Source organism: Leucopleurus acutus (assembly GCF_964270905.1).
Source record: "Leucopleurus acutus genome assembly, chromosome: 19".
Lineage (NCBI taxonomy): Eukaryota > Metazoa > Chordata > Mammalia > Artiodactyla > Delphinidae > Leucopleurus > Leucopleurus acutus.
In genome coordinates, this window is record NC_139161.1 from 38362998 (window position 1) to 38504838 (window position 141841).

Sequence of the window (141841 nt, forward strand, 5' to 3'; positions counted from 1 at the left end):
TGCTGGTGAGTCCGAAGTGCCCAGGAAGACTTTGTCATGGCCCTTGTGTGAGCTGCCATGTGATAACACTCTGCTTTGAGTGCTTTGAGACCCTCGTACCCGGAGTCACTCTGCTCGAGGAGAAAGTCAGCATCTTGCCATGCGGTGTCGCTGACGGCACACCCAGCAGAAACACATGCCTGGAAGTAAGGCCCTGATTTTCCGTGCAGAAGCGCAGGCGTGCAGCAGTTTCCATGAGCCGGTGGCCTGTGTTCTGCGTACCTTTAACGGCAGCACAGTTTTCTGGACACCTAGGAGGCTAGCGTGGGCACCCTGTTGCCGGCAGGAACACTGAGTAGCCCCAGGCGCACCTGGGTCTGCTAAGCAACATCCAGTCCCGTAGCCCTTTAGAGCCCCTCTGTGCATGCCGAGCGTAGGGAAACGCACTGCACTCTCTTTTGAAGCGTCTTAATTTCCTCAGCACTCGGGCACGTTCACAAACACCGTTCTGGCACGTCCCACATGGCGTAGAAGTCTTAGGCGTTGCCTTAGTCTGAGCAGCACTCGGAGTAACCCTCGGCTTCGCATTCCATCTAGGACCTCCTGCCTGAAATCACCGTGCCTCCTAGAGGAAGTCGGCTTGCATTCTGACTGCAGGTTAAGTCCTGTTCTTCCTGTGGCACTGCAGGCTTTTGAATAGCCACAGGCCCAGAGGAGCAGCTACGGCGTTCCTTGGTTGAGGCAGTTCGCTTGATGCAGAACACCCTACTTCGAGAAGCTGATTCAGGAAAGACACACAGGGTAACTTGTGTCTCTTTGGACTTGTTAGAAACCACAGTGGGGTATGCTGAGTGTGCCCATGGAAACGGGGGCCTGCTGGAACTAGCCGTGCTTTCCCATTTTGAAGGCTGCATTCATGCTGTGTTGAAGCTGCCTGACATTCCCTGCACTTGATAGGCCTGTAAACCCTGTAACAATGCTTCTGGGGAGAAAATGAATTTGCTGTCTAAACCAGGTGCTTCTGCGCCTGCGGTGTGGTCACCCTGACAAGCTCTAGCGCTAAAAGGAAACTCAACGTGTGAACTTGCCTCCAGCTTAGGTCTTTAGTACCCATATAGATACGGAGGCATGCAGCTCTTTCCATGAGTTCGTAGTGGCTTATATGCTTTATTATAAAGGAAGTACACTTCTGAGGACTCCTGCCCTCTCGGGTATGCATCATTTCCCCTCCAAGTTCACTGAGTACCTCCAGAGCCCTGTGGGCCAGCTGCGCAACTTCGAGGCCCATTTGTTGATCCCTCGGAGGCCGTCTGTGCGTGCCTACAGATGGGCAACACACTGTTCGTTCCTTGAGGAGAGCTACATTTCCAGAGACCTCGACCGGCCTCAGGAAGACATTGCTGGTGAGTCCGAAGTGCCCAGGAAGACTTTGTCATGGCCCTTGTGTGAGCTGCCATGTGATAACACTCTGCTTTGAGTGCTTTGAGACCCTCGTACCCGGAGTCACTCTGCTCGAGGAGAAAGTCAGCATCTTGCCATGCGGTGTCGCTGACGGCACAGCCAGCAGAAACACATGCCTGGAAGTAAGGCCCTGATTTGCCGTGCAGAAGCGGAGGCGTGCAGCAGTTTCCATGAGCCGGTGGCCTGTGTTCTGCGTACCTTTAACGGCAGCACAGTTTTCTGGACACCTAGGAGGCTAGCGTGGGCACCCTGTTGCCGGCAGGAACACTGAGTAGCCCCAGGCGCACCTGGGTCTGCTAAGCAACATCCAGTCCCGTAGCCCTTTAGAGCCCCTCTGTGCATGCCGAGCGTAGGGAAACGCACTGCACTCTCTTTTGGAGCGTCTTAATTTCCTCAGCACTCGCGCACGTTTACGAACACCGTTCTGGCACGTCCCACATGGCGTAGAAGTCTTAGGCGTTGCCTTAGTCTGAGCAGCACTCGGAGTAACCCTCGGCTTCGCATTCCATCTAGGACCTCCTGCCTGAAATCACCGTGCCTCCTAGAGGAAGTCGGCTTGCATTCTGACTGCAGGTTAAGTCCTGTTCTTCCTGTGGCACTGCAGGCTTTTGAATAGCCACAGGCCCAGAGGAGCAGCTACGGCGTTCCTTGGTTGAGGCAGTTCGCTTGATGCAGAACACCCTACTTCGAGAAGCTGATTCAGGGAAAGACACACAGGGGAACTTGTGTCTCTTTGGACTTGTTAGAAACCACAGTGGGGTATGCTGAGTGTGCCCATGGAAACGGGGGCCTGCTGGAACTAGCCTTGCTTTCCCATTTTGAAGGCTGCATTCATGCTGCCTTGAAGCTGCCTGACATTCCCTGCTCTTCACAGGCCTGTAAACCCTGTAACAATGCTTCTGGGGAGAAAATGAATTTGCTGTCTAAACCAGGTGCTTCTGCGCCTGCGGTGTGGTCACCCTGACAAGCTCTAGCGCTAAAAGGAAACTCAACGTGTGAACTTGCCTCCAGCTTAGGTCTTTAGTACCCATATAGATACGGAGGCATGCAGCTCTTTCCATGAGTTCGTAGTGGCTTATATGCTTTATTATAAAGGAAGTACACTTCTGAGGACTCCTGCCCTCTCGGGTATGCATCATTTCCCCTCCAAGTTCACTGAGTACCTCCAGAGCCCTGTGGGCCAGCTGCGCAACTTCGAGGCCCATTTGTTGATCCCTCGGAGGCCGTCTGTGCGTGCCTACAGATGGGCAACACACTGTTCGTTCCTTGAGGAGAGCTACATTTCCAGAGACCTCGACCGGCCTCAGGAAGACATTGCTGGTGAGTCCGAAGTGCCCAGGAAGACTTTGTCATGGCCCTTGTGTGAGCTGCCATGTGATAACACTCTGCTTTGAGTGCTTTGAGACCCTCGTACCCGGAGTCACTCTGCTCGAGGAGAAAGTCAGCATCTTGCCATGCGGTGTCGCTGACGGCACACCCAGCAGAAACACATGCCTGGAAGTAAGGCCCTGATTTGCTGTGCAGAAGCGCAGGCGTGCAGCAGTTTCCATGAGCCGGTGGCCTGTGTTCTGCGTACCTTTAACGGCAGCACAGTTTTCTGGACACCTAGGAGGCTAGCGTGGGCACCCTGTTGCCGGCAGGAACACTGAGTAGCCCCAGGCGCACCTGGGTCTGCTAAGCAACATCCAGTCCCGTAGCCCTTTAGAGCCCCTCTGTGCATGCCGAGCGTAGGGAAACGCACTGCACTCTCTTTTGGAGCGTCTTAATTTCCTCAGCACTCGCGCACGTTTACGAACACCGTTCTGGCACGTCCCACATGGCGTAGAAGTCTTAGGCGTTGCCTTAGTCTGAGCAGCACTCAGAGTAACCCTCGGCTTCGCATTCCATCTAGGACCTCCTGCCTGAAATCACCGAGCCTCCTAGAGGAAGTCGGCTTGCATTCTGACTGCAGGTTAAGTCCTGTTCTTCCTGTGGCACTGCAGGCTTTTGAATAGCCACAGGCCCAGAGGAGCAGCTACGGCGTTCCTTGGTTGAGGCAGTTCGCTTGATGCAGAACACCCTACTTCGAGAAGCTGATTCAGGGAAAGACACACAGGGGAACTTGTGTCTCTTTGGACTTGTTAGAAACCACAGTGGGGTATGCTGAGTGTGCCCATGGAAACGGGGGCCTGCTGGAACTAGCCTTGCTTTCCCATTTTGAAGGCTGCATTCATGCTGCCTTGAAGCTGCCTGACATTCCCTGCTCTTCACAGGCCTGTAAACCCTGTAACAATGCTTCTGGGGAGAAAATGAATTTGCTGTCTAAACCAGGTGCTTCTGCGCCTGCGGTGTGGTCACCCTGACAAGCTCTAGCGCTAAAAGGAAACTCAACGTGTGAACTTGCCTCCAGCTTAGGTCTTTAGTACCCATATAGATACGGAGGCATGCAGCTCTTTCCATGAGTTCGTAGTGGCTTATATGCTTTATTATAAAGGAAGTACACTTCTGAGGACTCCTGCCCTCTCGGGTATGCATCATTTCCCCTCCAAGTTCACTGAGTACCTCCAGAGCCCTGTGGGCCAGCTGCGCAACTTCGAGGCCCATTTGTTGATCCCTCGGAGGCCGTCTGTGCGTGCCTACAGATGGGCAACACACTGTTCGTTCCTTGAGGAGAGCTACATTTCCAGAGACCTCGACCGGCCTCAGGAAGACATTGCTGGTGAGTCCGAAGTGCCCAGGAAGACTTTGTCATGGCCCTTGTGTGAGCTGCCATGTGATAACACTCTGCTTTGAGTGCTTTGAGACCCTCGTACCCGGAGTCACTCTGCTCGAGGAGAAAGTCAGCATCTTGCCATGCGGTGTCGCTGACGGCACACCCAGCAGAAACACATGCCTGGAAGTAAGGCCCTGATTTGCTGTGCAGAAGCGCAGGCGTGCAGCAGTTTCCATGAGCCGGTGGCCTGTGTTCTGCGTACCTTTAACGGCAGCACAGTTTTCTGGACACCTAGGAGGCTAGCGTGGGCACCCTGTTGCCGGCAGGAACACTGAGTAGCCCCAGGCGCACCTGGGTCTGCTAAGCAACATCCAGTCCCGTAGCCCTTTAGAGCCCCTCTGTGCATGCCGAGCGTAGGGAAACGCACTGCACTCTCTTTTGGAGCGTCTTAATTTCCTCAGCACTCGCGCACGTTTACGAACACCGTTCTGGCACGTCCCACATGGCGTAGAAGTCTTAGGCGTTGCCTTAGTCTGAGCAGCACTCAGAGTAACCCTCGGCTTCGCATTCCATCTAGGACCTCCTGCCTGAAATCACCGAGCCTCCTAGAGGAAGTCGGCTTGCATTCTGACTGCAGGTTAAGTCCTGTTCTTCCTGTGGCACTGCAGGCTTTTGAATAGCCACAGGCCCAGAGGAGCAGCTACGGCGTTCCTTGGTTGAGGCAGTTCGCTTGATGCAGAACACCCTACTTCGAGAAGCTGATTCAGGGAAAGACACACAGGGGAACTTGTGTCTCTTTGGACTTGTTAGAAACCACAGTGGGGTATGCTGAGTGTGCCCATGGAAACGGGGGCCTGCTGGAACTAGCCTTGCTTTCCCATTTTGAAGGCTGCATTCATGCTGCCTTGAAGCTGCCTGACATTCCCTGCTCTTCACAGGCCTGTAAACCCTGTAACAATGCTTCTGGGGAGAAAATGAATTTGCTGTCTAAACCAGGTGCTTCTGCGCCTGCGGTGTGGTCACCCTGACAAGCTCTAGCGCTAAAAGGAAACTCAACGTGTGAACTTGCCTCCAGCTTAGGTCTTTAGTACCCATATAGATACGGAGGCATGCAGCTCTTTCCATGAGTTCGTAGTGGCTTATATGCTTTATTATAAAGGAAGTACACTTCTGAGGACTCCTGCCCTCTCGGGTATGCATCATTTCCCCTCCAAGTTCACTGAGTACCTCCAGAGCCCTGTGGGCCAGCTGCGCAACTTCGAGGCCCATTTGTTGATCCCTCGGAGGCCGTCTGTGCGTGCCTACAGATGGGCAACACACTGTTCGTTCCTTGAGGAGAGCTACATTTCCAGAGACCTCGACCGGCCTCAGGAAGACATTGCTGGTGAGTCCGAAGTGCCCAGGAAGACTTTGTCATGGCCCTTGTGTGAGCTGCCATGTGATAACACTCTGCTTTGAGTGCTTTGAGACCCTCGTACCCGGAGTCACTCTGCTCGAGGAGAAAGTCAGCATCTTGCCATGCGGTGTCGCTGACGGCACACCCAGCAGAAACACATGCCTGGAAGTAAGGCCCTGATTTGCTGTGCAGAAGCGCAGGCGTGCAGCAGTTTCCATGAGCCGGTGGCCTGTGTTCTGCGTACCTTTAACGGCAGCACAGTTTTCTGGACACCTAGGAGGCTAGCGTGGGCACCCTGTTGCCGGCAGGAACACTGAGTAGCCCCAGGCGCACCTGGGTCTGCTAAGCAACATCCAGTCCCGTAGCCCTTTAGAGCCCCTCTGTGCATGCCGAGCGTAGGGAAACGCACTGCACTCTCTTTTGGAGCGTCTTAATTTCCTCAGCACTCGCGCACGTTTACGAACACCGTTCTGGCACGTCCCACATGGCGTAGAAGTCTTAGGCGTTGCCTTAGTCTGAGCAGCACTCAGAGTAACCCTCGGCTTCGCATTCCATCTAGGACCTCCTGCCTGAAATCACCGAGCCTCCTAGAGGAAGTCGGCTTGCATTCTGACTGCAGGTTAAGTCCTGTTCTTCCTGTGGCACTGCAGGCTTTTGAATAGCCACAGGCCCAGAGGAGCAGCTACGGCGTTCCTTGGTTGAGGCAGTTCGCTTGATGCAGAACACCCTACTTCGAGAAGCTGATTCAGGGAAAGACACACAGGGGAACTTGTGTCTCTTTGGACTTGTTAGAAACCACAGTGGGGTATGCTGAGTGTGCCCATGGAAACGGGGGCCTGCTGGAACTAGCCTTGCTTTCCCATTTTGAAGGCTGCATTCATGCTGCCTTGAAGCTGCCTGACATTCCCTGCTCTTCACAGGCCTGTAAACCCTGTAACAATGCTTCTGGGGAGAAAATGAATTTGCTGTCTAAACCAGGTGCTTCTGCGCCTGCGGTGTGGTCACCCTGACAAGCTCTAGCGCTAAAAGGAAACTCAACGTGTGAACTTGCCTCCAGCTTAGGTCTTTAGTACCCATATAGATACGGAGGCATGCAGCTCTTTCCATGAGTTCGTAGTGGCTTATATGCTTTATTATAAAGGAAGTACACTTCTGAGGACTCCTGCCCTCTCGGGTATGCATCATTTCCCCTCCAAGTTCACTGAGTACCTCCAGAGCCCTGTGGGCCAGCTGCGCAACTTCGAGGCCCATTTGTTGATCCCTCGGAGGCCGTCTGTGCGTGCCTACAGATGGGCAACACACTGTTCGTTCCTTGAGGAGAGCTACATTTCCAGAGACCTCGACCGGCCTCAGGAAGACATTGCTGGTGAGTCCGAAGTGCCCAGGAAGACTTTGTCATGGCCCTTGTGTGAGCTGCCATGTGATAACACTCTGCTTTGAGTGCTTTGAGACCCTCGTACCCGGAGTCACTCTGCTCGAGGAGAAAGTCAGCATCTTGCCATGCGGTGTCGCTGACGGCACACCCAGCAGAAACACATGCCTGGAAGTAAGGCCCTGATTTGCTGTGCAGAAGCGCAGGCGTGCAGCAGTTTCCATGAGCCGGTGGCCTGTGTTCTGCGTACCTTTAACGGCAGCACAGTTTTCTGGACACCTAGGAGGCTAGCGTGGGCACCCTGTTGCCGGCAGGAACACTGAGTAGCCCCAGGCGCACCTGGGTCTGCTAAGCAACATCCAGTCCCGTAGCCCTTTAGAGCCCCTCTGTGCATGCCGAGCGTAGGGAAACGCACTGCACTCTCTTTTGGAGCGTCTTAATTTCCTCAGCACTCGCGCACGTTTACGAACACCGTTCTGGCACGTCCCACATGGCGTAGAAGTCTTAGGCGTTGCCTTAGTCTGAGCAGCACTCAGAGTAACCCTCGGCTTCGCATTCCATCTAGGACCTCCTGCCTGAAATCACCGAGCCTCCTAGAGGAAGTCGGCTTGCATTCTGACTGCAGGTTAAGTCCTGTTCTTCCTGTGGCACTGCAGGCTTTTGAATAGCCACAGGCCCAGAGGAGCAGCTACGGCGTTCCTTGGTTGAGGCAGTTCGCTTGATGCAGAACACCCTACTTCGAGAAGCTGATTCAGGGAAAGACACACAGGGGAACTTGTGTCTCTTTGGACTTGTTAGAAACCACAGTGGGGTATGCTGAGTGTGCCCATGGAAACGGGGGCCTGCTGGAACTAGCCTTGCTTTCCCATTTTGAAGGCTGCATTCATGCTGCCTTGAAGCTGCCTGACATTCCCTGCTCTTCACAGGCCTGTAAACCCTGTAACAATGCTTCTGGGGAGAAAATGAATTTGCTGTCTAAACCAGGTGCTTCTGCGCCTGCGGTGTGGTCACCCTGACAAGCTCTAGCGCTAAAAGGAAACTCAACGTGTGAACTTGCCTCCAGCTTAGGTCTTTAGTACCCATATAGATACGGAGGCATGCAGCTCTTTCCATGAGTTCGTAGTGGCTTATATGCTTTATTATAAAGGAAGTACACTTCTGAGGACTCCTGCCCTCTCGGGTATGCATCATTTCCCCTCCAAGTTCACTGAGTACCTCCAGAGCCCTGTGGGCCAGCTGCGCAACTTCGAGGCCCATTTGTTGATCCCTCGGAGGCCGTCTGTGCGTGCCTACAGATGGGCAACACACTGTTCGTTCCTTGAGGAGAGCTACATTTCCAGAGACCTCGACCGGCCTCAGGAAGACATTGCTGGTGAGTCCGAAGTGCCCAGGAAGACTTTGTCATGGCCCTTGTGTGAGCTGCCATGTGATAACACTCTGCTTTGAGTGCTTTGAGACCCTCGTACCCGGAGTCACTCTGCTCGAGGAGAAAGTCAGCATCTTGCCATGCGGTGTCGCTGACGGCACACCCAGCAGAAACACATGCCTGGAAGTAAGGCCCTGATTTGCCGTGCAGAAGCGCAGGCGTGCAGCAGTTTCCATGAGCCGGTGGCCTGTGTTCTGCGTACCTTTAACGGCAGCACAGTTTTCTGGACACCTAGGAGGCTAGCGTGGGCACCCTGTTGCCGGCAGGAACACTGAGTAGCCCCAGGCGCACCTGGGTCTGCTAAGCAACATCCAGTCCCGTAGCCCTTTAGAGCCCCTCTGTGCATGCCGAGCGTAGGGAAACGCACTGCACTCTCTTTTGGAGCGTCTTAATTTCCTCAGCACTCGCGCACGTTTACGAACACCGTTCTGGCACGTCCCACATGGCGTAGAAGTCTTAGGCGTTGCCTTAGTCTGAGCAGCACTCAGAGTAACCCTCGGCTTCGCATTCCATCTAGGACATCCTGCCTGAAATCACCGAGCCTCCTAGAGGAAGTCGGCTTGCATTCTGACTGCAGGTTAAGTCCTGTTCTTCCTGTGGCACTGCAGGCTTTTGAATAGCCACAGGCCCAGAGGAGCAGCTACGGCGTTCCTTGGTTGAGGCAGTTCGCTTGATGCAGAACACCCTACTTCGAGAAGCTGATTCAGGGAAAGACACACAGGGGAACTTGTGTCTCTTTGGACTTGTTAGAAACCACAGTGGGGTATGCTGAGTGTGCCCATGGAAACGGGGGCCTGCTGGAACTAGCCTTGCTTTCCCATTTTGAAGGCTGCATTCATGCTGCCTTGAAGCTGCCTGACATTCCCTGCTCTTCACAGGCCTGTAAACCCTGTAACAATGCTTCTGGGGAGAAAATGAATTTGCTGTCTAAACCAGGTGCTTCTGCGCCTGCGGTGTGGTCACCCTGACAAGCTCTAGCGCTAAAAGGAAACTCAACGTGTGAACTTGCCTCCAGCTTAGGTCTTTAGTACCCATATAGATACGGAGGCATGCAGCTCTTTCCATGAGTTCGTAGTGGCTTATATGCTTTATTATAAAGGAAGTACACTTCTGAGGACTCCTGCCCTCTCGGGTATGCATCATTTCCCCTCCAAGTTCACTGAGTACCTCCAGAGCCCTGTGGGCCAGCTGCGCAACTTCGAGGCCCATTTGTTGATCCCTCGGAGGCCGTCTGTGCGTGCCTACAGATGGGCAACACACTGTTCGTTCCTTGAGGAGAGCTACATTTCCAGAGACCTCGACCGGCCTCAGGAAGACATTGCTGGTGAGTCCGAAGTGCCCAGGAAGACTTTGTCATGGCCCTTGTGTGAGCTGCCATGTGATAACACTCTGCTTTGAGTGCTTTGAGACCCTCGTACCCGGAGTCACTCTGCTCGAGGAGAAAGTCAGCATCTTGCCATGCGGTGTCGCTGACGGCACACCCAGCAGAAACACATGCCTGGAAGTAAGGCCCTGATTTGCTGTGCAGAAGCGCAGGCGTGCAGCAGTTTCCATGAGCCGGTGGCCTGTGTTCTGCGTACCTTTAACGGCAGCACAGTTTTCTGGACACCTAGGAGGTTAGCGTGGGCACCCTGTTGCCGGCAGGAACACTGAGTAGCCCCAGGCGCACCTGGGTCTGCTAAGCAACATCCAGTCCCGTAGCCCTTTAGAGCCCCTCTGTGCATGCCGAGCGTAGGGAAACGCACTGCACTCTCTTTTGGAGCGTCTTAATTTCCTCAGCACTCGCGCACGTTTACGAACACCGTTCTGGCACGTCCCACATGGCGTAGAAGTCTTAGGCGTTGCCTTAGTCTGAGCAGCACTCAGAGTAACCCTCGGCTTCGCATTCCATCTAGGACCTCCTGCCTGAAATCACCGAGCCTCCTAGAGGAAGTCGGCTTGCATTCTGACTGCAGGTTAAGTCCTGTTCTTCCTGTGGCACTGCAGGCTTTTGAATAGCCACAGGCCCAGAGGAGCAGCTACGGCGTTCCTTGGTTGAGGCAGTTCGCTTGATGCAGAACACCCTACTTCGAGAAGCTGATTCAGGGAAAGACACACAGGGGAACTTGTGTCTCTTTGGACTTGTTAGAAACCACAGTGGGGTATGCTGAGTGTGCCCATGGAAACGGGGGCCTGCTGGAACTAGCCTTGCTTTCCCATTTTGAAGGCTGCATTCATGCTGCCTTGAAGCTGCCTGACATTCCCTGCTCTTCACAGGCCTGTAAACCCTGTAACAATGCTTCTGGGGAGAAAATGAATTTGCTGTCTAAACCAGGTGCTTCTGCGCCTGCGGTGTGGTCACCCTGACAAGCTCTAGCGCTAAAAGGAAACTCAACGTGTGAACTTGCCTCCAGCTTAGGTCTTTAGTACCCATATAGATACGGAGGCATGCAGCTCTTTCCATGAGTTCGTAGTGGCTTATATGCTTTATTATAAAGGAAGTACACTTCTGAGGACTCCTGCCCTCTCGGGTATGCATCATTTCCCCTCCAAGTTCACTGAGTACCTCCAGAGCCCTGTGGGCCAGCTGCGCAACTTCGAGGCCCATTTGTTGATCCCTCGGAGGCCGTCTGTGCGTGCCTACAGATGGGCAACACACTGTTCGTTCCTTGAGGAGAGCTACAATTCCAGAGACCTCGACCGGCCTCAGGAAGACATTGCTGCTGAGTCCGAAGTGCCCAGGAAGACTTTGTCATGGCCCTTGTGTGAGCTGCCATGTGATAACACTCTGCTTTGAGTGCTTTGAGACCCTCGTACCCGGAGTCACTCTGCTCGAGGAGAAAGTCAGCATCTTGCCATGCGGTGTCGCTGACGGCACACCCAGCAGAAACACATGCCTGGAAGTAAGGCCCTGATTTGCCGTGCAGAAGCGGAGGCGTGCAGCAGTTTCCATGAGCCGGTGGCCTGTGTTCTGCGTACCTTTAACGGCAGCACAGTTTTCTGGACACCTAGGAGGCTAGCGTGGGCACCCTGTTGCCGGCAGGAACACTGAGTAGCCCCAGGCGCACCTGGGTCTGCTAAGCAACATCCAGTCCCGTAGCCCTTTAGAGCCCCTCTGTGCATGCCGAGCGTAGGGAAACGCACTGCACTCTCTTTTGGAGCGTCTTAATTTCCTCAGCACTCGCGCACGTTTACGAACACCGTTCTGGCACGTCCCACATGGCGTAGAAGTCTTAGGCGTTGCCTTAGTCTGAGCAGCACTCAGAGTAACCCTCGGCTTCGCATTCCATCTAGGACCTCCTGCCTGAAATCACCGTGCCTCCTAGAGGAAGTCGGCTTGCATTCTGACTGCAGGTTAAGTCCTGTTCTTCCTGTGGCACTGCAGGCTTTTGAATAGCCACAGGCCCAGAGGAGCAGCTACGGCGTTCCTTGGTTGAGGCAGTTCGCTTGATGCAGAACACCCTACTTCGAGAAGCTGATTCAGGGAAAGACACACAGGGGAACTTGTGTCTCTTTGGACTTGTTAGAAACCACAGTGGGGTATGCTGAGTGTGCCCATGGAAACGGGGGCCTGCTGGAACTAGCCTTGCTTTCCCATTTTGAAGGCTGCATTCATGCTGCCTTGAAGCTGCCTGACATTCCCTGCTCTTCACAGGCCTGTAAACCCTGTAACAATGCTTCTGGGGAGAAAATGAATTTGCTGTCTAAACCAGGTGCTTCTGCGCCTGCGGTGTGGTCACCCTGACAAGCTCTAGCGCTAAAAGGAAACTCAACGTGTGAACTTGCCTCCAGCTTAGGTCTTTAGTACCCATATAGATACGGAGGCATGCAGCTCTTTCCATGAGTTCGTAGTGGCTTATATGCTTTATTATAAAGGAAGTACACTTCTGAGGACTCCTGCCCTCTCGGGTATGCATCATTTCCCCTCCAAGTTCACTGAGTACCTCCAGAGCCCTGTGGGCCAGCTGCGCAACTTCGAGGCCCATTTGTTGATCCCTCGGAGGCCGTCTGTGCGTGCCTACAGATGGGCAACACACTGTTCGTTCCTTGAGGAGAGCTACATTTCCAGAGACCTCGACCGGCCTCAGGAAGACATTGCTGGTGAGTCCGAAGTGCCCAGGAAGACTTTGTCATGGCCCTTGTGTGAGCTGCCATGTGATAACACTCTGCTTTGAGTGCTTTGAGACCCTCGTACCCGGAGTCACTCTGCTCGAGGAGAAAGTCAGCATCTTGCCATGCGGTGTCGCTGACGGCACACCCAGCAGAAACACATGCCTGGAAGTAAGGCCCTGATTTGCTGTGCAGAAGCGCAGGCGTGCAGCAGTTTCCATGAGCCGGTGGCCTGTGTTCTGCGTACCTTTAACGGCAGCACAGTTTTCTGGACACCTAGGAGGCTAGCGTGGGCACCCTGTTGCCGGCAGGAACACTGAGTAGCCCCAGGCGCACCTGGGTCTGCTAAGCAACATCCAGTCCCGTAGCCCTTTAGAGCCCCTCTGTGCATGCCGAGCGTAGGGAAACGCACTGCACTCTCTTTTGAAGCGTCTTAATTTCCTCAGCACTCGGGCACGTTCACAAACACCGTTCTGGCACGTCCCACATGGCGTAGAAGTCTTAGGCGTTGCCTTAGTCTGAGCAGCACTCGGAGTAACCCTCGGCTTCGCATTCCATCTAGGACCTCCTGCCTGAAATCACCGTGCCTCCTAGAGGAAGTCGGCTTGCATTCTGACTGCAGGTTAAGTCCTGTTCTTCCTGTGGCACTGCAGGCTTTTGAATAGCCACAGGCCCAGAGGAGCAGCTACGGCGTTCCTTGGTTGAGGCAGTTCGCTTGATGCAGAACACCCTACTTCGAGAAGCTGATTCAGGAAAGACACACAGGGTAACTTGTGTCTCTTTGGACTTGTTAGAAACCACAGTGGGATATGCTGAGTGTGCCCATGGAAACGGGGGCCTGCTGGAACTAGCCGTGCTTTCCCATTTTGAAGGCTGCATTCATGCTGTGTTGAAGCTGCCTGACATTCCCTGCACTTGATAGGCCTGTAAACACTGTAAGAATGCTTCTGGGGAGAAAATGAATTTGCTGTCTAAACCAGGTGCTTCCGTGACTGCGGTGTGGTCAGCCTGACAAGCTCTAGCACTAAAAGGAAACTCAGCGTGTGAACTTGCCTCCAGTTTAAGCCCTTAGTAGCCATGTAGCTACGGAGGCATACAGCTCTTTCCATGAGTTCTTATGGCTTATATGCTTTATTTTAAAGGAAGTACACTTCTGAGGACTCCTAGTCCTCTCGGGTATGCATCATTTCCCCTCCAAGTTCACTGAGTACCTCCAGAGCCCTGTGTGCCGGCTGCGAAACTTCAAGTCCCATTTGTTGATCCCTTGGAGGCCCTCTGTGCGTGCCTGGAGACGGGCAACACACTGTACGTTCCTTGAGGAGAGCTACATTTCCAGAGACCTCGACCGGCCTCAGGAAGACATTGCTGGTGAGTCCGAAGTGCCCAGGAAGACTGTCATGGCCCTTGTGTGAGCTGCCATGTGATAACACTCTGCTTTGAGTGCTTTGAGACCCTCGTACCCGGAGTCACTCTGCTCGAGGAGAAAGTCAGCATCTTGCCATGCGGTGTCGCTGACGGCACAGCCAGCAGAAACACATGCCTGGAAGTAAGGCCCTGATTTGCCGTGCAGAAGCGGAGGCGTGCAGCAGTTTCCATGAGCCGGTGGCCTGTGTTCTGCGTACCTTTAACGGCAGCACAGTTTTCTGGACACCTAGGAGGCTAGCGTGGGCACCCTGTTGCCGGCAGGAACACTGAGTAGCCCCAGGCGCACCTGGGTCTGCTAAGCAACATCCAGTCCCGTAGCCCTTTAGAGCCCCTCTGTGCATGCCGAGCGTAGGGAAACGCACTGCACTCTCTTTTGGAGCGTCTTAATTTCCTCAGCACTCGCGCACGTTTACGAACACCGTTCTGGCACGTCCCACATGGCGTAGAAGTCTTAGGCGTTGCCTTAGTCTGAGCAGCACTCGGAGTAACCCTCGGCTTCGCATTCCATCTAGGACCTCCTGCCTGAAATCACCGTGCCTCCTAGAGGAAGTCGGCTTGCATTCTGACTGCAGGTTAAGTCCTGTTCTTCCTGTGGCACTGCAGGCTTTTGAATAGCCACAGGCCCAGAGGAGCAGCTACGGCGTTCCTTGGTTGAGGCAGTTCGCTTGATGCAGAACACCCTACTTCGAGAAGCTGATTCAGGGAAAGACACACAGGGGAACTTGTGTCTCTTTGGACTTGTTAGAAACCACAGTGGGGTATGCTGAGTGTGCCCATGGAAACGGGGGCCTGCTGGAACTAGCCTTGCTTTCCCATTTTGAAGGCTGCATTCATGCTGCCTTGAAGCTGCCTGACATTCCCTGCTCTTCACAGGCCTGTAAACCCTGTAACAATGCTTCTGGGGAGAAAATGAATTTGCTGTCTAAACCAGGTGCTTCTGCGCCTGCGGTGTGGTCACCCTGACAAGCTCTAGCGCTAAAAGGAAACTCAACGTGTGAACTTGCCTCCAGCTTAGGTCTTTAGTACCCATATAGATACGGAGGCATGCAGCTCTTTCCATGAGTTCGTAGTGGCTTATATGCTTTATTATAAAGGAAGTACACTTCTGAGGACTCCTGCCCTCTCGGGTATGCATCATTTCCCCTCCAAGTTCACTGAGTACCTCCAGAGCCCTGTGGGCCAGCTGCGCAACTTCGAGGCCCATTTGTTGATCCCTCGGAGGCCGTCTGTGCGTGCCTACAGATGGGCAACACACTGTTCGTTCCTTGAGGAGAGCTACATTTCCAGAGACCTCGACCGGCCTCAGGAAGACATTGCTGGTGAGTCCGAAGTGCCCAGGAAGACTTTGTCATGGCCCTTGTGTGAGCTGCCATGTGATAACACTCTGCTTTGAGTGCTTTGAGACCCTCGTACCCGGAGTCACTCTGCTCGAGGAGAAAGTCAGCATCTTGCCATGCGGTGTCGCTGACGGCACACCCAGCAGAAACACATGCCTGGAAGTAAGGCCCTGATTTGCTGTGCAGAAGCGCAGGCGTGCAGCAGTTTCCATGAGCCGGTGGCCTGTGTTCTGCGTACCTTTAACGGCAGCACAGTTTTCTGGACACCTAGGAGGCTAGCGTGGGCACCCTGTTGCCGGCAGGAACACTGAGTAGCCCCAGGCGCACCTGGGTCTGCTAAGCAACATCCAGTCCCGTAGCCCTTTAGAGCCCCTCTGTGCATGCCGAGCGTAGGGAAACGCACTGCACTCTCTTTTGAAGCGTCTTAATTTCCTCAGCACTCGGGCACGTTCACAAACACCGTTCTGGCACGTCCCACATGGCGTAGAAGTCTTAGGCGTTGCCTTAGTCTGAGCAGCACTCGGAGTAACCCTCGGCTTCGCATTCCATCCAGGACCTCCTGCCTGAAATCACCGTGCCTCCTAGAGGAAGTCGGCTTGCATTCTGACTGCAGGTTAAGTCCTGTTCTTCCTGTGGCACTGCAGGCTTTTGAATAGCCACAGGCCCAGAGGAGCAGCTACGGCGTTCCTTGGTTGAGGCAGTTCGCTTGATGCAGAACACCCTACTTCGAGAAGCTGATTCAGGGAAAGACACACAGGGGAACTTGTGTCTCTTTGGACTTGTTAGAAACCACAGTGGGGTATGCTGAGTGTGCCCATGGAAACGGGGGCCTGCTGGAACTAGCCTTGCTTTCCCATTTTGAAGGCTGCATTCATGCTGCCTTGAAGCTGCCTGACATTCCCTGCTCTTCACAGGCCTGTAAACCCTGTAACAATGCTTCTGGGGAGAAAATGAATTTGCTGTCTAAACCAGGTGCTTCTGCGCCTGCGGTGTGGTCACCCTGACAAGCTCTAGCGCTAAAAGGAAACTCAACGTGTGAACTTGCCTCCAGCTTAGGTCTTTAGTACCCATATAGATACGGAGGCATGCAGCTCTTTCCATGAGTTCGTAGTGGCTTATATGCTTTATTATAAAGGAAGTACACTTCTGAGGACTCCTGCCCTCTCGGGTATGCATCATTTCCCCTCCAAGTTCACTGAGTACCTCCAGAGCCCTGTGGGCCAGCTGCGCAACTTCGAGGCCCATTTGTTGATCCCTCGGAGGCCGTCTGTGCGTGCCTACAGATGGGCAACACACTGTTCGTTCCTTGAGGAGAGCTACATTTCCAGAGACCTCGACCGGCCTCAGGAAGACATTGCTGGTGAGTCCGAAGTGCCCAGGAAGACTTTGTCATGGCCCTTGTGTGAGCTGCCATGTGATAACACTCTGCTTTGAGTGCTTTGAGACCCTCGTACCCGGAGTCACTCTGCTCGAGGAGAAAGTCAGCATCTTGCCATGCGGTGTCGCTGACGGCACACCCAGCAGAAACACATGCCTGGAAGTAAGGCCCTGATTTGCTGTGCAGAAGCGCAGGCGTGCAGCAGTTTCCATGAGCCGGTGGCCTGTGTTCTGCGTACCTTTAACGGCAGCACAGTTTTCTGGACACCTAGGAGGCTAGCGTGGACACCCTGTTGCCGGCAGGAACACTGAGTAGCCCCAGGCGCACCTGGGTCTGCTAAGCAACATCCAGTCCCGTAGCCCTTTAGAGCCCCTCTGTGCATGCCGAGCGTAGGGAAACGCACTGCACTCTCTTTTGAAGCGTCTTAATTTCCTCAGCACTCGGGCACGTTCACAAACACCGTTCTGGCACGTCCCACATGGCGTAGAAGTCTTAGGCGTTGCCTTAGTCTGAGCAGCACTCGGAGTAACCCTCGGCTTCGCATTCCATCTAGGACCTCCTGCCTGAAATCACCGTGCCTCCTAGAGGAAGTCGGCTTGCATTCTGACTGCAGGTTAAGTCCTGTTCTTCCTGTGGCACTGCAGGCTTTTGAATAGCCACAGGCCCAGAGGAGCAGCTACGGCGTTCCTTGGTTGAGGCAGTTCGCTTGATGCAGAACACCCTACTTCGAGAAGCTGATTCAGGGAAAGACACACAGGGGAACTTGTGTCTCTTTGGACTTGTTAGAAACCACAGTGGGGTATGCTGAGTGTGCCCATGGAAACGGGGGCCTGCTGGAACTAGCCTTGCTTTCCCATTTTGAAGGCTGCATTCATGCTGCCTTGAAGCTGCCTGACATTCCCTGCTCTTCACAGGCCTGTAAACCCTGTAACAATGCTTCTGGGGAGAAAATGAATTTGCTGTCTAAACCAGGTGCTTCTGCGCCTGCGGTGTGGTCACCCTGACAAGCTCTAGCGCTAAAAGGAAACTCAACGTGTGAACTTGCCTCCAGCTTAGGTCTTTAGTACCCATATAGATACGGAGGCATGCAGCTCTTTCCATGAGTTCGTAGTGGCTTATATGCTTTATTATAAAGGAAGTACACTTCTGAGGACTCCTGCCCTCTCGGGTATGCATCATTTCCCCTCCAAGTTCACTGAGTACCTCCAGAGCCCTGTGGGCCAGCTGCGCAACTTCGAGGCCCATTTGTTGATCCCTCGGAGGCCGTCTGTGCGTGCCTACAGATGGGCAACACACTGTTCGTTCCTTGAGGAGAGCTACATTTCCAGAGACCTCGACCGGCCTCAGGAAGACATTGCTGGTGAGTCCGAAGTGCCCAGGAAGACTTTGTCATGGCCCTTGTGTGAGCTGCCATGTGATAACACTCTGCTTTGAGTGCTTTGAGACCCTCGTACCCGGAGTCACTCTGCTCGAGGAGAAAGTCAGCATCTTGCCATGCGGTGTCGCTGACGGCACACCCAGCAGAAACACATGCCTGGAAGTAAGGCCCTGATTTGCTGTGCAGAAGCGCAGGCGTGCAGCAGTTTCCATGAGCCGGTGGCCTGTGTTCTGCGTACCTTTAACGGCAGCACAGTTTTCTGGACACCTAGGAGGCTAGCGTGGGCACCCTGTTGCCGGCAGGAACACTGAGTAGCCCCAGGCGCACCTGGGTCTGCTAAGCAACATCCAGTCCCGTAGCCCTTTAGAGCCCCTCTGTGCATGCCGAGCGTAGGGAAACGCACTGCACTCTCTTTTGAAGCGTCTTAATTTCCTCAGCACTCGGGCACGTTCACAAACACCGTTCTGGCACGTCCCACATGGCGTAGAAGTCTTAGGCGTTGCCTTAGTCTGAGCAGCACTCGGAGTAACCCTCGGCTTCGCATTCCATCTAGGACCTCCTGCCTGAAATCACCGTGCCTCCTAGAGGAAGTCGGCTTGCATTCTGACTGCAGGTTAAGTCCTGTTCTTCCTGTGGCACTGCAGGCTTTTGAATAGCCGCAGGCCCAGAGGAGCAGCTACGGCGTTCCTTGGTTGAGGCAGTTCGCTTGATGCAGAACACCCTACTTCGAGAAGCTGATTCAGGAAAGACACACAGGGTAACTTGTGTCTCTTTGGACTTGTTAGAAACCACAGTGGGGTATGCTGAGTGTGCCCATGGAAACGGGGGCCTGCTGGAAATAGCCGTGCTTTCCCATTTTGAAGGCTGCATTCATGCTGCCTTGAAGCTGCCTGACATTCCCTGCACTTTATAGGCCTGTAAACACTGTAAGAATGCTTCTGGGGAGAAAATGAATTTGCTGTCTAAACCAGGTGCTTCCGTGACTGCGGTGTGGTCAGCCTGACAAGCTCTAGCACTAAAAGGAAACTCAGCGTGTGAACTTGCTTCCAGTTTAAGCCCTTAGTAGCCATGTAGCTACGGAGGCATACAGCTCTTTCCATGAGTTCGTAGTGGCTTATATGCTTTATTTTAAAGGAAGTACACTTCTGAGGACTCCTAGTCGTCTCGGGTATGCATCATTTCCCCTCCAAGTTCACTGAGTACCTCCAGAGCCCTGTGTGCCGGCTGCGAAACTTCGAGTCCCATTTGTTGATCCCTCGGAGGCCCTCTGTGCGTGCCTGGAGACGGGCAACACACTGTACGTTCCTTGAGGAGAGCTACATTTCCAGAGACCTCGACCGACCTCAGGACAACATTGCTGCTGAGTCCGAAGTGCCCAGGAAGACTTTGTCATGGCCCTTGTGTGAGCTGCCATGTGATAACACTCTGCTTTGAGTGCTTTGAGACCCTCGTACCCGGAGTCACTCTGCTCGAGGAGAAAGTCAGCATCTTGCTATGCGGTGTCGCTGACGGCACACCCAGCAGAAACACATGCCTGGAAGTAAGGCCCTGATTTGCCGTGCAGAAGCGCAGGTGTGCAGCAGTTTCCATGAGCCGGTGGCCTGTGTTCTGCGTACCTTTAACGGCAGCACAGTTTTCTGGACACCTAGGAGGCTAGCGTGGGCACCCTGTTGCCGGCAGGAACACTGAGTAGCCCCAGGCGCACCTGGGTCTGCTAAGCAACATCCAGTCCCGTAGCCCTTTAGAGCCCCTCTGTGCATGCCGAGCGTAGGGAAACGCACTGCACTCTCTTTTGGAGCGTCTTAATTTCCTCAGCACTCGCGCACGTTTACGAACACCGTTCTGGCACGTCCCACATGGCGTAGAAGTCTTAGGCGTTGCCTTAGTCTGAGCAGCACTCAGAGTAACCCTCGGCTTCGCATTCCATCTAGGACCTCCTGCCTGAAATCACCGAGCCTCCTAGAGGAAGTCGGCTTGCATTCTGACTGCAGGTTAAGTCCTGTTCTTCCTGTGGCACTGCAGGCTTTTGAATAGCCACAGGCCCAGAGGAGCAGCTACGGCGTTCCTTGGTTGAGGCAGTTCGCTTGATGCAGAACACCCTACTTCGAGAAGCTGATTCAGGGAAAGACACACAGGGGAACTTGTGTCTCTTTGGACTTGTTAGAAACCACAGTGGGGTATGCTGAGTGTGCCCATGGAAACGGGGGCCTGCTGGAACTAGCCTTGCTTTCCCATTTTGAAGGCTGCATTCATGCTGCCTTGAAGCTGCCTGACATTCCCTGCTCTTCACAGGCCTGTAAACCCTGTAACAATGCTTCTGGGGAGAAAATGAATTTGCTGTCTAAACCAGGTGCTTCTGCGCCTGCGGTGTGGTCACCCTGACAAGCTCTAGCGCTAAAAGGAAACTCAACGTGTGAACTTGCCTCCAGCTTAGGTCTTTAGTACCCATATAGATACGGAGGCATGCAGCTCTTTCCATGAGTTCGTAGTGGCTTATATGCTTTATTATAAAGGAAGTACACTTCTGAGGACTCCTGCCCTCTCGGGTATGCATCATTTCCCCTCCAAGTTCACTGAGTACCTCCAGAGCCCTGTGGGCCAGCTGCGCAACTTCGAGGCCCATTTGTTGATCCCTCGGAGGCCGTCTGTGCGTGCCTACAGATGGGCAACACACTGTTCGTTCCTTGAGGAGAGCTACATTTCCAGAGACCTCGACCGGCCTCAGGAAGACATTGCTGGTGAGTCCGAAGTGCCCAGGAAGACTTTGTCATGGCCCTTGTGTGAGCTGCCATGTGATAACACTCTGCTTTGAGTGCTTTGAGACCCTCATACCCGGAGTCACTCTGCTCGAGGAGAAAGTCAGCATCTTGCCATGCGGTGTCGCTGACGGCACACCCAGCAGAAACACATGCCTGGAAGTAAGGCCCTGATTTGCCGTGCAGAAGCGGAGGCGTGCAGCAGTTTCCATGAGCCGGTGGTCTGTGTTCTGCGTACCTTTAACGGCAGCACAGTTTTCTGGACACCTAGGAGGCTAGCGTGGGCACCCTGTTGCCGGCAGGAACACTGAGTAGCCCCAGGCGCACCTGGGTCTGCTAAGCAACATCCAGTCCCGTAGCCCTTTAGAGCCCCTCTGTGCATGCCGAGCGTAGGGAAACGCACTGCACTCTCTTTTGGAGCGTCTTAATTTCCTCAGCACTCGCGCACGTTTACGAACACCGTTCTGGCACGTCCCACATGGCGTAGAAGTCTTAGGCGTTGCCTTAGTCTGAGCAGCACTCAGAGTAACCCTCGGCTTCGCATTCCATCTAGGACCTCCTGCCTGAAATCACCGTGCCTCCTAGAGGAAGTCGGCTTGCATTCTGACTGCAGGTTAAGTCCTGTTCTTCCTGTGGCACTGCAGGCTTTTGAATAGCCACAGGCCCAGAGGAGCAGCTACGGCGTTCCTTGGTTGAGGCAGTTCGCTTGATGCAGAACACCCTACTTCGAGAAGCTGATTCAGGGAAAGACACACAGGGGAACTTGTGTCTCTTTGGACTTGTTAGAAACCACAGTGGGGTATGCTGAGTGTGCCCATGGAAACGGGGGCCTGCTGGAACTAGCCTTGCTTTCCCATTTTGAAGGCTGCATTCATGCTGCCTTGAAGCTGCCTGACATTCCCTGCTCTTCACAGGCCTGTAAACCCTGTAACAATGCTTCTGGGGAGAAAATGAATTTGCTGTCTAAACCAGGTGCTTCTGCGCCTGCGGTGTGGTCACCCTGACAAGCTCTAGCGCTAAAAGGAAACTCAACGTGTGAACTTGCCTCCAGCTTAGGTCTTTAGTACCCATATAGATACGGAGGCATGCAGCTCTTTCCATGAGTTCGTAGTGGCTTATATGCTTTATTATAAAGGAAGTACACTTCTGAGGACTCCTGCCCTCTCGGGTATGCATCATTTCCCCTCCAAGTTCACTGAGTACCTCCAGAGCCCTGTGGGCCAGCTGCGCAACTTCGAGGCCCATTTGTTGATCCCTCGGAGGCCGTCTGTGCGTGCCTACAGATGGGCAACACACTGTTCGTTCCTTGAGGAGAGCTACATTTCCAGAGACCTCGACCGGCCTCAGGAAGACATTGCTGGTGAGTCCGAAGTGCCCAGGAAGACTTTGTCATGGCCCTTGTGTGAGCTGCCATGTGATAACACTCTGCTTTGAGTGCTTTGAGACCCTCGTACCCGGAGTCACTCTGCTCGAGGAGAAAGTCAGCATCTTGCCATGCGGTGTCGCTGACGGCACACCCAGCAGAAACACATGCCTGGAAGTAAGGCCCTGATTTGCCGTGCAGAAGCGCAGGCGTGCAGCAGTTTCCATGAGCCGGTGGCCTGTGTTCTGCGTACCTTTAACGGCAGCACAGTTTTCTGGACACCTAGGAGGCTAGCGTGGGCACCCTGTTGCCGGCAGGAACACTGAGTAGCCCCAGGCGCACCTGGGTCTGCTAAGCAACATCCAGTCCCGTAGCCCTTTAGAGCCCCTCTGTGCATGCCGAGCGTAGGGAAACGCACTGCACTCTCTTTTGAAGCGTCTTAATTTCCTCAGCACTCGGGCACGTTCACAAACACCGTTCTGGCACGTCCCACATGGCGTAGAAGTCTTAGGCGTTGCCTTAGTCTGAGCAGCACTCGGAGTAACCCTCGGCTTCGCATTCCATCTAGGACCTCCTGCCTGAAATCACCGTGCCTCCTAGAGGAAGTCGGCTTGCATTCTGACTGCAGGTTAAGTCCTGTTCTTCCTGTGGCACTGCAGGCTTTTGAATAGCCACAGGCCCAGAGGAGCAGCTACGGCGTTCCTTGGTTGAGGCAGTTCGCTTGATGCAGAACACCCTACTTCGAGAAGCTGATTCAGGAAAGACACACAGGGTAACTTGTGTCTCTTTGGACTTGTTAGAAACCACAGTGGGATATGCTGAGTGTGCCCATGGAAACGGGGGCCTGCTGGAACTAGCCGTGCTTTCCCATTTTGAAGGCTGCATTCATGCTGTGTTGAAGCTGCCTGACATTCCCTGCACTTGATAGGCCTGTAAACACTGTAAGAATGCTTCTGGGGAGAAAATGAATTTGCTGTCTAAACCAGGTGCTTCCGTGACTGCGGTGTGGTCAGCCTGACAAGCTCTAGCACTAAAAGGAAACTCAGCGTGTGAACTTGCCTCCAGTTTAAGCCCTTAGTAGCCATGTAGCTACGGAGGCATACAGCTCTTTCCATGAGTTCTTATGGCTTATATGCTTTATTTTAAAGGAAGTACACTTCTGAGGACTCCTAGTCCTCTCGGGTATGCATCATTTCCCCTCCAAGTTCACTGAGTACCTCCAGAGCCCTGTGTGCCGGCTGCGAAACTTCAAGTCCCATTTGTTGATCCCTTGGAGGCCCTCTGTGCGTGCCTGGAGACGGGCAACACACTGTACGTTCCTTGAGGAGAGCTACATTTCCAGAGACCTCGACCGGCCTCAGGAAGACATTGCTGGTGAGTCCGAAGTGCCCAGGAAGACTTTGTCATGGCCCTTGTGTGAGCTGCCATGTGATAACACTCTGCTTTGAGTGCTTTGAGACCCTCGTACCCGGAGTCACTCTGCTCGAGGAGAAAGTCAGCATCTTGCCATGCGGTGTCGCTGACGGCACACACAGCAGAAACACATGCCTGGAAGTAAGGCCCTGATTTGCCGTGCAGAAGCGGAGGCGTGCAGCAGTTTCCATGAGCCGGTGGCCTGTGTTCTGCGTACCTTTAACGGCAGCACAGTTTTCTGGACACCTAGGAGGCTAGCGTGGGCACCCTGTTGCCGGCAGGAACACTGAGTAGCCCCAGGCGCACCTGGGTCTGCTAAGCAACATCCAGTCCCGTAGCCCTTTAGAGCCCCTCTGTGCATGCCGAGCGTAGGGAAACGCACTGCACTCTCTTTTGGAGCGTCTTAATTTCCTCAGCACTCGCGCACGTTTACGAACACCGTTCTGGCACGTCCCACATGGCGTAGAAGTCTTAGGCGTTGCCTTAGTCTGAGCAGCACTCGGAGTAACCCTCGGCTTCGCATTCCATCTAGGACCTCCTGCCTGAAATCACCGTGCCTCCTAGAGGAAGTCGGCTTGCATTCTGACTGCAGGTTAAGTCCTGTTCTTCCTGTGGCACTGCAGGCTTTTGAATAGCCACAGGCCCAGAGGAGCAGCTACGGCGTTCCTTGGTTGAGGCAGTTCGCTTGATGCAGAACACCCTACTTCGAGAAGCTGATTCAGGGAAAGACACACAGGGGAACTTGTGTCTCTTTGGACTTGTTAGAAACCACAGTGGGGTATGCTGAGTGTGCCCATGGAAACGGGGGCCTGCTGGAACTAGCCTTGCTTTCCCATTTTGAAGGCTGCATTCATGCTGCCTTGAAGCTGCCTGACATTCCCTGCTCTTCACAGGCCTGTAAACCCTGTAACAATGCTTCTGGGGAGAAAATGAATTTGCTGTCTAAACCAGGTGCTTCTGCGCCTGCGGTGTGGTCACCCTGACAAGCTCTAGCGCTAAAAGGAAACTCAACGTGTGAACTTGCCTCCAGCTTAGGTCTTTAGTACCCATATAGATACGGAGGCATGCAGCTCTTTCCATGAGTTCGTAGTGGCTTATATGCTTTATTATAAAGGAAGTACACTTCTGAGGACTCCTGCCCTCTCGGGTATGCATCATTTCCCCTCCAAGTTCACTGAGTACCTCCAGAGCCCTGTGGGCCAGCTGCGCAACTTCGAGGCCCATTTGTTGATCCCTCGGAGGCCGTCTGTGCGTGCCTACAGATGGGCAACACACTGTTCGTTCCTTGAGGAGAGCTACATTTCCAGAGACCTCGACCGGCCTCAGGAAGACATTGCTGGTGAGTCCGAAGTGCCCAGGAAGACTTTGTCATGGCCCTTGTGTGAGCTGCCATGTGATAACACTCTGCTTTGAGTGCTTTGAGACCCTCGTACCCGGAGTCACTCTGCTCGAGGAGAAAGTCAGCATCTTGCCATGCGGTGTCGCTGACGGCACACCCAGCAGAAACACATGCCTGGAAGTAAGGCCCTGATTTGCTGTGCAGAAGCGCAGGCGTGCAGCAGTTTCCATGAGCCGGTGGCCTGTGTTCTGCGTACCTTTAACGGCAGCACAGTTTTCTGGACACCTAGGAGGCTAGCGTGGGCACCCTGTTGCCGGCAGGAACACTGAGTAGCCCCAGGCGCACCTGGGTCTGCTAAGCAACATCCAGTCCCGTAGCCCTTTAGAGCCCCTCTGTGCATGCCGAGCGTAGGGAAACGCACTGCACTCTCTTTTGAAGCGTCTTAATTTCCTCAGCACTCGGGCACGTTCACAAACACCGTTCTGGCACGTCCCACATGGCGTAGAAGTCTTAGGCGTTGCCTTAGTCTGAGCAGCACTCGGAGTAACCCTCGGCTTCGCATTCCATCCAGGACCTCCTGCCTGAAATCACCGTGCCTCCTAGAGGAAGTCGGCTTGCATTCTGACTGCAGGTTAAGTCCTGTTCTTCCTGTGGCACTGCAGGCTTTTGAATAGCCACAGGCCCAGAGGAGCAGCTACGGCGTTCCTTGGTTGAGGCAGTTCGCTTGATGCAGAACACCCTACTTCGAGAAGCTGATTCAGGGAAAGACACACAGGGGAACTTGTGTCTCTTTGGACTTGTTAGAAACCACAGTGGGGTATGCTGAGTGTGCCCATGGAAACGGGGGCCTGCTGGAACTAGCCTTGCTTTCCCATTTTGAAGGCTGCATTCATGCTGCCTTGAAGCTGCCTGACATTCCCTGCTCTTCACAGGCCTGTAAACCCTGTAACAATGCTTCTGGGGAGAAAATGAATTTGCTGTCTAAACCAGGTGCTTCTGCGCCTGCGGTGTGGTCACCCTGACAAGCTCTAGCGCTAAAAGGAAACTCAACGTGTGAACTTGCCTCCAGCTTAGGTCTTTAGTACCCATATAGATACGGAGGCATGCAGCTCTTTCCATGAGTTCGTAGTGGCTTATATGCTTTATTATAAAGGAAGTACACTTCTGAGGACTCCTGCCCTCTCGGGTATGCATCATTTCCCCTCCAAGTTCACTGAGTACCTCCAGAGCCCTGTGGGCCAGCTGCGCAACTTCGAGGCCCATTTGTTGATCCCTCGGAGGCCGTCTGTGCGTGCCTACAGATGGGCAACACACTGTTCGTTCCTTGAGGAGAGCTACATTTCCAGAGACCTCGACCGGCCTCAGGAAGACATTGCTGGTGAGTCCGAAGTGCCCAGGAAGACTTTGTCATGGCCCTTGTGTGAGCTGCCATGTGATAACACTCTGCTTTGAGTGCTTTGAGACCCTCGTACCCGGAGTCACTCTGCTCGAGGAGAAAGTCAGCATCTTGCCATGCGGTGTCGCTGACGGCACACCCAGCAGAAACACATGCCTGGAAGTAAGGCCCTGATTTGCTGTGCAGAAGCGCAGGCGTGCAGCAGTTTCCATGAGCCGGTGGCCTGTGTTCTGCGTACCTTTAACGGCAGCACAGTTTTCTGGACACCTAGGAGGCTAGCGTGGGCACCCTGTTGCCGGCAGGAACACTGAGTAGCCCCAGGCGCACCTGGGTCTGCTAAGCAACATCCAGTCCCGTAGCCCTTTAGAGCCCCTCTGTGCATGCCGAGCGTAGGGAAACGCACTGCACTCTCTTTTGAAGCGTCTTAATTTCCTCAGCACTCGGGCACGTTCACAAACACCGTTCTGGCACGTCCCACATGGCGTAGAAGTCTTAGGCGTTGCCTTAGTCTGAGCAGCACTCGGAGTAACCCTCGGCTTCGCATTCCATCCAGGACCTCCTGCCTGAAATCACCGTGCCTCCTAGAGGAAGTCGGCTTGCATTCTGACTGCAGGTTAAGTCCTGTTCTTCCTGTGGCACTGCAGGCTTTTGAATAGCCACAGGCCCAGAGGAGCAGCTACGGCGTTCCTTGGTTGAGGCAGTTCGCTTGATGCAGAACACCCTACTTCGAGAAGCTGATTCAGGGAAAGACACACAGGGGAACTTGTGTCTCTTTGGACTTGTTAGAAACCACAGTGGGGTATGCTGAGTGTGCCCATGGAAACGGGGGCCTGCTGGAACTAGCCTTGCTTTCCCATTTTGAAGGCTGCATTCATGCTGCCTTGAAGCTGCCTGACATTCCCTGCTCTTCACAGGCCTGTAAACCCTGTAACAATGCTTCTGGGGAGAAAATGAATTTGCTGTCTAAACCAGGTGCTTCTGCGCCTGCGGTGTGGTCACCCTGACAAGCTCTAGCGCTAAAAGGAAACTCAACGTGTGAACTTGCCTACAGCTTAGGTCTTTAGTACCCATATAGATACGGAGGCATGCAGCTCTTTCCATGAGTTCGTAGTGGCTTATATGCTTTATTATAAAGGAAGTACACTTCTGAGGACTCCTGCCCTCTCGGGTATGCATCATTTCCCCTCCAAGTTCACTGAGTACCTCCAGAGCCCTGTGGGCCAGCTGCGCAACTTCGAGGCCCATTTGTTGATCCCTCGGAGGCCGTCTGTGCGTGCCTACAGATGGGCAACACACTGTTCGTTCCTTGAGGAGAGCTACATTTCCAGAGACCTCGACCGGCCTCAGGAAGACATTGCTGGTGAGTCCGAAGTGCCCAGGAAGACTTTGTCATGGCCCTTGTGTGAGCTGCCATGTGATAACACTCTGCTTTGAGTGCTTTGAGACCCTCGTACCCGGAGTCACTCTGCTCGAGGAGAAAGTCAGCATCTTGCCATGCGGTGTCGCTGACGGCACACCCAGCAGAAACACATGCCTGGAAGTAAGGCCCTGATTTGCTGTGCAGAAGCGCAGGCGTGCAGCAGTTTCCATGAGCCGGTGGCCTGTGTTCTGCGTACCTTTAACGGCAGCACAGTTTTCTGGACACCTAGGAGGCTAGCGTGGACACCCTGTTGCCGGCAGGAACACTGAGTAGCCCCAGGCGCACCTGGGTCTGCTAAGCAACATCCAGTCCCGTAGCCCTTTAGAGCCCCTCTGTGCATGCCGAGCGTAGGGAAACGCACTGCACTCTCTTTTGAAGCGTCTTAATTTCCTCAGCACTCGGGCACGTTCACAAACACCGTTCTGGCACGTCCCACATGGCGTAGAAGTCTTAGGCGTTGCCTTAGTCTGAGCAGCACTCGGAGTAACCCTCGGCTTCGCATTCCATCTAGGACCTCCTGCCTGAAATCACCGTGCCTCCTAGAGGAAGTCGGCTTGCATTCTGACTGCAGGTTAAGTCCTGTTCTTCCTGTGGCACTGCAGGCTTTTGAATAGCCACAGGCCCAGAGGAGCAGCTACGGCGTTCCTTGGTTGAGGCAGTTCGCTTGATGCAGAACACCCTACTTCGAGAAGCTGATTCAGGGAAAGACACACAGGGGAACTTGTGTCTCTTTGGACTTGTTAGAAACCACAGTGGGGTATGCTGAGTGTGCCCATGGAAACGGGGGCCTGCTGGAACTAGCCTTGCTTTCCCATTTTGAAGGCTGCATTCATGCTGCCTTGAAGCTGCCTGACATTCCCTGCTCTTCACAGGCCTGTAAACCCTGTAACAATGCTTCTGGGGAGAAAATGAATTTGCTGTCTAAACCAGGTGCTTCTGCGCCTGCGGTGTGGTCACCCTGACAAGCTCTAGCGCTAAAAGGAAACTCAACGTGTGAACTTGCCTCCAGCTTAGGTCTTTAGTACCCATATAGATACGGAGGCATGCAGCTCTTTCCATGAGTTCGTAGTGGCTTATATGCTTTATTATAAAGGAAGTACACTTCTGAGGACTCCTGCCCTCTCGGGTATGCATCATTTCCCCTCCAAGTTCACTGAGTACCTCCAGAGCCCTGTGGGCCAGCTGCGCAACTTCGAGGCCCATTTGTTGATCCCTCGGAGGCCGTCTGTGCGTGCCTACAGATGGGCAACACACTGTTCGTTCCTTGAGGAGAGCTACATTTCCAGAGACCTCGACCGGCCTCAGGAAGACATTGCTGGTGAGTCCGAAGTGCCCAGGAAGACTTTGTCATGGCCCTTGTGTGAGCTGCCATGTGATAACACTCTGCTTTGAGTGCTTTGAGACCCTCGTACCCGGAGTCACTCTGCTCGAGGAGAAAGTCAGCATCTTGCCATGCGGTGTCGCTGACGGCACACCCAGCAGAAACACATGCCTGGAAGTAAGGCCCTGATTTGCTGTGCAGAAGCGCAGGCGTGCAGCAGTTTCCATGAGCCGGTGGCCTGTGTTCTGCGTACCTTTAACGGCAGCACAGTTTTCTGGACACCTAGGAGGCTAGCGTGGGCACCCTGTTGCCGGCAGGAACACTGAGTAGCCCCAGGCGCACCTGGGTCTGCTAAGCAACATCCAGTCCCGTAGCCCTTTAGAGCCCCTCTGTGCATGCCGAGCGTAGGGAAACGCACTGCACTCTCTTTTGAAGCGTCTTAATTTCCTCAGCACTCGGGCACGTTCACAAACACCGTTCTGGCACGTCCCACATGGCGTAGAAGTCTTAGGCGTTGCCTTAGTCTGAGCAGCACTCGGAGTAACCCTCGGCTTCGCATTCCATCTAGGACCTCCTGCCTGAAATCACCGTGCCTCCTAGAGGAAGTCGGCTTGCATTCTGACTGCAGGTTAAGTCCTGTTCTTCCTGTGGCACTGCAGGCTTTTGAATAGCCACAGGCCCAGAGGAGCAGCTACGGCGTTCCTTGGTTGAGGCAGTTCGCTTGATGCAGAACACCCTACTTCGAGAAGCTGATTCAGGGAAAGACACACAGGGGAACTTGTGTCTCTTTGGACTTGGTAGAAACCACAGTGGGGTATGCTGAGTGTGCCCATGGAAACGGGGGCCTGCTGGAACTAGCCGTGCTTTCCCATTTTGAAGGCTGCATTCATGCTGTGTTGAAGCTGCCTGACATTCCCTGCACTTTATAGGCCTGTAAACACTGTAAGAATGCTTCTGGGGAGAAAATGAATTTGCTGTCTAAACCAGGTGCTTCCGTGACTGCGGTGTGGTCAGCCTGACAAGCTCTAGCACTAAAAGGAAACTCAGCGTGTGAACTTGCCTCCAGTTTAAGCCCTTAGTAGCCATGTAGCTACGGAGGCATACAGCTCTTTCCATGAGTTCGTAGTGGCTTATATGCTTTATTTTAAAGGAAGTACACTTCTGAGGACTCCTAGTCGTCTCGGGTATGCATCATTTCCCCTCCAAGTTCACTGAGTACCTCCAGAGCCCTGTGTGCCGGCTGCGAAACTTCGAGTCCCATTTGTTGATCCCTCGGAGGCCCTCTGTGCGTGCCTGGAGACGGGCAACACACTGTACGTTCCTTGAGGAGAGCTACATTTCCAGAGACCTCGAATGGCCTCAGGACAACATTGCTGCTGAGTCCGAAGTGCCCAGGAAGACTTTGTCATGGCCCTTGTGTGAGCTGCCATGTGATAACACTCTGCTTTGAGTGCTTTGAGACCCTCGTACCCGGAGTCACTCTGCTCGAGGAGAAAGTCAGCATCTTGCCATGCGGTGTCGCTGACGGCACAGCCAGCAGAAACACATGCCTGGAAGTAAGGCCCTGATTTGCCGTGCAGAAGCGCAGGTGTGCAGCAGTTTCCATGAGCCGGTGGCCTGTGTTCTGCGTACGTTTAACGGCAGCACAGTTTTCTGGACACCTAGGAGGCTAGCGTGGACACCCTGTTGCCGGCAGGAACACTGAGTAGCCCCAGGCGCACCTGGGTCTGCTAAGCAACATCCAGTCCCGTAGCCCTTTAGAGCCCCTCTGTGCATGCCGAGCGTAGGGAAACGCACTGCACTCTCTTTTGAAGCGTCTTAATTTCCTCAGCACTCGGGCACGTTCACAAACACCGTTCTGGCACGTCCCACATGGCGTAGAAGTCTTAGGCGTTGCCTTAGTCTGAGCAGCACTCGGAGTAACCCTCGGCTTCGCATTCCATCTAGGACCTCCTGCCTGAAATCACCGTGCCTCCTAGAGGAAGTCGGCTTGCATTCTGACTGCAGGTTAAGTCCTGTTCTTCCTGTGGCACTGCAGGCTTTTGAATAGCCACAGGCCCAGAGGAGCAGCTACGGCGTTCCTTGGTTGAGGCAGTTCGCTTGATGCAGAACACCCTACTTCGAGAAGCTGATTCAGGGAAAGACACACAGGGGAACTTGTGTCTCTTTGGACTTGTTAGAAACCACAGTGGGGTATGCTGAGTGTGCCCATGGAAACGGGGGCCTGCTGGAACTAGCCGTGCTTTCCCATTTTGAAGGCTGCATTCATGCTGCCTTGAAGCTGCCTGACATTCCCTGCACTTGATAGGCCTGTAAACACTGTAAGAATGCTTCTGGGGAGAAAATGAATTTGCTGTCTAAACCAGGTGCTTCTGCGCCTGCGGTGTGGTCACCCTGACAAGCGCTAGCGCTAAAAGGAAACTCAACGTGTGAACTTGCCTCCAGCTTAGGTCTTTAGTACCCATATAGATACGGAGGCATGCAGCTCTTTCCATGAGTTCATAGTGGCTTATATGCTTTATTATAAAGGAAGTACACTTCTGAGGACTCCTGCCCTCTCGGGTATGCATCATTTCCCCTCCAAGTTCACTGAGTACCTCCAGAGCCCTGTGGGCCAGCTGCGCAACTTCGAGGCCCATTTGTTGATCCCTCGGAGGCCGTCTGTGCGTGCCTACAGATGGGCAACACACTGTTCGTTCCTTGAGGAGAGCTACATTTCCAGAGACCTCGACCGGCCTCAGGAAGACATTGCTGGTGAGTCCGAAGTGCCCAGGAAGACTTTGTCATGGCCCTTGTGTGAGCTGCCATGTGATAACACTCTGCTTTGAGTGCTTTGAGACCCTCGTACCCGGAGTCACTCTGCTCGAGGAGAAAGTCAGCATCTTGCCATGCGGTGTCGCTGACGGCACACCCAGCAGAAACACATGCCTGGAAGTAAGGCCCTGATTTGCCGTGCAGAAGCGGAGGCGTGCAGCAGTTTCCATGAGCCGGTGGCCTGTGTTCTGCGTACCTTTAACGGCAGCACAGTTTTCTGGACACCTAGGAGGCTAGCGTGGGCACCCTGTTGCCGGCAGGAACACTGAGTAGCCCCAGGCGCACCTGGGTCTGCTAAGCAACATCCAGTCCCGTAGCCCTTTAGAGCCCCTCTGTGCATGCCGAGCGTAGGGAAACGCACTGCACTCTCTTTTGGAGCGTCTTAATTTCCTCAGCACTCGCGCACGTTTACGAACACCGTTCTGGCACGTCCCACATGGCGTAGAAGTCTTAGGCGTTGCCTTAGTCTGAGCAGCACTCGGAGTAACCCTCGGCTTCGCATTCCATCTAGGACCTCCTGCCTGAAATCACCGTGCCTCCTAGAGGAAGTCGGCTTGCATTCTGACTGCAGGTTAAGTCCTGTTCTTCCTGTGGCACTGCAGGCTTTTGAATAGCCACAGGCCCAGAGGAGCAGCTATGGCGTTCCTTGGTTGAGGCAGTTCGCTTGATGCAGAACACCCTACTTCGAGAAGCTGATTCAGGGAAAGACACACAGGGGAACTTGTGTCTCTTTGGACTTGTTAGAAACCACAGTGGGGTATGCTGAGTGTGCCCATGGAAACGGGGGCCTGCTGGAACTAGCCTTGCTTTCCCATTTTGAAGGCTGCATTCATGCTGCCTTGAAGCTGCCTGACATTCCCTGCTCTTCACAGGCCTGTAAACCCTGTAACAATGCTTCTGGGGAGAAAATGAATTTGCTGTCTAAACCAGGTGCTTCTGCGCCTGCGGTGTGGTCACCCTGACAAGCTCTAGCGCTAAAAGGAAACTCAACGTGTGAACTTGCCTCCAGCTTAGGTCTTTAGTACCCATATAGATACGGAGGCATGCAGCTCTTTCCATGAGTTCGTAGTGGCTTATATGCTTTATTATAAAGGAAGTACACTTCTGAGGACTCCTGCCCTCTCGGGTATGCATCATTTCCCCTCCAAGTTCACTGAGTACCTCCAGAGCCCTGTGGGCCAGCTGCGCAACTTCGAGGCCCATTTGTTGATCCCTCGGAGGCCGTCTGTGCGTGCCTACAGATGGGCAACACACTGTTCGTTCCTTGAGGAGAGCTACATTTCCAGAGACCTCGACCGGCCTCAGGAAGACATTGCTGGTGAGTCCGAAGTGCCCAGGAAGACTTTGTCATGGCCCTTGTGTGAGCTGCCATGTGATAACACTCTGCTTTGAGTGCTTTGAGACCCTCGTACCCGGAGTCACTCTGCTCGAGGAGAAAGTCAGCATCTTGCCATGCGGTGTCGCTGACGGCACACCCAGCAGAAACACATGCCTGGAAGTAAGGCCCTGATTTGCCGTGCAGAAGCGCAGGTGTGCAGCAGTTTCCATGAGCCGGTGGCCTGTGTTCTGCGTACCTTTAACGGCAGCACAGTTTTCTGGACACCTAGGAGGCTAGCGTGGGCACCCTGTTGCCGGCAGGAACACTGAGTAGCCCCAGGCGCACCTGGGTCTGCTAAGCAACATCCAGTCCCGTAGCCCTTTAGAGCCCCTCTGTGCATGCCGAGCGTAGGGAAACGCACTGCACTCTCTTTTGAAGCGTCTTAATTTCCTCAGCACTCGGGCACGTTCACAAACACCGTTCTGGCACGTCCCACATGGCGTAGAAGTCTTAGGCGTTGCCTTAGTCTGAGCAGCACTCGGAGTAACCCTCGGCTTCGCATTCCATCTAGGACCTCCTGCCTGAAATCACCGTGCCTCCTAGAGGAAGTCGGCTTGCATTCTGACTGCAGGTTAAGTCCTGTTCTTCCTGTGGCACTGCAGGCTTTTGAATAGCCACAGGCCCAGAGGAGCAGCTACGGCGTTCCTTGGTTGAGGCAGTTCGCTTGATGCAGAACACCCTACTTCGAGAAGCTGATTCAGGAAAGACACACAGGGTAACTTGTGTCTCTTTGGACTTGTTAGAAACCACAGTGGGGTATGCTGAGTGTGCCCATGGAAACGGGGGCCTGCTGGAACTAGCCGTGCTTTCCCATTTTGAAGGCTGCATTCATGCTGCCTTGAAGCTACCTGACATTCCCTGCACTTGATAGGCCTGTAAACACTGTAAGAATGCTTCTGGGGAGAAAATGAATTTGCTGTCTAAACCAGGTGCTTCCGTGACTGCGGTGTGGTCAGCCTGACAAGCTCTAGCACTCAAAGGAAACTCAGCGTGTGAACTTGCCTCCAGTTTAAGCCCTTAGTAGCCATGTAGCTACGGAGGCATACAGCTCTTTCCATGAGTTCGTAGTGGCTAATATGCTTTATTTTAAAGGAAGTACACTTCTGAGGACTCCTGCTCTCTCGGGTATGCATCATTTCCCCTCCAAGTTCACTGAGTACCTCCAGAGCCCTGTGGGCCAGCTGCGCAACTTCGAGGTCCATTTGTTGATCCCTCGGAGGCCGTCTGTGCGTGCCTACAGATGGGCAACACACTGTTCGTTCCTTGAGGAGAGCTACATTTCCAGAGACCTCGACCGGCCTCAGGAAGACATTGCTGCTGAGTCCGAAGTGCCCAGGAAGACTTTGTCATGGCCCTTGTGTGAGCTGCCATGTGATAACACTCTGCTTTGAGTGCTTTGAGACCCTCGTACCCGGAGTCACTCTGCTCGAGGAGAAAGTCAGCATCTTGCTATGCGGTGTCGCTGACGGCACAGCCAGCAGAAACACATGCCTGGAAGTAAGGCCCTGATTTGCCGTGCAGAAGCGCAGGTGTGCAGCAGTTTCCATGAGCCGGTGGCCTGTGTTCTGCGTACCTTTAACGGCAGCACAGTTTTCTGGACACCTAGGAGGCTAGCGTGGGCACCCTGTTGCCGGCAGGAACACTGAGTAGCCCCAGGCGCACCTGGGTCTGCTAAGCAACATCCAGTCCCGTAGCCCTTTAGAGCCCCTCTGTGCATGCCGAGCGTAGGGAAACGCACTGCACTCTCTTTTGGAGCGTCTTAATTTCCTCAGCACTCGCGCACGTTTACGAACACCGTTCTGGCACGTCCCACATGGCGTAGAAGTCTTAGGCGTTGCCTTAGTCTGAGCAGCACTCAGAGTAACCCTCGGCTTCGCATTCCATCTAGGACCTCCTGCCTGAAATCACCGAGCCTCCTAGAGGAAGTCGGCTTGCATTCTGACTGCAGGTTAAGTCCTGTTCTTCCTGTGGCACTGCAGGCTTTTGAATAGCCACAGGCCCAGAGGAGCAGCTACGGCGTTCCTTGGTTGAGGCAGTTCGCTTGATGCAGAACACCCTACTTCGAGAAGCTGATTCAGGGAAAGACACACAGGGGAACTTGTGTCTCTTTGGACTTGTTAGAAACCACAGTGGGGTATGCTGAGTGTGCCCATGGAAACGGGGGCCTGCTGGAACTAGCCTTGCTTTCCCATTTTGAAGGCTGCATTCATGCTGCCTTGAAGCTGCCTGACATTCCCTGCTCTTCACAGGCCTGTAAACCCTGTAACAATGCTTCTGGGGAGAAAATGAATTTGCTGTCTAAACCAGGTGCTTCTGCGCCTGCGGTGTGGTCACCCTGACAAGCTCTAGCGCTAAAAGGAAACTCAACGTGTGAACTTGCCTCCAGCTTAGGTCTTTAGTACCCATATAGATACGGAGGCATGCAGCTCTTTCCATGAGTTCGTAGTGGCTTATATGCTTTATTATAAAGGAAGTACACTTCTGAGGACTCCTGCCCTCTCGGGTATGCATCATTTCCCCTCCAAGTTCACTGAGTACCTCCAGAGCCCTGTGGGCCAGCTGCGCAACTTCGAGGCCCATTTGTTGATCCCTCGGAGGCCGTCTGTGCGTGCCTACAGATGGGCAACACACTGTTCGTTCCTTGAGGAGAGCTACATTTCCAGAGACCTCGACCGGCCTCAGGAAGACATTGCTGCTGAGTCCGAAGTGCCCAGGAAGACTTTGTCATGGCCCTTGTGTGAGCTGCCATGTGATAACACTCTGCTTTGAGTGCTTTGAGACCCTCGTACCCGGAGTCACTCTGCTCGAGGAGAAAGTCAGCATCTTGCCATGCGGTGTCGCTGACGGCACACCCAGCAGAAACACATGCCTGGAAGTAAGGCCCTGATTTGCCGTGCAGAAGCGGAGGCGTGCAGCAGTTTCCATGAGCCGGTGGCCTGTGTTCTGCGTACCTTTAACGGCAGCACAGTTTTCTGGACACCTAGGAGGCTAGCGTGGGCACCCTGTTGCCGGCAGGAACACTGAGTAGCCCCAGGCGCACCTGGGTCTGCTAAGCAACATCCAGTCCCGTAGCCCTTTAGAGCCCCTCTGTGCATGCCGAGCGTAGGGAAACGCACTGCACTCTCTTTTGGAGCGTCTTAATTTCCTCAGCACTCGCGCACGTTTACGAACACCGTTCTGGCACGTCCCACATGGCGTAGAAGTCTTAGGCGTTGCCTTAGTCTGAGCAGCACTCAGAGTAACCCTCGGCTTCGCATTCCATCTAGGACCTCCTGCCTGAAATCACCGTGCCTCCTAGAGGAAGTCGGCTTGCATTCTGACTGCAGGTTAAGTCCTGTTCTTCCTGTGGCACTGCAGGCTTTTGAATAGCCACAGGCCCAGAGGAGCAGCTACGGCGTTCCTTGGTTGAGGCAGTTCGCTTGATGCAGAACACCCTACTTCGAGAAGCTGATTCAGGGAAAGACACACAGGGGAACTTGTGTCTCTTTGGACTTGTTAGAAACCACAGTGGGGTATGCTGAGTGTGCCCATGGAAACGGGGGCCTGCTGGAACTAGCCTTGCTTTCCCATTTTGAAGGCTGCATTCATGCTGCCTTGAAGCTGCCTGACATTCCCTGCTCTTCACAGGCCTGTAAACCCTGTAACAATGCTTCTGGGGAGAAAATGAATTTGCTGTCTAAACCAGGTGCTTCTGCGCCTGCGGTGTGGTCACCCTGACAAGCTCTAGCGCTAAAAGGAAACTCAACGTGTGAACTTGCCTCCAGCTTAGGTCTTTAGTACCCATATAGATACGGAGGCATGCAGCTCTTTCCATGAGTTCGTAGTGGCTTATATGCTTTATTATAAAGGAAGTACACTTCTGAGGACTCCTGCCCTCTCGGGTATGCATCATTTCCCCTCCAAGTTCACTGAGTACCTCCAGAGCCCTGTGGGCCAGCTGCGCAACTTCGAGGCCCATTTGTTGATCCCTCGGAGGCCGTCTGTGCGTGCCTACAGATGGGCAACACACTGTTCGTTCCTTGAGGAGAGCTACATTTCCAGAGACCTCGACCGGCCTCAGGAAGACATTGCTGGTGAGTCCGAAGTGCCCAGGAAGACTTTGTCATGGCCCTTGTGTGAGCTGCCATGTGATAACACTCTGCTTTGAGTGCTTTGAGACCCTCGTACCCGGAGTCACTCTGCTCGAGGAGAAAGTCAGCATCTTGCCATGCGGTGTCGCTGACGGCACACCCAGCAGAAACACATGCCTGGAAGTAAGGCCCTGATTTGCTGTGCAGAAGCGCAGGCGTGCAGCAGTTTCCATGAGCCGGTGGCCTGTGTTCTGCGTACCTTTAACGGCAGCACAGTTTTCTGGACACCTAGGAGGCTAGCGTGGGCACCCTGTTGCCGGCAGGAACACTGAGTAGCCCCAGGCGCACCTGGGTCTGCTAAGCAACATCCAGTCCCGTAGCCCTTTAGAGCCCCTCTGTGCATGCCGAGCGTAGGGAAACGCACTGCACTCTCTTTTGGAGCGTCTTAATTTCCTCAGCACTCGCGCACGTTTACGAACACCGTTCTGGCACGTCCCACATGGCGTAGAAGTCTTAGGCGTTGCCTTAGTCTGAGCAGCACTCAGAGTAACCCTCGGCTTCGCATTCCATCTAGGACCTCCTGCCTGAAATCACCGAGCCTCCTAGAGGAAGTCGGCTTGCATTCTGACTGCAGGTTAAGTCCTGTTCTTCCTGTGGCACTGCAGGCTTTTGAATAGCCACAGGCCCAGAGGAGCAGCTACGGCGTTCCTTGGTTGAGGCAGTTCGCTTGATGCAGAACACCCTACTTCGAGAAGCTGATTCAGGGAAAGACACACAGGGGAACTTGTGTCTCTTTGGACTTGTTAGAAACCACAGTGGGGTATGCTGAGTGTGCCCATGGAAACGGGGGCCTGCTGGAACTAGCCTTGCTTTCCCATTTTGAAGGCTGCATTCATGCTGCCTTGAAGCTGCCTGACATTCCCTGCTCTTCACAGGCCTGTAAACCCTGTAACAATGCTTCTGGGGAGAAAATGAATTTGCTGTCTAAACCAGGTGCTTCTGCGCCTGCGGTGTGGTCACCCTGACAAGCTCTAGCGCTAAAAGGAAACTCAACGTGTGAACTTGCCTCCAGCTTAGGTCTTTAGTACCCATATAGATACGGAGGCATGCAGCTCTTTCCATGAGTTCGTAGTGGCTTATATGCTTTATTATAAAGGAAGTACACTTCTGAGGACTCCTGCCCTCTCGGGTATGCATCATTTCCCCTCCAAGTTCACTGAGTACCTCCAGAGCCCTGTGGGCCAGCTGCGCAACTTCGAGGCCCATTTGTTGATCCCTCGGAGGCCGTCTGTGCGTGCCTACAGATGGGCAACACACTGTTCGTTCCTTGAGGAGAGCTACATTTCCAGAGACCTCGACCGGCCTCAGGAAGACATTGCTGCTGAGTCCGAAGTGCCCAGGAAGACTTTGTCATGGCCCTTGTGTGAGCTGCCATGTGATAACACTCTGCTTTGAGTGCTTTGAGACCCTCGTACCCGGAGTCACTCTGCTCGAGGAGAAAGTCAGCATCTTGCCATGCGGTGTCGCTGACGGCACACCCAGCAGAAACACATGCCTGGAAGTAAGGCCCTGATTTGCCGTGCAGAAGCGGAGGCGTGCAGCAGTTTCCATGAGCCGGTGGCCTGTGTTCTGCGTACCTTTAACGGCAGCACAGTTTTCTGGACACCTAGGAGGCTAGCGTGGGCACCCTGTTGCCGGCAGGAACACTGAGTAGCCCCAGGCGCACCTGGGTCTGCTAAGCAACATCCAGTCCCGTAGCCCTTTAGAGCCCCTCTGTGCATGCCGAGCGTAGGGAAACGCACTGCACTCTCTTTTGGAGCGTCTTAATTTCCTCAGCACTCGCGCACGTTTACGAACACCGTTCTGGCACGTCCCACATGGCGTAGAAGTCTTAGGCGTTGCCTTAGTCTGAGCAGCACTCAGAGTAACCCTCGGCTTCGCATTCCATCTAGGACCTCCTGCCTGAAATCACCGTGCCTCCTAGAGGAAGTCGGCTTGCATTCTGACTGCAGGTTAAGTCCTGTTCTTCCTGTGGCACTGCAGGCTTTTGAATAGCCACAGGCCCAGAGGAGCAGCTACGGCGTTCCTTGGTTGAGGCAGTTCGCTTGATGCAGAACACCCTACTTCGAGAAGCTGATTCAGGGAAAGACACACAGGGGAACTTGTGTCTCTTTGGACTTGTTAGAAACCACAGTGGGGTATGCTGAGTGTGCCCATGGAAACGGGGGCCTGCTGGAACTAGCCTTGCTTTCCCATTTTGAAGGCTGCATTCATGCTGCCTTGAAGCTGCCTGACATTCCCTGCTCTTCACAGGCCTGTAAACCCTGTAACAATGCTTCTGGGGAGAAAATGAATTTGCTGTCTAAACCAGGTGCTTCTGCGCCTGCGGTGTGGTCACCCTGACAAGCTCTAGCGCTAAAAGGAAACTCAACGTGTGAACTTGCCTCCAGCTTAGGTCTTTAGTACCCATATAGATACGGAGGCATGCAGCTCTTTCCATGAGTTCGTAGTGGCTTATATGCTTTATTATAAAGGAAGTACACTTCTGAGGACTCCTGCCCTCTCGGGTATGCATCATTTCCCCTCCAAGTTCACTGAGTACCTCCAGAGCCCTGTGGGCCAGCTGCGCAACTTCGAGGCCCATTTGTTGATCCCTCGGAGGCCGTCTGTGCGTGCCTACAGATGGGCAACACACTGTTCGTTCCTTGAGGAGAGCTACATTTCCAGAGACCTCGACCGGCCTCAGGAAGACATTGCTGGTGAGTCCGAAGTGCCCAGGAAGACTTTGTCATGGCCCTTGTGTGAGCTGCCATGTGATAACACTCTGCTTTGAGTGCTTTGAGACCCTCGTACCCGGAGTCACTCTGCTCGAGGAGAAAGTCAGCATCTTGCCATGCGGTGTCGCTGACGGCACACCCAGCAGAAACACATGCCTGGAAGTAAGGCCCTGATTTGCTGTGCAGAAGCGCAGGCGTGCAGCAGTTTCCATGAGCCGGTGGCCTGTGTTCTGCGTACCTTTAACGGCAGCACAGTTTTCTGGACACCTAGGAGGCTAGCGTGGGCACCCTGTTGCCGGCAGGAACACTGAGTAGCCCCAGGCGCACCTGGGTCTGCTAAGCAACATCCAGTCCCGTAGCCCTTTAGAGCCCCTCTGTGCATGCCGAGCGTAGGGAAACGCACTGCACTCTCTTTTGGAGCGTCTTAATTTCCTCAGCACTCGCGCACGTTCACGAACACCGTTCTGGCACGTCCCACATGGCGTAGAAGTCTTAGGCGTTGCCTTAGTCTGAGCAGCACTCAGAGTAACCCTCGGCTTCGCATTCCATCTAGGACCTCCTGCCTGAAATCACCGATCCTCCTAGAGGAAGTCGGCTTGCATTCTGACTGCAGGTTAAGTCCTGTTCTTCCTGTGGCACTGCAGGCTTTTGAATAGCCACAGGCCCAGAGGAGCAGCTACGGCGTTCCTTGGTTGAGGCAGTTCGCTTGATGCAGAACACCCTACTTCGAGAAGCTGATTCAGGGAAAGACACACAGGGGAACTTGTGTCTCTTTGGACTTGTTAGAAACCACAGTGGGGTATGCTGAGTGTGCCCATGGAAACGGGGGCCTGCTGGAACTAGCCTTGCTTTCCCATTTTGAAGGCTGCATTCATGCTGCCTTGAAGCTGCCTGACATTCCCTGCTCTTCACAGGCCTGTAAACCCTGTAACAATGCTTCTGGGGAGAAAATGAATTTGCTGTCTAAACCAGGTGCTTCTGCGCCTGCGGTGTGGTCACCCTGACAAGCTCTAGCGCTAAAAGGAAACTCAACGTGTGAACTTGCCTCCAGCTTAGGTCTTTAGTACCCATATAGATACGGAGGCATGCAGCTCTTTCCATGAGTTCGTAGTGGCTTATATGCTTTATTATAAAGGAAGTACACTTCTGAGGACTCCTGCCCTCTCGGGTATGCATCATTTCCCCTCCAAGTTCACTGAGTACCTCCAGAGCCCTGTGGGCCAGCTGCGCAACTTCGAGGCCCATTTGTTGATCCCTCGGAGGCCGTCTGTGCGTGCCTACAGATGGGCAACACACTGTTCGTTCCTTGAGGAGAGCTACATTTCCAGAGACCTCGACCGGCCTCAGGAAGACATTGCTGCTGAGTCCGAAGTGCCCAGGAAGACTTTGTCATGGCCCTTGTGTGAGCTGCCATGTGATAACACTCTGCTTTGAGTGCTTTGAGACCCTCGTACCCGGAGTCACTCTGCTCGAGGAGAAAGTCAGCATCTTGCCATGCGGTGTCGCTGACGGCACAGCCAGCAGAAACACATGCCTGGAAGTAAGGCCCTGATTTGCCGTGCAGAAGCGCAGGTGTGCAGCAGTTTCCATGAGCCGGTGGCCTGTGTTCTGCGTACCTTTAACGGCAGCACAGTTTTCTGGACACCTAGGAGGCTAGCGTGGGCACCCTGTTGCCGGCAGGAACACTGAGTAGCCCCAGGCGCACCTGGGTCTGCTAAGCAACATCCAGTCCCGTAGCCCTTTAGAGCCCCTCTGTGCATGCCGAGCGTAGGGAAACGCACTGCACTCTCTTTTGGAGCGTCTTAATTTCCTCAGCACTCGCGCACGTTTACGAACACCGTTCTGGCACGTCCCACATGGCGTAGAAGTCTTAGGCGTTGCCTTAGTCTGAGCAGCACTCAGAGTAACCCTCGGCTTCGCATTCCATCTAGGACCTCCTGCCTGAAATCACCGAGCCTCCTAGAGGAAGTCGGCTTGCATTCTGACTGCAGGTTAAGTCCTGTTCTTCCTGTGGCACTGCAGGCTTTTGAATAGCCACAGGCCCAGAGGAGCAGCTACGGCGTTCCTTGGTTGAGGCAGTTCGCTTGATGCAGAACACCCTACTTCGAGAAGCTGATTCAGGGAAAGACACACAGGGGAACTTGTGTCTCTTTGGACTTGTTAGAAACCACAGTGGGGTATGCTGAGTGTGCCCATGGAAACGGGGGCCTGCTGGAACTAGCCTTGCTTTCCCATTTTGAAGGCTGCATTCATGCTGCCTTGAAGCTGCCTGACATTCCCTGCTCTTCACAGGCCTGTAAACCCTGTAACAATGCTTCTGGGGAGAAAATGAATTTGCTGTCTAAACCAGGTGCTTCTGCGCCTGCGGTGTGGTCACCCTGACAAGCTCTAGCGCTAAAAGGAAACTCAACGTGTGAACTTGCCTCCAGCTTAGGTCTTTAGTACCCATATAGATACGGAGGCATGCAGCTCTTTCCATGAGTTCGTAGTGGCTTATATGCTTTATTATAAAGGAAGTACACTTCTGAGGACTCCTGCCCTCTCGGGTATGCATCATTTCCCCTCCAAGTTCACTGAGTACCTCCAGAGCCCTGTGGGCCAGCTGCGCAACTTCGAGGCCCATTTGTTGATCCCTCGGAGGCCGTCTGTGCGTGCCTACAGATGGGCAACACACTGTTCGTTCCTTGAGGAGAGCTACATTTCCAGAGACCTCGACCGGCCTCAGGAAGACATTGCTGCTGAGTCCGAAGTGCCCAGGAAGACTTTGTCATGGCCCTTGTGTGAGCTGCCATGTGATAACACTCTGCTTTGAGTGCTTTGAGACCCTCGTACCCGGAGTCACTCTGCTCGAGGAGAAAGTCAGCATCTTGCCATGCGGTGTCGCTGACGGCACACCCAGCAGAAACACATGCCTGGAAGTAAGGCCCTGATTTGCCGTGCAGAAGCGGAGGCGTGCAGCAGTTTCCATGAGCCGGTGGCCTGTGTTCTGCGTACCTTTAACGGCAGCACAGTTTTCTGGACACCTAGGAGGCTAGCGTGGGCACCCTGTTGCCGGCAGGAACACTGAGTAGCCCCAGGCGCACCTGGGTCTGCTAAGCAACATCCAGTCCCGTAGCCCTTTAGAGCCCCTCTGTGCATGCCGAGCGTAGGGAAACGCACTGCACTCTCTTTTGGAGCGTCTTAATTTCCTCAGCACTCGTGCACGTTTACGAACACCGTTCTGGCACGTCCCACATGGCGTAGAAGTCTTAGGCGTTGCCTTAGTCTGAGCAGCACTCAGAGTAACCCTCGGCTTCGCATTCCATCTAGGACCTCCTGCCTGAAATCACCGTGCCTCCTAGAGGAAGTCGGCTTGCATTCTGACTGCAGGTTAAGTCCTGTTCTTCCTGTGGCACTGCAGGCTTTTGAATAGCCACAGGCCCAGAGGAGCAGCTACGGCGTTCCTTGGTTGAGGCAGTTCGCTTGATGCAGAACACCCTACTTCGAGAAGCTGATTCAGGGAAAGACACACAGGGGAACTTGTGTCTCTTTGGACTTGTTAGAAACCACAGTGGGGTATGCTGAGTGTGCCCATGGAAACGGGGGCCTGCTGGAACTAGCCTTGCTTTCCCATTTTGAAGGCTGCATTCATGCTGCCTTGAAGCTGCCTGACATTCCCTGCTCTTCACAGGCCTGTAAACCCTGTAACAATGCTTCTGGGGAGAAAATGAATTTGCTGTCTAAACCAGGTGCTTCTGCGCCTGCGGTGTGGTCACCCTGACAAGCTCTAGCGCTAAAAGGAAACTCAACGTGTGAACTTGCCTCCAGCTTAGGTCTTTAGTACCCATATAGATACGGAGGCATGCAGCTCTTTCCATGAGTTCGTAGTGGCTTATATGCTTTATTATAAAGGAAGTACACTTCTGAGGACTCCTGCCCTCTCGGGTATGCATCATTTCCCCTCCAAGTTCACTGAGTACCTCCAGAGCCCTGTGGGCCAGCTGCGCAACTTCGAGGCCCATTTGTTGATCCCTCGGAGGCCGTCTGTGCGTGCCTACAGATGGGCAACACACTGTTCGTTCCTTGAGGAGAGCTACATTTCCAGAGACCTCGACCGGCCTCAGGAAGACATTGCTGGTGAGTCCGAAGTGCCCAGGAAGACTTTGTCATGGCCCTTGTGTGAGCTGCCATGTGATAACACTCTGCTTTGAGTGCTTTGAGACCCTCGTACCCGGAGTCACTCTGCTCGAGGAGAAAGTCAGCATCTTGCCATGCGGTGTCGCTGACGGCACACCCAGCAGAAACACATGCCTGGAAGTAAGGCCCTGATTTGCTGTGCAGAAGCGCAGGCGTGCAGCAGTTTCCATGAGCCGGTGGCCTGTGTTCTGCGTACCTTTAACGGCAGCACAGTTTTCTGGACACCTAGGAGGCTAGCGTGGGCACCCTGTTGCCGGCAGGAACACTGAGTAGCCCCAGGCGCACCTGGGTCTGCTAAGCAACATCCAGTCCCGTAGCCCTTTAGAGCCCCTCTGTGCATGCCGAGCGTAGGGAAACGCACTGCACTCTCTTTTGGAGCGTCTTAATTTCCTCAGCACTCGCGCACGTTTACGAACACCGTTCTGGCACGTCCCACATGGCGTAGAAGTCTTAGGCGTTGCCTTAGTCTGAGCAGCACTCAGAGTAACCCTCGGCTTCGCATTCCATCTAGGACCTCCTGCCTGAAATCACCGAGCCTCCTAGAGGAAGTCGGCTTGCATTCTGACTGCAGGTTAAGTCCTGTTCTTCCTGTGGCACTGCAGGCTTTTGAATAGCCACAGGCCCAGAGGAGCAGCTACGGCGTTCCTTGGTTGAGGCAGTTCGCTTGATGCAGAACACCCTACTTCGAGAAGCTGATTCAGGGAAAGACACACAGGGGAACTTGTGTCTCTTTGGACTTGTTAGAAACCACAGTGGGGTATGCTGAGTGTGCCCATGGAAACGGGGGCCTGCTGGAACTAGCCTTGCTTTCCCATTTTGAAGGCTGCATTCATGCTGCCTTGAAGCTGCCTGACATTCCCTGCTCTTCACAGGCCTGTAAACCCTGTAACAATGCTTCTGGGGAGAAAATGAATTTGCTGTCTAAACCAGGTGCTTCTGCGCCTGCGGTGTGGTCACCCTGACAAGCTCTAGCGCTAAAAGGAAACTCAACGTGTGAACTTGCCTCCAGCTTAGGTCTTTAGTACCCATATAGATACGGAGGCATGCAGCTCTTTCCATGAGTTCGTAGTGGCTTATATGCTTTATTATAAAGGAAGTACACTTCTGAGGACTCCTGCCCTCTCGGGTATGCATCATTTCCCCTCCAAGTTCACTGAGTACCTCCAGAGCCCTGTGGGCCAGCTGCGCAACTTCGAGGCCCATTTGTTGATCCCTCGGAGGCCGTCTGTGCGTGCCTACAGATGGGCAACACACTGTTCGTTCCTTGAGGAGAGCTACATTTCCAGAGACCTCGACCGGCCTCAGGAAGACATTGCTGGTGAGTCCGAAGTGCCCAGGAAGACTTTGTCATGGCCCTTGTGTGAGCTGCCATGTGATAACACTCTGCTTTGAGTGCTTTGAGACCCTCGTACCCGGAGTCACTCTGCTCGAGGAGAAAGTCAGCATCTTGCCATGCGGTGTCGCTGACGGCACACCCAGCAGAAACACATGCCTGGAAGTAAGGCCCTGATTTGCTGTGCAGAAGCGCAGGCGTGCAGCAGTTTCCATGAGCCGGTGGCCTGTGTTCTGCGTACCTTTAACGGCAGCACAGTTTTCTGGACACCTAGGAGGCTAGCGTGGGCACCCTGTTGCCGGCAGGAACACTGAGTAGCCCCAGGCGCACCTGGGTCTGCTAAGCAACATCCAGTCCCGTAGCCCTTTAGAGCCCCTCTGTGCATGCCGAGCGTAGGGAAACGCACTGCACTCTCTTTTGGAGCGTCTTAATTTCCTCAGCACTCGCGCACGTTTACGAACACCGTTCTGGCACGTCCCACATGGCGTAGAAGTCTTAGGCGTTGCCTTAGTCTGAGCAGCACTCAGAGTAACCCTCGGCTTCGCATTCCATCTAGGACCTCCTGCCTGAAATCACCGAGCCTCCTAGAGGAAGTCGGCTTGCATTCTGACTGCAGGTTAAGTCCTGTTCTTCCTGTGGCACTGCAGGCTTTTGAATAGCCACAGGCCCAGAGGAGCAGCTACGGCGTTCCTTGGTTGAGGCAGTTCGCTTGATGCAGAACACCCTACTTCGAGAAGCTGATTCAGGGAAAGACACACAGGGGAACTTGTGTCTCTTTGGACTTGTTAGAAACCACAGTGGGGTATGCTGAGTGTGCCCATGGAAACGGGGGCCTGCTGGAACTAGCCTTGCTTTCCCATTTTGAAGGCTGCATTCATGCTGCCTTGAAGCTGCCTGACATTCCCTGCTCTTCACAGGCCTGTAAACCCTGTAACAATGCTTCTGGGGAGAAAATGAATTTGCTGTCTAAACCAGGTGCTTCTGCGCCTGCGGTGTGGTCACCCTGACAAGCTCTAGCGCTAAAAGGAAACTCAACGTGTGAACTTGCCTCCAGCTTAGGTCTTTAGTACCCATATAGATACGGAGGCATGCAGCTCTTTCCATGAGTTCGTAGTGGCTTATATGCTTTATTATAAAGGAAGTACACTTCTGAGGACTCCTGCCCTCTCGGGTATGCATCATTTCCCCTCCAAGTTCACTGAGTACCTCCAGAGCCCTGTGGGCCAGCTGCGCAACTTCGAGGCCCATTTGTTGATCCCTCGGAGGCCGTCTGTGCGTGCCTACAGATGGGCAACACACTGTTCGTTCCTTGAGGAGAGCTACATTTCCAGAGACCTCGACCGGCCTCAGGAAGACATTGCTGCTGAGTCCGAAGTGCCCAGGAAGACTTTGTCATGGCCCTTGTGTGAGCTGCCATGTGATAACACTCTGCTTTGAGTGCTTTGAGACCCTCGTACCCGGAGTCACTCTGCTCGAGGAGAAAGACAGCATCTTGCCATGCGGTGTCGCTGACGGCACACCCAGCAGAAACACATGCCTGGAAGTAAGGCCCTGATTTGCCGTGCAGAAGCGGAGGCGTGCAGCAGTTTCCATGAGCCGGTGGCCTGTGTTCTGCGTACCTTTAACGGCAGCACAGTTTTCTGGACACCTAGGAGGCTAGCGTGGGCACCCTGTTGCCGGCAGGAACACTGAGTAGCCCCAGGCGCACCTGGGTCTGCTAAGCAACATCCAGTCCCGTAGCCCTTTAGAGCCCCTCTGTGCATGCCGAGCGTAGGGAAACGCACTGCACTCTCTTTTGAAGCGTCTTAATTTCCTCAGCACTCGGGCACGTTCACAAACACCGTTCTGGCACGTCCCACATGGCGTAGAAGTCTTAGGCGTTGCCTTAGTCTGAGCAGCACTCGGAGTAACCCTCGGCTTCGCATTCCATCTAGGACCTCCTGCCTGAAATCACCGTGCCTCCTAGAGGAAGTCGGCTTGCATTCTGACTGCAGGTTAAGTCCTGTTCTTCCTGTGGCACTGCAGGCTTTTGAATAGCCACAGGCCCAGAGGAGCAGCTACGGCGTTCCTTGGTTGAGGCAGTTCGCTTGATGCAGAACACCCTACTTCGAGAAGCTGATTCAGGAAAGACACACAGGGTAACTTGTGTCTCTTTGGACTTGTTAGAAACCACAGTGGGGTATGCTGAGTGTGCCCATGGAAACGGGGGCCTGCTGGAACTAGCCGTGCTTTCCCATTTTGAAGGCTGCATTCATGCTGCCTTGAAGCTACCTGACATTCCCTGCACTTGATAGGCCTGTAAACACTGTAAGAATGCTTCTGGGGAGAAAATGAATTTGCTGTCTAAACCAGGTGCTTCCGTGACTGCGGTGTGGTCAGCCTGACAAGCTCTAGCACTAAAAGGAAACTCAGCGTGTGAACTTGCCTCCAGTTTAAGCCCTTAGTAGCCATGTAGCTACGGAGGCATACAGCTCTTTCCATGAGTTCGTAGTGGCTAATATGCTTTATTTTAAAGGAAGTACACTTCTGAGGACTCCTGCCCTCTCGGGTATGCATCATTTCCCCTCCAAGTTCACTGAGTACCTCCAGAGCCCTGTGGGCCAGCTGCGCAACTTCGAGGTCCATTTGTTGATCCCTCGGAGGCCGTCTGTGCGTGCCTACAGATGGGCAACACACTGTTTGTTCCTTGAGGAGAGCTACATTTCCAGAGACCTCGACCGGCCTCAGGAAGACATTGCTGGTGAGTCCGAAGTGCCCAGGAAGACTTTGTCATGGCCCTTGTGTGAGCTGCCATGTGATAACACTCTGCTTTGAGTGCTTTGAGACCCTCGTACCCGGAGTCACTCTGCTCGAGGAGAAAGTCAGCATCTTGCCATGCGGTGTCGCTGACGGCACACCCAGCAGAAACACATGCCTGGAAGTAAGGCCCTGATTTGCCGTGCAGAAGCTCAGGCGTGCAGCAGTTTCCATGAGCCGGTGGCCTGTGTTCTGCGTACCTTTAACGGCAGCACAGTTTTCTGGACACCTAGGAGGCTAGCGTGGGCACCCTGTTGCCGGCAGGAACACTGAGTAGCCCCAGGCGCACCTGGGTCTGCTAAGCAACATCCAGTCCCGTAGCCCTTTAGAGCCCCTCTGTGCATGCCGAGCGTAGGGAAACGCACTGCACTCTCTTTTGGAGCGTCTTAATTTCCTCAGCACTCGCGCACGTTTACGAACACCGTTCTGGCACGTCCCACATGGCGTAGAAGTCTTAGGCGTTGCCTTAGTCTGAGCAGCACTCAGAGTAACCCTCGGCTTCGCATTCCATCTAGGACCTCCTGCCTGAAATCACCGAGCCTCCTAGAGGAAGTCGGCTTGCATTCTGACTGCAGGTTAAGTCCTGTTCTTCCTGTGGCACTGCAGGCTTTTGAATAGCCACAGGCCCAGAGGAGCAGCTACGGCGTTCCTTGGTTGAGGCAGTTCGCTTGATGCAGAACACCCTACTTCGAGAAGCTGATTCAGGGAAAGACACACAGGGGAACTTGTGTCTCTTTGGACTTGTTAGAAACCACAGTGGGGTATGCTGAGTGTGCCCATGGAAACGGGGGCCTGCTGGAACTAGCCTTGCTTTCCCATTTTGAAGGCTGCATTCATGCTGCCTTGAAGCTGCCTGACATTCCCTGCTCTTCACAGGCCTGTAAACCCTGTAACAATGCTTCTGGGGAGAAAATGAATTTGCTGTCTAAACCAGGTGCTTCTGCGCCTGCGGTGTGGTCACCCTGACAAGCTCTAGCGCTAAAAGGAAACTCAACGTGTGAACTTGCCTCCAGCTTAGGTCTTTAGTACCCATATAGATACGGAGGCATGCAGCTCTTTCCATGAGTTCGTAGTGGCTTATATGCTTTATTATAAAGGAAGTACACTTCTGAGGACTCCTGCCCTCTCGGGTATGCATCATTTCCCCTCCAAGTTCACTGAGTACCTCCAGAGCCCTGTGGGCCAGCTGCGCAACTTCGAGGCCCATTTGTTGATCCCTCGGAGGCCGTCTGTGCGTGCCTACAGATGGGCAACACACTGTTCGTTCCTTGAGGAGAGCTACATTTCCAGAGACCTCGACCGGCCTCAGGAAGACATTGCTGCTGAGTCCGAAGTGCCCAGGAAGACTTTGTCATGGCCCTTGTGTGAGCTGCCATGTGATAACACTCTGCTTTGAGTGCTTTGAGACCCTCGTACCCGGAGTCACTCTGCTCGAGGAGAAAGACAGCATCTTGCCATGCGGTGTCGCTGACGGCACACCCAGCAGAAACACATGCCTGGAAGTAAGGCCCTGATTTGCCGTGCAGAAGCGGAGGCGTGCAGCAGTTTCCATGAGCCGGTGGCCTGTGTTCTGCGTACCTTTAACGGCAGCACAGTTTTCTGGACACCTAGGAGGCTAGCGTGGGCACCCTGTTGCCGGCAGGAACACTGAGTAGCCCCAGGCGCACCTGGGTCTGCTAAGCAACATCCAGTCCCGTAGCCCTTTAGAGCCCCTCTGTGCATGCCGAGCGTAGGGAAACGCACTGCACTCTCTTTTGAAGCGTCTTAATTTCCTCAGCACTCGGGCACGTTCACAAACACCGTTCTGGCACGTCCCACATGGCGTAGAAGTCTTAGGCGTTGCCTTAGTCTGAGCAGCACTCGGAGTAACCCTCGGCTTCGCATTCCATCTAGGACCTCCTGCCTGAAATCACCGTGCCTCCTAGAGGAAGTCGGCTTGCATTCTGACTGCAGGTTAAGTCCTGTTCTTCCTGTGGCACTGCAGGCTTTTGAATAGCCACAGGCCCAGAGGAGCAGCTACGGCGTTCCTTGGTTGAGGCAGTTCGCTTGATGCAGAACACCCTACTTCGAGAAGCTGATTCAGGAAAGACACACAGGGTAACTTGTGTCTCTTTGGACTTGTTAGAAACCACAGTGGGGTATGCTGAGTGTGCCCATGGAAACGGGGGCCTGCTGGAACTAGCCGTGCTTTCCCATTTTGAAGGCTGCATTCATGCTGCCTTGAAGCTACCTGACATTCCCTGCACTTGATAGGCCTGTAAACACTGTAAGAATGCTTCTGGGGAGAAAATGAATTTGCTGTCTAAACCAGGTGCTTCCGTGACTGCGGTGTGGTCAGCCTGACAAGCTCTAGCACTAAAAGGAAACTCAGCGTGTGAACTTGCCTCCAGTTTAAGCCCTTAGTAGCCATGTAGCTACGGAGGCATACAGCTCTTTCCATGAGTTCGTAGTGGCTAATATGCTTTATTTTAAAGGAAGTACACTTCTGAGGACTCCTGCCCTCTCGGGTATGCATCATTTCCCCTCCAAGTTCACTGAGTACCTCCAGAGCCCTGTGGGCCAGCTGCGCAACTTCGAGGTCCATTTGTTGATCCCTCGGAGGCCGTCTGTGCGTGCCTACAGATGGGCAACACACTGTTTGTTCCTTGAGGAGAGCTACATTTCCAGAGACCTCGACCGGCCTCAGGAAGACATTGCTGGTGAGTCCGAAGTGCCCAGGAAGACTTTGTCATGGCCCTTGTGTGAGCTGCCATGTGATAACACTCTGCTTTGAGTGCTTTGAGACCCTCGTACCCGGAGTCACTCTGCTCGAGGAGAAAGTCAGCATCTTGCCATGCGGTGTCGCTGACGGCACACCCAGCAGAAACACATGCCTGGAAGTAAGGCCCTGATTTGCCGTGCAGAAGCTCAGGCGTGCAGCAGTTTCCATGAGCCGGTGGCCTGTGTTCTGCGTACCTTTAACGGCAGCACAGTTTTCTGGACACCTAGGAGGCTAGCGTGGGCACCCTGTTGCCGGCAGGAACACTGAGTAGCCCCAGGCGCACCTGGGTCTGCTAAGCAACATCCAGTCCCGTAGCCCTTTAGAGCCCCTCTGTGCATGCCGAGCGTAGGGAAACGCACTGCACTCTCTTTTGGAGCGTCTTAATTTCCTCAGCACTCGCGCACGTTTACGAACACCGTTCTGGCACGTCCCACATGGCGTAGAAGTCTTAGGCGTTGCCTTAGTCTGAGCAGCACTCAGAGTAACCCTCGGCTTCGCATTCCATCTAGGACCTCCTGCCTGAAATCACCGTGCCTCCTAGAGGAAGTCGGCTTGCATTCTGACTGCAGGTTAAGTCCTGTTCTTCCTGTGGCACTGCAGGCTTTTGAATAGCCACAGGCCCAGAGGAGCAGCTACGGCGTTCCTTGGTTGAGGCAGTTCGCTTGATGCAGAACACCCTACTTCGAGAAGCTGATTCAGGGAAAGACACACAGGGGAACTTGTGTCTCTTTGGACTTGTTAGAAACCACAGTGGGGTATGCTGAGTGTGCCCATGGAAACGGGGGCCTGCTGGAACTAGCCTTGCTTTCCCATTTTGAAGGCTGCATTCATGCTGCCTTGAAGCTGCCTGACATTCCCTGCTCTTCACAGGCCTGTAAACCCTGTAACAATGCTTCTGGGGAGAAAATGAATTTGCTGTCTAAACCAGGTGCTTCTGCGCCTGCGGTGTGGTCACCCTGACAAGCTCTAGCGCTAAAAGGAAACTCAACGTGTGAACTTGCCTCCAGCTTAGGTCTTTAGTACCCATATAGATACGGAGGCATGCAGCTCTTTCCATGAGTTCGTAGTGGCTTATATGCTTTATTATAAAGGAAGTACACTTCTGAGGACTCCTGCCCTCTCGGGTATGCATCATTTCCCCTCCAAGTTCACTGAGTACCTCCAGAGCCCTGTGGGCCAGCTGCGCAACTTCGAGGCCCATTTGTTGATCCCTCGGAGGCCGTCTGTGCGTGCCTACAGATGGGCAACACACTGTTCGTTCCTTGAGGAGAGCTACATTTCCAGAGACCTCGACCGGCCTCAGGAAGACATTGCTGGTGAGTCCGAAGTGCCCAGGAAGACTTTGTCATGGCCCTTGTGTGAGCTGCCATGTGATAACACTCTGCTTTGAGTGCTTTGAGACCCTCATACCCGGAGTCACTCTGCTCGAGGAGAAAGTCAGCATCTTGCCATGCGGTGTCGCTGACGGCACAGCCAGCAGAAACACATGCCTGGAAGTAAGGCCCTGATTTGCCGTGCAGAAGCGCAGGTGTGCAGCAGTTTCCATGAGCCGGTGGCCTGTGTTCTGCGTACCTTTAACGGCAGCACAGTTTTCTGGACACCTAGGAGGCTAGCGTGGGCACCCTGTTGCCAGCAGGAACACTGAGTAGCCCCAGGCGCACCTGGGTCTGCTAAGCAACATCCAGTCCCGTAGCCCTTTAGAGCCCCTCTGTGCATGCCGAGCGTAGGGAAACGCACTGCACTCTCTTTTGAAGCGTCTTAATTTCCTCAGCACTCGGGCACGTTCACAAACACCGTTCTGGCACGTCCCACATGGCGTAGAAGTCTTAGGCGTTGCCTTAGTCTGAGCAGCACTCGGAGTAACCCTCGGCTTCGCATTCCATCTAGGACCTCCTGCCTGAAATCACCGTGCCTCCTAGAGGAAGTCGGCTTGCATTCTGACTGCAGGTTAAGTCCTGTTCTTCCTGTGGCACTGCAGGCTTTTGAATAGCCACAGGCCCAGAGGAGCAGCTACGGCGTTCCTTGGTTGAGGCAGTTCGCTTGATGCAGAACACCCTACTTCGAGAAGCTGATTCAGGAAAGACACACAGGGTAACTTGTGTCTCTTTGGACTTGTTAGAAACCACAGTGGGATATGCTGAGTGTGCCCATGGAAACGGGGGCCTGCTGGAACTAGCCGTGCTTTCCCATTTTGAAGGCTGCATTCATGCTGTGTTGAAGCTGCCTGACATTCCCTGCACTTGATAGGCCTGTAAACACTGTAAGAATGCTTCTGGGGAGAAAATGAATTTGCTGTCTAAACCAGGTGCTTCCGTGACTGCGGTGTGGTCAGCCTGACAAGCTCTAGCACTAAAAGGAAACTCAGCGTGTGAACTTGCCTCCAGTTTAAGCCCTTAGTAGCCATGTAGCTACGGAGGCATACAGCTCTTTCCATGAGTTCTTATGGCTTATATGCTTTATTTTAAAGGAAGTACACTTCTGAGGACTCCTGCCCTCTCGGGTATGCATCATTTCCCCTCCAAGTTCACTGAGTACCTCCAGAGCCCTGTGGGCCAGCTGCGCAACTTCGAGGTCCATTTGTTGATCCCTCGGAGGCCGTCTGTGCGTGCCTACAGATGGGCAACACACTGTTTGTTCCTTGAGGAGAGCTACATTTCCAGAGACCTCGACCGGCCTCAGGAAGACATTGCTGGTGAGTCCGAAGTGCCCAGGAAGACTTTGTCATGGCCCTTGTGTGAGCTGCCATGTGATAACACTCTGCTTTGAGTGCTTTGAGACCCTCGTACCCGGAGTCACTCTGCTCGAGGAGAAAGTCAGCATCTTGCCATGCGGTGTCGCTGACGGCACAGCCAGCAGAAACACATGCCTGGAAGTAAGGCCCTGATTTGCCGTGCAGAAGCGCAGGTGTGCAGCAGTTTCCATGAGCCGGTGGCCTGTGTTCTGCGTACCTTTAACGGCAGCACAGTTTTCTGGACACCTAGGAGGCTAGCGTGGGCACCCTGTTGCCGGCAGGAACACTGAGTAGCCCCAGGCGCACCTGGGTCTGCTAAGCAACATCCAGTCCCGTAGCCCTTTAGAGCCCCTCTGTGCATGCCGAGCGTAGGGAAACGCACTGCACTCTCTTTTGGAGCGTCTTAATTTCCTCAGCACTCGCGCACGTTTACGAACACCGTTCTGGCACGTCCCACATGGCGTAGAAGTCTTAGGCGTTGCCTTAGTCTGAGCAGCACTCAGAGTAACCCTCGGCTTCGCATTCCATCTAGGACCTCCTGCCTGAAATCACCGAGCCTCCTAGAGGAAGTCGGCTTGCATTCTGACTGCAGGTTAAGTCCTGTTCTTCCTGTGGCACTGCAGGCTTTTGAATAGCCACAGGCCCAGAGGAGCAGCTACGGCGTTCCTTGGTTGAGGCAGTTCGCTTGATGCAGAACACCCTACTTCGAGAAGCTGATTCAGGGAAAGACACACAGGGGAACTTGTGTCTCTTTGGACTTGTTAGAAACCACAGTGGGGTATGCTGAGTGTGCCCATGGAAACGGGGGCCTGCTGGAACTAGCCTTGCTTTCCCATTTTGAAGGCTGCATTCATGCTGCCTTGAAGCTGCCTGACATTCCCTGCTCTTCACAGGCCTGTAAACCCTGTAACAATGCTTCTGGGGAGAAAATGAATTTGCTGTCTAAACCAGGTGCTTCTGCGCCTGCGGTGTGGTCACCCTGACAAGCTCTAGCGCTAAAAGGAAACTCAACGTGTGAACTTGCCTCCAGCTTAGGTCTTTAGTACCCATATAGATACGGAGGCATGCAGCTCTTTCCATGAGTTCGTAGTGGCTTATATGCTTTATTATAAAGGAAGTACACTTCTGAGGACTCCTGCCCTCTCGGGTATGCATCATTTCCCCTCCAAGTTCACTGAGTACCTCCAGAGCCCTGTGGGCCAGCTGCGCAACTTCGAGGCCCATTTGTTGATCCCTCGGAGGCCGTCTGTGCGTGCCTACAGATGGGCAACACACTGTTCGTTCCTTGAGGAGAGCTACATTTCCAGAGACCTCGACCGGCCTCAGGAAGACATTGCTGCTGAGTCCGAAGTGCCCAGGAAGACTTTGTCATGGCCCTTGTGTGAGCTGCCATGTGATAACACTCTGCTTTGAGTGCTTTGAGACCCTCGTACCCGGAGTCACTCTGCTCGAGGAGAAAGTCAGCATCTTGCCATGCGGTGTCGCTGACGGCACACCCAGCAGAAACACATGCCTGGAAGTAAGGCCCTGATTTGCCGTGCAGAAGCGGAGGCGTGCAGCAGTTTCCATGAGCCGGTGGCCTGTGTTCTGCGTACCTTTAACGGCAGCACAGTTTTCTGGACACCTAGGAGGCTAGCGTGGGCACCCTGTTGCCGGCAGGAACACTGAGTAGCCCCAGGCGCACCTGGGTCTGCTAAGCAACATCCAGTCCCGTAGCCCTTTAGAGCCCCTCTGTGCATGCCGAGCGTAGGGAAACGCACTGCACTCTCTTTTGGAGCGTCTTAATTTCCTCAGCACTCGCGCACGTTTACGAACACCGTTCTGGCACGTCCCACATGGCGTAGAAGTCTTAGGCGTTGCCTTAGTCTGAGCAGCACTCAGAGTAACCCTCGGCTTCGCATTCCATCTAGGACCTCCTGCCTGAAATCACCGTGCCTCCTAGAGGAAGTCGGCTTGCATTCTGACTGCAGGTTAAGTCCTGTTCTTCCTGTGGCACTGCAGGCTTTTGAATAGCCACAGGCCCAGAGGAGCAGCTACGGCGTTCCTTGGTTGAGGCAGTTCGCTTGATGCAGAACACCCTACTTCGAGAAGCTGATTCAGGGAAAGACACACAGGGGAACTTGTGTCTCTTTGGACTTGTTAGAAACCACAGTGGGGTATGCTGAGTGTGCCCATGGAAACGGGGGCCTGCTGGAACTAGCCTTGCTTTCCCATTTTGAAGGCTGCATTCATGCTGCCTTGAAGCTGCCTGACATTCCCTGCTCTTCACAGGCCTGTAAACCCTGTAACAATGCTTCTGGGGAGAAAATGAATTTGCTGTCTAAACCAGGTGCTTCTGCGCCTGCGGTGTGGTCACCCTGACAAGCTCTAGCGCTAAAAGGAAACTCAACGTGTGAACTTGCCTCCAGCTTAGGTCTTTAGTACCCATATAGATACGGAGGCATGCAGCTCTTTCCATGAGTTCGTAGTGGCTTATATGCTTTATTATAAAGGAAGTACACTTCTGAGGACTCCTGCCCTCTCGGGTATGCATCATTTCCCCTCCAAGTTCACTGAGTACCTCCAGAGCCCTGTGGGCCAGCTGCGCAACTTCGAGGCCCATTTGTTGATCCCTCGGAGGCCGTCTGTGCGTGCCTACAGATGGGCAACACACTGTTCGTTCCTTGAGGAGAGCTACATTTCCAGAGACCTCGACCGGCCTCAGGAAGACATTGCTGCTGAGTCCGAAGTGCCCAGGAAGACTTTGTCATGGCCCTTGTGTGAGCTGCCATGTGATAACACTCTGCTTTGAGTGCTTTGAGACCCTCGTACCCGGAGTCACTCTGCTCGAGGAGAAAGTCAGCATCTTGCCATGCGGTGTCGCTGACGGCACAGCCAGCAGAAACACATGCCTGGAAGTAAGGCCCTGATTTGCCGTGCAGAAGCGCAGGCGTGCAGCAGTTTCCATGAGCCGGTGGCCTGTGTTCTGCGTACCTTTAACGGCAGCACAGTTTTCTGGACACCTAGGAGGCTAGCGTGGGCACCCTGTTGCCGGCAGGAACACTGAGTAGCCCCAGGCGCACCTGGGTCTGCTAAGCAACATCCAGTCCCGTAGCCCTTTAGAGCCCCTCTGTGCATGCCGAGCGTAGGGAAACGCACTGCACTCTCTTTTGGAGCGTCTTAATTTCCTCAGCACTCGCGCACGTTTACGAACACCGTTCTGGCACGTCCCACATGGCGTAGAAGTCTTAGGCGTTGCCTTAGTCTGAGCAGCACTCAGAGTAACCCTCGGCTTCGCATTCCATCTAGGACCTCCTGCCTGAAATCACCGAGCCTCCTAGAGGAAGTCGGCTTGCATTCTGACTGCAGGTTAAGTCCTGTTCTTCCTGTGGCACTGCAGGCTTTTGAATAGCCACAGGCCCAGAGGAGCAGCTACGGCGTTCCTTGGTTGAGGCAGTTCGCTTGATGCAGAACACCCTACTTCGAGAAGCTGATTCAGGGAAAGACACACAGGGGAACTTGTGTCTCTTTGGACTTGTTAGAAACCACAGTGGGGTATGCTGAGTGTGCCCATGGAAACGGGGGCCTGCTGGAACTAGCCTTGCTTTCCCATTTTGAAGGCTGCATTCATGCTGCCTTGAAGCTGCCTGACATTCCCTGCTCTTCACAGGCCTGTAAACCCTGTAACAATGCTTCTGGGGAGAAAATGAATTTGCTGTCTAAACCAGGTGCTTCTGCGCCTGCGGTGTGGTCACCCTGACAAGCTCTAGCGCTAAAAGGAAACTCAACGTGTGAACTTGCCTCCAGCTTAGGTCTTTAGTACCCATATAGATACGGAGGCATGCAGCTCTTTCCATGAGTTCGTAGTGGCTTATATGCTTTATTATAAAGGAAGTACACTTCTGAGGACTCCTGCCCTCTCGGGTATGCATCATTTCCCCTCCAAGTTCACTGAGTACCTCCAGAGCCCTGTGGGCCAGCTGCGCAACTTCGAGGCCCATTTGTTGATCCCTCGGAGGCCGTCTGTGCGTGCCTACAGATGGGCAACACACTGTTCGTTCCTTGAGGAGAGCTACATTTCCAGAGACCTCGACCGGCCTCAGGAAGACATTGCTGGTGAGTCCGAAGTGCCCAGGAAGACTTTGTCATGGCCCTTGTGTGAGCTGCCATGTGATAACACTCTGCTTTGAGTGCTTTGAGACCCTCGTACCCGGAGTCACTCTGCTCGAGGAGAAAGTCAGCATCTTGCCATGCGGTGTCGCTGACGGCACACCCAGCAGAAACACATGCCTGGAAGTAAGGCCCTGATTTGCCGTGCAGAAGCGCAGGCGTGCAGCAGTTTCCATGAGCCGGTGGCCTGTGTTCTGCGTACCTTTAACGGCAGCACAGTTTTCTGGACACCTAGGAGGCTAGCGTGGGCACCCTGTTGCCGGCAGGAACACTGAGTAGCCCCAGGCGCACCTGGGTCTGCTAAGCAACATCCAGTCCCGTAGCCCTTTAGAGCCCCTCTGTGCATGCCGAGCGTAGGGAAACGCACTGCACTCTCTTTTGGAGCGTCTTAATTTCCTCAGCACTCGCGCACGTTTACGAACACCGTTCTGGCACGTCCCACATGGCGTAGAAGTCTTAGGCGTTGCCTTAGTCTGAGCAGCACTCAGAGTAACCCTCGGCTTCGCATTCCATCTAGGACCTCCTGCCTGAAATCACCGTGCCTCCTAGAGGAAGTCGGCTTGCATTCTGACTGCAGGTTAAGTCCTGTTCTTCCTGTGGCACTGCAGGCTTTTGAATAGCCACAGGCCCAGAGGAGCAGCTACGGCGTTCCTTGGTTGAGGCAGTTCGCTTGATGCAGAACACCCTACTTCGAGAAGCTGATTCAGGGAAAGACACACAGGGGAACTTGTGTCTCTTTGGACTTGTTAGAAACCACAGTGGGGTATGCTGAGTGTGCCCATGGAAACGGGGGCCTGCTGGAACTAGCCTTGCTTTCCCATTTTGAAGGCTGCATTCATGCTGCCTTGAAGCTGCCTGACATTCCCTGCTCTTCACAGGCCTGTAAACCCTGTAACAATGCTTCTGGGGAGAAAATGAATTTGCTGTCTAAACCAGGTGCTTCTGCGCCTGCGGTGTGGTCACCCTGACAAGCTCTAGCGCTAAAAGGAAACTCAACGTGTGAACTTGCCTCCAGCTTAGGTCTTTAGTACCCATATAGATACGGAGGCATGCAGCTCTTTCCATGAGTTCGTAGTGGCTTATATGCTTTATTATAAAGGAAGTACACTTCTGAGGACTCCTGCCCTCTCGGGTATGCATCATTTCCCCTCCAAGTTCACTGAGTACCTCCAGAGCCCTGTGGGCCAGCTGCGCAACTTCGAGGCCCATTTGTTGATCCCTCGGAGGCCGTCTGTGCGTGCCTACAGATGGGCAACACACTGTTCGTTCCTTGAGGAGAGCTACATTTCCAGAGACCTCGACCGGCCTCAGGAAGACATTGCTGGTGAGTCCGAAGTGCCCAGGAAGACTTTGTCATGGCCCTTGTGTGAGCTGCCATGTGATAACACTCTGCTTTGAGTGCTTTGAGACCCTCGTACCCGGAGTCACTCTGCTCGAGGAGAAAGTCAGCATCTTGCCATGCGGTGTCGCTGACGGCACACCCAGCAGAAACACATGCCTGGAAGTAAGGCCCTGATTTGCTGTGCAGAAGCGCAGGCGTGCAGCAGTTTCCATGAGCCGGTGGCCTGTGTTCTGCGTACCTTTAACGGCAGCACAGTTTTCTGGACACCTAGGAGGCTAGCGTGGGCACCCTGTTGCCGGCAGGAACACTGAGTAGCCCCAGGCGCACCTGGGTCTGCTAAGCAACATCCAGTCCCGTAGCCCTTTAGAGCCCCTCTGTGCATGCCGAGCGTAGGGAAACGCACTGCACTCTCTTTTGGAGCGTCTTAATTTCCTCAGCACTCGCGCACGTTTACGAACACCGTTCTGGCACGTCCCACATGGCGTAGAAGTCTTAGGCGTTGCCTTAGTCTGAGCAGCACTCAGAGTAACCCTCGGCTTCGCATTCCATCTAGGACCTCCTGCCTGAAATCACCGAGCCTCCTAGAGGAAGTCGGCTTGCATTCTGACTGCAGGTTAAGTCCTGTTCTTCCTGTGGCACTGCAGGCTTTTGAATAGCCACAGGCCCAGAGGAGCAGCTACGGCGTTCCTTGGTTGAGGCAGTTCGCTTGATGCAGAACACCCTACTTCGAGAAGCTGATTCAGGGAAAGACACACAGGGGAACTTGTGTCTCTTTGGACTTGTTAGAAACCACAGTGGGGTATGCTGAGTGTGCCCATGGAAACGGGGGCCTGCTGGAACTAGCCTTGCTTTCCCATTTTGAAGGCTGCATTCATGCTGCCTTGAAGCTGCCTGACATTCCCTGCTCTTCACAGGCCTGTAAACCCTGTAACAATGCTTCTGGGGAGAAAATGAATTTGCTGTCTAAACCAGGTGCTTCTGCGCCTGCGGTGTGGTCACCCTGACAAGCTCTAGCGCTAAAAGGAAACTCAACGTGTGAACTTGCCTCCAGCTTAGGTCTTTAGTACCCATATAGATACGGAGGCATGCAGCTCTTTCCATGAGTTCGTAGTGGCTTATATGCTTTATTATAAAGGAAGTACACTTCTGAGGACTCCTGCCCTCTCGGGTATGCATCATTTCCCCTCCAAGTTCACTGAGTACCTCCAGAGCCCTGTGGGCCAGCTGCGCAACTTCGAGGCCCATTTGTTGATCCCTCGGAGGCCGTCTGTGCGTGCCTACAGATGGGCAACACACTGTTCGTTCCTTGAGGAGAGCTACATTTCCAGAGACCTCGACCGGCCTCAGGAAGACATTGCTGGTGAGTCCGAAGTGCCCAGGAAGACTTTGTCATGGCCCTTGTGTGAGCTGCCATGTGATAACACTCTGCTTTGAGTGCTTTGAGACCCTCGTACCCGGAGTCACTCTGCTCGAGGAGAAAGTCAGCATCTTGCCATGCGGTGTCGCTGACGGCACACCCAGCAGAAACACATGCCTGGAAGTAAGGCCCTGATTTGCTGTGCAGAAGCGCAGGCGTGCAGCAGTTTCCATGAGCCGGTGGCCTGTGTTCTGCGTACCTTTAACGGCAGCACAGTTTTCTGGACACCTAGGAGGCTAGCGTGGGCACCCTGTTGCCGGCAGGAACACTGAGTAGCCCCAGGCGCACCTGGGTCTGCTAAGCAACATCCAGTCCCGTAGCCCTTTAGAGCCCCTCTGTGCATGCCGAGCGTAGGGAAACGCACTGCACTCTCTTTTGGAGCGTCTTAATTTCCTCAGCACTCGCGCACGTTTACGAACACCGTTCTGGCACGTCCCACATGGCGTAGAAGTCTTAGGCGTTGCCTTAGTCTGAGCAGCACTCAGAGTAACCCTCGGCTTCGCATTCCATCTAGGACCTCCTGCCTGAAATCACCGTGCCTCCTAGAGGAAGTCGGCTTGCATTCTGACTGCAGGTTAAGTCCTGTTCTTCCTGTGGCACTGCAGGCTTTTGAATAGCCACAGGCCCAGAGGAGCAGCTACGGCGTTCCTTGGTTGAGGCAGTTCGCTTGATGCAGAACACCCTACTTCGAGAAGCTGATTCAGGGAAAGACACACAGGGGAACTTGTGTCTCTTTGGACTTGTTAGAAACCACAGTGGGGTATGCTGAGTGTGCCCATGGAAACGGGGGCCTGCTGGAACTAGCCTTGCTTTCCCATTTTGAAGGCTGCATTCATGCTGCCTTGAAGCTGCCTGACATTCCCTGCTCTTCACAGGCCTGTAAACCCTGTAACAATGCTTCTGGGGAGAAAATGAATTTGCTGTCTAAACCAGGTGCTTCTGCGCCTGCGGTGTGGTCACCCTGACAAGCTCTAGCGCTAAAAGGAAACTCAACGTGTGAACTTGCCTCCAGCTTAGGTCTTTAGTACCCATATAGATACGGAGGCATGCAGCTCTTTCCATGAGTTCGTAGTGGCTTATATGCTTTATTATAAAGGAAGTACACTTCTGAGGACTCCTGCCCTCTCGGGTATGCATCATTTCCCCTCCAAGTTCACTGAGTACCTCCAGAGCCCTGTGGGCCAGCTGCGCAACTTCGAGGCCCATTTGTTGATCCCTCGGAGGCCGTCTGTGCGTGCCTACAGATGGGCAGCACACTGTTCGTTCCTTGAGGAGAGCTACATTTCCAGAGACCTCGACCGGCCTCAGGAAGACATTGCTGCTGAGTCCGAAGTGCCCAGGAAGACTTTGTCATGGCCCTTGTGTGAGCTGCCATGTGATAACACTCTGCTTTGAGTGCTTTGAGACCCTCATACCCGGAGTCACTCTGCTCGAGGAGAAAGTCAGCATCTTGCCATGCGGTGTCGCTGACGGCACAGCCAGCAGAAACACATGCCTGGAAGTAAGGCCCTGATTTGCCGTGCAGAAGCGCAGGTGTGCAGCAGTTTCCATGAGCCGGTGGCCTGTGTTCTGCGTACCTTTAACGGCAGCACAGTTTTCTGGACACCTAGGAGGCTAGCGTGGGCACCCTGTTGCCAGCAGGAACACTGAGTAGCCCCAGGCGCACCTGGGTCTGCTAAGCAACATCCAGTCCCGTAGCCCTTTAGAGCCCCTCTGTGCATGCCGAGCGTAGGGAAACGCACTGCACTCTCTTTTGAAGCGTCTTAATTTCCTCAGCACTCGGGCACGTTCACAAACACCGTTCTGGCACGTCCCACATGGCGTAGAAGTCTTAGGCGTTGCCTTAGTCTGAGCAGCACTCGGAGTAACCCTCGGCTTCGCATTCCATCTAGGACCTCCTGCCTGAAATCACCGTGCCTCCTAGAGGAAGTCGGCTTGCATTCTGACTGCAGGTTAAGTCCTGTTCTTCCTGTGGCACTGCAGGCTTTTGAATAGCCACAGGCCCAGAGGAGCAGCTACGGCGTTCCTTGGTTGAGGCAGTTCGCTTGATGCAGAACACCCTACTTCGAGAAGCTGATTCAGGAAAGACACACAGGGTAACTTGTGTCTCTTTGGACTTGTTAGAAACCACAGTGGGATATGCTGAGTGTGCCCATGGAAACGGGGGCCTGCTGGAACTAGCCGTGCTTTCCCATTTTGAAGGCTGCATTCATGCTGTGTTGAAGCTGCCTGACATTCCCTGCACTTGATAGGCCTGTAAACACTGTAAGAATGCTTCTGGGGAGAAAATGAATTTGCTGTCTAAACCAGGTGCTTCCGTGACTGCGGTGTGGTCAGCCTGACAAGCTCTAGCACTAAAAGGAAACTCAGCGTGTGAACTTGCCTCCAGTTTAAGCCCTTAGTAGCCATGTAGCTACGGAGGCATACAGCTCTTTCCATGAGTTCTTATGGCTTATATGCTTTATTTTAAAGGAAGTACACTTCTGAGGACTCCTGCCCTCTCGGGTATGCATCATTTCCCCTCCAAGTTCACTGAGTACCTCCAGAGCCCTGTGGGCCAGCTGCGCAACTTCGAGGTCCATTTGTTGATCCCTCGGAGGCCGTCTGTGCGTGCCTACAGATGGGCAACACACTGTTTGTTCCTTGAGGAGAGCTACATTTCCAGAGACCTCGACCGGCCTCAGGAAGACATTGCTGGTGAGTCCGAAGTGCCCAGGAAGACTTTGTCATGGCCCTTGTGTGAGCTGCCATGTGATAACACTCTGCTTTGAGTGCTTTGAGACCCTCGTACCCGGAGTCACTCTGCTCGAGGAGAAAGTCAGCATCTTGCCATGCGGTGTCGCTGACGGCACAGCCAGCAGAAACACATGCCTGGAAGTAAGGCCCTGATTTGCCGTGCAGAAGCGCAGGTGTGCAGCAGTTTCCATGAGCCGGTGGCCTGTGTTCTGCGTACCTTTAACGGCAGCACAGTTTTCTGGACACCTAGGAGGCTAGCGTGGGCACCCTGTTGCCGGCAGGAACACTGAGTAGCCCCAGGCGCACCTGGGTCTGCTAAGCAACATCCAGTCCCGTAGCCCTTTAGAGCCCCTCTGTGCATGCCGAGCGTAGGGAAACGCACTGCACTCTCTTTTGGAGCGTCTTAATTTCCTCAGCACTCGCGCACGTTTACGAACACCGTTCTGGCACGTCCCACATGGCGTAGAAGTCTTAGGCGTTGCCTTAGTCTGAGCAGCACTCAGAGTAACCCTCGGCTTCGCATTCCATCTAGGACCTCCTGCCTGAAATCACCGAGCCTCCTAGAGGAAGTCGGCTTGCATTCTGACTGCAGGTTAAGTCCTGTTCTTCCTGTGGCACTGCAGGCTTTTGAATAGCCACAGGCCCAGAGGAGCAGCTACGACGTTCCTTGGTTGAGGCAGTTCGCTTGATGCAGAACACCCTACTTCGAGAAGCTGATTCAGGAAAGACACACAGGGTAACTTGTGTCTCTTTGGACTTGTTAGAAACCACAGTGGGGTATGCTGAGTGTGCCCATGGAAACGGGGGCCTGCTGGAACTAGCCGTGCTTTCCCATTTTGAAGGCTGCATTCATGCTGCCTTGAAGCTACCTGACATTCCCTGCACTTGATAGGCCTGTAAACACTGTAAGAATGCTTCTGGGGAGAAAATGAATTTGCTGTCTAAACCAGGTGCTTCTGCGCCTGCGGTGTGGTCACCCTGACAAGCTCTAGCGCTAAAAGGAAACTCAACGTGTGAACTTGCCTCCAGCTTAGGTCTTTAGTACCCATATAGATACGGAGGCATGCAGCTCTTTCCATGAGTTCGTAGTGGCTTATATGCTTTATTATAAAGGAAGTACACTTCTGAGGACTCCTGCCCTCTCGGGTATGCATCATTTCCCCTCCAAGTTCACTGAGTACCTCCAGAGCCCTGTGGGCCAGCTGCGCAACTTCGAGGCCCATTTGTTGATCCCTCGGAGGCCGTCTGTGCGTGCCTACAGATGGGCAACACACTGTTCGTTCCTTGAGGAGAGCTACATTTCCAGAGACCTCGACCGGCCTCAGGAAGACATTGCTGGTGAGTCCGAAGTGCCCAGGAAGACTTTGTCATGGCCCTTGTGTGAGCTGCCATGTGATAACACTCTGCTTTGAGTGCTTTGAGACCCTCGTACCCGGAGTCACTCTGCTCGAGGAGAAAGTCAGCATCTTGCCATGCGGTGTCGCTGACGGCACACCCAGCAGAAACACATGCCTGGAAGTAAGGCCCTGATTTGCCGTGCAGAAGCGCAGGCGTGCAGCAGTTTCCATGAGCCGGTGGCCTGTGTTCTGCGTACCTTTAACGGCAGCACAGTTTTCTGGACACCTAGGAGGCTAGCGTGGGCACCCTGTTGCCGGCAGGAACACTGAGTAGCCCCAGGCGCACCTGGGTCTGCTAAGCAACATCCAGTCCCGTAGCCCTTTAGAGCCCCTCTGTGCATGCCGAGCGTAGGGAAACGCACTGCACTCTCTTTTGAAGCGTCTTAATTTCCTCAGCACTCGGGCACGTTCACAAACACCGTTCTGGCACGTCCCACATGGCGTAGAAGTCTTAGGCGTTGCCTTAGTCTGAGCAGCACTCGGAGTAACCCTCGGCTTCGCATTCCATCTAGGACCTCCTGCCTGAAATCACCGTGCCTCCTAGAGGAAGTCGGCTTGCATTCTGACTGCAGGTTAAGTCCTGTTCTTCCTGTGGCACTGCAGGCTTTTGAATAGCCACAGGCCCAGAGGAGCAGCTACGGCGTTCCTTGGTTGAGGCAGTTCGCTTGATGCAGAACACCCTACTTCGAGAAGCTGATTCAGGAAAGACACACAGGGTAACTTGTGTCTCTTTGGACTTGTTAGAAACCACAGTGGGATATGCTGAGTGTGCCCATGGAAACGGGGGCCTGCTGGAACTAGCCGTGCTTTCCCATTTTGAAGGCTGCATTCATGCTGTGTTGAAGCTGCCTGACATTCCCTGCACTTGATAGGCCTGTAAACACTGTAAGAATGCTTCTGGGGAGAAAATGAATTTGCTGTCTAAACCAGGTGCTTCCGTGACTGCGGTGTGGTCAGCCTGACAAGCTCTAGCAGTAAAAGGAAACTCAGCGTGTGAACTTGCCTCCAGTTTAAGCCCTTAGTAGCCATGTAGCTACGGAGGCATACAGCTCTTTCCATGAGTTCTTATGGCTTATATGCTTTATTTTAAAGGAAGTACACTTCTGAGGACTCCTAGTCCTCTCGGGTATGCATCATTTCCCCTCCAAGTTCACTGAGTACCTCCAGAGCCCTGTGTGCCGGCTGCGAAACTTCGAGTCCCATTTGTTGATCCCTTGGAGGCCCTCTGTGCGTGCCTGGAGACGGGCAACACACTGTACGTTCCTTGAGGAGAGCTACATTTCCAGAGACCTCGAATGGCCTCAGGACAACATTGCTGCTGAGTCCGAAGTGCCCAGGAAGACTTTGTCATGGCCCTTGTGTGAGCTGCCATGTGATAACACTCTGCTTTGAGTGCTTTGAGACCCTCGTACCCGGAGTCACTCTGCTCGAGGAGAAAGTCAGCATCTTGCCATGCGGTGTCGCTGACGGCACACCCAGCAGAAACACATGCCTGGAAGTAAGGCCCTGATTTGCCGTGCAGAAGCGGAGGCGTGCAGCAGTTTCCATGAGCCGGTGGCCTGTGTTCTGCGTACCTTTAACGGCAGCACAGTTTTCTGGACACCTAGGAGGCTAGCGTGGGCACCCTGTTGCCGGCAGGAACACTGAGTAGCCCCAGGCGCACCTGGGTCTGCTAAGCAACATCCAGTCCCGTAGCCCTTTAGAGCCCCTCTGTGCATGCCGAGCGTAGGGAAACGCACTGCACTCTCTTTTGGAGCGTCTTAATTTCCTCAGCACTCGCGCACGTTTACGAACACCGTTCTGGCACGTCCCACATGGCGTAGAAGTCTTAGGCGTTGCCTTAGTCTGAGCAGCACTCGGAGTAACCCTCGGCTTCGCATTCCATCTAGGACCTCCTGCCTGAAATCACCGTGCCTCCTAGAGAAAGTCGGCTTGCATTCTGACTGCAGGTTAAGTCCTGTTCTTCCTGTGGCACTGCAGGCTTTTGAATAGCCACAGGCCCAGAGGAGCAGCTACGGCGTTCCTTGGTTGAGGCAGTTCGCTTGATGCAGAACACCCTACTTCGAGAAGCTGATTCAGGGAAAGACACACAGGGGAACTTGTGTCTCTTTGGACTTGTTAGAAACCACAGTGGGGTATGCTGAGTGTGCCCATGGAAACGGGGGCCTGCTGGAACTAGCCTTGCTTTCCCATTTTGAAGGCTGCATTCATGCTGCCTTGAAGCTGCCTGACATTCCCTGCTCTTCACAGGCCTGTAAACCCTGTAACAATGCTTCTGGGGAGAAAATGAATTTGCTGTCTAAACCAGGTGCTTCTGCGCCTGCGGTGTGGTCACCCTGACAAGCTCTAGCGCTAAAAGGAAACTCAACGTGTGAACTTGCCTCCAGCTTAGGTCTTTAGTACCCATATAGATACGGAGGCATGCAGCTCTTTCCATGAGTTCGTAGTGGCTTATATGCTTTATTATAAAGGAAGTACACTTCTGAGGACTCCTGCCCTCTCGGGTATGCATCATTTCCCCTCCAAGTTCACTGAGTACCTCCAGAGCCCTGTGGGCCAGCTGCGCAACTTCGAGGCCCATTTGTTGATCCCTCGGAGGCCGTCTGTGCGTGCCTACAGATGGGCAACACACTGTTCGTTCCTTGAGGAGAGCTACATTTCCAGAGACCTCGACCGGCCTCAGGAAGACATTGCTGGTGAGTCCGAAGTGCCCAGGAAGACTTTGTCATGGCCCTTGTGTGAGCTGCCATGTGATAACACTCTGCTTTGAGTGCTTTGAGACCCTCGTACCCGGAGTCACTCTGCTCGAGGAGAAAGTCAGCATCTTGCCATGCGGTGTCGCTGACGGCACACCCAGCAGAAACACATGCCTGGAAGTAAGGCCCTGATTTGCCGTGCAGAAGCGGAGGCGTGCAGCAGTTTCCATGAGCCGGTGGCCTGTGTTCTGCGTACCTTTAACGGCAGCACAGTTTTCTGGACACCTAGGAGGCTAGCGTGGGCACCCTGTTGCCGGCAGGAACACTGAGTAGCCCCAGGCGCACCTGGGTCTGCTAAGCAACATCCAGTCCCGTAGCCCTTTAGAGCCCCTCTGTGCATGCCGAGCGTAGGGAAACGCACTGCACTCTCTTTTGAAGCGTCTTAATTTCCTCAGCACTCGGGCACGTTCACAAACACCGTTCTGGCACGTCCCACATGGCGTAGAAGTCTTAGGCGTTGCCTTAGTCTGAGCAGCACTCGGAGTAACCCTCGGCTTCGCATTCCATCTAGGACCTCCTGCCTGAAATCACCGTGCCTCCTAGAGGAAGTCGGCTTGCATTCTGACTGCAGGTTAAGTCCTGTTCTTCCTGTGGCACTGCAGGCTTTTGAATAGCCACAGGCCCAGAGGAGCAGCTACGGCGTTCCTTGGTTGAGGCAGTTCGCTTGATGCAGAACACCCTACTTCGAGAAGCTGATTCAGGAAAGACACACAGGGTAACTTGTGTCTCTTTGGACTTGTTAGAAACCACAGTGGGATATGCTGAGTGTGCCCATGGAAACGGGGGCCTGCTGGAACTAGCCGTGCTTTCCCATTTTGAAGGCTGCATTCATGCTGTGTTGAAGCTGCCTGACATTCCCTGCACTTGATAGGCCTGTAAACACTGTAAGAATGCTTCTGGGGAGAAAATGAATTTGCTGTCTAAACCAGGTGCTTCCGTGACTGCGGTGTGGTCAGCCTGACAAGCTCTAGCACTAAAAGGAAACTCAGCGTGTGAACTTGCCTCCAGTTTAAGCCCTTAGTAGCCATGTAGCTACGGAGGCATACAGCTCTTTCCATGAGTTCTTATGGCTTATATGCTTTATTTTAAAGGAAGTACACTTCTGAGGACTCCTAGTCCTCTCGGGTATGCATCATTTCCCCTCCAAGTTCACTGAGTACCTCCAGAGCCCTGTGTGCCGGCTGCGAAACTTCGAGTCCCATTTGTTGATCCCTTGGAGGCCCTCTGTGCGTGCCTGGAGACGGGCAACACACTGTACGTTCCTTGAGGAGAGCTACATTTCCAGAGACCTCGAATGGCCTCAGGACAACATTGCTGCTGAGTCCGAAGTGCCCAGGAAGACTTTGTCATGGCCCTTGTGTGAGCTGCCATGTGATAACACTCTGCTTTGAGTGCTTTGAGACCCTCGTACCCGGAGTCACTCTGCTCGAGGAGAAAGTCAGCATCTTGCCATGCGGTGTCGCTGACGGCACACCCAGCAGAAACACATGCCTGGAAGTAAGGCCCTGATTTGCCGTGCAGAAGCGGAGGCGTGCAGCAGTTTCCATGAGCCGGTGGCCTGTGTTCTGCGTACCTTTAACGGCAGCACAGTTTTCTGGACACCTAGGAGGCTAGCGTGGGCACCCTGTTGCCGGCAGGAACACTGAGTAGCCCCAGGCGCACCTGGGTCTGCTAAACAACATCCAGTCCCGTAGCCCTTTAGAGCCCCTCTGTGCATGCCGAGCGTAGGGAAACGCACTGCACTCTCTTTTGGAGCGTCTTAATTTCCTCAGCACTCGCGCACGTTTACGAACACCGTTCTGGCACGTCCCACATGGCGTAGAAGTCTTAGGCGTTGCCTTAGTCTGAGCAGCACTCGGAGTAACCCTCGGCTTCGCATTCCATCTAGGACCTCCTGCCTGAAATCACCGTGCCTCCTAGAGGAAGTCGGCTTGCATTCTGACTGCAGGTTAAGTCCTGTTCTTCCTGTGGCACTGCAGGCTTTTGAATAGCCACAGGCCCAGAGGAGCAGCTACGGCGTTCCTTGGTTGAGGCAGTTCGCTTGATGCAGAACACCCTACTTCGAGAAGCTGATTCAGGGAAAGACACACAGGGGAACTTGTGTCTCTTTGGACTTGTTAGAAACCACAGTGGGGTATGCTGAGTGTGCCCATGGAAACGGGGGCCTGCTGGAACTAGCCTTGCTTTCCCATTTTGAAGGCTGCATTCATGCTGCCTTGAAGCTGCCTGACATTCCCTGCTCTTCACAGGCCTGTAAACCCTGTAACAATGCTTCTGGGGAGAAAATGAATTTGCTGTCTAAACCAGGTGCTTCTGCGCCTGCGGTGTGGTCACCCTGACAAGCTCTAGCGCTAAAAGGAAACTCAACGTGTGAACTTGCCTCCAGCTTAGGTCTTTAGTACCCATATAGATACGGAGGCATGCAGCTCTTTCCATGAGTTCGTAGTGGCTTATATGCTTTATTATAAAGGAAGTACACTTCTGAGGACTCCTGCCCTCTCGGGTATGCATCATTTCCCCTCCAAGTTCACTGAGTACCTCCAGAGCCCTGTGGGCCAGCTGCGCAACTTCGAGGCCCATTTGTTGATCCCTCGGAGGCCGTCTGTGCGTGCCTACAGATGGGCAACACACTGTTCGTTCCTTGAGGAGAGCTACATTTCCAGAGACCTCGACCGGCCTCAGGAAGACATTGCTGGTGAGTCCGAAGTGCCCAGGAAGACTTTGTCATGGCCCTTGTGTGAGCTGCCATGTGATAACACTCTGCTTTGAGTGCTTTGAGACCCTCGTACCCGGAGTCACTCTGCTCGAGGAGAAAGTCAGCATCTTGCCATGCGGTGTCGCTGACGGCACACCCAGCAGAAACACATGCCTGGAAGTAAGGCCCTGATTTGCCGTGCAGAAGCGGAGGCGTGCAGCAGTTTCCATGAGCCGGTGGCCTGTGTTCTGCGTACCTTTAACGGCAGCACAGTTTTCTGGACACCTAGGAGGCTAGCGTGGGCACCCTGTTGCCGGCAGGAACACTGAGTAGCCCCAGGCGCACCTGGGTCTGCTAAGCAACATCCAGTCCCGTAGCCCTTTAGAGCCCCTCTGTGCATGCCGAGCGTAGGGAAACGCACTGCACTCTCTTTTGAAGCGTCTTAATTTCCTCAGCACTCGGGCACGTTCACAAACACCGTTCTGGCACGTCCCACATGGCGTAGAAGTCTTAGGCGTTGCCTTAGTCTGAGCAGCACTCGGAGTAACCCTCGGCTTCGCATTCCATCTAGGACCTCCTGCCTGAAATCACCGTGCCTCCTAGAGGAAGTCGGCTTGCATTCTGACTGCAGGTTAAGTCCTGTTCTTCCTGTGGCACTGCAGGCTTTTGAATAGCCACAGGCCCAGAGGAGCAGCTACGGCGTTCCTTGGTTGAGGCAGTTCGCTTGATGCAGAACACCCTACTTCGAGAAGCTGATTCAGGAAAGACACACAGGGTAACTTGTGTCTCTTTGGACTTGTTAGAAACCACAGTGGGATATGCTGAGTGTGCCCATGGAAACGGGGGCCTGCTGGAACTAGCCGTGCTTTCCCATTTTGAAGGCTGCATTCATGCTGTGTTGAAGCTGCCTGACATTCCCTGCACTTGATAGGCCTGTAAACACTGTAAGAATGCTTCTGGGGAGAAAATGAATTTGCTGTCTAAACCAGGTGCTTCCGTGACTGCGGTGTGGTCAGCCTGACAAGCTCTAGCACTAAAAGGAAACTCAGCGTGTGAACTTGCCTCCAGTTTAAGCCCTTAGTAGCCATGTAGCTACGGAGGCATACAGCTCTTTCCATGAGTTCTTATGGCTTATATGCTTTATTTTAAAGGAAGTACACTTCTGAGGACTCCTAGTCCTCTCGGGTATGCATCATTTCCCCTCCAAGTTCACTGAGTACCTCCAGAGCCCTGTGTGCCGGCTGCGAAACTTCGAGTCCCATTTGTTGATCCCTTGGAGGCCCTCTGTGCGTGCCTGGAGACGGGCAACACACTGTACGTTCCTTGAGGAGAGCTACATTTCCAGAGACCTCGAATGGCCTCAGGACAACATTGCTGGTGAGTCTGAAGTGCCCAGGAAGACTTTGTCATGGCCCTTGTGTGAGCTGCCATGTGATAACACTCTGCTTTGAGTGCTTTGAGACCCTCGTACCCGGAGTCACTCTGCTCGAGGAGAAAGTCAGCATCTTGCCATGCGGTGTCGCTGACGGCACACCCAGCAGAAACACATGCCTGGAAGTAAGGCCCTGATTTGCCGTGCAGAAGCGGAGGCGTGCAGCAGTTTCCATGAGCCGGTGGCCTGTGTTCTGCGTACCTTTAATGGCAGCACAGTTTTCTGGACACCTAGGAGGCTAGCGTGGGCACCCTGTTGCCGGCAGGAACACTGAGTAGCCCCAGGCGCACCTGGGTCTGCTAAGCAACATCCAGTCCCGTAGCCCTTTAGAGCCCCTCTGTGCATGCCGAGCGTAGGGAAACGCACTGCACTCTCTTTTGGAGCGTCTTAATTTCCTCAGCACTCGCGCACGTTTACGAACACCGTTCTGGCACGTCCCACATGGCGTAGAAGTCTTAGGCGTTGCCTTAGTCTGAGCAGCACTCAGAGTAACCCTCGGCTTCGCATTCCATCTAGGACCTCCTGCCTGAAATCACCGAGCCTCCTAGAGGAAGTCGGCTTGCATTCTGACTGCAGGTTAAGTCCTGTTCTTCCTGTGGCACTGCAGGCTTTTGAATAGCCACAGGCCCAGAGGAGCAGCTACGGCGTTCCTTGGTTGAGGCAGTTCGCTTGATGCAGAACACCCTACTTCGAGAAGCTGATTCAGGGAAAGACACACAGGGGAACTTGTGTCTCTTTGGACTTGTTAGAAACCACAGTGGGGTATGCTGAGTGTGCCCATGGAAACGGGGGCCTGCTGGAACTAGCCTTGCTTTCCCATTTTGAAGGCTGCATTCATGCTGCCTTGAAGCTGCCTGACATTCCCTGCTCTTCACAGGCCTGTAAACCCTGTAACAATGCTTCTGGGGAGAAAATGAATTTGCTGTCTAAACCAGGTGCTTCTGCGCCTGCGGTGTGGTCACCCTGACAAGCTCTAGCGCTAAAAGGAAACTCAACGTGTGAACTTGCCTCCAGCTTAGGTCTTTAGTACCCATATAGATACGGAGGCATGCAGCTCTTTCCATGAGTTCGTAGTGGCTTATATGCTTTATTATAAAGGAAGTACACTTCTGAGGACTCCTGCCCTCTCGGGTATGCATCATTTCCCCTCCAAGTTCACTGAGTACCTCCAGAGCCCTGTGGGCCAGCTGCGCAACTTCGAGGCCCATTTGTTGATCCCTCGGAGGCCGTCTGTGCGTGCCTACAGATGGGCAACACACTGTTCGTTCCTTGAGGAGAGCTACATTTCCAGAGACCTCGACCGGCCTCAGGAAGACATTGCTGGTGAGTCCGAAGTGCCCAGGAAGACTTTGTCATGGCCCTTGTGTGAGCTGCCATGTGATAACACTCTGCTTTGAGTGCTTTGAGACCCTCGTACCCGGAGTCACTCTGCTCGAGGAGAAAGTCAGCATCTTGCCATGCGGTGTCGCTGACGGCACACCCAGCAGAAACACATGCCTGGAAGTAAGGCCCTGATTTGCCGTGCAGAAGCGCAGGCGTGCAGCAGTTTCCATGAGCCGGTGGCCTGTGTTCTGCGTACCTTTAACGGCAGCACAGTTTTCTGGACACCTAGGAGGCTAGCGTGGGCACCCTGTTGCCGGCAGGAACACTGAGTAGCCCCAGGCGCACCTGGGTCTGCTAAGCAACATCCAGTCCCGTAGCCCTTTAGAGCCCCTCTGTGCATGCCGAGCGTAGGGAAACGCACTGCACTCTCTTTTGAAGCGTCTTAATTTCCTCAGCACTCGGGCACGTTCACAAACACCGTTCTGGCACGTTCCACATGGCGTAGAAGTCTTAGGCGTTGCCTTAGTCTGAGCAGCACTCGGAGTAACCCTCGGCTTCGCATTCCATCTAGGACCTCCTGCCTGAAATCACCGTGCCTCCTAGAGGAAGTCGGCTTGCATTCTGACTGCAGGTTAAGTCCTGTTCTTCCTGTGGCACTGCAGGCTTTTGAATAGCCACAGGCCCAGAGGAGCAGCTACGGCGTTCCTTGGTTGAGGCAGTTCGCTTGATGCAGAACACCCTACTTCGAGAAGCTGATTCAGGAAAGACACACAGGGTAACTTGTGTCTCTTTGGACTTGTTAGAAACCACAGTGGGATATGCTGAGTGTGCCCATGGAAACGGGGGCCTGCTGGAACTAGCCGTGCTTTCCCATTTTGAAGGCTGCATTCATGCTGTGTTGAAGCTGCCTGACATTCCCTGCACTTGATAGGCCTGTAAACACTGTAAGAATGCTTCTGGGGAGAAAATGAATTTGCTGTCTAAACCAGGTGCTTCCGTGACTGCGGTGTGGTCAGCCTGACAAGCTCTAGCACTAAAAGGAAACTCAGCGTGTGAACTTGCCTCCAGTTTAAGCCCTTAGTAGCCATGTAGCTACGGAGGCATACAGCTCTTTCCATGAGTTCTTATGGCTTATATGCTTTATTTTAAAGGAAGTACACTTCTGAGGACTCCTAGTCCTCTCGGGTATGCATCATTTCCCCTCCAAGTTCACTGAGTACCTCCAGAGCCCTGTGTGCCGGCTGCGAAACTTCGAGTCCCATTTGTTGATCCCTTGGAGGCCCTCTGTGCGTGCCTGGAGACGGGCAACACACTGTACGTTCCTTGAGGAGAGCTACATTTCCAGAGACCTCGAATGGCCTCAGGACAACATTGCTGGTGAGTCCGAAGTGCCCAGGAAGACTTTGTCATGGCCCTTGTGTGAGCTGCCATGTGATAACACTCTGCTTTGAGTGCTTTGAGACCCTCGTACCCGGAGTCACTCTGCTCGAGGAGAAAGTCAGCATCTTGCCATGCGGTGTCGCTGACGGCACACCCAGCAGAAACACATGCCTGGAAGTAAGGCCCTGATTTGCCGTGCAGAAGCGGAGGCGTGCAGCAGTTTCCATGAGCCGGTGGCCTGTGTTCTGCGTACCTTTAACGGCAGCACAGTTTTCTGGACACCTAGGAGGCTAGCGTGGGCACCCTGTTGCCGGCAGGAACACTGAGTAGCCCCAGGCGCACCTGGGTCTGCTAAGCAACATCCAGTCCCGTAGCCCTTTAGAGCCCCTCTGTGCATGCCGAGCGTAGGGAAACGCACTGCACTCTCTTTTGGAGCGTCTTAATTTCCTCAGCACTCGCGCACGTTTACGAACACCGTTCTGGCACGTCCCACATGGCGTAGAAGTCTTAGGCGTTGCCTTAGTCTGAGCAGCACTCGGAGTAACCCTCGGCTTCGCATTCCATCTAGGACCTCCTGCCTGAAATCACCGTGCCTCCTAGAGGAAGTCGGCTTGCATTCTGACTGCAGGTTAAGTCCTGTTCTTCCTGTGGCACTGCAGGCTTTTGAATAGCCACAGGCCCAGAGGAGCAGCTACGGCGTTCCTTGGTTGAGGCAGTTCGCTTGATGCAGAACACCCTACTTCGAGAAGCTGATTCAGGGAAAGACACACAGGGGAACTTGTGTCTCTTTGGACTTGTTAGAAACCACAGTGGGGTATGCTGAGTGTGCCCATGGAAACGGGGGCCTGCTGGAACTAGCCTTGCTTTCCCATTTTGAAGGCTGCATTCATGCTGCCTTGAAGCTGCCTGACATTCCCTGCTCTTCACAGGCCTGTAAACCCTGTAACAATGCTTCTGGGGAGAAAATGAATTTGCTGTCTAAACCAGGTGCTTCTGCGCCTGCGGTGTGGTCACCCTGACAAGCTCTAGCGCTAAAAGGAAACTCAACGTGTGAACTTGCCTCCAGCTTAGGTCTTTAGTACCCATATAGATACGGAGGCATGCAGCTCTTTCCATGAGTTCGTAGTGGCTTATATGCTTTATTATAAAGGAAGTACACTTCTGAGGACTCCTGCCCTCTCGGGTATGCATCATTTCCCCTCCAAGTTCACTGAGTACCTCCAGAGCCCTGTGGGCCAGCTGCGCAACTTCGAGGCCCATTTGTTGATCCCTCGGAGGCCGTCTGTGCGTGCCTACAGATGGGCAACACACTGTTCGTTCCTTGAGGAGAGCTACATTTCCAGAGACCTCGACCGGCCTCAGGAAGACATTGCTGGTGAGTCCGAAGTGCCCAGGAAGACTTTGTCATGGCCCTTGTGTGAGCTGCCATGTGATAACACTCTGCTTTGAGTGCTTTGAGACCCTCGTACCCGGAGTCACTCTGCTCGAGGAGAAAGTCAGCATCTTGCCATGCGGTGTCGCTGACGGCACACCCAGCAGAAACACATGCCTGGAAGTAAGGCCCTGATTTGCCGTGCAGAAGCGGAGGCGTGCAGCAGTTTCCATGAGCCGGTGGCCTGTGTTCTGCGTACCTTTAACGGCAGCACAGTTTTCTGGACACCTAGGAGGCTAGCGTGGGCACCCTGTTGCCGGCAGGAACACTGAGTAGCCCCAGGCGCACCTGGGTCTGCTAAGCAACATCCAGTCCCGTAGCCCTTTAGAGCCCCTCTGTGCATGCCGAGCGTAGGGAAACGCACTGCACTCTCTTTTGAAGCGTCTTAATTTCCTCAGCACTCGGGCACGTTCACAAACACCGTTCTGGCACGTCCCACATGGCGTAGAAGTCTTAGGCGTTGCCTTAGTCTGAGCAGCACTCGGAGTAACCCTCGGTTTCGCATTCCATCTAGGACCTCCTGCCTGAAATCACCGTGCCTCCTAGAGGAAGTCGGCTTGCATTCTGACTGCAGGTTAAGTCCTGTTCTTCCTGTGGCACTGCAGGCTTTTGAATAGCCACAGGCCCAGAGGAGCAGCTACGGCGTTCCTTGGTTGAGGCAGTTCGCTTGATGCAGAACACCCTACTTCGAGAAGCTGATTCAGGAAAGACACACAGGGTAACTTGTGTCTCTTTGGACTTGTTAGAAACCACAGTGGGATATGCTGAGTGTGCCCATGGAAACGGGGGCCTGCTGGAACTAGCCGTGCTTTCCCATTTTGAAGGCTGCATTCATGCTGTGTTGAAGCTGCCTGACATTCCCTGCACTTGATAGGCCTGTAAACACTGTAAGAATGCTTCTGGGGAGAAAATGAATTTGCTGTCTAAACCAGGTGCTTCCGTGACTGCGGTGTGGTCAGCCTGACAAGCTCTAGCACTAAAAGGAAACTCAACGTGTGAACTTGCCTCCAGCTTAGGTCTTTAGTACCCATATAGATACGGAGGCATACAGCTCTTTCCATGAGTTCTTATGGCTTATATGCTTTATTTTAAAGGAAGTACACTTCTGAGGACTCCTAGTCCTCTCGGGTATGCATCCTTTCCCCTCCAAGTTCACTGAGTACCTCCAGAGCCCTGTGTGCCGGCTGCGAAACTTCGAGTCCCATTTGTTGATCCCTTGGAGGCCCTCTGTGCGTGCCTGGAGACGGGCAACACACTGTACGTTCCTTGAGGAGAGCTACATTTCCAGAGACCTCGAATGGCCTCAGGACAACATTGCTGGTGAGTCCGAAGTGCCCAGGAAGACTTTGTCATGGCCCTTGTGTGAGCTGCCATGTGATAACACTCTGCTTTGAGTGCTTTGAGACCCTCGTACCCGGAGTCACTCTGCTCGAGGAGAAAGTCAGCATCTTGCCATGCGGTGTCGCTGACGGCACACCCAGCAGAAACACATGCCTGGAAGTAAGGCCCTGATTTGCCGTGCAGAAGCGGAGGCGTGCAGCAGTTTCCATGAGCCGGTGGCCTGTGTTCTGCGTACCTTTAACGGCAGCACAGTTTTCTGGACACCTAGGAGGCTAGCGTGGGCACCCTGTTGCCGGCAGGAACACTGAGTAGCCCCAGGCGCACCTGGGTCTGCTAAGCAACATCCAGTCCCGTAGCCCTTTAGAGCCCCTCTGTGCATGCCGAGCGTAGGGAAACGCACTGCACTCTCTTTTGGAGCGTCTTAATTTCCTCAGCACTCGCGCACGTTTACGAACACCGTTCTGGCACGTCCCACATGGCGTAGAAGTCTTAGGCGTTGCCTTAGTCTGAGCAGCACTCGGAGTAACCCTCGGCTTCGCATTCCATCTAGGACCTCCTGCCTGAAATCACCGTGCCTCCTAGAGGAAGTCGGCTTGCATTCTGACTGCAGGTTAAGTCCTGTTCTTCCTGTGGCACTGCAGGCTTTTGAATAGCCACAGGCCCAGAGGAGCAGCTACGGCGTTCCTTGGTTGAGGCAGTTCGCTTGATGCAGAACACCCTACTTCGAGAAGCTGATTCAGGGAAAGACACACAGGGGAACTTGTGTCTCTTTGGACTTGTTAGAAACCACAGTGGGGTATGCTGAGTGTGCCCATGGAAACGGGGGCCTGCTGGAACTAGCCTTGCTTTCCCATTTTGAAGGCTGCATTCATGCTGCCTTGAAGCTGCCTGACATTCCCTGCTCTTCACAGGCCTGTAAACCCTGTAACAATGCTTCTGGGGAGAAAATGAATTTGCTGTCTAAACCAGGTGCTTCTGCGCCTGCGGTGTGGTCACCCTGACAAGCTCTAGCGCTAAAAGGAAACTCAACGTGTGAACTTGCCTCCAGCTTAGGTCTTTAGTACCCATATAGATACGGAGGCATGCAGCTCTTTCCATGAGTTCGTAGTGGCTTATATGCTTTATTATAAAGGAAGTACACTTCTGAGGACTCCTGCCCTCTCGGGTATGCATCATTTCCCCTCCAAGTTCACTGAGTACCTCCAGAGCCCTGTGGGCCAGCTGCGCAACTTCGAGGCCCATTTGTTGATCCCTCGGAGGCCGTCTGTGCGTGCCTACAGATGGGCAACACACTGTTCGTTCCTTGAGGAGAGCTACATTTCCAGAGACCTCGACCGGCCTCAGGAAGACATTGCTGCTGAGTCCGAAGTGCCCAGGAAGACTTTGTCATGGCCCTTGTGTGAGCTGCCATGTGATAACACTCTGCTTTGAGTGCTTTGAGACCCTCGTACCCGGAGTCACTCTGCTCGAGGAGAAAGTCAGCATCTTGCCATGCGGTGTCGCTGACGGCACACCCAGCAGAAACACATGCCTGGAAGTAAGGCCCTGATTTGCCGTGCAGAAGCGGAGGCGTGCAGCAGTTTCCATGAGCCGGTGGCCTGTGTTCTGCGTACCTTTAACGGCAGCACAGTTTTCTGGACACCTAGGAGGCTAGCGTGGGCACCCTGTTGCCGGCAGGAACACTGAGTAGCCCCAGGCGCACCTGGGTCTGCTAAGCAACATCCAGTCCCGTAGCCCTTTAGAGCCCCTCTGTGCATGCCGAGCGTAGGGAAACGCACTGCACTCTCTTTTGAAGCGTCTTAATTTCCTCAGCACTCGGGCACGTTCACAAACACCGTTCTGGCACGTCCCACATGGCGTAGAAGTCTTAGGCGTTGCCTTAGTCTGAGCAGCACTCGGAGTAACCCTCGGCTTCGCATTCCATCTAGGACCTCCTGCCTGAAATCACCGTGCCTCCTAGAGGAAGTCGGCTTGCATTCTGACTGCAGGTTAAGTCCTGTTCTTCCTGTGGCACTGCAGGCTTTTGAATAGCCACAGGCCCAGAGGAGCAGCTACGGCGTTCCTTGGTTGAGGCAGTTCGCTTGATGCAGAACACCCTACTTCGAGAAGCTGATTCAGGAAAGACACACAGGGTAACTTGTGTCTCTTTGGACTTGTTAGAAACCACAGTGGGATATGCTGAGTGTGCCCATGGAAACGGGGGCCTGCTGGAACTAGCCGTGCTTTCCCATTTTGAAGGCTGCATTCATGCTGTGTTGAAGCTGCCTGACATTCCCTGCACTTGATAGGCCTGTAAACAGTGTAAGAATGCTTCTGGGGAGAAAATGAATTTGCTGTCTAAACCAGGTGCTTCCGTGACTGCGGTGTGGTCAGCCTGACAAGCTCTAGCACTAAAAGGAAACTCAGCGTGTGAACTTGCCTCCAGTTTAAGCCCTTAGTAGCCATGTAGCTACGGAGGCATACAGCTCTTTCCATGAGTTCTTATGGCTTATATGCTTTATTTTAAAGGAAGTACACTTCTGAGGACTCCTAGTCCTCTCGGGTATGCATCATTTCCCCTCCAAGTTCACTGAGTACCTCCAGAGCCCTGTGTGCCGGCTGCGAAACTTCGAGTCCCATTTGTTGATCCCTTGGAGGCCCTCTGTGCGTGCCTGGAGACGGGCAACACACTGTACGTTCCTTGAGGAGAGCTACATTTCCAGAGACCTCGAATGGCCTCAGGACAACATTGCTGCTGAGTCCGAAGTGCCCAGGAAGACTTTGTCATGGCCCTTGTGTGAGCTGCCATGTGATAACACTCTGCTTTGAGTGCTTTGAGACCCTCGTACCCGGAGTCACTCTGCTCGAGGAGAAAGTCAGCATCTTGCCATGCGGTGTCGCTGACGGCACACCCAGCAGAAACACATGCCTGGAAGTAAGGCCCTGATTTGCCGTGCAGAAGCGGAGGCGTGCAGCAGTTTCCATGAGCCGGTGGCCTGTGTTCTGCGTACCTTTAACGGCAGCACAGTTTTCTGGACACCTAGGAGGCTAGCGTGGGCACCCTGTTGCCGGCAGGAACACTGAGTAGCCCCAGGCGCACCTGGGTCTGCTAAGCAACATCCAGTCCCGTAGCCCTTTAGAGCCCCTCTGTGCATGCCGAGCGTAGGGAAACGCACTGCACTCTCTTTTGGAGCGTCTTAATTTCCTCAGCACTCGCGCACGTTTACGAACACCGTTCTGGCACGTCCCACATGGCGTAGAAGTCTTAGGCGTTGCCTTAGTCTGAGCAGCACTCGGAGTAACCCTCGGCTTCGCATTCCATCTAGGACCTCCTGCCTGAAATCACCGTGCCTCCTAGAGGAAGTCGGCTTGCATTCTGACTGCAGGTTAAGTCCTGTTCTTCCTGTGGCACTGCAGGCTTTTGAATAGCCACAGGCCCAGAGGAGCAGCTACGGCGTTCCTTGGTTGAGGCAGTTCGCTTGATGCAGAACACCCTACTTCGAGAAGCTGATTCAGGGAAAGACACACAGGGGAACTTGTGTCTCTTTGGACTTGTTAGAAACCACAGTGGGGTATGCTGAGTGTGCCCATGGAAACGGGGGCCTGCTGGAACTAGCCTTGCTTTCCCATTTTGAAGGCTGCATTCATGCTGCCTTGAAGCTGCCTGACATTCCCTGCTCTTCACAGGCCTGTAAACCCTGTAACAATGCTTCTGGGGAGAAAATGAATTTGCTGTCTAAACCAGGTGCTTCTGCGCCTGCGGTGTGGTCACCCTGACAAGCTCTAGCGCTAAAAGGAAACTCAACGTGTGAACTTGCCTCCAGCTTAGGTCTTTAGTACCCATATAGATACGGAGGCATGCAGCTCTTTCCATGAGTTCGTAGTGGCTTATATGCTTTATTATAAAGGAAGTACACTTCTGAGGACTCCTACCCTCTCGGGTATGCATCATTTCCCCTCCAAGTTCACTGAGTACCTCCAGAGCCCTGTGGGCCAGCTGCGCAACTTCGAGGCCCATTTGTTGATCCCTCGGAGGCCGTCTGTGCGTGCCTACAGATGGGCAACACACTGTTCGTTCCTTGAGGAGAGCTACATTTCCAGAGACCTCGACCGGCCTCAGGAAGACATTGCTGGTGAGTCCGAAGTGCCCAGGAAGACTTTGTCATGGCCCTTGTGTGAGCTGCCATGTGATAACACTCTGCTTTGAGTGCTTTGAGACCCTCGTACCCGGAGTCACTCTGCTCGAGGAGAAAGTCAGCATCTTGCCATGCGGTGTCGCTGACGGCACACCCAGCAGAAACACATGCCTGGAAGTAAGGCCCTGATTTGCCGTGCAGAAGCGGAGGCGTGCAGCAGTTTCCATGAGCCGGTGGCCTGTGTTCTGCGTACCTTTAACGGCAGCACAGTTTTCTGGACACCTAGGAGGCTAGCGTGGGCACCCTGTTGCCGGCAGGAACACTGAGTAGCCCCAGGCGCACCTGGGTCTGCTAAGCAACATCCAGTCCCGTAGCCCTTTAGAGCCCCTCTGTGCATGCCGAGCGTAGGGAAACGCACTGCACTCTCTTTTGAAGCGTCTTAATTTCCTCAGCACTCGGGCACGTTCACAAACACCGTTCTGGCACGTCCCACATGGCGTAGAAGTCTTAGGCGTTGCCTTAGTCTGAGCAGCACTCGGAGTAACCCTCGGCTTCGCATTCCATCTAGGACCTCCTGCCTGAAATCACCGTGCCTCCTAGAGGAAGTCGGCTTGCATTCTGACTGCAGGTTAAGTCCTGTTCTTCCTGTGGCACTGCAGGCTTTTGAATAGCCACAGGCCCAGAGGAGCAGCTACGGCGTTCCTTGGTTGAGGCAGTTCGCTTGATGCAGAACACCCTACTTCGAGAAGCTGATTCAGGAAAGACACACAGGGTAACTTGTGTCTCTTTGGACTTGTTAGAAACCACAGTGGGATATGCTGAGTGTGCCCATGGAAACGGGGGCCTGCTGGAACTAGCCGTGCTTTCCCATTTTGAAGGCTGCATTCATGCTGTGTTGAAGCTGCCTGACATTCCCTGCACTTGATAGGCCTGTAAACACTGTAAGAATGCTTCTGGGGAGAAAATGAATTTGCTGTCTAAACCAGGTGCTTCCGTGACTGCGGTGTGGTCAGCCTGACAAGCTCTAGCACTAAAAGGAAACTCAACGTGTGAACTTGCCTCCAGCTTAGGTCTTTAGTACCCATATAGATACGGAGGCATACAGCTCTTTCCATGAGTTCTTATGGCTTATATGCTTTATTTTAAAGGAAGTACACTTCTGAGGACTCCTAGTCCTCTCGGGTATGCATCCTTTCCCCTCCAAGTTCACTGAGTACCTCCAGAGCCCTGTGTGCCGGCTGCGAAACTTCGAGTCCCATTTGTTGATCCCTTGGAGGCCCTCTGTGCGTGCCTGGAGACGGGCAACACACTGTACGTTCCTTGAGGAGAGCTACATTTCCAGAGACCTCGAATGGCCTCAGGACAACATTGCTGGTGAGTCCGAAGTGCCCAGGAAGACTTTGTCATGGCCCTTGTGTGAGCTGCCATGTGATAACACTCTGCTTTGAGTGCTTTGAGACCCTCGTACCCGGAGTCACTCTGCTCGAGGAGAAAGTCAGCATCTTGCCATGCGGTGTCGCTGACGGCACACCCAGCAGAAACACATGCCTGGAAGTAAGGCCCTGATTTGCCGTGCAGAAGCGGAGGCGTGCAGCAGTTTCCATGAGCCGGTGGCCTGTGTTCTGCGTACCTTTAACGGCAGCACAGTTTTCTGGACACCTAGGAGGCTAGCGTGGGCACCCTGTTGCCGGCAGGAACACTGAGTAGCCCCAGGCGCACCTGGGTCTGCTAAGCAACATCCAGTCCCGTAGCCCTTTAGAGCCCCTCTGTGCATGCCGAGCGTAGGGAAACGCACTGCACTCTCTTTTGGAGCGTCTTAATTTCCTCAGCACTCGCGCACGTTTACGAACACCGTTCTGGCACGTCCCACATGGCGTAGAAGTCTTAGGCGTTGCCTTAGTCTGAGCAGCACTCGGAGTAACCCTCGGCTTCGCATTCCATCTAGGACCTCCTGCCTGAAATCACCGTGCCTCCTAGAGGAAGTCGGCTTGCATTCTGACTGCAGGTTAAGTCCTGTTCTTCCTGTGGCACTGCAGGCTTTTGAATAGCCACAGGCCCAGAGGAGCAGCTACGGCGTTCCTTGGTTGAGGCAGTTCGCTTGATGCAGAACACCCTACTTCGAGAAGCTGATTCAGGGAAAGACACACAGGGGAACTTGTGTCTCTTTGGACTTGTTAGAAACCACAGTGGGGTATGCTGAGTGTGCCCATGGAAACGGGGGCCTGCTGGAACTAGCCTTGCTTTCCCATTTTGAAGGCTGCATTCATGCTGCCTTGAAGCTGCCTGACATTCCCTGCTCTTCACAGGCCTGTAAACCCTGTAACAATGCTTCTGGGGAGAAAATGAATTTGCTGTCTAAACCAGGTGCTTCTGCGCCTGCGGTGTGGTCACCCTGACAAGCTCTAGCGCTAAAAGGAAACTCAACGTGTGAACTTGCCTCCAGCTTAGGTCTTTAGTACCCATATAGATACGGAGGCATGCAGCTCTTTCCATGAGTTCGTAGTGGCTTATATGCTTTATTATAAAGGAAGTACACTTCTGAGGACTCCTACCCTCTCGGGTATGCATCATTTCCCCTCCAAGTTCACTGAGTACCTCCAGAGCCCTGTGGGCCAGCTGCGCAACTTTGAGGCCCATTTGTTGATCCCTCGGAGGCCGTCTGTGCGTGCCTACAGATGGGCAACACACTGTTCGTTCCTTGAGGAGAGCTACATTTCCAGAGACCTCGACCGGCCTCAGGAAGACATTGCTGCTGAGTCCGAAGTGCCCAGGAAGACTTTGTCATGGCCCTTGTGTGAGCTGCCATGTGATAACACTCTGCTTTGAGTGCTTTGAGACCCTCGTACCCGGAGTCACTCTGCTCGAGGAGAAAGTCAGCATCTTGCCATGCGGTGTCGCTGACGGCACACCCAGCAGAAACACATGCCTGGAAGTAAGGCCCTGATTTGCCGTGCAGAAGCGGAGGCGTGCAGCAGTTTCCATGAGCCGGTGGCCTGTGTTCTGCGTACCTTTAACGGCAGCACAGTTTTCTGGACACCTAGGAGGCTAGCGTGGGCACCCTGTTGCCGGCAGGAACACTGAGTAGCCCCAGGCGCACCTGGGTCTGCTAAGCAACATCCAGTCCCGTAGCCCTTTAGAGCCCCTCTGTGCATGCCGAGCGTAGGGAAACGCACTGCACTCTCTTTTGAAGCGTCTTAATTTCCTCAGCACTCGGGCACGTTCACAAACACCGTTCTGGCACGTCCCACATGGCGTAGAAGTCTTAGGCGTTGCCTTAGTCTGAGCAGCACTCGGAGTAACCCTCGGCTTCGCATTCCATCTAGGACCTCCTGCCTGAAATCACCGTGCCTCCTAGAGGAAGTCGGCTTGCATTCTGACTGCAGGTTAAGTCCTGTTCTTCCTGTGGCACTGCAGGCTTTTGAATAGCCACAGGCCCAGAGGAGCAGCTACGGCGTTCCTTGGTTGAGGCAGTTCGCTTGATGCAGAACACCCTACTTCGAGAAGCTGATTCAGGAAAGACACACAGGGTAACTTGTGTCTCTTTGGACTTGTTAGAAACCACAGTGGGATATGCTGAGTGTGCCCATGGAAACGGGGGCCTGCTGGAACTAGCCGTGCTTTCCCATTTTGAAGGCTGCATTCATGCTGTGTTGAAGCTGCCTGACATTCCCTGCACTTGATAGGCCTGTAAACACTGTAAGAATGCTTCTGGGGAGAAAATGAATTTGCTGTCTAAACCAGGTGCTTCCGTGACTGCGGTGTGGTCAGCCTGACAAGCTCTAGCACTAAAAGGAAACTCAACGTGTGAACTTGCCTCCAGCTTAGGTCTTTAGTACCCATATAGATACGGAGGCATACAGCTCTTTCCATGAGTTCTTATGGCTTATATGCTTTATTTTAAAGGAAGTACACTTCTGAGGACTCCTAGTCCTCTCGGGTATGCATCCTTTCCCCTCCAAGTTCACTGAGTACCTCCAGAGCCCTGTGTGCCGGCTGCGAAACTTCGAGTCCCATTTGTTGATCCCTTGGAGGCCCTCTGTGCGTGCCTGGAGACGGGCAACACACTGTACGTTCCTTGAGGAGAGCTACATTTCCAGAGACCTCGAATGGCCTCAGGACAACATTGCTGGTGAGTCCGAAGTGCCCAGGAAGACTTTGTCATGGCCCTTGTGTGAGCTGCCATGTGATAACACTCTGCTTTGAGTGCTTTGAGACCCTCGTACCCGGAGTCACTCTGCTCGAGGAGAAAGTCAGCATCTTGCCATGCGGTGTCGCTGACGGCACACCCAGCAGAAACACATGCCTGGAAGTAAGGCCCTGATTTGCCGTGCAGAAGCGGAGGCGTGCAGCAGTTTCCATGAGCCGGTGGCCTGTGTTCTGCGTACCTTTAACGGCAGCACAGTTTTCTGGACACCTAGGAGGCTAGCGTGGGCACCCTGTTGCCGGCAGGAACACTGAGTAGCCCCAGGCGCACCTGGGTCTGCTAAGCAACATCCAGTCCCGTAGCCCTTTAGAGCCCCTCTGTGCATGCCGAGCGTAGGGAAACGCACTGCACTCTCTTTTGGAGCGTCTTAATTTCCTCAGCACTCGCGCACGTTTACGAACACCGTTCTGGCACGTCCCACATGGCGTAGAAGTCTTAGGCGTTGCCTTAGTCTGAGCAGCACTCGGAGTAACCCTCGGCTTCGCATTCCATCTAGGACCTCCTGCCTGAAATCACCGTGCCTCCTAGAGGAAGTCGGCTTGCATTCTGACTGCAGGTTAAGTCCTGTTCTTCCTGTGGCACTGCAGGCTTTTGAATAGCCACAGGCCCAGAGGAGCAGCTACGGCGTTCCTTGGTTGAGGCAGTTCGCTTGATGCAGAACACCCTACTTCGAGAAGCTGATTCAGGGAAAGACACACAGGGGAACTTGTGTCTCTTTGGACTTGTTAGAAACCACAGTGGGGTATGCTGAGTGTGCCCATGGAAACGGGGGCCTGCTGGAACTAGCCTTGCTTTCCCATTTTGAAGGCTGCATTCATGCTGCCTTGAAGCTGCCTGACATTCCCTGCTCTTCACAGGCCTGTAAACCCTGTAACAATGCTTCTGGGGAGAAAATGAATTTGCTGTCTAAACCAGGTGCTTCTGCGCCTGCGGTGTGGTCACCCTGACAAGCTCTAGCGCTAAAAGGAAACTCAACGTGTGAACTTGCCTCCAGCTTAGGTCTTTAGTACCCATATAGATACGGAGGCATGCAGCTCTTTCCATGAGTTCGTAGTGGCTTATATGCTTTATTATAAAGGAAGTACACTTCTGAGGACTCCTGCCCTCTCGGGTATGCATCATTTCCCCTCCAAGTTCACTGAGTACCTCCAGAGCCCTGTGGGCCAGCTGCGCAACTTCGAGGCCCATTTGTTGATCCCTCGGAGGCCGTCTGTGCGTGCCTACAGATGGGCAACACACTGTTCGTTCCTTGAGGAGAGCTACATTTCCAGAGACCTCGACCGGCCTCAGGAAGACATTGCTGGTGAGTCCGAAGTGCCCAGGAAGACTTTGTCATGGCCCTTGTGTGAGCTGCCATGTGATAACACTCTGCTTTGAGTGCTTTGAGACCCTCGTACCCGGAGTCACTCTGCTCGAGGAGAAAGTCAGCATCTTGCCATGCGGTGTCGCTGACGGCACACCCAGCAGAAACACATGCCTGGAAGTAAGGCCCTGATTTGCCGTGCAGAAGCGGAGGCGTGCAGCAGTTTCCATGAGCCGGTGGCCTGTGTTCTGCGTACCTTTAACGGCAGCACAGTTTTCTGGACACCTAGGAGGCTAGCGTGGGCACCCTGTTGCCGGCAGGAACACTGAGTAGCCCCAGGCGCACCTGGGTCTGCTAAGCAACATCCAGTCCCGTAGCCCTTTAGAGCCCCTCTGTGCATGCCGAGCGTAGGGAAACGCACTGCACTCTCTTTTGAAGCGTCTTAATTTCCTCAGCACTCGGGCACGTTCACAAACACCGTTCTGGCACGTCCCACATGGCGTAGAAGTCTTAGGCGTTGCCTTAGTCTGAGCAGCACTCGGAGTAACCCTCGGCTTCGCATTCCATCTAGGACCTCCTGCCTGAAATCACCGTGCCTCCTAGAGGAAGTCGGCTTGCATTCTGACTGCAGGTTAAGTCCTGTTCTTCCTGTGGCACTGCAGGCTTTTGAATAGCCACAGGCCCAGAGGAGCAGCTACGGCGTTCCTTGGTTGAGGCAGTTCGCTTGATGCAGAACACCCTACTTCGAGAAGCTGATTCAGGAAAGACACACAGGGTAACTTGTGTCTCTTTGGACTTGTTAGAAACCACAGTGGGATATGCTGAGTGTGCCCATGGAAACGGGGGCCTGCTGGAACTAGCCGTGCTTTCCCATTTTGAAGGCTGCATTCATGCTGTGTTGAAGCTGCCTGACATTCCCTGCACTTGATAGGCCTGTAAACACTGTAAGAATGCTTCTGGGGAGAAAATGAATTTGCTGTCTAAACCAGGTGCTTCCGTGACTGCGGTGTGGTCAGCCTGACAAGCTCTAGCACTAAAAGGAAACTCAGCGTGTGAACTTGCCTCCAGTTTAAGCCCTTAGTAGCCATGTAGCTACGGAGGCATACAGCTCTTTCCATGAGTTCTTATGGCTTATATGCTTTATTTTAAAGGAAGTACACTTCTGAGGACTCCTAGTCCTCTCGGGTATGCATCATTTCCCCTCCAAGTTCACTGAGTACCTCCAGAGCCCTGTGTGCCGGCTGCGAAACTTCGAGTCCCATTTGTTGATCCCTTGGAGGCCCTCTGTGCGTGCCTGGAGACGGGCAACACACTGTACGTTCCTTGAGGAGAGCTACATTTCCAGAGACCTCGAATGGCCTCAGGACAACATTGCTGCTGAGTCCGAAGTGCCCAGGAAGACTTTGTCATGGCCCTTGTGTGAGCTGCCATGTGATAACACTCTGCTTTGAGTGCTTTGAGACCCTCGTACCCGGAGTCACTCTGCTCGAGGAGAAAGTCAGCATCTTGCCATGCGGTGTCGCTGACGGCACACCCAGCAGAAACACATGCCTGGAAGTAAGGCCCTGATTTGCCGTGCAGAAGCGGAGGCGTGCAGCAGTTTCCATGAGCCGGTGGCCTGTGTTCTGCGTACCTTTAACGGCAGCACAGTTTTCTGGACACCTAGGAGGCTAGCGTGGGCACCCTGTTGCCGGCAGGAACACTGAGTAGCCCCAGGCGCACCTGGGTCTGCTAAGCAACATCCAGTCCCGTAGCCCTTTAGAGCCCCTCTGTGCATGCCGAGCGTAGGGAAACGCACTGCACTCTCTTTTGGAGCGTCTTAATTTCCTCAGCACTCGCGCACGTTTACGAACACCGTTCTGGCACGTCCCACATGGCGTAGAAGTCTTAGGCGTTGCCTTAGTCTGAGCAGCACTCGGAGTAACCCTCGGCTTCGCATTCCATCTAGGACCTCCTGCCTGAAATCACCGTGCCTCCTAGAGGAAGTCGGCTTGCATTCTGACTGCAGGTTAAGTCCTGTTCTTCCTGTGGCACTGCAGGCTTTTGAATAGCCACAGGCCCAGAGGAGCAGCTACGGCGTTCCTTGGTTGAGGCAGTTCGCTTGATGCAGAACACCCTACTTCGAGAAGCTGATTCAGGGAAAGACACACAGGGGAACTTGTGTCTCTTTGGACTTGTTAGAAACCACAGTGGGGTATGCTGAGTGTGCCCATGGAAACGGGGGCCTGCTGGAACTAGCCTTGCTTTCCCATTTTGAAGGCTGCATTCATGCTGCCTTGAAGCTGCCTGACATTCCCTGCTCTTCACAGGCCTGTAAACCCTGTAACAATGCTTCTGGGGAGAAAATGAATTTGCTGTCTAAACCAGGTGCTTCTGCGCCTGCGGTGTGGTCACCCTGACAAGCTCTAGCGCTAAAAGGAAACTCAACGTGTGAACTTGCCTCCAGCTTAGGTCTTTAGTACCCATATAGATACGGAGGCATGCAGCTCTTTCCATGAGTTCGTAGTGGCTTATATGCTTTATTATAAAGGAAGTACACTTCTGAGGACTCCTGCCCTCTCGGGTATGCATCATTTCCCCTCCAAGTTCACTGAGTACCTCCAGAGCCCTGTGGGCCAGCTGCGCAACTTCGAGGCCCATTTGTTGATCCCTCGGAGGCCGTCTGTGCGTGCCTACAGATGGGCAACACACTGTTCGTTCCTTGAGGAGAGCTACATTTCCAGAGACCTCGACCGGCCTCAGGAAGACATTGCTGCTGAGTCCGAAGTGCCCAGGAAGACTTTGTCATGGCCCTTGTGTGAGCTGCCATGTGATAACACTCTGCTTTGAGTGCTTTGAGACCCTCGTACCCGGAGTCACTCTGCTCGAGGAGAAAGTCAGCATCTTGCCATGCGGTGTCGCTGACGGCACACCCAGCAGAAACACATGCCTGGAAGTAAGGCCCTGATTTGCCGTGCAGAAGCGGAGGCGTGCAGCAGTTTCCATGAGCCGGTGGCCTGTGTTCTGCGTACCTTTAACGGCAGCACAGTTTTCTGGACACCTAGGAGGCTAGCGTGGGCACCCTGTTGCCGGCAGGAACACTGAGTAGCCCCAGGCGCACCTGGGTCTGCTAAGCAACATCCAGTCCCGTAGCCCTTTAGAGCCCCTCTGTGCATGCCGAGCGTAGGGAAACGCACTGCACTCTCTTTTGAAGCGTCTTAATTTCCTCAGCACTCGGGCACGTTCACAAACACCGTTCTGGCACGTCCCACATGGCGTAGAAGTCTTAGGCGTTGCCTTAGTCTGAGCAGCACTCGGAGTAACCCTCGGCTTCGCATTCCATCTAGGACCTCCTGCCTGAAATCACCGTGCCTCCTAGAGGAAGTCGGCTTGCATTCTGACTGCAGGTTAAGTCCTGTTCTTCCTGTGGCACTGCAGGCTTTTGAATAGCCACAGGCCCAGAGGAGCAGCTACGGCGTTCCTTGGTTGAGGCAGTTCGCTTGATGCAGAACACCCTACTTCGAGAAGCTGATTCAGGAAAGACACACAGGGTAACTTGTGTCTCTTTGGACTTGTTAGAAACCACAGTGGGATATGCTGAGTGTGCCCATGGAAACGGGGGCCTGCTGGAACTAGCCGTGCTTTCCCATTTTGAAGGCTGCATTCATGCTGTGTTGAAGCTGCCTGACATTCCCTGCACTTGATAGGCCTGTAAACACTGTAAGAATGCTTCTGGGGAGAAAATGAATTTGCTGTCTAAACCAGGTGCTTCCGTGACTGCGGTGTGGTCAGCCTGACAAGCTCTAGCACTAAAAGGAAACTCAGCGTGTGAACTTGCCTCCAGTTTAAGCCCTTAGTAGCCATGTAGCTACGGAGGCATACAGCTCTTTCCATGAGTTCTTATGGCTTATATGCTTTATTTTAAAGGAAGTACACTTCTGAGGACTCCTAGTCCTCTCGGGTATGCATCATTTCCCCTCCAAGTTCACTGAGTACCTCCAGAGCCCTGTGTGCCGGCTGCGAAACTTCGAGTCCCATTTGTTGATCCCTTGGAGGCCCTCTGTGCGTGCCTGGAGACGGGCAACACACTGTACGTTCCTTGAGGAGAGCTACATTTCCAGAGACCTCGAATGGCCTCAGGACAACATTGCTGCTGAGTCCGAAGTGCCCAGGAAGACTTTGTCATGGCCCTTGTGTGAGCTGCCATGTGATAACACTCTGCTTTGAGTGCTTTGAGACCCTCGTACCCGGAGTCACTCTGCTCGAGGAGAAAGTCAGCATCTTGCCATGCGGTGTCGCTGACGGCACACCCAGCAGAAACACATGCCTGGAAGTAAGGCCCTGATTTGCCGTGCAGAAGCGGAGGCGTGCAGCAGTTTCCATGAGCCGGTGGCCTGTGTTCTGCGTACCTTTAACGGCAGCACAGTTTTCTGGACACCTAGGAGGCTAGCGTGGGCACCCTGTTGCCGGCAGGAACACTGAGTAGCCCCAGGCGCACCTGGGTCTGCTAAGCAACATCCAGTCCCGTAGCCCTTTAGAGCCCCTCTGTGCATGCCGAGCGTAGGGAAACGCACTGCACTCTCTTTTGGAGCGTCTTAATTTCCTCAGCACTCGCGCACGTTTACGAACACCGTTCTGGCACGTCCCACATGGCGTAGAAGTCTTAGGCGTTGCCTTAGTCTGAGCAGCACTCGGAGTAACCCTCGGCTTCGCATTCCATCTAGGACCTCCTGCCTGAAATCACCGTGCCTCCTAGAGGAAGTCGGCTTGCATTCTGACTGCAGGTTAAGTCCTGTTCTTCCTGTGGCACTGCAGGCTTTTGAATAGCCACAGGCCCAGAGGAGCAGCTACGGCGTTCCTTGGTTGAGGCAGTTCGCTTGATGCAGAACACCCTACTTCGAGAAGCTGATTCAGGGAAAGACACACAGGGGAACTTGTGTCTCTTTGGACTTGTTAGAAACCACAGTGGGGTATGCTGAGTGTGCCCATGGAAACGGGGGCCTGCTGGAACTAGCCTTGCTTTCCCATTTTGAAGGCTGCATTCATGCTGCCTTGAAGCTGCCTGACATTCCCTGCTCTTCACAGGCCTGTAAACCCTGTAACAATGCTTCTGGGGAGAAAATGAATTTGCTGTCTAAACCAGGTGCTTCTGCGCCTGCGGTGTGGTCACCCTGACAAGCTCTAGCGCTAAAAGGAAACTCAACGTGTGAACTTGCCTCCAGCTTAGGTCTTTAGTACCCATATAGATACGGAGGCATGCAGCTCTTTCCATGAGTTCGTAGTGGCTTATATGCTTTATTATAAAGGAAGTACACTTCTGAGGACTCCTACCCTCTCGGGTATGCATCATTTCCCCTCCAAGTTCACTGAGTACCTCCAGAGCCCTGTGGGCCAGCTGCGCAACTTTGAGGCCCATTTGTTGATCCCTCGGAGGCCGTCTGTGCGTGCCTACAGATGGGCAACACACTGTTCGTTCCTTGAGGAGAGCTACATTTCCAGAGACCTCGACCGGCCTCAGGAAGACATTGCTGCTGAGTCCGAAGTGCCCAGGAAGACTTTGTCATGGCCCTTGTGTGAGCTGCCATGTGATAACACTCTGCTTTGAGTGCTTTGAGACCCTCGTACCCGGAGTCACTCTGCTCGAGGAGAAAGTCAGCATCTTGCCATGCGGTGTCGCTGACGGCACACCCAGCAGAAACACATGCCTGGAAGTAAGGCCCTGATTTGCCGTGCAGAAGCGGAGGCGTGCAGCAGTTTCCATGAGCCGGTGGCCTGTGTTCTGCGTACCTTTAACGGCAGCACAGTTTTCTGGACACCTAGGAGGCTAGCGTGGGCACCCTGTTGCCGGCAGGAACACTGAGTAGCCCCAGGCGCACCTGGGTCTGCTAAGCAACATCCAGTCCCGTAGCCCTTTAGAGCCCCTCTGTGCATGCCGAGCGTAGGGAAACGCACTGCACTCTCTTTTGAAGCGTCTTAATTTCCTCAGCACTCGGGCACGTTCACAAACACCGTTCTGGCACGTCCCACATGGCGTAGAAGTCTTAGGCGTTGCCTTAGTCTGAGCAGCACTCGGAGTAACCCTCGGCTTCGCATTCCATCTAGGACCTCCTGCCTGAAATCACCGTGCCTCCTAGAGGAAGTCGGCTTGCATTCTGACTGCAGGTTAAGTCCTGTTCTTCCTGTGGCACTGCAGGCTTTTGAATAGCCACAGGCCCAGAGGAGCAGCTACGGCGTTCCTTGGTTGAGGCAGTTCGCTTGATGCAGAACACCCTACTTCGAGAAGCTGATTCAGGAAAGACACACAGGGTAACTTGTGTCTCTTTGGACTTGTTAGAAACCACAGTGGGATATGCTGAGTGTGCCCATGGAAACGGGGGCCTGCTGGAACTAGCCGTGCTTTCCCATTTTGAAGGCTGCATTCATGCTGTGTTGAAGCTGCCTGACATTCCCTGCACTTGATAGGCCTGTAAACACTGTAAGAATGCTTCTGGGGAGAAAATGAATTTGCTGTCTAAAACAGGTGCTTCCGTGACTGCGGTGTGGTCAGCCTGACAAGCTCTAGCACTAAAAGGAAACTCAGCGTGTGAACTTGCCTCCAGTTTAAGCCCTTAGTAGCCATGTAGCTACGGAGGCATACAGCTCTTTCCATGAGTTCTTATGGCTTATATGCTTTATTTTAAAGGAAGTACACTTCTGAGGACTCCTAGTCCTCTCGGGTATGCATCCTTTCCCCTCCAAGTTCACTGAGTACCTCCAGAGCCCTGTGTGCCGGCTGCGAAACTTCGAGTCCCATTTGTTGATCCCTTGGAGGCCCTCTGTGCGTGCCTGGAGACGGGCAACACACTGTACGTTCCTTGAGGAGAGCTACATTTCCAGAGACCTCGAATGGCCTCAGGACAACATTGCTGCTGAGTCCGAAGTGCCCAGGAAGACTTTGTCATGGCCCTTGTGTGAGCTGCCATGTGATAACACTCTGCTTTGAGTGCTTTGAGACCCTCGTACCCGGAGTCACTCTGCTCGAGGAGAAAGTCAGCATCTTGCCATGCGGTGTCGCTGACGGCACAGCCAGCAGAAACACATGCCTGGAAGTAAGGCCCTGATTTGCCGTGCAGAAGCGGAGGCGTGCAGCAGTTTCCATGAGCCGGTGGCCTGTGTTCTGCGTACCTTTAACGGCAGCACAGTTTTCTGGACACCTAGGAGGCTAGCGTGGGCACCCTGTTGCCGGCAGGAACACTGAGTAGCCCCAGGCGCACCTGGGTCTGCTAAGCAACATCCAGTCCCGTAGCCCTTTAGAGCCCCTCTGTGCATGCCGAGCGTAGGGAAACGCACTGCACTCTCTTTTGGAGCGTCTTAATTTCCTCAGCACTCGCGCACGTTTACGAACACCGTTCTGGCACGTCCCACATGGCGTAGAAGTCTTAGGCGTTGCCTTAGTCTGAGCAGCACTCGGAGTAACCCTCGGCTTCGCATTCCATCTAGGACCTCCTGCCTGAAATCACCGTGCCTCCTAGAGGAAGTCGGCTTGCATTCTGACTGCAGGTTAAGTCCTGTTCTTCCTGTGGCACTGCAGGCTTTTGAATAGCCACAGGCCCAGAGGAGCAGCTACGGCGTTCCTTGGTTGAGGCAGTTCGCTTGATGCAGAACACCCTACTTCGAGAAGCTGATTCAGGGAAAGACACACAGGGGAACTTGTGTCTCTTTGGACTTGTTAGAAACCACAGTGGGGTATGCTGAGTGTGCCCATGGAAACGGGGGCCTGCTGGAACTAGCCTTGCTTTCCCATTTTGAAGGCTGCATTCATGCTGCCTTGAAGCTGCCTGACATTCCCTGCTCTTCACAGGCCTGTAAACCCTGTAACAATGCTTCTGGGGAGAAAATGAATTTGCTGTCTAAACCAGGTGCTTCTGCGCCTGCGGTGTGGTCACCCTGACAAGCTCTAGCGCTAAAAGGAAACTCAACGTGTGAACTTGCCTCCAGCTTAGGTCTTTAGTACCCATATAGATACGGAGGCATGCAGCTCTTTCCATGAGTTCGTAGTGGCTTATATGCTTTATTATAAAGGAAGTACACTTCTGAGGACTCCTGCCCTCTCGGGTATGCATCATTTCCCCTCCAAGTTCACTGAGTACCTCCAGAGCCCTGTGGGCCAGCTGCGCAACTTCGAGGCCCATTTGTTGATCCCTCGGAGGCCGTCTGTGCGTGCCTACAGATGGGCAACACACTGTTCGTTCCTTGAGGAGAGCTACATTTCCAGAGACCTCGACCGGCCTCAGGAAGACATTGCTGGTGAGTCCGAAGTGCCCAGGAAGACTTTGTCATGGCCCTTGTGTGAGCTGCCATGTGATAACACTCTGCTTTGAGTGCTTTGAGACCCTCGTACCCGGAGTCACTCTGCTCGAGGAGAAAGTCAGCATCTTGCCATGCGGTGTCGCTGACGGCACAGCCAGCAGAAACACATGCCTGGAAGTAAGGCCCTGATTTGCCGTGCAGAAGCGGAGGCGTGCAGCAGTTTCCATGAGCCGGTGGCCTGTGTTCTGCGTACCTTTAACGGCAGCACAGTTTTCTGGACACCTAGGAGGCTAGCGTGGGCACCCTGTTGCCGGCAGGAACACTGAGTAGCCCCAGGCGCACCTGGGTCTGCTAAGCAACATCCAGTCCCGTAGCCCTTTAGAGCCCCTCTGTGCATGCCGAGCGTAGGGAAACGCACTGCACTCTCTTTTGAAGCGTCTTAATTTCCTCAGCACTCGGGCACGTTCACAAACACCGTTCTGGCACGTCCCACATGGCGTAGAAGTCTTAGGCGTTGCCTTAGTCTGAGCAGCACTCGGAGTAACCCTCGGCTTCGCATTCCATCTAGGACCTCCTGCCTGAAATCACCGTGCCTCCTAGAGGAAGTCGGCTTGCATTCTGACTGCAGGTTAAGTCCTGTTCTTCCTGTGGCACTGCAGGCTTTTGAATAGCCACAGGCCCAGAGGAGCAGCTACGGCGTTCCTTGGTTGAGGCAGTTCGCTTGATGCAGAACACCCTACTTCGAGAAGCTGATTCAGGAAAGACACACAGGGTAACTTGTGTCTCTTTGGACTTGTTAGAAACCACAGTGGGATATGCTGAGTGTGCCCATGGAAACGGGGGCCTGCTGGAACTAGCCGTGCTTTCCCATTTTGAAGGCTGCATTCATGCTGTGTTGAAGCTGCCTGACATTCCCTGCACTTGATAGGCCTGTAAACACTGTAAGAATGCTTCTGGGGAGAAAATGAATTTGCTGTCTAAACCAGGTGCTTCCGTGACTGCGGTGTGGTCAGCCTGACAAGCTCTAGCACTAAAAGGAAACTCAGCGTGTGAACTTGCCTCCAGTTTAAGCCCTTAGTAGCCATGTAGCTACGGAGGCATACAGCTCTTTCCATGAGTTCTTATGGCTTATATGCTTTATTTTAAAGGAAGTACACTTCTGAGGACTCCTAGTCCTCTCGGGTATGCATCATTTCCCCTCCAAGTTCACTGAGTACCTCCAGAGCCCTGTGTGCCGGCTGCGAAACTTCGAGTCCCATTTGTTGATCCCTTGGAGGCCCTCTGTGCGTGCCTGGAGACGGGCAACACACTGTACGTTCCTTGAGGAGAGCTACATTTCCAGAGACCTCGACCGGCCTCAGGAAGACATTGCTGGTGAGTCCGAAGTGCCCAGGAAGACTTTGTCATGGCCCTTGTGTGAGCTGCCATGTGATAACACTCTGCTTTGAGTGCTTTGAGACCCTCGTACCCGGAGTCACTCTGCTCGAGGAGAAAGTCAGCATCTTGCCATGCGGTGTCGCTGACGGCACAGCCAGCAGAAACACATGCCTGGAAGTAAGGCCCTGATTTGCCGTGCAGAAGCGGAGGCGTGCAGCAGTTTCCATGAGCCGGTGGCCTGTGTTCTGCGTACCTTTAACGGCAGCACAGTTTTCTGGACACCTAGGAGGCTAGCGTGGGCACCCTGTTGCCGGCAGGAACACTGAGTAGCCCCAGGCGCACCTGGGTCTGCTAAGCAACATCCAGTCCCGTAGCCCTTTAGAGCCCCTCTGTGCATGCCGAGCGTAGGGAAACGCACTGCACTCTCTTTTGGAGCGTCTTAATTTCCTCAGCACTCGCGCACGTTCACGAACACCGTTCTGGCACGTCCCACATGGCGTAGAAGTCTTAGGCGTTGCCTTAGTCTGAGCAGCACTCGGAGTAACCCTCGGCTTCGCATTCCATCTAGGACCTCCTGCCTGAAATCACCGTGCCTCCTAGAGGAAGTCGGCTTGCATTCTGACTGCAGGTTAAGTCCTGTTCTTCCTGTGGCACTGCAGGCTTTTGAATAGCCACAGGCCCAGAGGAGCAGCTACGGCGTTCCTTGGTTGAGGCAGTTCGCTTGATGCAGAACACCCTACTTCGAGAAGCTGATTCAGGGAAAGACACACAGGGGAACTTGTGTCTCTTTGGACTTGTTAGAAACCACAGTGGGGTATGCTGAGTGTGCCCATGGAAACGGGGGCCTGCTGGAACTAGCCTTGCTTTCCCATTTTGAAGGCTGCATTCATGCTGCCTTGAAGCTGCCTGACATTCCCTGCTCTTCACAGGCCTGTAAACCCTGTAACAATGCTTCTGGGGAGAAAATGAATTTGCTGTCTAAACCAGGTGCTTCTGCGCCTGCGGTGTGGTCACCCTGACAAGCTCTAGCGCTAAAAGGAAACTCAACGTGTGAACTTGCCTCCAGCTTAGGTCTTTAGTACCCATATAGATACGGAGGCATGCAGCTCTTTCCATGAGTTCGTAGTGGCTTATATGCTTTATTATAAAGGAAGTACACTTCTGAGGACTCCTGCCCTCTCGGGTATGCATCATTTCCCCTCCAAGTTCACTGAGTACCTCCAGAGCCCTGTGGGCCAGCTGCGCAACTTCGAGGCCCATTTGTTGATCCCTCGGAGGCCGTCTGTGCGTGCCTACAGATGGGCAACACACTGTTCGTTCCTTGAGGAGAGCTACATTTCCAGAGACCTCGACCGGCCTCAGGAAGACATTGCTGCTGAGTCCGAAGTGCCCAGGAAGACTTTGTCATGGCCCTTGTGTGAGCTGCCATGTGATAACACTCTGCTTTGAGTGCTTTGAGACCCTCGTACCCGGAGTCACTCTGCTCGAGGAGAAAGTCAGCATCTTGCCATGCGGTGTCGCTGACGGCACACCCAGCAGAAACACATGCCTGGAAGTAAGGCCCTGATTTGCCGTGCAGAAGCGGAGGCGTGCAGCAGTTTCCATGAGCCGGTGGCCTGTGTTCTGCGTACCTTTAACGGCAGCACAGTTTTCTGGACACCTAGGAGGCTAGCGTGGGCACCCTGTTGCCGGCAGGAACACTGAGTAGCCCCAGGCGCACCTGGGTCTGCTAAGCAACATCCAGTCCCGTAGCCCTTTAGAGCCCCTCTGTGCATGCCGAGCGTAGGGAAACGCACTGCACTCTCTTTTGAAGCGTCTTAATTTCCTCAGCACTCGGGCACGTTCACAAACACCGTTCTGGCACGTCCCACATGGCGTAGAAGTCTTAGGCGTTGCCTTAGTCTGAGCAGCACTCGGAGTAACCCTCGGCTTCGCATTCCATCTAGGACCTCCTGCCTGAAATCACCGTGCCTCCTAGAGGAAGTCGGCTTGCATTCTGACTGCAGGTTAAGTCCTGTTCTTCCTGTGGCACTGCAGGCTTTTGAATAGCCACAGGCCCAGAGGAGCAGCTACGGCGTTCCTTGGTTGAGGCAGTTCGCTTGATGCAGAACACCCTACTTCGAGAAGCTGATTCAGGGAAAGACACACAGGGGAACTTGTGTCTCTTTGGACTTGTTAGAAACCACAGTGGGGTATGCTGAGTGTGCCCATGGAAACGGGGGCCTGCTGGAACTAGCCTTGCTTTCCCATTTTGAAGGCTGCATTCATGCTGCCTTGAAGCTGCCTGACATTCCCTGCTCTTCACAGGCCTGTAAACCCTGTAACAATGCTTCTGGGGAGAAAATGAATTTGCTGTCTAAACCAGGTGCTTCTGCGCCTGCGGTGTGGTCACCCTGACAAGCTCTAGCGCTAAAAGGAAACTCAACGTGTGAACTTGCCTCCAGCTTAGGTCTTTAGTACCCATATAGATACGGAGGCATGCAGCTCTTTCCATGAGTTCGTAGTGGCTTATATGCTTTATTATAAAGGAAGTACACTTCTGAGGACTCCTGCCCTCTCGGGTATGCATCATTTCCCCTCCAAGTTCACTGAGTACCTCCAGAGCCCTGTGGGCCAGCTGCGCAACTTCGAGGCCCATTTGTTGATCCCTCGGAGGCCGTCTGTGCGTGCCTACAGATGGGCAACACACTGTTCGTTCCTTGAGGAGAGCTACATTTCCAGAGACCTCGACCGGCCTCAGGAAGACATTGCTGGTGAGTCCGAAGTGCCCAGGAAGACTTTGTCATGGCCCTTGTGTGAGCTGCCATGTGATAACACTCTGCTTTGAGTGCTTTGAGACCCTCGTACCCGGAGTCACTCTGCTCGAGGAGAAAGTCAGCATCTTGCCATGCGGTGTCGCTGACGGCACACCCAGCAGAAACACATGCCTGGAAGTAAGGCCCTGATTTGCCGTGCAGAAGCGGAGGCGTGCAGCAGTTTCCATGAGCCGGTGGCCTGTGTTCTGCGTACCTTTAACGGCAGCACAGTTTTCTGGACACCTAGGAGGCTAGCGTGGGCACCCTGTTGCCGGCAGGAACACTGAGTAGCCCCAGGCGCACCTGGGTCTGCTAAGCAACATCCAGTCCCGTAGCCCTTTAGAGCCCCTCTGTGCATGCCGAGCGTAGGGAAACGCACTGCACTCTCTTTTGAAGCGTCTTAATTTCCTCAGCACTCGGGCACGTTCACAAACACCGTTCTGGCACGTCCCACATGGCGTAGAAGTCTTAGGCGTTGCCTTAGTCTGAGCAGCACTCAGAGTAACCCTCGGCTTCGCATTCCATCTAGGACCTCCTGCCTGAAATCACCGTGCCTCCTAGAGGAAGTCGGCTTGCATTCTGACTGCAGGTTAAGTCCTGTTCTTCCTGTGGCACTGCAGGCTTTTGAATAGCCACAGGCCCAGAGGAGCAGCTACGGCGTTCCTTGGTTGAGGCTGTTCGCTTGATGCAGAACACCCTACTTCGAGAAGCTGATTCAGGGAAAGACACACAGGGGAACTTGTGTCTCTTTGGACTTGTTAGAAACCACAGTGGGGTATGCTGAGTGTGCCCATGGAAACGGGGGCCTGCTGGAACTAGCCGTGCTTTCCCATTTTGAAGGCTGCATTCATGCTGCCTTGAAGCTGCCTGACATTCCCTGCTCTTCACAGGCCTGTAAACCCTGTAACAATGCTTCTGGGGAGAAAATGAATTTGCTGTCTAAACCAGGTGCTTCCGTGACTGCGGTGTGGTCAGCCTGACAAGCTCTAGCACTAAAAGGAAACTCAGCGTGTGAACTTGCCTCCAGTTTAAGCCCTTAGTAGCCATGTAGCTACGGAGGCATACAGCTCTTTCCATGAGTTCTTAGTGGCTTATATGCTTTATTTTAAAGGAAGTACACTTCTGAGGACTCCTAGTCGTCTCGGGTATGCATCATTTCCCCTCCAAGTTCACTGAGTACCTCCAGAGCCCTGTGTGCCGGCTGCGAAACTTCGAGTCCCATTTGTTGATCCCTCGGAGGCCGTCTGTGCGTGCCTGGAGACGGGCAACACACTGTACGTTCCTTGAGGAGAGCTACATTTCCAGAGACCTCGAATGGCCTCAGGACAACATTGCTGCTGAGTCCGAAGTGCCCAGGAAGACTTTGTCATGGCCCTTGTGTGAGCTGCCATGTGATAACACTCTGCTTTGAGTGCTTTGAGACCCTCGTACCCGGAGTCACTCTGCTCGAGGAGAAAGTCAGCATCTTGCCATGCGGTGTCGCTGACGGCACACCCAGCAGAAACACATGCCTGGAAGTAAGGCCCTGATTTGCCGTGCAGAAGCGCAGGCGTGCAGCAGTTTCCATGAGCCGGTGGCCTGTGTTCTGCGTACCTTTAACGGCAGCACAGTTTTCTGGACACCTAGGAGGCTAGCATGGGCACCCTGTTGCCGGCAGGAACACTGAGTAGCCCCAGGCGCACCTGGGTCTGCTAAGCAACATCCAGTCCCGTAGCCCTTTAGAGCCCCTCTGTGCATGCCGAGCGTAGGGAAACGCACTGCACTCTCTTTTGAAGCGTCTTAATTTCCTCAGCACTCGGGCACGTTCACAAACACCGTTCTGGCACGTCCCACATGGCGTAGAAGTCTTAGGCGTTGCCTTAGTCTGAGCAGCACTCGGAGTAACCCTCGGCTTCGCATTCCATCTAGGACCTCCTGCCTGAAATCACCGTGCCTCCTAGAGGAAGTCGGCTTGCATTCTGACTGCAGGTTAAGTCCTGTTCTTCCTGTGGCACTGCAGGCTTTTGAATAGCCACAGGCCCAGAGGAGCAGCTACGGCGTTCCTTGGTTGAGGCAGTTCGCTTGATGCAGAACACCCTACTTCGAGAAGCTGATTCAGGAAAGACACACAGGGTAACTTGTGTCTCTTTGGACTTGTTAGAAACCACAGTGGGGTATGCTGAGTGTGCCCATGGAAACGGGGGCCTGCTGGAACTAGCCGTGCTTTCCCATTTTGAAGGCTGCATTCATGCTGTGTTGAAGCTGCCTGACATTCCCTGCACTTGATAGGCCTGTAAACACTGTAAGAATGCTTCTGGGGAGAAAATGAATTTGCTGTCTAAACCAGGTGCTTCCGTGACTGCGGTGTGGTCAGCCTGACAAGCTCTAGCACTAAAAGGAAACTCAGCGTGTGAACTTGCCTCCAGTTTAAGCCCTTAGTAGCCATGTAGCTACGGAGGCATACAGCTCTTTCCATGAGTTCTTAGTGGCTTATATGCTTTATTTTAAAGGAAGTACATTTCTGAGGACTCCTAGTCGTCTCGGGTATGCATCATTTCCCCTCCAAGTTCACTGAGTACCTCCAGAGCCCTGTGTGCCGGCTGCGAAACTTCGAGTCCCATTTGTTGATCCCTCGGAGGCCCTCTGTGCGTGCCTGGAGACGGGCAACACACTGTTCGTTCCTTGAGGAGAGCTACATTTCCAGAGACCTCGACCGGCCTCAGGAAGACATTGCTGCTGAGTCCGAAGTGCCCAGGAAGACTTTGTCATGGCCCTTGTGTGAGCTGCCATGTGATAACACTCTGCTTTGAGTGCTTTGAGACCCTCGTACCCGGAGTCACTCTGCTCGAGGAGAAAGTCAGCATCTTGCCATGCGGTGTCGCTGACGGCACACCCAGCAGAAACACATGCCTGGAAGTAAGGCCCTGATTTGCCGTGCAGAAGCGGAGGCGTGCAGCAGTTTCCATGAGCCGGTGACCTGTGTTCTGCGTACCTTTAACGGCAGCACAGTTTTCTGGACACCTAGGAGGCTAGCGTGGGCACCCTGTTGCCGGCAGGAACACTGAGTAGCCCCAGGCGCACCTGGGTCTGCTAAGCAACATCCAGTCCCGTAGCCCTTTAGAGCCCCTCTGTGCATGCCGAGCGTAGGGAAACGCACTGCACTCTCTTTTGAAGCGTCTTAATTTCCTCAGCACTCGGGCACGTTCACAAACACCGTTCTGGCACGTCCCACATGGCGTAGAAGTCTTAGGCGTTGCCTTAGTCTGAGCAGCACTCGGAGTAACCCTCGGCTTCGCATTCCATCTAGGACCTCCTGCCTGAAATCACCGTGCCTCCTAGAGGAAGTCGGCTTGCATTCTGACTGCAGGTTAAGTCCTGTTCTTCCTGTGGCACTGCAGGCTTTTGAATAGCCACAGGCCCAGAGGAGCAGCTACGGCGTTCCTTGGTTGAGGCAGTTCGCTTGATGCAGAACACCCTACTTCGAGAAGCTGATTCAGGAAAGACACACAGGGTAACTTGTGTCTCTTTGGACTTGTTAGAAACCACAGTGGGGTATGCTGAGTGTGCCCATGGAAACGGGGGCCTGCTGGAACTAGCCGTGCTTTCCCATTTTGAAGGCTGCATTCATGCTGCCTTGAAGCTGCCTGACATTCCCTGCTCTTCACAGGCCTGTAAACCCTGTAACAATGCTTCTGGGGAGAAAATGAATTTGCTGTCTAAACCAGGTGCTTCTGCGCCTGCGGTGTGGTCACCCTGACAAGCTCTAGCGCTAAAAGGAAACTCAACGTGTGAACTTGCCTCCAGCTTAGGTCTTTAGTACCCATATAGATACGGAGGCATGCAGCTCTTTCCATGAGTTCGTAGTGGCTTATATGCTTTATTATAAAGGAAGTACACTTCTGAGGACTCCTGCCCTCTCGGGTATGCATCATTTCCCCTCCAAGTTCACTGAGTACCTCCAGAGCCCTGTGGGCCAGCTGCGCAACTTCGAGGCCCATTTGTTGATCCCTCGGAGGCCGTCTGTGCGTGCCTACAGATGGGCAACACACTGTTCGTTCCTTGAGGAGAGCTACATTTCCAGAGACCTCGACCGGCCTCAGGAAGACATTGCTGCTGAGTCCGAAGTGCCCAGGAAGACTTTGTCATGGCCCTTGTGTGAGCTGCCATGTGATAACACTCTGCTTTGAGTGCTTTGAGACCCTCGTACCCGGAGTCACTCTGCTCGAGGAGAAAGTCAGCATCTTGCCATGCGGTGTCGCTGACGGCACACCCAGCAGAAACACATGCCTGGAAGTAAGGCCCTGATTTGCCGTGCAGAAGCGGAGGCGTGCAGCAGTTTCCATGAGCCGGTGGCCTGTGTTCTGCGTACCTTTAACGGCAGCACAGTTTTCTGGACACCTAGGAGGCTAGCGTGGGCACCCTGTTGCCGGCAGGAACACTGAGTAGCCCCAGGCGCACCTGGGTCTGCTAAGCAACATCCAGTCCCGTAGCCCTTTAGAGCCCCTCTGTGCATGCCGAGCGTAGGGAAACGCACTGCACTCTCTTTTGGAGCGTCTTAATTTCCTCAGCACTCGCGCACGTTTACGAACACCGTTCTGGCACGTCCCACATGGCGTAGAAGTCTTAGGCGTTGCCTTAGTCTGAGCAGCACTCGGAGTAACCCTCGGCTTCGCATTCCATCTAGGACCTCCTGCCTGAAATCACCGTGCCTCCTAGAGGAAGTCGGCTTGCATTCTGACTGCAGGTTAAGTCCTGTTCTTCCTGTGGCACTGCAGGCTTTTGAATAGCCACAGGCCCAGAGGAGCAGCTACGGCGTTCCTTGGTTGAGGCAGTTCGCTTGATGCAGAACACCCTACTTCGAGAAGCTGATTCAGGGAAAGACACACAGGGGAACTTGTGTCTCTTTGGACTTGTTAGAAACCACAGTGGGGTATGCTGAGTGTGCCCATGGAAACGGGGGCCTGCTGGAACTAGCCTTGCTTTCCCATTTTGAAGGCTGCATTCATGCTGCCTTGAAGCTGCCTGACATTCCCTGCTCTTCACAGGCCTGTAAACCCTGTAACAATGCTTCTGGGGAGAAAATGAATTTGCTGTCTAAACCAGGTGCTTCTGCGCCTGCGGTGTGGTCACCCTGACAAGCTCTAGCGCTAAAAGGAAACTCAACGTGTGAACTTGCCTCCAGCTTAGGTCTTTAGTACCCATATAGATACGGAGGCATGCAGCTCTTTCCATGAGTTCGTAGTGGCTTATATGCTTTATTATAAAGGAAGTACACTTCTGAGGACTCCTGCCCTCTCGGGTATGCATCATTTCCCCTCCAAGTTCACTGAGTACCTCCAGAGCCCTGTGGGCCAGCTGCGCAACTTCGAGGCCCATTTGTTGATCCCTCGGAGGCCGTCTGTGCGTGCCTACAGATGGGCAACACACTGTTCGTTCCTTGAGGAGAGCTACATTTCCAGAGACCTCGACCGGCCTCAGGAAGACATTGCTGCTGAGTCCGAAGTGCCCAGGAAGACTTTGTCATGGCCCTTGTGTGAGCTGCCATGTGATAACACTCTGCTTTGAGTGCTTTGAGACCCTCGTACCCGGAGTCACTCTGCTCGAGGAGAAAGTCAGCATCTTGCCATGCGGTGTCGCTGACGGCACACCCAGCAGAAACACATGCCTGGAAGTAAGGCCCTGATTTGCCGTGCAGAAGCGGAGGCGTGCAGCAGTTTCCATGAGCCGGTGGCCTGTGTTCTGCGTACCTTTAACGGCAGCACAGTTTTCTGGACACCTAGGAGGCTAGCGTGGGCACCCTGTTGCCGGCAGGAACACTGAGTAGCCCCAGGCGCACCTGGGTCTGCTAAGCAACATCCAGTCCCGTAGCCCTTTAGAGCCCCTCTGTGCATGCCGAGCGTAGGGAAACGCACTGCACTCTCTTTTGAAGCGTCTTAATTTCCTCAGCACTCGGGCACGTTCACAAACACCGTTCTGGCACGTCCCACATGGCGTAGAAGTCTTAGGCGTTGCCTTAGTCTGAGCAGCACTCGGAGTAACCCTCGGCTTCGCATTCCATCTAGGACCTCCTGCCTGAAATCACCGTGCCTCCTAGAGGAAGTCGGCTTGCATTCTGACTGCAGGTTAAGTCCTGTTCTTCCTGTGGCACTGCAGGCTTTTGAATAGCCACAGGCCCAGAGGAGCAGCTACGGCGTTCCTTGGTTGAGGCAGTTCGCTTGATGCAGAACACCCTACTTCGAGAAGCTGATTCAGGAAAGACACACAGGGTAACTTGTGTCTCTTTGGACTTGTTAGAAACCACAGTGGGATATGCTGAGTGTGCCCATGGAAACGGGGGCCTGCTGGAACTAGCCGTGCTTTCCCATTTTGAAGGCTGCATTCATGCTGTGTTGAAGCTGCCTGACATTCCCTGCACTTGATAGGCCTGTAAACACTGTAAGAATGCTTCTGGGGAGAAAATGAATTTGCTGTCTAAACCAGGTGCTTCCGTGACTGCGGTGTGGTCAGCCTGACAAGCTCTAGCACTAAAAGGAAACTCAGCGTGTGAACTTGCCTCCAGTTTAAGCCCTTAGTAGCCATGTAGCTACGGAGGCATACAGCTCTTTCCATGAGTTCTTATGGCTTATATGCTTTATTTTAAAGGAAGTACACTTCTGAGGACTCCTAGTCCTCTCGGGTATGCATCATTTCCCCTCCAAGTTCACTGAGTACCTCCAGAGCCCTGTGTGCCGGCTGCGAAACTTCGAGTCCCATTTGTTGATCCCTTGGAGGCCCTCTGTGCGTGCCTGGAGACGGGCAACACACTGTACGTTCCTTGAGGAGAGCTACATTTCCAGAGACCTCGAATGGCCTCAGGACAACATTGCTGCTGAGTCCGAAGTGCCCAGGAAGACTTTGTCATGGCCCTTGTGTGAGCTGCCATGTGATAACACTCTGCTTTGAGTGCTTTGAGACCCTCGTACCCGGAGTCACTCTGCTCGAGGAGAAAGTCAGCATCTTGCCATGCGGTGTCGCTGACGGCACAGCCAGCAGAAACACATGCCTGGAAGTAAGGCCCTGATTTGCCGTGCAGAAGCGGAGGCGTGCAGCAGTTTCCATGAGCCGGTGGCCTGTGTTCTGCGTACCTTTAACGGCAGCACAGTTTTCTGGACACCTAGGAGGCTAGCGTGGGCACCCTGTTGCCGGCAGGAACACTGAGTAGCCCCAGGCGCACCTGGGTCTGCTAAGCAACATCCAGTCCCGTAGCCCTTTAGAGCCCCTCTGTGCATGCCGAGCGTAGGGAAACGCACTGCACTCTCTTTTGGAGCGTCTTAATTTCCTCAGCACTCGCGCACGTTTACGAACACCGTTCTGGCACGTCCCACATGGCGTAGAAGTCTTAGGCGTTGCCTTAGTCTGAGCAGCACTCGGAGTAACCCTCGGCTTCGCATTCCATCTAGGACCTCCTGCCTGAAATCACCGTGCCTCCTAGAGGAAGTCGGCTTGCATTCTGACTGCAGGTTAAGTCCTGTTCTTCCTGTGGCACTGCAGGCTTTTGAATAGCCACAGGCCCAGAGGAGCAGCTACGGCGTTCCTTGGTTGAGGCAGTTCGCTTGATGCAGAACACCCTACTTCGAGAAGCTGATTCAGGGAAAGACACACAGGGGAACTTGTGTCTCTTTGGACTTGTTAGAAACCACAGTGGGGTATGCTGAGTGTGCCCATGGAAACGGGGGCCTGCTGGAACTAGCCTTGCTTTCCCATTTTGAAGGCTGCATTCATGCTGCCTTGAAGCTGCCTGACATTCCCTGCTCTTCACAGGCCTGTAAACCCTGTAACAATGCTTCTGGGGAGAAAATGAATTTGCTGTCTAAACCAGGTGCTTCTGCGCCTGCGGTGTGGTCACCCTGACAAGCTCTAGCGCTAAAAGGAAACTCAACGTGTGAACTTGCCTCCAGCTTAGGTCTTTAGTACCCATATAGATACGGAGGCATGCAGCTATTTCCATGAGTTCGTAGTGGCTTATATGCTTTATTATAAAGGAAGTACACTTCTGAGGACTCCTACCCTCTCGGGTATGCATCATTTCCCCTCCAAGTTCACTGAGTACCTCCAGAGCCCTGTGGGCCAGCTGCGCAACTTTGAGGCCCATTTGTTGATCCCTCGGAGGCCGTCTGTGCGTGCCTACAGATGGGCAACACACTGTTCGTTCCTTGAGGAGAGCTACATTTCCAGAGACCTCGACCGGCCTCAGGAAGACATTGCTGCTGAGTCCGAAGTGCCCAGGAAGACTTTGTCATGGCCCTTGTGTGAGCTGCCATGTGATAACACTCTGCTTTGAGTGCTTTGAGACCCTCGTACCCGGAGTCACTCTGCTCGAGGAGAAAGTCAGCATCTTGCCATGCGGTGTCGCTGACGGCACACCCAGCAGAAACACATGCCTGGAAGTAAGGCCCTGATTTGCCGTGCAGAAGCGGAGGCGTGCAGCAGTTTCCATGAGCCGGTGGCCTGTGTTCTGCGTACCTTTAACGGCAGCACAGTTTTCTGGACACCTAGGAGGCTAGCGTGGGCACCCTGTTGCCGGCAGGAACACTGAGTAGCCCCAGGCGCACCTGGGTCTGCTAAGCAACATCCAGTCCCGTAGCCCTTTAGAGCCCCTCTGTGCATGCCGAGCGTAGGGAAACGCACTGCACTCTCTTTTGAAGCGTCTTAATTTCCTCAGCACTCGGGCACGTTCACAAACACCGTTCTGGCACGTCCCACATGGCGTAGAAGTCTTAGGCGTTGCCTTAGTCTGAGCAGCACTCGGAGTAACCCTCGGCTTCGCATTCCATCTAGGACCTCCTGCCTGAAATCACCGTGCCTCCTAGAGGAAGTCGGCTTGCATTCTGACTGCAGGTTAAGTCCTGTTCTTCCTGTGGCACTGCAGGCTTTTGAATAGCCACAGGCCCAGAGGAGCAGCTACGGCGTTCCTTGGTTGAGGCAGTTCGCTTGATGCAGAACACCCTACTTCGAGAAGCTGATTCAGGAAAGACACACAGGGTAACTTGTGTCTCTTTGGACTTGTTAGAAACCACAGTGGGATATGCTGAGTGTGCCCATGGAAACGGGGGCCTGCTGGAACTAGCCGTGCTTTCCCATTTTGAAGGCTGCATTCATGCTGTGTTGAAGCTGCCTGACATTCCCTGCACTTGATAGGCCTGTAAACACTGTAAGAATGCTTCTGGGGAGAAAATGAATTTGCTGTCTAAACCAGGTGCTTCCGTGACTGCGGTGTGGTCAGCCTGACAAGCTCTAGCACTAAAAGGAAACTCAACGTGTGAACTTGCCTCCAGCTTAGGTCTTTAGTACCCATATAGATACGGAGGCATACAGCTCTTTCCATGAGTTCTTATGGCTTATATGCTTTATTTTAAAGGAAGTACACTTCTGAGGACTCCTAGTCCTCTCGGGTATGCATCCTTTCCCCTCCAAGTTCACTGAGTACCTCCAGAGCCCTGTGTGCCGGCTGCGAAACTTCAAGTCCCATTTGTTGATCCCTTGGAGGCCCTCTGTGCGTGCCTGGAGACGGGCAACACACTGTACGTTCCTTGAGGAGAGCTACATTTCCAGAGACCTCGAATGGCCTCAGGACAACATTGCTGGTGAGTCCGAAGTGCCCAGGAAGACTTTGTCATGGCCCTTGTGTGAGCTGCCATGTGATAACACTCTGCTTTGAGTGCTTTGAGACCCTCGTACCCGGAGTCACTCTGCTCGAGGAGAAAGTCAGCATCTTGCCATGCGGTGTCGCTGACGGCACACCCAGCAGAAACACATGCCTGGAAGTAAGGCCCTGATTTGCCGTGCAGAAGCGGAGGCGTGCAGCAGTTTCCATGAGCCGGTGGCCTGTGTTCTGCGTACCTTTAACGGCAGCACAGTTTTCTGGACACCTAGGAGGCTAGCGTGGGCACCCTGTTGCCGGCAGGAACACTGAGTAGCCCCAGGCGCACCTGGGTCTGCTAAGCAACATCCAGTCCCGTAGCCCTTTAGAGCCCCTCTGTGCATGCCGAGCGTAGGGAAACGCACTGCACTCTCTTTTGGAGCGTCTTAATTTCCTCAGCACTCGCGCACGTTTACGAACACCGTTCTGGCACGTCCCACATGGCGTAGAAGTCTTAGGCGTTGCCTTAGTCTGAGCAGCACTCGGAGTAACCCTCGGCTTCGCATTCCATCTAGGACCTCCTGCCTGAAATCACCGTGCCTCCTAGAGGAAGTCGGCTTGCATTCTGACTGCAGGTTAAGTCCTGTTCTTCCTGTGGCACTGCAGGCTTTTGAATAGCCACAGGCCCAGAGGAGCAGCTACGGCGTTCCTTGGTTGAGGCAGTTCGCTTGATGCAGAACACCCTACTTCGAGAAGCTGATTCAGGGAAAGACACACAGGGGAACTTGTGTCTCTTTGGACTTGTTAGAAACCACAGTGGGGTATGCTGAGTGTGCCCATGGAAACGGGGGCCTGCTGGAACTAGCCTTGCTTTCCCATTTTGAAGGCTGCATTCATGCTGCCTTGAAGCTGCCTGACATTCCCTGCTCTTCACAGGCCTGTAAACCCTGTAACAATGCTTCTGGGGAGAAAATGAATTTGCTGTCTAAACCAGGTGCTTCTGCGCCTGCGGTGTGGTCACCCTGACAAGCTCTAGCGGTAAAAGGAAACTCAACGTGTGAACTTGCCTCCAGCTTAGGTCTTTAGTACCCATATAGATACGGAGGCATGCAGCTCTTTCCATGAGTTCGTAGTGGCTTATATGCTTTATTATAAAGGAAGTACACTTCTGAGGACTCCTGCCCTCTCGGGTATGCATCATTTCCCCTCCAAGTTCACTGAGTACCTCCAGAGCCCTGTGGGCCAGCTGCGCAACTTCGAGGCCCATTTGTTGATCCCTCGGAGGCCGTCTGTGCGTGCCTACAGATGGGCAACACACTGTTCGTTCCTTGAGGAGAGCTACATTTCCAGAGACCTCGACCGGCCTCAGGAAGACATTGCTGCTGAGTCCGAAGTGCCCAGGAAGACTTTGTCATGGCCCTTGTGTGAGCTGCCATGTGATAACACTCTGCTTTGAGTGCTTTGAGACCCTCGTACCCGGAGTCACTCTGCTCGAGGAGAAAGTCAGCATCTTGCCATGCGGTGTCGCTGACGGCACACCCAGCAGAAACACATGCCTGGAAGTAAGGCCCTGATTTGCCGTGCAGAAGCGGAGGCGTGCAGCAGTTTCCATGAGCCGGTGGCCTGTGTTCTGCGTACCTTTAACGGCAGCACAGTTTTCTGGACACCTAGGAGGCTAGCGTGGGCACCCTGTTGCCGGCAGGAACACTGAGTAGCCCCAGGCGCACCTGGGTCTGCTAAGCAACATCCAGTCCCGTAGCCCTTTAGAGCCCCTCTGTGCATGCCGAGCGTAGGGAAACGCACTGCACTCTCTTTTGAAGCGTCTTAATTTCCTCAGCACTCGGGCACGTTCACAAACACCGTTCTGGCACGTCCCACATGGCGTAGAAGTCTTAGGCGTTGCCTTAGTCTGAGCAGCACTCGGAGTAACCCTCGGCTTCGCATTCCATCTAGGACCTCCTGCCTGAAATCACCGTGCCTCCTAGAGGAAGTCGGCTTGCATTCTGACTGCAGGTTAAGTCCTGTTCTTCCTGTGGCACTGCAGGCTTTTGAATAGCCACAGGCCCAGAGGAGCAGCTACGGCGTTCCTTGGTTGAGGCAGTTCGCTTGATGCAGAACACCCTACTTCGAGAAGCTGATTCAGGAAAGACACACAGGGTAACTTGTGTCTCTTTGGACTTGTTAGAAACCACAGTGGGATATGCTGAGTGTGCCCATGGAAACGGGGGCCTGCTGGAACTAGCCGTGCTTTCCCATTTTGAAGGCTGCATTCATGCTGTGTTGAAGCTGCCTGACATTCCCTGCACTTGATAGGCCTGTAAACACTGTAAGAATGCTTCTGGGGAGAAAATGAATTTGCTGTCTAAACCAGGTGCTTCCGTGACTGCGGTGTGGTCAGCCTGACAAGCTCTAGCACTAAAAGGAAACTCAGCGTGTGAACTTGCCTCCAGTTTAAGCCCTTAGTAGCCATGTAGCTACGGAGGCATACAGCTCTTTCCATGAGTTCTTATGGCTTATATGCTTTATTTTAAAGGAAGTACACTTCTGAGGACTCCTAGTCCTCTCGGGTATGCATCATTTCCCCTCCAAGTTCACTGAGTACCTCCAGAGCCCTGTGTGCCGGCTGCGAAACTTCGAGTCCCATTTGTTGATCCCTTGGAGGCCCTCTGTGCGTGCCTGGAGACGGGCAACACACTGTACGTTCCTTGAGGAGAGCTACATTTCCAGAGACCTCGAATGGCCTCAGGACAACATTGCTGCTGAGTCCGAAGTGCCCAGGAAGACTTTGTCATGGCCCTTGTGTGAGCTGCCATGTGATAACACTCTGCTTTGAGTGCTTTGAGACCCTCGTACCCGGAGTCACTCTGCTCGAGGAGAAAGTCAGCATCTTGCCATGCGGTGTCGCTGACGGCACACCCAGCAGAAACACATGCCTGGAAGTAAGGCCCTGATTTGCCGTGCAGAAGCGGAGGCGTGCAGCAGTTTCCATGAGCCGGTGGCCTGTGTTCTGCGTACCTTTAACGGCAGCACAGTTTTCTGGACACCTAGGAGGCTAGCGTGGGCACCCTGTTGCCGGCAGGAACACTGAGTAGCCCCAGGCGCACCTGGGTCTGCTAAGCAACATCCAGTCCCGTAGCCCTTTAGAGCCCCTCTGTGCATGCCGAGCGTAGGGAAACGCACTGCACTCTCTTTTGGAGCGTCTTAATTTCCTCAGCACTCGCGCACGTTTACGAACACCGTTCTGGCACGTCCCACATGGCGTAGAAGTCTTAGGCGTTGCCTTAGTCTGAGCAGCACTCGGAGTAACCCTCGGCTTCGCATTCCATCTAGGACCTCCTGCCTGAAATCACCGTGCCTCCTAGAGGAAGTCGGCTTGCATTCTGACTGCAGGTTAAGTCCTGTTCTTCCTGTGGCACTGCAGGCTTTTGAATAGCCACAGGCCCAGAGGAGCAGCTACGGCGTTCCTTGGTTGAGGCAGTTCGCTTGATGCAGAACACCCTACTTCGAGAAGCTGATTCAGGGAAAGACACACAGGGGAACTTGTGTCTCTTTGGACTTGTTAGAAACCACAGTGGGGTATGCTGAGTGTGCCCATGGAAACGGGGGCCTGCTGGAACTAGCCTTGCTTTCCCATTTTGAAGGCTGCATTCATGCTGCCTTGAAGCTGCCTGACATTCCCTGCTCTTCACAGGCCTGTAAACCCTGTAACAATGCTTCTGGGGAGAAAATGAATTTGCTGTCTAAACCAGGTGCTTCTGCGCCTGCGGTGTGGTCACCCTGACAAGCTCTAGCGCTAAAAGGAAACTCAACGTGTGAACTTGCCTCCAGCTTAGGTCTTTAGTACCCATATAGATACGGAGGCATGCAGCTCTTTCCATGAGTTCGTAGTGGCTTATATGCTTTATTATAAAGGAAGTACACTTCTGAGGACTCCTACCCTCTCGGGTATGCATCATTTCCCCTCCAAGTTCACTGAGTACCTCCAGAGCCCTGTGGGCCAGCTGCGCAACTTTGAGGCCCATTTGTTGATCCCTCGGAGGCCGTCTGTGCGTGCCTACAGATGGGCAACACACTGTTCGTTCCTTGAGGAGAGCTACATTTCCAGAGACCTCGACCGGCCTCAGGAAGACATTGCTGCTGAGTCCGAAGTGCCCAGGAAGACTTTGTCATGGCCCTTGTGTGAGCTGCCATGTGATAACACTCTGCTTTGAGTGCTTTGAGACCCTCGTACCCGGAGTCACTCTGCTCGAGGAGAAAGTCAGCATCTTGCCATGCGGTGTCGCTGACGGCACACCCAGCAGAAACACATGCCTGGAAGTAAGGCCCTGATTTGCCGTGCAGAAGCGGAGGCGTGCAGCAGTTTCCATGAGCCGGTGGCCTGTGTTCTGCGTACCTTTAACGGCAGCACAGTTTTCTGGACACCTAGGAGGCTAGCGTGGGCACCCTGTTGCCGGCAGGAACACTGAGTAGCCCCAGGCGCACCTGGGTCTGCTAAGCAACATCCAGTCCCGTAGCCCTTTAGAGCCCCTCTGTGCATGCCGAGCGTAGGGAAACGCACTGCACTCTCTTTTGAAGCGTCTTAATTTCCTCAGCACTCGGGCACGTTCACAAACACCGTTCTGGCACGTCCACATGGCGTAGAAGTCTTAGGCGTTGCCTTAGTCTGAGCAGCACTCGGAGTAACCCTCGGCTTCGCATTCCATCTAGGACCTCCTGCCTGAAATCACCGTGCCTCCTAGAGGAAGTCGGCTTGCATTCTGACTGCAGGTTAAGTCCTGTTCTTCCTGTGGCACTGCAGGCTTTTGAATAGCCACAGGCCCAGAGGAGCAGCTACGGCGTTCCTTGGTTGAGGCAGTTCGCTTGATGCAGAACACCCTACTTCGAGAAGCTGATTCAGGAAAGACACACAGGGTAACTTGTGTCTCTTTGGACTTGTTAGAAACCACAGTGGGATATGCTGAGTGTGCCCATGGAAACGGGGGCCTGCTGGAACTAGCCGTGCTTTCCCATTTTGAAGGCTGCATTCATGCTGTGTTGAAGCTGCCTGACATTCCCTGCACTTGATAGGCCTGTAAACACTGTAAGAATGCTTCTGGGGAGAAAATGAATTTGCTGTCTAAAACAGGTGCTTCCGTGACTGCGGTGTGGTCAGCCTGACAAGCTCTAGCACTAAAAGGAAACTCAGCGTGTGAACTTGCCTCCAGTTTAAGCCCTTAGTAGCCATGTAGCTATGGAGGCATACAGCTCTTTCCATGAGTTCTTATGGCTTATATGCTTTATTTTAAAGGAAGTACACTTCTGAGGACTCCTAGTCCTCTCGGGTATGCATCCTTTCCCCTCCAAGTTCACTGAGTACCTCCAGAGCCCTGTGTGCCGGCTGCGAAACTTCGAGTCCCATTTGTTGATCCCTTGGAGGCCCTCTGTGCGTGCCTGGAGACGGGCAACACACTGTACGTTCCTTGAGGAGAGCTACATTTCCAGAGACCTCGAATGGCCTCAGGACAACATTGCTGCTGAGTCCGAAGTGCCCAGGAAGACTTTGTCATGGCCCTTGTGTGAGCTGCCATGTGATAACACTCTGCTTTGAGTGCTTTGAGACCCTCGTACCCGGAGTCACTCTGCTCGAGGAGAAAGTCAGCATCTTGCCATGCGGTGTCGCTGACGGCACAGCCAGCAGAAACACATGCCTGGAAGTAAGGCCCTGATTTGCCGTGCAGAAGCGGAGGCGTGCAGCAGTTTCCATGAGCCGGTGGCCTGTGTTCTGCGTACCTTTAACGGCAGCACAGTTTTCTGGACACCTAGGAGGCTAGCGTGGGCACCCTGTTGCCGGCAGGAACACTGAGTAGCCCCAGGCGCACCTGGGTCTGCTAAGCAACATCCAGTCCCGTAGCCCTTTAGAGCCCCTCTGTGCATGCCGAGCGTAGGGAAACGCACTGCACTCTCTTTTGGAGCGTCTTAATTTCCTCAGCACTCGCGCACGTTTACGAACACCGTTCTGGCACGTCCCACATGGCGTAGAAGTCTTAGGCGTTGCCTTAGTCTGAGCAGCACTCGGAGTAACCCTCGGCTTCGCATTCCATCTAGGACCTCCTGCCTGAAATCACCGTGCCTCCTAGAGGAAGTCGGCTTGCATTCTGACTGCAGGTTAAGTCCTGTTCTTCCTGTGGCACTGCAGGCTTTTGAATAGCCACAGGCCCAGAGGAGCAGCTACGGCGTTCCTTGGTTGAGGCAGTTCGCTTGATGCAGAACACCCTACTTCGAGAAGCTGATTCAGGGAAAGACACACAGGGGAACTTGTGTCTCTTTGGACTTGTTAGAAACCACAGTGGGGTATGCTGAGTGTGCCCATGGAAACGGGGGCCTGCTGGAACTAGCCTTGCTTTCCCATTTTGAAGGCTGCATTCATGCTGCCTTGAAGCTGCCTGACATTCCCTGCTCTTCACAGGCCTGTAAACCCTGTAACAATGCTTCTGGGGAGAAAATGAATTTGCTGTCTAAACCAGGTGCTTCTGCGCCTGCGGTGTGGTCACCCTGACAAGCTCTAGCGCTAAAAGGAAACTCAACGTGTGAACTTGCCTCCAGCTTAGGTCTTTAGTACCCATATAGATACGGAGGCATGCAGCTCTTTCCATGAGTTCGTAGTGGCTTATATGCTTTATTATAAAGGAAGTACACTTCTGAGGACTCCTACCCTCTCGGGTATGCATCATTTCCCCTCCAAGTTCACTGAGTACCTCCAGAGCCCTGTGGGCCAGCTGCGCAACTTTGAGGCCCATTTGTTGATCCCTCGGAGGCCGTCTGTGCGTGCCTACAGATGGGCAACACACTGTTCGTTCCTTGAGGAGAGCTACATTTCCAGAGACCTCGACCGGCCTCAGGAAGACATTGCTGCTGAGTCCGAAGTGCCCAGGAAGACTTTGTCATGGCCCTTGTGTGAGCTGCCATGTGATAACACTCTGCTTTGAGTGCTTTGAGACCCTCGTACCCGGAGTCACTCTGCTCGAGGAGAAAGTCAGCATCTTGCCATGCGGTGTCGCTGACGGCACACCCAGCAGAAACACATGCCTGGAAGTAAGGCCCTGATTTGCCGTGCAGAAGCGGAGGCGTGCAGCAGTTTCCATGAGCCGGTGGCCTGTGTTCTGCGTACCTTTAACGGCAGCACAGTTTTCTGGACACCTAGGAGGCTAGCGTGGGCACCCTGTTGCCGGCAGGAACACTGAGTAGCCCCAGGCGCACCTGGGTCTGCTAAGCAACATCCAGTCCCGTAGCCCTTTAGAGCCCCTCTGTGCATGCCGAGCGTAGGGAAACGCACTGCACTCTCTTTTGAAGCGTCTTAATTTCCTCAGCACTCGGGCACGTTCACAAACACCGTTCTGGCACGTCCCACATGGCGTAGAAGTCTTAGGCGTTGCCTTAGTCTGAGCAGCACTCGGAGTAACCCTCGGCTTCGCATTCCATCTAGGACCTCCTGCCTGAAATCACCGTGCCTCCTAGAGGAAGTCGGCTTGCATTCTGACTGCAGGTTAAGTCCTGTTCTTCCTGTGGCACTGCAGGCTTTTGAATAGCCACAGGCCCAGAGGAGCAGCTACGGCGTTCCTTGGTTGAGGCAGTTCGCTTGATGCAGAACACCCTACTTCGAGAAGCTGATTCAGGAAAGACACACAGGGTAACTTGTGTCTCTTTGGACTTGTTAGAAACCACAGTGGGATATGCTGAGTGTGCCCATGGAAACGGGGGCCTGCTGGAACTAGCCGTGCTTTCCCATTTTGAAGGCTGCATTCATGCTGTGTTGAAGCTGCCTGACATTCCCTGCACTTGATAGGCCTGTAAACACTGTAAGAATGCTTCTGGGGAGAAAATGAATTTGCTGTCTAAAACAGGTGCTTCCGTGACTGCGGTGTGGTCAGCCTGACAAGCTCTAGCACTAAAAGGAAACTCAGCGTGTGAACTTGCCTCCAGTTTAAGCCCTTAGTAGCCATGTAGCTACGGAGGCATACAGCTCTTTCCATGAGTTCTTATGGCTTATATGCTTTATTTTAAAGGAAGTACACTTCTGAGGACTCCTAGTCCTCTCGGGTATGCATCCTTTCCCCTCCAAGTTCACTGAGTACCTCCAGAGCCCTGTGTGCCGGCTGCGAAACTTCGAGTCCCATTTGTTGATCCCTTGGAGGCCCTCTGTGCGTGCCTGGAGACGGGCAACACACTGTACGTTCCTTGAGGAGAGCTACATTTCCAGAGACCTCGAATGGCCTCAGGACAACATTGCTGCTGAGTCCGAAGTGCCCAGGAAGACTTTGTCATGGCCCTTGTGTGAGCTGCCATGTGATAACACTCTGCTTTGAGTGCTTTGAGACCCTCGTACCCGGAGTCACTCTGCTCGAGGAGAAAGTCAGCATCTTGCCATGCGGTGTCGCTGACGGCACAGCCAGCAGAAACACATGCCTGGAAGTAAGGCCCTGATTTGCCGTGCAGAAGCGGAGGCGTGCAGCAGTTTCCATGAGCCGGTGGCCTGTGTTCTGCGTACCTTTAACGGCAGCACAGTTTTCTGGACACCTAGGAGGCTAGCGTGGGCACCCTGTTGCCGGCAGGAACACTGAGTAGCCCCAGGCGCACCTGGGTCTGCTAAGCAACATCCAGTCCCGTAGCCCTTTAGAGCCCCTCTGTGCATGCCGAGCGTAGGGAAACGCACTGCACTCTCTTTTGGAGCGTCTTAATTTCCTCAGCACTCGCGCACGTTTACGAACACCGTTCTGGCACGTCCCACATGGCGTAGAAGTCTTAGGCGTTGCCTTAGTCTGAGCAGCACTCGGAGTAACCCTCGGCTTCGCATTCCATCTAGGACCTCCTGCCTGAAATCACCGTGCCTCCTAGAGGAAGTCGGCTTGCATTCTGACTGCAGGTTAAGTCCTGTTCTTCCTGTGGCACTGCAGGCTTTTGAATAGCCACAGGCCCAGAGGAGCAGCTACGGCGTTCCTTGGTTGAGGCAGTTCGCTTGATGCAGAACACCCTACTTCGAGAAGCTGATTCAGGGAAAGACACACAGGGGAACTTGTGTCTCTTTGGACTTGTTAGAAACCACAGTGGGGTATGCTGAGTGTGCCCATGGAAACGGGGGCCTGCTGGAACTAGCCTTGCTTTCCCATTTTGAAGGCTGCATTCATGCTGCCTTGAAGCTGCCTGACATTCCCTGCTCTTCACAGGCCTGTAAACCCTGTAACAATGCTTCTGGGGAGAAAATGAATTTGCTGTCTAAACCAGGTGCTTCTGCGCCTGCGGTGTGGTCACCCTGACAAGCTCTAGCGCTAAAAGGAAACTCAACGTGTGAACTTGCCTCCAGCTTAGGTCTTTAGTACCCATATAGATACGGAGGCATGCAGCTCTTTCCATGAGTTCGTAGTGGCTTATATGCTTTATTATAAAGGAAGTACACTTCTGAGGACTCCTGCCCTCTCGGGTATGCATCATTTCCCCTCCAAGTTCACTGAGTACCTCCAGAGCCCTGTGGGCCAGCTGCGCAACTTCGAGGCCCATTTGTTGATCCCTCGGAGGCCGTCTGTGCGTGCCTACAGATGGGCAACACACTGTTCGTTCCTTGAGGAGAGCTACATTTCCAGAGACCTCGACCGGCCTCAGGAAGACATTGCTGCTGAGTCCGAAGTGCCCAGGAAGACTTTGTCATGGCCCTTGTGTGAGCTGCCATGTGATAACACTCTGCTTTGAGTGCTTTGAGACCCTCGTACCCGGAGTCACTCTGCTCGAGGAGAAAGTCAGCATCTTGCCATGCGGTGTCGCTGACGGCACACCCAGCAGAAACACATGCCTGGAAGTAAGGCCCTGATTTGCCGTGCAGAAGCGGAGGCGTGCAGCAGTTTCCATGAGCCGGTGGCCTGTGTTCTGCGTACCTTTAACGGCAGCACAGTTTTCTGGACACCTAGGAGGCTAGCGTGGGCACCCTGTTGCCGGCAGGAACACTGAGTAGCCCCAGGCGCACCTGGGTCTGCTAAGCAACATCCAGTCCCGTAGCCCTTTAGAGCCCCTCTGTGCATGCCGAGCGTAGGGAAACGCACTGCACTCTCTTTTGAAGCGTCTTAATTTCCTCAGCACTCGGGCACGTTCACAAACACCGTTCTGGCACGTCCCACATGGCGTAGAAGTCTTAGGCGTTGCCTTAGTCTGAGCAGCACTCGGAGTAACCCTCGGCTTCGCATTCCATCTAGGACCTCCTGCCTGAAATCACCGTGCCTCCTAGAGGAAGTCGGCTTGCATTCTGACTGCAGGTTAAGTCCTGTTCTTCCTGTGGCACTGCAGGCTTTTGAATAGCCACAGGCCCAGAGGAGCAGCTACGGCGTTCCTTGGTTGAGGCAGTTCGCTTGATGCAGAACACCCTACTTCGAGAAGCTGATTCAGGAAAGACACACAGGGTAACTTGTGTCTCTTTGGACTTGTTAGAAACCACAGTGGGATATGCTGAGTGTGCCCATGGAAACGGGGGCCTGCTGGAACTAGCCGTGCTTTCCCATTTTGAAGGCTGCATTCATGCTGCCTTGAAGCTGCCTGACATTCCCTGCTCTTCACAGGCCTGTAAACCCTGTAACAATGCTTCTGGGGAGAAAATGAATTTGCTGTCTAAACCAGGTGCTTCCGTGACTGCGGTGTGGTCAGCCTGACAAGCTCTAGCACTAAAAGGAAACTCAGCGTGTGAACTTGCCTCCAGTTTAAGCCCTTAGTAGCCATGTAGCTACGGAGGCATACAGCTCTTTCCATGAGTTCTTATGGCTTATATGCTTTATTTTAAAGGAAGTACACTTCTGAGGACTCCTAGTCCTCTCGGGTATGCATCATTTCCCCTCCAAGTTCACTGAGTACCTCCAGAGCCCTGTGTGCCGGCTGCGAAACTTCGAGTCCCATTTGTTGATCCCTTGGAGGCCCTCTGTGCGTGCCTGGAGACGGGCAACACACTGTACGTTCCTTGAGGAGAGCTACATTTCCAGAGACCTCGACCGGCCTCAGGAAGACATTGCTGGTGAGTCCGAAGTGCCCAGGAAGACTTTGTCATGGCCCTTGTGTGAGCTGCCATGTGATAACACTCTGCTTTGAGTGCTTTGAGACCCTCGTACCCGGAGTCACTCTGCTCGAGGAGAAAGTCAGCATCTTGCCATGCGGTGTCGCTGACGGCACAGCCAGCAGAAACACATGCCTGGAAGTAAGGCCCTGATTTGCCGTGCAGAAGCGGAGGCGTGCAGCAGTTTCCATGAGCCGGTGGCCTGTGTTCTGCGTACCTTTAACGGCAGCACAGTTTTCTGGACACCTAGGAGGCTAGCGTGGGCACCCTGTTGCCGGCAGGAACACTGAGTAGCCCCAGGCGCACCTGGGTCTGCTAAGCAACATCCAGTCCCGTAGCCCTTTAGAGCCCCTCTGTGCATGCCGAGCGTAGGGAAACGCACTGCACTCTCTTTTGGAGCGTCTTAATTTCCTCAGCACTCGCGCACGTTCACGAACACCGTTCTGGCACGTCCCACATGGCGTAGAAGTCTTAGGCGTTGCCTTAGTCTGAGCAGCACTCGGAGTAACCCTCGGCTTCGCATTCCATCTAGGACCTCCTGCCTGAAATCACCGTGCCTCCTAGAGGAAGTCGGCTTGCATTCTGACTGCAGGTTAAGTCCTGTTCTTCCTGTGGCACTGCAGGCTTTTGAATAGCCACAGGCCCAGAGGAGCAGCTACGGCGTTCCTTGGTTGAGGCAGTTCGCTTGATGCAGAACACCCTACTTCGAGAAGCTGATTCAGGGAAAGACACACAGGGGAACTTGTGTCTCTTTGGACTTGTTAGAAACCACAGTGGGGTATGCTGAGTGTGCCCATGGAAACGGGGGCCTGCTGGAACTAGCCTTGCTTTCCCATTTTGAAGGCTGCATTCATGCTGCCTTGAAGCTGCCTGACATTCCCTGCTCTTCACAGGCCTGTAAACCCTGTAACAATGCTTCTGGGGAGAAAATGAATTTGCTGTCTAAACCAGGTGCTTCTGCGCCTGCGGTGTGGTCACCCTGACAAGCTCTAGCGCTAAAAGGAAACTCAACGTGTGAACTTGCCTCCAGCTTAGGTCTTTAGTACCCATATAGATACGGAGGCATGCAGCTCTTTCCATGAGTTCGTAGTGGCTTATATGCTTTATTATAAAGGAAGTACACTTCTGAGGACTCCTGCCCTCTCGGGTATGCATCATTTCCCCTCCAAGTTCACTGAGTACCTCCAGAGCCCTGTGGGCCAGCTGCGCAACTTCGAGGCCCATTTGTTGATCCCTCGGAGGCCGTCTGTGCGTGCCTACAGATGGGCAACACACTGTTCGTTCCTTGAGGAGAGCTACATTTCCAGAGACCTCGACCGGCCTCAGGAAGACATTGCTGCTGAGTCCGAAGTGCCCAGGAAGACTTTGTCATGGCCCTTGTGTGAGCTGCCATGTGATAACACTCTGCTTTGAGTGCTTTGAGACCCTCGTACCCGGAGTCACTCTGCTCGAGGAGAAAGTCAGCATCTTGCCATGCGGTGTCGCTGACGGCACACCCAGCAGAAACACATGCCTGGAAGTAAGGCCCTGATTTGCCGTGCAGAAGCGGAGGCGTGCAGCAGTTTCCATGAGCCGGTGGCCTGTGTTCTGCGTACCTTTAACGGCAGCACAGTTTTCTGGACACCTAGGAGGCTAGCGTGGGCACCCTGTTGCCGGCAGGAACACTGAGTAGCCCCAGGCGCACCTGGGTCTGCTAAGCAACATCCAGTCCCGTAGCCCTTTAGAGCCCCTCTGTGCATGCCGAGCGTAGGGAAACGCACTGCACTCTCTTTTGAAGCGTCTTAATTTCCTCAGCACTCGGGCACGTTCACAAACACCGTTCTGGCACGTCCCACATGGCGTAGAAGTCTTAGGCGTTGCCTTAGTCTGAGCAGCACTCGGAGTAACCCTCGGCTTCGCATTCCATCTAGGACCTCCTGCCTGAAATCACCGTGCCTCCTAGAGGAAGTCGGCTTGCATTCTGACTGCAGGTTAAGTCCTGTTCTTCCTGTGGCACTGCAGGCTTTTGAATAGCCACAGGCCCAGAGGAGCAGCTACGGCGTTCCTTGGTTGAGGCAGTTCGCTTGATGCAGAACACCCTACTTCGAGAAGCTGATTCAGGGAAAGACACACAGGGGAACTTGTGTCTCTTTGGACTTGTTAGAAACCACAGTGGGGTATGCTGAGTGTGCCCATGGAAACGGGGGCCTGCTGGAACTAGCCTTGCTTTCCCATTTTGAAGGCTGCATTCATGCTGCCTTGAAGCTGCCTGACATTCCCTGCTCTTCACAGGCCTGTAAACCCTGTAACAATGCTTCTGGGGAGAAAATGAATTTGCTGTCTAAACCAGGTGCTTCTGCGCCTGCGGTGTGGTCACCCTGACAAGCTCTAGCGCTAAAAGGAAACTCAACGTGTGAACTTGCCTCCAGCTTAGGTCTTTAGTACCCATATAGATACGGAGGCATGCAGCTCTTTCCATGAGTTCGTAGTGGCTTATATGCTTTATTATAAAGGAAGTACACTTCTGAGGACTCCTGCCCTCTCGGGTATGCATCATTTCCCCTCCAAGTTCACTGAGTACCTCCAGAGCCCTGTGGGCCAGCTGCGCAACTTCGAGGCCCATTTGTTGATCCCTCGGAGGCCGTCTGTGCGTGCCTACAGATGGGCAACACACTGTTCGTTCCTTGAGGAGAGCTACATTTCCAGAGACCTCGACCGGCCTCAGGAAGACATTGCTGGTGAGTCCGAAGTGCCCAGGAAGACTTTGTCATGGCCCTTGTGTGAGCTGCCATGTGATAACACTCTGCTTTGAGTGCTTTGAGACCCTCGTACCCGGAGTCACTCTGCTCGAGGAGAAAGTCAGCATCTTGCCATGCGGTGTCGCTGACGGCACACCCAGCAGAAACACATGCCTGGAAGTAAGGCCCTGATTTGCCGTGCAGAAGCGGAGGCGTGCAGCAGTTTCCATGAGCCGGTGGCCTGTGTTCTGCGTACCTTTAACGGCAGCACAGTTTTCTGGACACCTAGGAGGCTAGCGTGGGCACCCTGTTGCCGGCAGGAACACTGAGTAGCCCCAGGCGCACCTGGGTCTGCTAAGCAACATCCAGTCCCGTAGCCCTTTAGAGCCCCTCTGTGCATGCCGAGCGTAGGGAAACGCACTGCACTCTCTTTTGAAGCGTCTTAATTTCCTCAGCACTCGGGCACGTTCACAAACACCGTTCTGGCACGTCCCACATGGCGTAGAAGTCTTAGGCGTTGCCTTAGTCTGAGCAGCACTCAGAGTAACCCTCGGCTTCGCATTCCATCTAGGACCTCCTGCCTGAAATCACCGTGCCTCCTAGAGGAAGTCGGCTTGCATTCTGACTGCAGGTTAAGTCCTGTTCTTCCTGTGGCACTGCAGGCTTTTGAATAGCCACAGGCCCAGAGGAGCAGCTACGGCGTTCCTTGGTTGAGGCAGTTCGCTTGATGCAGAACACCCTACTTCGAGAAGCTGATTCAGGGAAAGACACACAGGGGAACTTGTGTCTCTTTGGACTTGTTAGAAACCACAGTGGGGTATGCTGAGTGTGCCCATGGAAACGGGGGCCTGCTGGAACTAGCCGTGCTTTCCCATTTTGAAGGCTGCATTCATGCTGCCTTGAAGCTGCCTGACATTCCCTGCTCTTCACAGGCCTGTAAACCCTGTAACAATGCTTCTGGGGAGAAAATGAATTTGCTGTCTAAACCAGGTGCTTCCGTGACTGCGGTGTGGTCAGCCTGACAAGCTCTAGCACTAAAAGGAAACTCAGCGTGTGAACTTGCCTCCAGTTTAAGCCCTTAGTAGCCATGTAGCTACGGAGGCATACAGCTCTTTCCATGAGTTCTTAGTGGCTTATATGCTTTATTTTAAAGGAAGTACACTTCTGAGGACTCCTAGTCGTCTCGGGTATGCATCATTTCCCCTCCAAGTTCACTGAGTACCTCCAGAGCCCTGTGTGCCGGCTGCGAAACTTCGAGTCCCATTTGTTGATCCCTCGGAGGCCGTCTGTGCGTGCCTGGAGACGGGCAACACACTGTACGTTCCTTGAGGAGAGCTACATTTCCAGAGACCTCGAATGGCCTCAGGACAACATTGCTGCTGAGTCCGAAGTGCCCAGGAAGACTTTGTCATGGCCCTTGTGTGAGCTGCCATGTGATAACACTCTGCTTTGAGTGCTTTGAGACCCTCGTACCCGGAGTCACTCTGCTCGAGGAGAAAGTCAGCATCTTGCCATGCGGTGTCGCTGACGGCACACCCAGCAGAAACACATGCCTGGAAGTAAGGCCCTGATTTGCCGTGCAGAAGCGCAGGCGTGCAGCAGTTTCCATGAGCCGGTGGCCTGTGTTCTGCGTACCTTTAACGGCAGCACAGTTTTCTGGACACCTAGGAGGCTAGCATGGGCACCCTGTTGCCGGCAGGAACACTGAGTAGCCCCAGGCGCACCTGGGTCTGCTAAGCAACATCCAGTCCCGTAGCCCTTTAGAGCCCCTCTGTGCATGCCGAGCGTAGGGAAACGCACTGCACTCTCTTTTGAAGCGTCTTAATTTCCTCAGCACTCGGGCACGTTCACAAACACCGTTCTGGCACGTCCCACATGGCGTAGAAGTCTTAGGCGTTGCCTTAGTCTGAGCAGCACTCGGAGTAACCCTCGGCTTCGCATTCCATCTAGGACCTCCTGCCTGAAATCACCGTGCCTCCTAGAGGAAGTCGGCTTGCATTCTGACTGCAGGTTAAGTCCTGTTCTTCCTGTGGCACTGCAGGCTTTTGAATAGCCACAGGCCCAGAGGAGCAGCTACGGCGTTCCTTGGTTGAGGCAGTTCGCTTGATGCAGAACACCCTACTTCGAGAAGCTGATTCAGGAAAGACACACAGGGTAACTTGTGTCTCTTTGGACTTGTTAGAAACCACAGTGGGGTATGCTGAGTGTGCCCATGGAAACGGGGGCCTGCTGGAACTAGCTGTGCTTTCCCATTTTGAAGGCTGCATTCATGCTGTGTTGAAGCTGCCTGACATTCCCTGCACTTGATAGGCCTGTAAACACTGTAAGAATGCTTCTGGGGAGAAAATGAATTTGCTGTCTAAACCAGGTGCTTCCGTGACTGCGGTGTGGTCAGCCTGACAAGCTCTAGCACTAAAAGGAAACTCAGCGTGTGAACTTGCCTCCAGTTTAAGCCCTTAGTAGCCATGTAGCTACGGAGGCATACAGCTCTTTCCATGAGTTCTTAGTGGCTTATATGCTTTATTTTAAAGGAAGTACATTTCTGAGGACTCCTAGTCGTCTCGGGTATGCATCATTTCCCCTCCAAGTTCACTGAGTACCTCCAGAGCCCTGTGTGCCGGCTGCGAAACTTCGAGTCCCATTTGTTGATCCCTCGGAGGCCCTCTGTGCGTGCCTGGAGACGGGCAACACACTGTTCGTTCCTTGAGGAGAGCTACATTTCCAGAGACCTCGACCGGCCTCAGGAAGACATTGCTGCTGAGTCCGAAGTGCCCAGGAAGACTTTGTCATGGCCCTTGTGTGAGCTGCCATGTGATAACACTCTGCTTTGAGTGCTTTGAGACCCTCGTACCCGGAGTCACTCTGCTCGAGGAGAAAGTCAGCATCTTGCCATGCGGTGTCGCTGACGGCACACCCAGCAGAAACACATGCCTGGAAGTAAGGCCCTGATTTGCCGTGCAGAAGCGGAGGCGTGCAGCAGTTTCCATGAGCCGGTGACCTGTGTTCTGCGTACCTTTAACGGCAGCACAGTTTTCTGGACACCTAGGAGGCTAGCGTGGGCACCCTGTTGCCGGCAGGAACACTGAGTAGCCCCAGGCGCACCTGGGTCTGCTAAGCAACATCCAGTCCCGTAGCCCTTTAGAGCCCCTCTGTGCATGCCGAGCGTAGGGAAACGCACTGCACTCTCTTTTGAAGCGTCTTAATTTCCTCAGCACTCGGGCACGTTCACAAACACCGTTCTGGCACGTCCCACATGGCGTAGAAGTCTTAGGCGTTGCCTTAGTCTGAGCAGCACTCGGAGTAACCCTCGGCTTCGCATTCCATCTAGGACCTCCTGCCTGAAATCACCGTGCCTCCTAGAGGAAGTCGGCTTGCATTCTGACTGCAGGTTAAGTCCTGTTCTTCCTGTGGCACTGCAGGCTTTTGAATAGCCACAGGCCCAGAGGAGCAGCTACGGCGTTCCTTGGTTGAGGCAGTTCGCTTGATGCAGAACACCCTACTTCGAGAAGCTGATTCAGGAAAGACACACAGGGTAACTTGTGTCTCTTTGGACTTGTTAGAAACCACAGTGGGGTATGCTGAGTGTGCCCATGGAAACGGGGGCCTGCTGGAACTAGCCGTGCTTTCCCATTTTGAAGGCTGCATTCATGCTGCCTTGAAGCTGCCTGACATTCCCTGCTCTTCACAGGCCTGTAAACCCTGTAACAATGCTTCTGGGGAGAAAATGAATTTGCTGTCTAAACCAGGTGCTTCTGCGCCTGCGGTGTGGTCACCCTGACAAGCTCTAGCGCTAAAAGGAAACTCAACGTGTGAACTTGCCTCCAGCTTAGGTCTTTAGTACCCATATAGATACGGAGGCATGCAGCTCTTTCCATGAGTTCGTAGTGGCTTATATGCTTTATTATAAAGGAAGTACACTTCTGAGGACTCCTGCCCTCTCGGGTATGCATCATTTCCCCTCCAAGTTCACTGAGTACCTCCAGAGCCCTGTGGGCCAGCTGCGCAACTTCGAGGCCCATTTGTTGATCCCTCGGAGGCCGTCTGTGCGTGCCTACAGATGGGCAACACACTGTTCGTTCCTTGAGGAGAGCTACATTTCCAGAGACCTCGACCGGCCTCAGGAAGACATTGCTGGTGAGTCCGAAGTGCCCAGGAAGACTTTGTCATGGCCCTTGTGTGAGCTGCCATGTGATAACACTCTGCTTTGAGTGCTTTGAGACCCTCGTACCCGGAGTCACTCTGCTCGAGGAGAAAGTCAGCATCTTGCCATGCGGTGTCGCTGACGGCACACCCAGCAGAAACACATGCCTGGAAGTAAGGCCCTGATTTGCCGTGCAGAAGCGGAGGCGTGCAGCAGTTTCCATGAGCCGGTGGCCTGTGTTCTGCGTACCTTTAACGGCAGCACAGTTTTCTGGACACCTAGGAGGCTAGCGTGGGCACCCTGTTGCCGGCAGGAACACTGAGTAGCCCCAGGCGCACCTGGGTCTGCTAAGCAACATCCAGTCCCGTAGCCCTTTAGAGCCCCTCTGTGCATGCCGAGCGTAGGGAAACGCACTGCACTCTCTTTTGAAGCGTCTTAATTTCCTCAGCACTCGGGCACGTTCACAAACACCGTTCTGGCACGTCCCACATGGCGTAGAAGTCTTAGGCGTTGCCTTAGTCTGAGCAGCACTCAGAGTAACCCTCGGCTTCGCATTCCATCTAGGACCTCCTGCCTGAAATCACCGTGCCTCCTAGAGGAAGTCGGCTTGCATTCTGACTGCAGGTTAAGTCCTGTTCTTCCTGTGGCACTGCAGGCTTTTGAATAGCCACAGGCCCAGAGGAGCAGCTACGGCGTTCCTTGGTTGAGGCAGTTCGCTTGATGCAGAACACCCTACTTCGAGAAGCTGATTCAGGGAAAGACACACAGGGGAACTTGTGTCTCTTTGGACTTGTTAGAAACCACAGTGGGGTATGCTGAGTGTGCCCATGGAAACGGGGGCCTGCTGGAACTAGCCGTGCTTTCCCATTTTGAAGGCTGCATTCATGCTGCCTTGAAGCTGCCTGACATTCCCTGCTCTTCACAGGCCTGTAAACCCTGTAACAATGCTTCTGGGGAGAAAATGAATTTGCTGTCTAAACCAGGTGCTTCCGTGACTGCGGTGTGGTCAGCCTGACAAGCTCTAGCACTAAAAGGAAACTCAGCGTGTGAACTTGCCTCCAGTTTAAGCCCTTAGTAGCCATGTAGCTACGGAGGCATACAGCTCTTTCCATGAGTTCTTAGTGGCTTATATGCTTTATTTTAAAGGAAGTACACTTCTGAGGACTCCTAGTCGTCTCGGGTATGCATCATTTCCCCTCCAAGTTCACTGAGTACCTCCAGAGCCCTGTGTGCCGGCTGCGAAACTTCGAGTCCCATTTGTTGATCCCTCGGAGGCCGTCTGTGCGTGCCTGGAGACGGGCAACACACTGTACGTTCCTTGAGGAGAGCTACATTTCCAGAGACCTCGAATGGCCTCAGGACAACATTGCTGCTGAGTCCGAAGTGCCCAGGAAGACTTTGTCATGGCCCTTGTGTGAGCTGCCATGTGATAACACTCTGCTTTGAGTGCTTTGAGACCCTCGTACCCGGAGTCACTCTGCTCGAGGAGAAAGTCAGCATCTTGCCATGCGGTGTCGCTGACGGCACACCCAGCAGAAACACATGCCTGGAAGTAAGGCCCTGATTTGCCGTGCAGAAGCGCAGGCGTGCAGCAGTTTCCATGAGCCGGTGGCCTGTGTTCTGCGTACCTTTAACGGCAGCACAGTTTTCTGGACACCTAGGAGGCTAGCGTGGGCACCCTGTTGCCGGCAGGAACACTGAGTAGCCCCAGGCGCACCTGGGTCTGCTAAGCAACATCCAGTCCCGTAGCCCTTTAGAGCCCCTCTGTGCATGCCGAGCGTAGGGAAACGCACTGCACTCTCTTTTGAAGCGTCTTAATTTCCTCAGCACTCGGGCACGTTCACAAACACCGTTCTGGCACGTCCCACATGGCGTAGAAGTCTTAGGCGTTGCCTTAGTCTGAGCAGCACTCGGAGTAACCCTCGGCTTCGCATTCCATCTAGGACCTCCTGCCTGAAATCACCGTGCCTCCTAGAGGAAGTCGGCTTGCATTCTGACTGCAGGTTAAGTCCTGTTCTTCCTGTGGCACTGCAGGCTTTTGAATAGCCACAGGCCCAGAGGAGCAGCTACGGCGTTCCTTGGTTGAGGCAGTTCGCTTGATGCAGAACACCCTACTTCGAGAAGCTGATTCAGGAAAGACACACAGGGTAACTTGTGTCTCTTTGGACTTGTTAGAAACCACAGTGGGGTATGCTGAGTGTGCCCATGGAAACGGGGGCCTGCTGGAACTAGCCGTGCTTTCCCATTTTGAAGGCTGCATTCATGCTGTGTTGAAGCTGCCTGACATTCCCTGCACTTGATAGGCCTGTAAACACTGTAAGAATGCTTCTGGGGAGAAAATGAATTTGCTGTCTAAACCAGGTGCTTCCGTGACTGCGGTGTGGTCAGCCTGACAAGCTCTAGCACTAAAAGGAAACTCAGCGTGTGAACTTGCCTCCAGTTTAAGCCCTTAGTAGCCATGTAGCTACGGAGGCATACAGCTCTTTCCATGAGTTCTTAGTGGCTTATATGCTTTATTTTAAAGGAAGTACACTTCTGAGGACTCCTAGTCGTCTCGGGTATGCATCATTTCCCCTCCAAGTTCACTGAGTACCTCCAGAGCCCTGTGTGCCGGCTGCGAAACTTCGAGTCCCATTTGTTGATCCCTCGGAGGCCCTCTGTGCGTGCCTGGAGACGGGCAACACACTGTTCGTTCCTTGAGGAGAGCTACATTTCCAGAGACCTCGACCGGCCTCAGGAAGACATTGCTGCTGAGTCCGAAGTGCCCAGGAAGACTTTGTCATGGCCCTTGTGTGAGCTGCCATGTGATAACACTCTGCTTTGAGTGCTTTGAGACCCTCGTACCCGGAGTCACTCTGCTCGAGGAGAAAGTCAGCATCTTGCCATGCGGTGTCGCTGACGGCACACCCAGCAGAAACACATGCCTGGAAGTAAGGCCCTGATTTGCCGTGCAGAAGCGGAGGCGTGCAGCAGTTTCCATGAGCCGGTGACCTGTGTTCTGCGTACCTTTAACGGCAGCACAGTTTTCTGGACACCTAGGAGGCTAGCGTGGGCACCCTGTTGCCGGCAGGAACACTGAGTAGCCCCAGGCGCACCTGGGTCTGCTAAGCAACATCCAGTCCCGTAGCCCTTTAGAGCCCCTCTGTGCATGCCGAGCGTAGGGAAACGCACTGCACTCTCTTTTGAAGCGTCTTAATTTCCTCAGCACTCGGGCACGTTCACAAACACCGTTCTGGCACGTCCCACATGGCGTAGAAGTCTTAGGCGTTGCCTTAGTCTGAGCAGCACTCGGAGTAACCCTCGGCTTCGCATTCCATCTAGGACCTCCTGCCTGAAATCACCGTGCCTCCTAGAGGAAGTCGGCTTGCATTCTGACTGCAGGTTAAGTCCTGTTCTTCCTGTGGCACTGCAGGCTTTTGAATAGCCACAGGCCCAGAGGAGCAGCTACGGCGTTCCTTGGTTGAGGCAGTTCGCTTGATGCAGAACACCCTACTTCGAGAAGCTGATTCAGGAAAGACACACAGGGTAACTTGTGTCTCTTTGGACTTGTTAGAAACCACAGTGGGGTATGCTGAGTGTGCCCATGGAAACGGGGGCCTGCTGGAACTAGCCGTGCTTTCCCATTTTGAAGGCTGCATTCATGCTGCCTTGAAGCTGCCTGACATTCCCTGCACTTGATAGGCCTGTAAACACTGTAAGAATGCTTCTGGGGAGAAAATGAATTTGCTGTCTAAACCAGGTGCTTCCGTGACTGCGGTGTGGTCAGCCTGACAAGCTCTAGCACTAAAAGGAAACTCAGCGTGTGAACCTGCCTCCAGTTTAAGCCCTTAGTAGCCATGTAGCTACGGAGGCATACAGCTCTTTCCATGAGTTCGTAGTGGCTTATATGCTTTATTATAAAGGAAGTACACTTCTGAGGACTCCTGCCCTCTCGGGTATGCATCATTTCCCCTCCAAGTTCACTGAGTACCTCCAGAGCCCTGTGTGCCGGTTGCGCAACTTCGAGGCCCATTTGTTGATCCCTCGGAGGCCGTCTGTGCGTGCCTACAGATGGGCAACACACTGTTCGTTCCTTGAGGAGAGCTACATTTCCAGAGACCTCGACCGGCCTCAGGAAGACATTGCTGGTGAGTCCGAAGTGCCCAGGAAGACTTTGTCATGGCCCTTGTGTGAGCTGCCATGTGATAACACTCTGCTTTGAGTGCTTTGAGACCCTCGTACCCGGAGTCACTCTGCTCGAGGAGAAAGTCAGCATCTTGCCATGCGGTGTCGCTGACGGCACACCCAGCAGAAACACATGCCTGGAAGTAAGGCCCTGATTTGCCGTGCAGAAGCGGAGGCGTGCAGCAGTTTCCATGAGCCGGTGGCCTGTGTTCTGCGTACCTTTAACGGCAGCACAGTTTTCTGGACACCTAGGAGGCTAGCGTGGGCACCCTGTTGCCGGCAGGAACACTGAGTAGCCCCAGGCGCACCTGGGTCTGCTAAGCAACATCCAGTCCCGTAGCCCTTTAGAGCCCCTCTGTGCATGCCGAGCGTAGGGAAACGCACTGCACTCTCTTTTGGAGCGTCTTAATTTCCTCAGCACTCGCGCACGTTTACGAACACCGTTCTGGCACGTCCCACATGGCGTAGAAGTCTTAGGCGTTGCCTTAGTCTGAGCAGCACTCAGAGTAACCCTCGGCTTCGCATTCCATCTAGGACCTCCTGCCTGAAATCACCGTGCCTCCTAGAGGAAGTCGGCTTGCATTCTGACTGCAGGTTAAGTCCTGTTCTTCCTGTGGCACTGCAGGCTTTTGAATAGCCACAGGCCCAGAGGAGCAGCTACGGCGTTCCTTGGTTGAGGCAGTTCGCTTGATGCAGAACACCCTACTTCGAGAAGCTGATTCAGGGAAAGACACACAGGGGAACTTGTGTCTCTTTGGACTTGTTAGAAACCACAGTGGGGTATGCTGAGTGTGCCCATGGAAACGGGGGCCTGCTGGAACTAGCCGTGCTTTCCCATTTTGAAGGCTGCATTCATGCTGCCTTGAAGCTGCCTGACATTCCCTGCTCTTCACAGGCCTGTAAACCCTGTAACAATGCTTCTGGGGAGAAAATGAATTTGCTGTCTAAACCAGGTGCTTCCGTGACTGCGGTGTGGTCAGCCTGACAAGCTCTAGCACTAAAAGGAAACTCAGCGTGTGAACTTGCCTCCAGTTTAAGTCCTTAGTAGCCATGTAGCTACGGAGGCATACAGCTCTTTCCATGAGTTCTTAGTGGCTTATATGCTTTATTTTAAAGGAAGTACACTTCTGAGGACTCCTAGTCGTCTCGGGTATGCATCATTTCCCCTCCAAGTTCACTGAGTACCTCCAGAGCCCTGTGTGCCGGCTGCGAAACTTCGAGTCCCATTTGTTGATCCCTCGGAGGCCGTCTGTGCGTGCCTGGAGACGGGCAACACACTGTACGTTCCTTGAGGAGAGCTACATTTCCAGAGACCTCGAATGGCCTCAGGACAACATTGCTGCTGAGTCCGAAGTGCCCAGGAAGACTTTGTCATGGCCCTTGTGTGAGCTGCCATGTGATAACACTCTGCTTTGAGTGCTTTGAGACCCTCGTACCCGGAGTCACTCTGCTCGAGGAGAAAGTCAGCATCTTGCCATGCGGTGTCGCTGACGGCACAGCCAGCAGAAACACATGCCTGGAAGTAAGGCCCTGATTTGCCGTGCAGAAGCGCAGGTGTGCAGCAGTTTCCATGAGCCGGTGGCCTGTGTTCTGCGTACCTTTAACGGCAGCACAGTTTTCTGGACACCTAGGAGGCTAGCGTGGGCACCCTGTTGCCGGCAGGAACACTGAGTAGCCCCAGGCGCACCTGGGTCTGCTAAGCAACATCCAGTCCCGTAGCCCTTTAGAGCCCCTCTGTGCATGCCGAGCGTAGGGAAACGCACTGCACTCTCTTTTGAAGCGTCTTAATTTCCTCAGCACTCGGGCACGTTCACAAACACCGTTCTGGCACGTCCCACATGGCGTAGAAGTCTTAGGCGTTGCCTTAGTCTGAGCAGCACTCGGAGTAACCCTCGGCTTCGCATTCCATCTAGGACCTCCTGCCTGAAATCACCGTGCCTCCTAGAGGAAGTCGGCTTGCATTCTGACTGCAGGTTAAGTCCTGTTCTTCCTGTGGCACTGCAGGCTTTTGAATAGCCACAGGCCCAGAGGAGCAGCTACGGCGTTCCTTGGTTGAGGCAGTTCGCTTGATGCAGAACACCCTACTTCGAGAAGCTGATTCAGGGAAAGACACACAGGGGAACTTGTGTCTCTTTGGACTTGTTAGAAACCACAGTGGGGTATGCTGAGTGTGCCCATGGAAACGGGGGCCTGCTGGAACTAGCCGTGCTTTCCCATTTTGAAGGCTGCATTCATGCTGCCTTGAAGCTGCCTGACATTCCCTGCTCTTCACAGGCCTGTAAACCCTGTAACAATGCTTCTGGGGAGAAAATGAATTTGCTGTCTAAACCAGGTGCTTCCGTGACTGCGGTGTGGTCAGCCTGACAAGCTCTAGCACTAAAAGGAAACTCAGCGTGTGAACCTGCCTCCAGTTTAAGCCCTTAGTAGCCATGTAGCTACGGAGGCATACAGCTCTTTCCATGAGTTCGTAGTGGCTTATATGCTTTATTATAAAGGAAGTACACTTCTGAGGACTCCTGCCATCTCGGGTATGCATCATTTCCCCTCCAAGTTCACTGAGTACCTCCAGAGCCCTGTGGGCCCGCTGCGCAACTTCGAGGCCCATTTGTTGATCCCTCGGAGGCCGTCTGTGCGTGCCTACAGATGGGCAACACACTGTTCGTTCCTTGAGGAGAGCTACATTTCCAGAGACCTCGACCGGCCTCAGGAAGACATTGCTGCTGAGTCCGAAGTGCCCAGGAAGACTTTGTCATGGCCCTTGTGTGAGCTGCCATGTGATAACACTCTGCTTTGAGTGCTTTGAGACCCTCGTACCCGGAGTCACTCTGCTCGAGGAGAAAGTCAGCATCTTGCCATGCGGTGTCGCTGACGGCACACCCAGCAGAAACACATGCCTGGAAGTAAGGCCCTGATTTGCCGTGCAGAAGCGGAGGCGTGCAGCAGTTTCCATGAGCCGGTGGTCTGTGTTCTGCGTACCTTTAACGGCAGCACAGTTTTCTGGACACCTAGGAGGCTAGCGTGGGCACCCTGTTGCCGGCAGGAACACTGAGTAGCCCCAGGCGCACCTGGGTCTGCTAAGCAACATCCAGTCCCGTAGCCCTTTAGAGCCCCTCTGTGCATGCCGAGCGTAGGGAAACGCACTGCACTCTCTTTTGGAGCGTCTTAATTTCCTCAGCACTCGCGCACGTTTACGAACACCGTTCTGGCACGTCCCACATGGCGTAGAAGTCTTAGGCGTTGCCTTAGTCTGAGCAGCACTCAGAGTAACCCTCGGCTTCGCATTCCATCTAGGACCTCCTGCCTGAAATCACCGTGCCTCCTAGAGGAAGTCGGCTTGCATTCTGACTGCAGGTTAAGTCCTGTTCTTCCTGTGGCACTGCAGGCTTTTGAATAGCCACAGGCCCAGAGGAGCAGCTACGGCGTTCCTTGGTTGAGGCAGTTCGCTTGATGCAGAACACCCTACTTCGAGAAGCTGATTCAGGGAAAGACACACAGGGGAACTTGTGTCTCTTTGGACTTGTTAGAAACCACAGTGGGGTATGCTGAGTGTGCCCATGGAAACGGGGGCCTGCTGGAACTAGCCGTGCTTTCCCATTTTGAAGGCTGCATTCATGCTGCCTTGAAGCTGCCTGACATTCCCTGCACTTGATAGGCCTGTAAACACTGTAAGAATGCTTCTGGGGAGAAAATGAATTTGCTGTCTAAACCAGGTGCTTCCGTGACTGCGGTGTGGTCAGCCTGACAAGCTCTAGCACTAAAAGGAAACTCAGCGTGTGAACCTGCCTCCAGTTTAAGCCCTTAGTAGCCATGTAGCTACGGAGGCATACAGCTCTTTCCATGAGTTCGTAGTGGCTTATATGCTTTATTATAAAGGAAGTACACTTCTGAGGACTCCTGCCCTCTCGGGTATGCATCATTTCCCCTCCAAGTTCACTGAGTACCTCCAGAGCCCTGTGTGCCGGTTGCGCAACTTCGAGGCCCATTTGTTGATCCCTCGGAGGCCGTCTGTGCGTGCCTACAGATGGGCAACACACTGTTCGTTCCTTGAGGAGAGCTACATTTCCAGAGACCTCGACCGGCCTCAGGAAGACATTGCTGGTGAGTCCGAAGTGCCCAGGAAGACTTTGTCATGGCCCTTGTGTGAGCTGCCATGTGATAACACTCTGCTTTGAGTGCTTTGAGACCCTCGTACCCGGAGTCACTCTGCTCGAGGAGAAAGTCAGCATCTTGCCATGCGGTGTCGCTGACGGCACACCCAGCAGAAACACATGCCTGGAAGTAAGGCCCTGATTTGCCGTGCAGAAGCGGAGGCGTGCAGCAGTTTCCATGAGCCGGTGGCCTGTGTTCTGCGTACCTTTAACGGCAGCACAGTTTTCTGGACACCTAGGAGGCTAGCGTGGGCACCCTGTTGCCGGCAGGAACACTGAGTAGCCCCAGGCGCACCTGGGTCTGCTAAGCAACATCCAGTCCCGTAGCCCTTTAGAGCCCCTCTGTGCATGCCGAGCGTAGGGAAACGCACTGCACTCTCTTTTGGAGCGTCTTAATTTCCTCAGCACTCGCGCACGTTTACGAACACCGTTCTGGCACGTCCCACATGGCGTAGAAGTCTTAGGCGTTGCCTTAGTCTGAGCAGCACTCAGAGTAACCCTCGGCTTCGCATTCCATCTAGGACCTCCTGCCTGAAATCACCGTGCCTCCTAGAGGAAGTCGGCTTGCATTCTGACTGCAGGTTAAGTCCTGTTCTTCCTGTGGCACTGCAGGCTTTTGAATAGCCACAGGCCCAGAGGAGCAGCTACGGCGTTCCTTGGTTGAGGCAGTTCGCTTGATGCAGAACACCCTACTTCGAGAAGCTGATTCAGGGAAAGACACACAGGGGAACTTGTGTCTCTTTGGACTTGTTAGAAACCACAGTGGGGTATGCTGAGTGTGCCCATGGAAACGGGGGCCTGCTGGAACTAGCCGTGCTTTCCCATTTTGAAGGCTGCATTCATGCTGCCTTGAAGCTGCCTGACATTCCCTGCTCTTCACAGGCCTGTAAACCCTGTAACAATGCTTCTGGGGAGAAAATGAATTTGCTGTCTAAACCAGGTGCTTCCGTGACTGCGGTGTGGTCAGCCTGACAAGCTCTAGCACTAAAAGGAAACTCAGCGTGTGAACTTGCCTCCAGTTTAAGCCCTTAGTAGCCATGTAGCTACGGAGGCATACAGCTCTTTCCATGAGTTCTTAGTGGCTTATATGCTTTATTTTAAAGGAAGTACACTTCTGAGGACTCCTAGTCGTCTCGGGTATGCATCATTTCCCCTCCAAGTTCACTGAGTACCTCCAGAGCCCTGTGTGCCGGCTGCGAAACTTCGAGTCCCATTTGTTGATCCCTCGGAGGCCGTCTGTGCGTGCCTGGAGACGGGCAACACACTGTACGTTCCTTGAGGAGAGCTACATTTCCAGAGACCTCGAATGGCCTCAGGACAACATTGCTGCTGAGTCCGAAGTGCCCAGGAAGACTTTGTCATGGCCCTTGTGTGAGCTGCCATGTGATAACACTCTGCTTTGAGTGCTTTGAGACCCTCGTACCCGGAGTCACTCTGCTCGAGGAGAAAGTCAGCATCTTGCCATGCGGTGTCGCTGACGGCACAGCCAGCAGAAACACATGCCTGGAAGTAAGGCCCTGATTGGCCGTGCAGAAGCGCAGGTGTGCAGCAGTTTCCATGAGCCGGTGGCCTGTGTTCTGCGTACCTTTAACGGCAGCACAGTTTTCTGGACACCTAGGAGGCTAGCGTGGGCACCCTGTTGCCGGCAGGAACACTGAGTAGCCCCAGGCGCACCTGGGTCTGCTAAGCAACATCCAGTCCCGTAGCCCTTTAGAGCCCCTCTGTGCATGCCGAGCGTAGGGAAACGCACTGCACTCTCTTTTGAAGCGTCTTAATTTCCTCAGCACTCGGGCACGTTCACAAACACCGTTCTGGCACGTCCCACATGGCGTAGAAGTCTTAGGCGTTGCCTTAGTCTGAGCAGCACTCGGAGTAACCCTCGGCTTCGCATTCCATCTAGGACCTCCTGCCTGAAATCACCGTGCCTCCTAGAGGAAGTCGGCTTGCATTCTGACTGCAGGTTAAGTCCTGTTCTTCCTGTGGCACTGCAGGCTTTTGAATAGCCACAGGCCCAGAGGAGCAGCTACGGCGTTCCTTGGTTGAGGCAGTTCGCTTGATGCAGAACACCCTACTTCGAGAAGCTGATTCAGGGAAAGACACACAGGGGAACTTGTGTCTCTTTGGACTTGTTAGAAACCACAGTGGGGTATGCTGAGTGTGCCCATGGAAACGGGGGCCTGCTGGAACTAGCCGTGCTTTCCCATTTTGAAGGCTGCATTCATGCTGCCTTGAAGCTGCCTGACATTCCCTGCACTTGATAGGCCTGTAAACACTGTAAGAATGCTTCTGGGGAGAAAATGAATTTGCTGTCTAAACCAGGTGCTTCCGTGACTGCGGTGTGGTCAGCCTGACAAGCTCTAGCACTAAAAGGAAACTCAGCGTGTGAACCTGCCTCCAGTTTAAGCCCTTAGTAGCCATGTAGCTACGGAGGCATACAGCTCTTTCCATGAGTTCGTAGTGGCTTATATGCTTTATTATAAAGGAAGTACACTTCTGAGGACTCCTGCCCTCTCGGGTATGCATCATTTCCCCTCCAAGTTCACTGAGTACCTCCAGAGCCCTGTGTGCCGGTTGCGCAACTTCGAGGCCCATTTGTTGATCCCTCGGAGGCCGTCTGTGCGTGCCTACAGATGGGCAACACACTGTTCGTTCCTTGAGGAGAGCTACATTTCCAGAGACCTCGACCGGCCTCAGGAAGACATTGCTGGTGAGTCCGAAGTGCCCAGGAAGACTTTGTCATGGCCCTTGTGTGAGCTGCCATGTGATAACACTCTGCTTTGAGTGCTTTGAGACCCTCGTACCCGGAGTCACTCTGCTCGAGGAGAAAGTCAGCATCTTGCCATGCGGTGTCGCTGACGGCACACCCAGCAGAAACACATGCCTGGAAGTAAGGCCCTGATTTGCCGTGCAGAAGCGGAGGCGTGCAGCAGTTTCCATGAGCCGGTGGCCTGTGTTCTGCGTACCTTTAACGGCAGCACAGTTTTCTGGACACCTAGGAGGCTAGCGTGGGCACCCTGTTGCCGGCAGGAACACTGAGTAGCCCCAGGCGCACCTGGGTCTGCTAAGCAACATCCAGTCCCGTAGCCCTTTAGAGCCCCTCTGTGCATGCCGAGCGTAGGGAAACGCACTGCACTCTCTTTTGGAGCGTCTTAATTTCCTCAGCACTCGCGCACGTTTACGAACACCGTTCTGGCACGTCCCACATGGCGTAGAAGTCTTAGGCGTTGCCTTAGTCTGAGCAGCACTCAGAGTAACCCTCGGCTTCGCATTCCATCTAGGACCTCCTGCCTGAAATCACCGTGCCTCCTAGAGGAAGTCGGCTTGCATTCTGACTGCAGGTTAAGTCCTGTTCTTCCTGTGGCACTGCAGGCTTTTGAATAGCCACAGGCCCAGAGGAGCAGCTACGGCGTTCCTTGGTTGAGGCAGTTCGCTTGATGCAGAACACCCTACTTCGAGAAGCTGATTCAGGGAAAGACACACAGGGGAACTTGTGTCTCTTTGGACTTGTTAGAAACCACAGTGGGGTATGCTGAGTGTGCCCATGGAAACGGGGGCCTGCTGGAACTAGCCGTGCTTTCCCATTTTGAAGGCTGCATTCATGCTGCCTTGAAGCTGCCTGACATTCCCTGCTCTTCACAGGCCTGTAAACCCTGTAACAATGCTTCTGGGGAGAAAATGAATTTGCTGTCTAAACCAGGTGCTTCCGTGACTGCGGTGTGGTCAGCCTGACAAGCTCTAGCACTAAAAGGAAACTCAGCGTGTGAACTTGCCTCCAGTTTAAGCCCTTAGTAGCCATGTAGCTACGGAGGCATACAGCTCTTTCCATGAGTTCTTAGTGGCTTATATGCTTTATTTTAAAGGAAGTACACTTCTGAGGACTCCTAGTCGTCTCGGGTATGCATCATTTCCCCTCCAAGTTCACTGAGTACCTCCAGAGCCCTGTGTGCCGGCTGCGAAACTTCGAGTCCCATTTGTTGATCCCTCGGAGGCCGTCTGTGCGTGCCTGGAGACGGGCAACACACTGTACGTTCCTTGAGGAGAGCTACATTTCCAGAGACCTCGAATGGCCTCAGGACAACATTGCTGCTGAGTCCGAAGTGCCCAGGAAGACTTTGTCATGGCCCTTGTGTGAGCTGCCATGTGATAACACTCTGCTTTGAGTGCTTTGAGACCCTCGTACCCGGAGTCACTCTGCTCGAGGAGAAAGTCAGCATCTTGCCATGCGGTGTCGCTGACGGCACAGCCAGCAGAAACACATGCCTGGAAGTAAGGCCCTGATTGGCCGTGCAGAAGCGCAGGTGTGCAGCAGTTTCCATGAGCCGGTGGCCTGTGTTCTGCGTACCTTTAACGGCAGCACAGTTTTCTGGACACCTAGGAGGCTAGCGTGGGCACCCTGTTGCCGGCAGGAACACTGAGTAGCCCCAGGCGCACCTGGGTCTGCTAAGCAACATCCAGTCCCGTAGCCCTTTAGAGCCCCTCTGTGCATGCCGAGCGTAGGGAAACGCACTGCACTCTCTTTTGAAGCGTCTTAATTTCCTCAGCACTCGGGCACGTTCACAAACACCGTTCTGGCACGTCCCACATGGCGTAGAAGTCTTAGGCGTTGCCTTAGTCTGAGCAGCACTCGGAGTAACCCTCGGCTTCGCATTCCATCTAGGACCTCCTGCCTGAAATCACCGTGCCTCCTAGAGGAAGTCGGCTTGCATTCTGACTGCAGGTTAAGTCCTGTTCTTCCTGTGGCACTGCAGGCTTTTGAATAGCCACAGGCCCAGAGGAGCAGCTACGGCGTTCCTTGGTTGAGGCAGTTCGCTTGATGCAGAACACCCTACTTCGAGAAGCTGATTCAGGGAAAGACACACAGGGGAACTTGTGTCTCTTTGGACTTGTTAGAAACCACAGTGGGGTATGCTGAGTGTGCCCATGGAAACGGGGGCCTGCTGGAACTAGCCGTGCTTTCCCATTTTGAAGGCTGCATTCATGCTGCCTTGAAGCTGCCTGACATTCCCTGCTCTTCACAGGCCTGTAACCCCTGTAACAATGCTTCTGGGGAGAAAATGAATTTGCTGTCTAAACCAGGTGCTTCCGTGACTGCGGTGTGGTCAGCCTGACAAGCTCTAGCACTAAAAGGAAACTCAGCGTGTGAACCTGCCTCCAGTTTAAGCCCTTAGTAGCCATGTAGCTACGGAGGCATACAGCTCTTTCCATGAGTTCGTAGTGGCTTATATGCTTTATTATAAAGGAAGTACACTTCTGAGGACTCCTGCCCTCTCGGGTATGCATCATTTCCCCTCCAAGTTCACTGAGTACCTCCAGAGCCCTGTGGGCCCGCTGCGCAACTTCGAGGCCCATTTGTTGATCCCTCGGAGGCCGTCTGTGCGTGCCTACAGATGGGCAACACACTGTTCGTTCCTTGAGGAGAGCTACATTTCCAGAGACCTCGACCGGCCTCAGGAAGACATTGCTGCTGAGTCCGAAGTGCCCAGGAAGACTTTGTCATGGCCCTTGTGTGAGCTGCCATGTGATAACACTCTGCTTTGAGTGCTTTGAGACCCTCGTACCCGGAGTCACTCTGCTCGAGGAGAAAGTCAGCATCTTGCCATGCGGTGTCGCTGACGGCACACCCAGCAGAAACACATGCCTGGAAGTAAGGCCCTGATTTGCCGTGCAGAAGCGGAGGTGTGCAGCAGTTTCCATGAGCCGGTGGCCTGTGTTCTGCGTACCTTTAACGGCAGCACAGTTTTCTGGACACCTAGGAGGCTAGCGTGGGCACCCTGTTGCCGGCAGGAACACTGAGTAGCCCCAGGCGCACCTGGGTCTGCTAAGCAACATCCAGTCCCGTAGCCCTTTAGAGCCCCTCTGTGCATGCCGAGCGTAGGGAAACGCACTGCACTCTCTTTTGGAGCGTCTTAATTTCCTCAGCACTCGCGCACGTTTACGAACACCGTTCTGGCACGTCCCACATGGCGTAGAAGTCTTAGGCGTTGCCTTAGTCTGAGCAGCACTCAGAGTAACCCTCGGCTTCGCATTCCATCTAGGACCTCCTGCCTGAAATCACCGTGCCTCCTAGAGGAAGTCGGCTTGCATTCTGACTGCAGGTTAAGTCCTGTTCTTCCTGTGGCACTGCAGGCTTTTGAATAGCCACAGGCCCAGAGGAGCAGCTACGGCGTTCCTTGGTTGAGGCAGTTCGCTTGATGCAGAACACCCTACTTCGAGAAGCTGATTCAGGGAAAGACACACAGGGTAACTTGTGTCTCTTTGGACTTGTTAGAAACCACAGTGGGGTATGCTGAGTGTGCCCATGGAAACGGGGGCCTGCTGGAACTAGCCGTGCTTTCCCATTTTGAAGGCTGCATTCATGCTGCCTTGAAGCTGCCTGACATTCCCTGCTCTTCACAGGCCTGTAAACCCTGTAACAATGCTTCTGGGGAGAAAATGAATTTGCTGTCTAAACCAGGTGCTTCCGTGACTGCGGTGTGGTCAGCCTGACAAGCTCTAGCACTAAAAGGAAACTCAGCGTGTGAACTTGCCTCCAGTTTAAGCCCTTAGTAGCCATGTAGCTACGGAGGCATACAGCTCTTTCCATGAGTTCTTAGTGGCTTATATGCTTTATTTTAAAGGAAGTACACTTCTGAGGACTCCTAGTCGTCTCGGGTATGCATCATTTCCCCTCCAAGTTCACTGAGTACCTCCAGAGCCCTGTGTGCCGGCTGCGAAACTTCGAGTCCCATTTGTTGATCCCTCGGAGGCCGTCTGTGCGTGCCTGGAGACGGGC